The sequence below is a fragment of the Somniosus microcephalus genome, chromosome 6, assembly GCF_052327205.1.
Source record: "Somniosus microcephalus isolate GS21.2 chromosome 6, FLI_Smic_1.0, whole genome shotgun sequence".
NCBI lineage: Eukaryota > Metazoa > Chordata > Chondrichthyes > Squaliformes > Somniosidae > Somniosus > Somniosus microcephalus.
Window position 1 is genome coordinate 245,708,084 of NC_140992.1, and position 128,836 is coordinate 245,836,919.

The 128,836-nt window shown below is 45.5% G+C and overlaps 1 protein-coding gene and 1 pseudogene across 1 annotated transcript; both read right to left on the reverse strand.

Moving 5' to 3' along the window:
• Positions 1-32,329: 32,329 nt before the first annotated feature.
• Positions 32,330-96,739, reverse strand: tmem231 (transmembrane protein 231). Its single transcript, XM_085991711.1, has 7 exons — positions 96,497-96,739; positions 73,856-74,022; positions 64,166-64,294; positions 41,023-41,166; positions 38,511-38,592; positions 38,288-38,393; positions 32,330-33,616 (listed from the first exon to the last, which is right to left on the reverse strand). Exons 1-7 carry the CDS (start codon positions 96,633-96,635, stop codon positions 33,454-33,456), a joined length of 930 nt encoding a protein of 309 aa, XP_085847837.1. The 5' UTR covers positions 96,636-96,739; the 3' UTR covers positions 32,330-33,453.
• A 7,237-nt stretch (positions 96,740-103,976) lies between these two features.
• Positions 103,977-105,422, reverse strand: LOC147116622 (protein NYNRIN-like; annotated as a pseudogene).
• Positions 105,423-128,836: the final 23,414 nt, after the last annotated feature.

A 128,836-nucleotide genomic window follows, 5' to 3' on the forward strand; every position in this document is an offset into this window, starting at 1 on the left:
TGAAAAATTTTGGGTTTGCATGGTCTTCAACCTTGATGGTTGCCGTAATTCCTTTCAGTGTTCCAAGTCCCTGTTGGAACACCTCCTTAGCATCGTCTAAGATTTTGGACAGTCGTTTAGGTTTGACGTCGTCCTCCTTACAGGCATCCACAGTCAGTGCTTGTATGGAATGCCAGTCCAAATTTATTCTCTGGATCCATTCCCGTCCCAGTAGTGGCGGACCTCCATCAGGTAACACATACAAGTCCATTTTCTGACTTTCTTTACCATTGTAGACCACATTTACTTTTATCTTTCCTTTGGGGTATACTATTTGCCCCGTGTATGTTTTCAATACAATCACCGTATCCCTCAGGGGAATGTGCGAGAATAACCTTTTGTAATCTTGCTTATTCATGACCGTTAATGCCGACCCTGTGTCCAATTCCATCTTCACTTGAACTCCTGCTATCCGGAGCATGACCCAGATAGTTTGGTGGTCTGCTGTGTTACCCACATTATGTATTTTCAGACAACCCAGTTCCTTACTGCTGGAGTCTGAATCCGTCTTCTGTTCATCCGAACTGTTCTCTGTCACCTTGTGTACTTTTTTGTACTTCTCCTGCGGTGACTTTTTGCTGCTGGTCTTCTTTCCTGACTGGCATACTCTCGCTATGTGACCAAGTTTGCCACATTGCCTGCATTCTTTGTCTTTGAACCAGCACTGGTTCTGGTCATGCGTTGTCCTTCCGCAACGATAGCACTTTACTGCGTCCAATACCATTTCATTGGTGCTGAATTCCAATGGCCTTTGCTGTATCTCTGCAGCGCCCCATGCTGCTGCCTCGTGGGATGCTGCAATGCTGAAAGCTTTGTCCAGCGTAAGATCCTTTTCCTCTAGCAGTCGCTTCTGGGTTCCTTCCCTTAGAAGCCCACACACAAACTTATCTCTCAGTGCGTCTGCTAGTCCTGTTCCGAACTGGCAGTACTTTGATAACTTGCGCAGTTCTGTTAGGAATTCAGCGTTGCTTTCTTCTTTAAGTTGAATTCTTTTGTAGAATTTAAATCGTTCCGCTATCAGCAGCAGTGTGGGGTTTAAATGCTCTTGCAGGATAGTAACAATATCCGCGAAACTCTTCCCTACCGGTTTGTCTGGGGTTACCAGGTTCCTTAATAACCCGTACGTCTTCGCACCCATCGAGTTTAATAGGGTTAGTGCTTTCTTATCATCCGGTACATCATTCGTTGTACAGTAAACTTCGATGCGTTCCACATAAGTGGCCCAATCTTCCACATCGTTATCAAAAGCAATGATGTTACCCGTTTTTGGCATCCTTGCTGAGTTTCTCCTTTCCCTTCGGATATTATTTAATATGATGACTTTTTTTTTTAATTTAAGATGGCGGCTTTTCCCGCGCTTGGCGGCTTTTCCCGCGCTTGTCTTCTTCCCCCGCTGACTCAAGATGGCGATTCCCACGCTGTTGCCATCCACGCCTCCCAGCGGTCCTTCCTGCCTTTATTTTCCTTGCGCTGCTGCTCTTGTTGCCCCGCCGCTCCCGCGGTCCTTGTGGCAATAAAGCGCTTTTCTGGCTGCTGCGCGTCTCTGCCCCGATTGCAGTCCGGCCCCTGACACCGGCTGCGGTCGTGTTCTCCGCCCTTTTCTTCGTTTTCCCTCCCCTTCTCCCACTGACAACTCGGCCGACTTCCCCCCCGTGCCGCTCGATCGGGCTTACCCGCCACTGTCGTAGAAGGGATGATCACTGCCTGTTGCCGATGTTGGACTTCGTGGCCAGAAAACCAACCCGGGTTCCCGATGGCCTCCCGTACGATGCAGTGCTCAGCAGGATGTTGAGGGCGGATGCCCTTTTTCGACGCCCATTCCTGAGGACGAAGCTTCCTTGGATGCAAAACTGCCGCTAGGTACGATCAGACTCGTCGCCACTTTTGAGTCTGTGTTTACAAGTGCAGTTATACTGAATAACAGGACACAGACTACAGAAGTAAGTAAACAGGTCTTTAGTGATTGAGGGTCAGGGCGGAACTGAGGTACACTTTGCTCCGCAGGGTTTATATACCGGTGTGGTCACCACCGGTACTACAATGTACAGGAGCCATTAAAAAGTAGTCCATCACTTTAAGGTATCCTCTTAAGGTAGTACAGGTTACATACACTACATCTTTTCTGCATGCTCTCTAAGGACTTCACATCCTTCCTAAAGTGCGATGCCTAGAATTAGACACAATAGGCCGAACCAGTGGTTTATAAAGGTTCATCATATCTTCCTTGCTTTTGTACTTTATGCCTCTATTTATGAAGCCCAGGATCCCATATGCTTTTTTAATCGCTTTCTCAGCCTGCCCTGCCACCTTCAATGATTTGTGCACATGTACCCCCAGGTCTCTCTGTTCATGCACCCCCTTTAGGATTGTATCCTTTAGTTTATATTGTCTCTCCTCGTTCTTCCTATCAAAATGTATCACTTCGCACTTTTCTGTGTTAAATTTCATCTGCCATGTGTCCACCCATTCCACCAGCCTATCTATGTCCTCTTGAAGTCTATCACTATCCTCCTCACTGTTCACTATACTTCCAGACCACATAACAGACTGAATGACAGACCGCAACTTCAGGATTTCATCATGTGCCTGCGCCAAATCCCAAAGTTGTGGTCAGTTTCAAAGGCGGAATAACGGTGAATGCTGTCAGTTCGATGTTGTCCCGACTACAAATTCCAGGCCAATGTCCAGATATTTAAAATCCTCTTCCTGATCCAATTATCTGATTATCACCAACACTTACAAATATAAGCCTTCAGAGTCAAATGACAGTGGCCATGTTTGGGAGTGTCAGGTGGATTGTGAATTTAATTTGTTGAGGTAATTTTATTATTCAGTCTTATGATTCATGTCACGATGAATGTGAAGAGTGGCAGGAACTGTTCAACAACAGCAATGAGATGAATAACCAGTTAATATGGGGGGTGGTGGTGGTAGTATTGGTTAAAAGAGAAATGTTGGCTTGGACATCAGGAGATCTTTGCTCTTTTGAATAGTATCAAGGAACCCTTTAATCTCCACCTAAATCACTAGAACAAAAAAACAAATCAACAGGTGGCAAAGATTCTCAGTGTATCAAGCTGAATTATATGTGTTTGTTAAAAATCTTATTACAAGTACTTCTTTCTTTAAAATTGTAGGGAGGCAGTAAGGTGTCGTATTTCATTGAATGCTTCCTGTAGTAATGAATGTTACAGTATATCACTTTAATTACAAATGTAATAGTAGACAATAATCATATGCTGCTTTGTCAGTTTGCTGTTACAGATCTGCATCTTGCTAGTTTTGAAAGAGGATTTGAATACTTAGTTGTATAAATATATAGGTATCTTAATGATTTTTAATTATTAAGAGTAGCAAAACATCAATATTAATGAAAAAAATTCTTACACTGCAATTGTTCTCAATAGAACTGTTCAACAAACAGCAATGAGATGAATAACCAGTTAATATGGGGGGTGGTGGTGGTGTTATTGGTTAAAAGAGAAATGTTGGCTAGAACATTAGGAGATCTTTGCTCTTCCTTTGAATAGTTTCAAGGAACCCTTTAATCGCCACCTAAATCACTAGAACAAGGTGTCTTGGTTTAAGTATTTTTCCCCAAAGGATAGTACATCGAACAGTACAGTACTCTTTCACTACTGCACTGGAATGCCAGGCTAGATTATGACAATGAGCTTAAAACCTGGCATGGAGCTTGATACCATCATTTTCTGACCTAGCGGTGAGAGTGACACTAAACGAGATTTGGTCTTTGATACTCAGAGACTAGAGGGAGCCTTGTTCCAAAATATGTATGTTTATTACAGTTATAAAAGAAGCTACAATACAAGAAATAAAGAAGTTAAAATACAAAGTTATACTTATAACATAGTGAATATGACGTGAGCTACAACCTGATTAACATCTACAAGGTTCCGAGGTGATCGATCTCGAATGGCCTTCTGGTAACACTTGGGCGGTTCAGCCTCTCTCTGAGAACATTCTAATATTCAATGCTTTATGTCTGCCTTGTATATATTAATCACTCATTATATAATGGGACCGTGAGCTGCTTTTGTGCCTGTATGTCAATCAATTTCAAAATTCACCAAGCCAAGCAGTCAACTAAGGGTACGGTAGCATAGTGGTAATGTCACTGGGCTTATAATCCAAAGGGCTGGACTAATGGTCCGGTAGACCAGAGTTCAAATCCCACCACAGCAGCTGAGAATTTAAATTCAGTTAATTAAATAAATCTGGAATAAAAAGCTAGTGTCAGTAATGGTGACCATGAAACTATTGGATTGTCGTAAAAACCCATCTGGTTCATTAATGCCCTTTAGGGAAGGAAATATGCCATCCTTACCTGGTCTGGCCTATACGTGACTTCAGACACACAGCAATGGCCTAGCAAAACCACTCAGTTGTAACAAACCGCTACAAGAAACAATAATAAGAATAAAACCGAATGGATCAACCTTGGCACCAGCTACGGACACGGCAATGGCACACCCACCCCAGTAGACCCTGCAAAGTCCTCCTCACCAACATCTGGGGACTTGTGTTGAGAAGGAGAATGCTAGAGGTGCATCACCAACTCAGCCAGGTACTGATAGACGTGCCATGCACACTCTCTACAAGAGCGGATAGGATGGAGGAGTCTAACCCAATTGCGCAGGGACTGTTGGAGCAGGGACTTGCGAGAATGTCTGCCATGGAGAGAGAGGCCGCCTCCATGGAGCTTCAAGCACGGCTCTCAAATGTGTCCTTGCAGGCCATAACCATGACTTTGGATGCCAATATGTCTGCCGCTTTAAACAGGATGCCAAATACCTTATCCATGGCCTTACAACACGTCACTGATCTCCACCAAGCTGGTCTACAGCAGAGTGGTAGGAGTGATGTGGCGCTGGCCCAGGAGAGGGATGATGGCGAAAGGGGACATGGAAGTGGGAACTATTATGTCCGTGAATGATTGAGACACGGACAGCAGGAGTTGAACAAAACAAGTCTTTACTGATTGAAGTCAATCGGGAAATTGAAACTACAGAGGCTCACTAGCGCCTTTTATACAGGGGTGTTCACTGCCGGTACTGCAGTCTGAGACCAGTTATTCTCTTAAAGGTACATACACAACAATTCCTCCCCTTTTAGATAAACAGTACATAACATTCATTTAACAACTAAATGATAACTAATTACAATCACAATTACGGTTGCTAGATACATTGGTTAAGTTTAAGCAATTATAAGTTCAGTCTTTGAGGAGGCTTCCTGATTCTGTCTGGATAACGCCTCTTTGGGGTATCAGGTTCTTCTGGCAAGGTTGAGTCGGGATCAATGTCGTTGTTTGGTTCATCTGCTTCCAATATCACCGATTCTGCGGTAGCTGCAATTGGTACGTCGATTTCATTGCCAGGTGTATCAGATCGTGGTGTGGAGTTGACGTTTTCCAGTGACTCTAGAATCTGGTCAGCATGGCGTCTTACAATGCTCTCTCCAACGTCCACGGTATACATGAGAGGTCCTTGCCGTGTACAAATTGTTCCTGGCTGCCATTTCTCAGTGCGGTAGTCCCGGGCCAAAACTGGTTGACCTATCTTAAAACTCCTGGTCGGCCTTTCATTCATATTCTGAAACTGCCTGTTCTCCACATCTCTTCGGACGTTTGGCTTAACCAAATCCAAGCGGCATCGTAGTCTTCGATTGAAGAACATCATGGCTGGAGTTTGGTTGGTAACCACATGTGTCGCATTCCGGTAGGCAAACAAGAAGTTGTCCACCTTGTGTTGTAGGGGTATATCTTCATTACACATTGCCTTGATAGCCTTCTTGAATGTTTGAACAAACCTCTCGGCCAATCCATTAGTGGCTGGATGATATGGGGCAGATGTGTAATGCTTAACACCATTGTTCTTTAAGAACCTCCGGAACTCTTCAGACACAAACTGTGGTCCATTGTCAGAGCAAATCTGTTCAGGCAGCCCATTCCTGGCGAATATGGTTCGTAAAACTGTGATAGTTTTTTCCGTGGTGGTTGAAGACATTTTTATTACCTCTGGCCACTTTGAATGTGCATCCACCGCAATTAAAAACATCGAGTCCATGAAGGGACCAGCAAAATCAATGTGCACCCTTTGCCATGGAGATGAGGGCCACTCCCATGGATGCAGAGGAGCTTGTGGTGGGGCGTTTTGGACCTTCTGGCATCCTGCACAGCTCTTGGTCATCTCTTCAATTTCTCTATCGATTCCCGGCCACCACACAAACGCTCTGGCTAAGTTCTTCATTTTTACCCCACCCAGATGACCCTCATGAAGCTCATTGAGCACTCTATCCGTCAGCTTAGGTGGAATTACTACTCTGGATCCACACATCAAGGTTCCTCTGCACACTGACAGCTGTTCTCTTCTCGGCGAGAATGCTGGCAGCAGTGGTTCGCCATGTGCTGGCCATCCCTTCACCGTTAAATCATAGACCCGTGATAGTGTCGGGTCATTCCGTGTTTCCTTTTCTATGTTTGCATTCGTCACAGGGAGACATTCGACTATGGTCGAGTGGAATAACTCCATTGGATCCACTGCAAGGTCTTCTTCTTCCACCGTCGGCAACGGTAGGCGTGACAACCCATCAGCATTCCCATGCTGTTTAGTTCCTTTGTACTCGATGTCATATTGGTGTGCCCCTAGGAAAAGGGACCACCTCTGCAGCCGTTGTGCTGTCATTATCGGTACGCCCTTCTGAGGGTTGAAAATGGAGACAAGAGGTTGATGATCGGTTAGTAGAGTAAATTTTTGACCGTGCAGGTAGTGATTGAACTTCTTCACCCCCCACACTAGGCTGAGGGCCTCTCTGTCAATCTGGGCATAGTTACGCTCGGCAGAAGTTAACGAGCGTGACGCAAAAGCTATTGGCCTCTCTAAACCATCAAGGAATTTATGTGACAGTACCGCCCCAATGCCGTAGGGAGACGCATCACATGCCAGTCTGATCGGCAGTGCTGGGTTGTAGTGAGGCAATACTTCTCTTGAAGTGATTAAGTCCTTACTCTTCTGAAAGGCCCGCTTACAGTCATTGCTCCATTTCCATGCTACTCCCGTTCGTAGCAGGGCGTTCAGTGGGAGCAGAATTGTCAACAAATTCGGCAAAAACTTATGGTAGTAATTCACCAATCCGAGGAATGACCTCAGTTGCGACACATTTTCAGGCGCTGGGGCCTTAACAACCGCTTCAATTTTGTCAGGGGACTTATGTAACCCCTCTTCATCAATCACGTGGCCACAATACGATATCTGTTTCTTAAAAAACTCGCACTTGGGGCGGTTGGCTCGTAACCCATGTTCCCGTAGTCTAGTGAGCACCTGTTCTAGGTTGTTAAGGTGTTCACTGTCATCTTCACCTGTCACAAGGATGTCGTCCAAGTAACACTGAGTCCCCGGAATCCCTTGCAGGACTTGTTCCATCGCTCTTTGCCATATCGCCGGAGCCGATGCTACTCCGAATACCAATCGATGATACCGGTAAAGACCTTTGTGAGTGTTTATCGTGAGATACTTCCTAGAGGATTCTTCAACCTCCATCTGCAAATATGCTTGTGCTAGGTCAATTTTTGTAAAATGCTTCCCTCCAGACAGTGAGGCGAAGATGTCTTCTATCCTTGGAAGAGGATATTGTACTGTGTGAAGGACTGGGTTCACCGTCACCTTGAAATCCCCACAGATGCGAACCTTCCTTGGCTCCTCAGACTTATTGCTTAACGTTTTCTTCATGACAGGAACGATGGGTGTCGCCCACTCGCTCCAGTCGACCTTAGACAACACGCCTGCCTTCTCCAGATTCTCCAGCTCTGCCTCGACGGCTGGGCGAATTGCATATGGTACCGGTCTTGCTTTGAAAAACTTGGGAATTGCATTCTCCTCTATTTTTATCGAGGCGGTTACGCCTTTAAGAGTGCCCAGTTCTTGTTGAAATACCTCTTTGGCGTTGGCTAAGATTGTTGACAATCGTCCAGGAGTGACGTCGTCATCTTTTTTACCGTTCACCGTCATTGCATGAATGAAGTGCCAATCTAAGCTTATCTTCCTGATCCATTCACGTCCCAATAAGGGTGGTCCACCATTTTGCAGTATGTAGAGATACAATTTCCGTATTTTCTTGCCGTTGTATTCGACAGGCACCCTTATTTTTCCTCTGGGGTATACTTTTTGCCCCGTATACATCGTCAAGACGATGGATGTCTCTCTCAAGGGTATGTGTGAGAATAGCCGCTCGTAGTCTCGTCGATTCATGACGGTTAGCGCTGATCCTGTATCCAATTCCATTTTAACTTGGGACCCTGCTATCGTGAGGGTGACCCAAATGGTTCGGTGATCCTCTTTTGCGATTACATTGTGAAGTTTGAGACTGCTTAGTCTCCTGTTCCCGGATTCACTATCGCTCATCTGGTCTTCGGAACTACTGTCCGTCATCTTTTGTACTTTCTTGTACGGTTCCTTAGTAGCCTTTTTGTTGTCGCTGGTCTTCTTCCCAGACCTGCAAACTCGTGCAATGTGTCCCATCTTTCCGCATTGCCTGCATATTTTGTCTTTGGACCAGCAGTCCTTCTGGTCATGGTTAGTTCTGCCGCAGCGATAACATTTTGCAAATCCCCGTGTCATTTCGTGGGTGCCGTATTCCTGTGGCTTTTGTTGAATTTCCGCAGCTCCCCTGGCTGCTGCTTCGTACGATACTGCCACGCTGAAAGCCTTATCTAGCGTCAGCTCTTTCTCTGAGAGTAACTTCTTCTGTGTTCCTTCACTCAGGAGTCCACAGACAAATTTGTCCCGTAGGGTATCTGCCAGTCCTGCTCCGAACTGGCAGTGCTTTGATAGCTTGCGTAGTTCCGTAAGGTACTCAGCATTGCTCTCATCTTTATGCTGAGTTCTCCTGTGGAATTTAAATCTTTCTGCTATCAACAGCGGTGCAGGGTTTAAGTGTTCCTGTAGGACAGCAACAATTTCGTTAAAACTCTTCGCCTTCGGTTTGGCTGGAGTAATCAGGTCCTGCAATAGGCCGTACGTTCTAGCGCCCATTAAGTTTAGCAATACCGATGCCTTTTTCTCATCGGCTATTTTGTTTGCCTCGCAATATACCTCGACTCTTTCCACATACGTGGTCCAGTCCTCTATTGTATTATCAAAGGCAGTGATACAGCCAGTCTTCGGCATCTTGAAAATCTAAAATGGCGCCTCCCGCGCTTTGCCTTCTTCCCCGATTTAACAAAATGGCGCCTCCCGCGCTTTGCCTTCTTCCCCGCTGATTAAGATGGCACCTCCCGTGCTTTGCCTTCTTCCCCGCTGTTGCTAGCGCTGCTTTCCGCGGTTCCCGTTGCAACCTGCAGCTCCTCGCGGTTTCTTGCGCGTTTAATATTTCTTTTTTTATTATTTTCCCGTCGTGGAACAACCCTGTGGGACTCTTGCCTCCCTCTTCTCGGGTCTATACGCAGCCCGGCTTCGTAGCACCGGCCACGCCCTGTGTGCTCCACCCTCTCTCTCTCTTCTTCCCGACAACGCTGCTCGGCCCCGTTGCAAGCCACCCGCTCGAGTTCGCGAACGCCGCAGCCCAGGAAGGATCAGTGTACTACCTGCCACCAGCCCGATTAGCTGAAGCACCGTCGACAGGAACCAGGCCCCGCTTTCGACTGCTTCTCTAGCAATCTTCAACTCCGCTAACACAGGGGCGGATGCCCACGGTCGACGCCCGTTTCTACTGCTTCTTTCTTCCTTCTGGCCTCGACCTCTGCTCACTTCGCTGCAGGAATTGATCCCAGGAGGTGGTGCAGACTGTAGGTAAGTTCGTATCTGCTCGTCACCAGTATTATGTCCGTGAATGATTGAGACACGGATAGCAGGAGTTGAACAAAACAAGTCTTTACTGATTGAAGTCAATCGGGAAACTGAAACTACAGAGGCTCACTAGCGCCTTTTATACAGGGGTGGTCACTGCCGGTACTGCAGTCTGAGACCAGTTATTCTCTTAAAGGTACATACACAACAGGAACGCCACTCAAAGCGCTCTCACTTCTCACCCGTTGCCCCGCCTCCCCCACCCCACCCCAGCCAGTACCCGACATGGTGCCTCGTCTCCCGATGGCCAAGTCTGCCCCTGCACAGGTGCAGGTGGAGCAGTCTTTGGCAGGGCCCTCAGGGGCTCTGAAACCCAGAGGCGATGTTCCCTTTAAGATGCACGGCGCTCTGCAGCTCCCGCGCAGCCGGCTCACCGGCTTTTCAATAGGAAAACTGCACATGCGCGGTAATTTGAATGGGCAGTGCATCCCCTTAAAGTGGCTGTGCACCCAAAAAAAAATTAAGAGAACATTGCCCAGAGGGTGTAGGCCAAAAGCATCTCAGCAGTCAGAACAGGGATCTGAGCAGCCTGCCTCTACCTCTGCTGAAGGCACACAGGATGCAGCAGGAAGCATAAAATAAAGCTATTGCAATTCACCAAGGGGATGTGTTGGCCATTCTGGAGAGTTGTATGTTGGACATCTTGGGGAGTTAAGGGTTATTAATCAAACTTCCTTGTATCTTGAAGCAACAAGCTTTCCAATATAAACAGAATGGCTTTGAAGTGCCATAAGAAGAAACCATTGCTTACTTTCTGCTTTTAGTGTCTGAATGTTATATATGAGAAGTGCTTGTGCAAAGAAGAAAGTGACAGTAATGAGATCAGCCATGAGTGATTAAGGTCTAACTTTGGTTGCTAGAGTAATAAACTTCAGCAGAGGGATCTATTAACTATTGTATAGAAAGGTAACAGTTAATAAAGCCTACTCTTCAAAGGATTCAAGAATTGTTAATTGAGAGAAGTAGCTTTGAAGTAAACAACTATGACTGTTTATATAAATAGACTGTTTTCAAAGGATTTAGCAATAGATACATCATGAGGCCTTATCTGTGACATGTTCCTTTGGTGTAGGCAAAATATATTTAAGGTATATAAAGGAGCATGGTTTTCAACAGTTCTTTGGAGGGCTTGAAAAATAGAACTAGAAACCGAAAGCCACTCTCTGTGTATAGTATAGATCGATCACCTGTGCTGTATATGAATAATAAAGTCTGTTCCGTATACTCCACCATCAAGTGTCTTGTGCTTACTTGAAGCATGTCGTTGTGAACCATAGAAGGAAGGAGCTTGACTAATAGTTGAATATTAACAGTATGCACATGGGTGTGTTATACAAAATGTTATGTTAAGTTTCCTATTTTTAATAAGGACACATAAAATGTATTGCATAGCACCATCTCCATGCTTTGCCCATTATTGGATCCAAATTGTCAACTCGCCCTTTCACTTGTTTCATGATGAATGTCAGTACATGACGGGACCCATTGGGCAGATGTGCAATGGGTGGATATGTAGTTGAGGACGGTTTAGTGCAAATGGGTTGGTGGGGGGGGAGGGTGGGTGGTGCTGGTGCTCGTGGAGTATTTCATTGTTTATGTTTTCATGTGTGAGTCAACACTAGCTGAACCTTCACGGTATTGGGGCATTCCTGGCAGCAATGTATGTGGCTGGCCTGGCGATGGGTGCCCCATCTTCATTCTCCTTGTTCTCCTCATCCGAAGATGAGTGATGAGCCCATTCATCCTCCTCCACTAGCGATCCTTTCTGCTGCGTAAGATGCAGCACGCCCACTATTATTCGCGACATCCTTGGTGGCGAGAACCGAAGGGCATCTCCAGACCTATCTATGCACCTAAAGCACATCTTCAACATTCCGATGGCTTGCTCTATGACGGCCCTAGTGGTCATGTGGCTCTTGTTGTAATGCTCCTGCACCTCATTCGTAGGGCTCCTCACAGATGTCATGAGCCAAGTTTGAAAGGGGGTATTCCTTGTCGCCATGAAGTCTGATTCCTAGAAAAGGTCAGGGAGCTTGGACTGCCGCAGCATGAATGCATCCAGCTCCCAGGGAATATGGCACACACCTTCCTGAATCTCTTCTTGTGGTTGCATACCAGCTGCGCATTGATGGACGAATATCCCTTGCAGTTTATAAAAACCCAGAAGTGAGCGCGTTAGAGCAGAGTTGCAGTCACTATCTAAAATTAACTTATTTTAATGACCGCGCGCCCCCCCCCCCCCCCCCAACCTACCCCACCAGTTCTGGGGGTTAAAATTTAAGCCACCCACTATGTGGGGAAAGAAGATACAGTTCCGGTATGGACCTTTCTTTAGGGACCCTACCCAAAATGTCTCATCTATTCTCTCCACAGATTCTGCCTGACCTGCTGAATGCTCCCCACATTTTCTGTTTTTGTTTTAAATTTCAAGCATCTGCAGTATTTTGCTTCTTGTTTAAAAAAAATGATTCTTCTGGTTTGTGGTAACCTGGTGGAATCACGTTAGTGATGTCAGATTCCTCAGAGAAAAACATTTCTGTCAGTCTTTAGTTTAGACCATTTTTCAATTCACCTTGCTCAGCACAGTATGCTATTGGTCAATGGGTTAAATTTTACAAGTGACACTGCCGCTCATTTTGGCACATCCACGTATCTGGGCCAGCCATGATTAGTCATCCGATTTGGTACTTCTAATTGCCAAAGTCAACTAAAAAAATTGAAACGTTATCAATCTAATACCAGAATCAGGTCAAACTTTAAAAATCTGTCACTTGGGTGGCTGAAAATCTAGACTCTGAGCCAATTCGAGAAAATTTTTTAAAGGCCAATATGGATTGTGCAACAGCCGAAGCAGTGGAAACTGGGTAATTTTTTTATATTCAGAATATAAATAAACAATATAGACAAGAATTATAGACAGTATAAAATAAAATAAGCAGGGAAGAGACAATAGCATTGTTTTTAAATATATATATTCCAACTTTGAAGTAATATTACAATTTAAAAAAAGCTACTCCCATCGTAATGTTTGCTGATTCCCGAGCAAACTGAAAACTATTTTTAGATTGGCTGCTCCTCTTAGGTGTGGTGATGATATATTCCACAACTAAAGCCTGTGAGAAAATGTGTCCAGACACCTGGCTCATCAAGTATACACTGTGTTATCGTATATAATTTCACATAACATTCTGACACCTAAATAATGTTCCTATGCCATTTCTTTTCTTAGTTCCTTACTGCTAGCAGAGGTTAAATTGCAACATTTGTCAAACATTAAGTGCCAAGTGCTTGCTTTTTGTTAAACCAAATTTTTCAGTTTTAATATTTTGTTTTTGTCTAGCTGTACAACCTGCTATTTTAACTTAAGTATGCTAATCCCCAAAATTTACAACCTTAGAAAAAAATAATAAAACAAAGCTCTATTATAGTGAAGTCAAATACAGGACTTGCTAACTTCCACTAAAAATTTGTTTCCAACATTCCCCAAATGGGGAGTTCTGTCCTCAGCCTAGGTTTCGGAAAGGGTGGCAAAGCAAAAAGAAAGTGTGGGGCGGGGGAGGAATAGAAAGGACTGTTAGGCAGAAATTAACTGTAGAGAAGCCCAATGTGGAGGCAGGAAATCGAGTCTGTGGGCAAGTGGCAGAGTGACATGGGACTCAATCCCCTGTTCTATTTTTGGTGAAGTGGACATGGTTCTGCATAAGGTATTTGACACTCCAGAGCATCCTCCTCCATGGACAGTAGTGCACCGCGTGTGGTATGATGTGGCAGCCAGGCTAAACGATCTGTGCAGCACCTGCAAGGCCCAGGATCAGGACAAGGTGACACACCCGAAGGAATGTGGCACAGTATGACGACCCAACAGTACCTTTCACTATAATAAAAACAGAAAATGCTGGAAATACTTAACAGGTCAGGCAGCATCTGTGGAGAGTTAACATTTCAGATTGATGACCTTTTGATAGGTCATTGACCTGAAACATTGGCCCGTGTTTTCCAATGCCTACGGGTGTGTACGAGCTGTATGCACACCCGCAGGGACATCGGAAATGCAGGTTTCAGGCATGCGAAGCGCATGCGCTGAAAACCGGCATTTCCGATCCATCAAGAATGCTCTTGACAGATCGAACGCCTGCCCTGGAGAAGGGCCTCTGCAGAGGGAGAGTTCTGTTTTCTGCAGAACCTCCGCCCGCTGAAAACCCTTAGAAATCTTACGCCTGGTAAAAGCAGACATAAGACCTGCTTTTACCAGCATAAGAGTTGAAAAAAAGTTTTTTTTTTTTTTAAATTTCCACTCATTTATAATTTTATAAATAAAATTAAAAACACAAAGTAATGAAATCTATAACGAAAAAGAAAAAAAAGACACTTCAATTTAAGACCACTTTGCCAACTGTAGCACTGAAATATTGCCCCATAGCATGATTTTCCTGACTTTTGGCAGGATTCCACAGTTAGCTATGCAAATCCATTTTGAATTAACAAGGGTAAGCAGTTTGTCTGGTTTTTATCTATTATGGACATTTGCTTTTTTAAAAATAAATTCCAGGGAGGTAACGCATCTGTCACTCGATAGGAGTGACTCATTTGTTGTCATTCATTTTTACCAGGAAATCATGGCACATTCATTTCAAGTGCCTGGTAGACCCAAGTCTTAACCCGAGTTTCCTGGTGTGCTTGCCAGAATCACACATCAGTAAATCTACCCGAGAATTTTTTTAACTTTCAAAAGTTAATGAACTTTTTCCATAGTCTGGATTTCCCTCCTGAACACCCACTACTTCCCACTGCCCTCTCATCCTTTAAGATCCTATAATGGGAAACAAAGAAATGGCAGACCAACTAAATTCATACTTTGGTTCTGTCTTCACAAAGGAGGACACAAATAACCTCCCAGAGATGCCGGGGAACATAGGGTCTGATGAAAGGGTGGAACTGAAAGAAATCAGTATTTGTAGGGAAATGGTGTTAGGAAAATTGATGGGACTGAAGGCCGATAAATCCCCAAGGCCTGATAATCTACATCCCAGGGTACTTAAGGAAGTGGCCCTAGAAATAGTAGATGCATTGCTGGTCATCTTTCAGAACTTGATAGACTCTGGAACAGTACCCATGGATTGGAGGGTAGCTAATGTTACCCCACTATTCAAAAAAGGTGGTAGAGAAAAAGCGGGGAATTAGCCTGACATCGGTAGTGGGGAAAATGCTAGAGTTTATTATAAAAGATGTAATAGCAGAGCACTTGGAAAGCAGTGACAGGATCGGACAAAGTCAACATGGATTTACAAAAGGTAAATCATGCTTGACTAATCTACTGGAATTTTTTGAGGATGTAACTGGTAAAATAGATAAGGGAGAACCAGTGGATGTGGTGTATTTGGACTTTCAGAAGGCTTTCGATAAGGTCCCACATAAGAGATTAGCGTGCAAAATTAAGGCACATGGGATTGGGGCATGGTATGGACTTGGATAGAGAACTGGTTGGCGGACAGAAAGCAAAGAGTTGGAATAAACGGGTCGTTTTCCGAGTGGCAGGCAGTGACTAGTGGGGTACCGCAAGGATCGGTCCTAGGACCCCAGCTGTTCACAATATATATTAATGATCTGGACAAGGGAATTGGATGTAATATCTCCAAATTGGCAGACGACACAAAGCTGGGTGGGAGGGTATGCTGTGAGGAGGATGTCGTGAAACTCCAGTACGATTTGGACAGGTTGGGTGATTGGGCAGAAACATGGCAAATGCACGATAATGTGGATAAATGTGAGGTTATCCACTTTGGTGGCAAAAACAGGAAGGCAGATTATTATTTGAATGGCAATAGATTGGGAGAAGGGGAAGTGCAAAGAGACCTGGGTGTTCTTGTGCACCAGTTGCTGAAGGTAAGCATGCAGGTGCAGCAGGCGGTTAAGAAGGCAAATGGTATGTTGGCCTTCGTAGCAAGAGGGTTCGAGTACAGGGCCTTGGTGAGACCGCACCTTGAGTATTGTGTGCAGTTTTGGTCGCCTTACCTGAGGAAGGACATTCTTGCCATGGAAGGAGTGCAGCGAAGAATCACCAGGCTGATACCTGGGATGGCAGGAATGACGTATGAGGAGAGATTGTGTCAGTTGGGCTTATACTCACTGGAGTTTAGAAGATTGAGAGGGGATCTCATTGAAACCTATAAAATTCTGTCAGGCCTGGACAGACTAGATGCAGGAAGGATGTTTCTGATGGCCGGGGAGTCCAGAACCAGGGGTCATAGTCTAAGGATAAGGGGTAAGCCATTTAGGACTGAAATGAGGAGGAATTTCTTCACCCAGAGTGGTGAACCTGTGGAATTCTCTGCCACAGAGGGCGGTGGAGGCCAGTTCATTAAATATATTCAAGAAAGAGTTGGATATATTTCTTAAGGCTAAAGGGATCAAGGGATATGGGGAGAAGGCAGGGACAGGGTACTGAACTTGGATGATCAGCCATGATCTCATTGAATGGCCTACTCCTGCTCCTATCTTCTATGTTTGTTTAAAATTCACATCTTTGACCAAGCCTTTCCTAATCTCTATTTTCCCTTATGCCTCTGTGAAAGGCCTTGGGATATTTTCCAGTGTTCAAGGTGCTGTATAAATGTGGCCACTGCTCTTTTTGAAAGGTCTTGAACCTTATCAAGAGATCTCCACAATAACCAATAGCAGCAATGGATGCTCTCCACAAGCCAATTTTTAAATTAGGTGAAGTTTCCACTCACAGGATTCATTTGACTGTATAATACACAATACTACTACAATAATTTGCATCTATATAGTTCCTTTGATGGAGAAAAATGTCCCAAGGTGCTTCACAGAGGCATAAGAAAAATGGAGGCTGAGCCAAAGGAGAAGTAGGAGTGGCCAAAAGCTTGGTCAAAGCAATGGGCTTGAAAGAGGGTCTTAAAGGAGGAGAGGGAAGCGAAGAGGTGGAGGGGTTTAGGAAGGGTATTCCAGAACGCGGGACCCAGTCAGCCGATGGTACAGCCGCCCATGATGGAGCAAAGGGAGGGAGGATTTCACAAAGGACAGGGGTCAAAGGAACAGCCAGTTTGATGGGGTTGTAGAGATGGAAGAAGTTACAGAGATAGGAGCAAGGCCATGGAGAGACTTAAACATAGGGATGAGAATTTTCAATTTGAGGCTCTAGGGACTGGGAGCCAATGTAGGTAAAAAGACTACGATTGAGAATTGATCTAGAATAGCATGCGGGAAGCAGAGTTTTGGATGAGCTAAAGTTTATGGAGGTTGGAGAATGGGAGGTCAGTCAGGAGAGTACGAGAATAATGGAATCGGAGGGTGACAAAGATATCTACAAGGGTTCCAGCAGCAGATAGGCTGAGGCAGGAGTGGAGGCAGACAATGTTATGAAGGTGAAAATAGGCAGAGTTTGTGATGGACAGGATGTGGGGTCGGAAGCTCAGATCATGTCACTTCACTTCATATCAAATGGATAGAATGTTTCATTCTTTTCCAGTTTTCTTTTGAGGTGCGACCTTCCTGATCTGCATAGGTCAAAACCGTAACAGTTGTTCTGAATAGAGTATTTCATGCGCCACATGAAATTCACAAGCGACTCATGATATTAATTTAGCATAAAGCCAAATCACTGCCTTTTCTGAATGCAAGCAAGGTAAGAATGGTTTTCTATTAGTTAAACAAAGGTTCTGAGAGACCATCTATGAAAATAAGTCACCGAATGGGTTATACTTTTAGGTTATGTCCAAGTGAAGTATTTTATAAAATACAAGCATCATAGAAGTATTCATAATAAGATTGAAAGTGGATCATTTCAAAGGAATAAGAACACAATGAGCATTTGTAAAAAAATTTTTAATTAAAAACACTAAAAAAATATAAACAACATACAAAAAGCACCGTAAAAAAGTGTACAAATTATTACTTAGCCAATAGTGTATCAAATACCTCAAATTAGAATATTGAACAACTTCTAAAATAGATATAACAATCTGGGTTTTTTTGGGGGCTTATGAAAGACATGTTCGCGTAACATTTTAAATCAACGCACTTACAAATCAGAAACAAGTGTGTATCACAGGACAGGAAAAATGATTGAGTCGGGTGATTGATAAGTAGACAAACCAATCAAGTGTACTCACTCATGGAACAAAAACAGGCGCAAATCCTATTTGAAGAATCCAATTTATCTGTATCTGTAAATACTGACCTCTCATCAGCCAACAGCACTGGAGCTAAGGAGGAGTGCTACCTAATATGTTCCCTTCATTTGAATTAGAAAAACAGGAACAAATTTAGGTTATTTGCCCAATAAGTGTGCTATTCGGTTTATTTCACATGCATGCCATTGATTCACAAGTGGAATAGCCAGAGATTGTTCTTGTAAATCGAGCAGTAACACTTGGGACAATATTTTATTTTATCTATGGGGCTTCAAAAAATGTTTTAATACAGAAGAGATTTAAATGAGCCTTGCTAAATTATTATCGTCAGCGATCTTTGTTCCTATGGACGTTGTAGTGTTAGAATAAGTTCTAAGATATGTTGAGTATTGTTCTCCTGACATCACTGAAGTGTTACATTAGCTAATGGCTGCTACTGAGTGTGTTATTTTATATGCACTAGGACTTTTAATTTCATCTTGGTGGAGTTTTAATTTCCACCAAGATGAAATACCAATGCATGAAAATAACATCAATATCCATAATCAAATAGAGGAAGTTCCTAGCATTCAGGTCAAGTTTACACATTTGCAGCAAAATGTGCACTATGAAACTGAAATACAATACTTGGGTTAAGTAAACATAATGGCCCGGAGTTTGCGGCGGTAATGATGGCAAAACTGTCAGCGTTCGCTGTCATTATCCCTCTGAAATTGACAGTGACTTCAGGATTTAGTACATGCACAGATAAACGTGGAAATCCAGAAGTTGGGGTCAGTCATTCTCTGCTCCGCCACAGGTTGCGCCGTGGAACTCCCCAGAGCCAGCAATCAATTCAAATCACACTGAAGGACAAAAACATCCCCTATTATGCTGGAATTTTTTTTTATTCATTCATGGGATATGGGCATCACCGGCAAGACCGGCATTTATTGCCCATCCCTAACTGCCCTCGAGAAGGTGGTGGTGTGCCACCTTAAATACAACGGAGTAACTTGCTAGGCCATCTCAGAGGGCAGTTAAGAATCAACCACATTGCTGTGGGTCTGGAGTCACATTTAGGCCAGACCGGGTAAGGACGGCAGATTTCCTTCCCTAAAGGACATTAGTGAACCTGATGGGTTTTTACGACAATCCAGTAGTTTCACTGTCACCATTACTGATACTAACCGCCGCCGCCGCCCCATGGCAGAAATTAGGCTGCGCCCCACAAGACTGCCGTGGGCGGCGTCAGAGCCAGCCTCACATATTGCGAGCCGGGCTGACCTCCACTCGCGGGGCAGTAGTTAAAGGGGAGGTGCGGCCGCGACCCGTGCCGCAATTTTCTTTTTTTGGCCGACCACCGGATCGGCCCTCCGTGGTGTACCATGGAGTGGTCCTGGCCGCCATCGCGCAGCCCGGCACCACGTCTCGGCGCCGGGCTGCTGCCATGGCACCACGCTGCCCTGGTGGCCTAGTTGGGGCCATCGGAGGCCAGTGGCTTTCCCCTTTAACTGAAAGGGAGGGGCGTTAAAACATGGCAGCGCGCTGCTGATCGTGGCCCGGTTACTGCCCCACCAGGAAGTGGAGCACCGGACATTGCGCTCCACTTCCTAGGCGGGACAGTAAGGCGAATTTCGCGGCCGAGGCGGGACTTCCTCGTCGGGCAATGAATGTCCCGCCTCGTCAGCATTACCACCCCGAAACGGGGCGCTACCGAATTTCGCACCCATGATGTTTACATTCTGAATGGCCCATTTCTATAATTCATTCCGTTCCAAAACTATCCAACTAGGAAAGACACCAATTTAAAAAGTAGTATAAAATATTTACACTTAATCATGTAAGAAGATGTTTTAGCTTTAAAGTAGCAATACGATTACACTATTTTGGTCTTTCTGGGCAACTACAATTTAAAGAGAAAAACAACACTTGCCTCAATGTATGATAATTCAACATGATTGGAAAATACAACATGTACAAAGTCAGTTAATCAATTCATTACTATATTACTGGCATTAGGATAAGTTTTACCATCCTTCTTTAATTAGTGGTTGGTCTCAATATTAACTAAGTTATATATTTGGCTCTTTTAGTTTTGAATTTGCACTGGATTAGGTTAAGTTGTAATGAAAAAGCAAGACGTGAAAATAAGACACTGAGAAAGCAATTATAACCACAAAATAAGAAAAATGTTTAAAATCCAATCAGGAAAGAAAGTTAGTACTGAAACTCTCCACAAACTACACAGGAAGATGTCTAATAGAGCAGCAGTTAGTTGGTATCAGTCTAACAATTCTGTTAATCAATCAAATCCCACACAGCTGCAACTAAGGAGTTGGCTAGTTTTGTCTAACAAGCACATTAGCCACATTCCAAAATAACAAAGCAAATGAGGCGACTCCTCAATTTTACAATTCTCATCCTGGTCTTCAAATCTCTCCATGGCTTTGCCCCTCCCCATCTCTGTAACCATCTCCATCCCTACAACCGAGATCTCTGCACTCCTCCAATTCTGGCCTCTTGCGCATCCTAGATTTTAATCGCTCCACCATTGGTGGCTGTGCCTTCAGCTGCCTAGGCCCAAAGCTCTGGAATTCCCTCACTAAACCTCTCCACTCTCTCACCTCCTTTAAGATGCTCCTTAAAACCTACCTCTTTGACCAAGCTTTTGGTCATCTGTCCTAATTACTCCTTATGTAGCTCGGTGTCAACTTTTGTTTGATAACACTCCTGTACGTTTTATGACGTTACCTTTTACGTTGGGGTGTTTTACTACGTTAAAGGCACAAGTTGTTGTTGTTGAGTTTTAATAATGTGTGAACCTTCTGTTTATGATTCTACTCAATTTGCTATGTGAAATATTGATGGTTTATGGTAGTCATAAGAATGAGCTATAAATCCTGTGACAAAACAGCTTTGCTTTCTCTTGAGTTAACCCAGCTAAATTACCGACCTATTACCCTACTCCCAATCAGCAGCAAATAACTTGCTCACCGCTCAGTTTGAATTCCGCCAGGCCCACTCGGCTCCAGACCACATTCCAGATTTGGTCCAAACATAGATACACCTAAATTCCAGAGATGAGGTGCAAGTGACTGCTCTTGACATCAAGGCAGCATTTGACTGAGTGTGGCACCAAGGAACCCTAGTAAAACTTAAATGGAGATCAGGAGGGGAAACTCCTCTGTGGCTGAAGTCAAACCTGGCACAAAGGACAGTGGTTGTGGTTGCTGAAGGCCAATCATCTCAGCCTTAGGAATTCCTCAAGGCAGCATCCTAAGCCCAACTATCTTCAGCTGCTTCATCAATGACCTTCCCTCCATTACATCAGAAGTGGGACTGTTCCTTGCTGATTGCATAGTTTTCCGCTCCATTCTCATTACTCAGATAATGAAGCAGTTCATGCCTATATGCAGCAAGACCTGGACAACATTGAGGCTTGGGCTGATAAGTGGCAAGTAACTTTCGCTATAGTATATAATTCCACTTAATTGGACTTGTTCATGAAACAACAAAATATGTAATTCTATGTACAGTATGTATGTAAAGTAAATTCAAATGTTCGAATGTGGCCTCCTTGAATTTTACAAAACTGATCCCACTTTCAAAAGGAACTGTCTCAGTGGCAAGTTAAATTAATGCACTAGATTTGGTACACAACCATTGAACAACTTTTGAATTATTGAGAATGATGTACAACACCACAGCATAGGAGCATTAACAAAGCAACAGTGAGGTGGCACAATGGACCTTGTTTCAAATCCAGTCCGTATCAATGTACGCTCTTCTGCTGATTGTAAGAAATTAATTTGGGCACTCCTGATCCTAGTAGATGTGAATGCAAAGCACAAAACTCAATTGGTCATTAACTTGGCAATCTCACAGACAGGCCACTGGGATAGCTGGTGTGTGAAAAATCAAAATCTGGTGCAGCTAGAGGCACTCTTCTGAAGTTGAATCTAATGCGCATTGTTGGGCCAGAGTAGTGGGAACATTACTTCAAAGCTCACCTATATTAAACTTGATACTGAACTGCTCAATACTGGCTCAGTAATGCACTGGACAAACTGAATAAGTGATCACAGGATAATTACAGATGAAAAAGACCATTCAGCCCATCTTAACTGATCCAGTCAGAAAGATCCTAAAGTTCCTCGCATTTCAGCATCCAGTTGTTTCTTCAAGGATTCTAGGGTTTTCACATCTACTATTCTGCCAGGAGGTCTATTCCATGAAGAATTTCCTACATCTGTCCTAAATTTACCTTGTGCTAGTTTGAACTCATGCCTCCTTGTCCTAATCTCACAATTTAATTTAAAGTAATATTCCTGACTTATCTTTTCCATTTCCTTAACTGTCTTGTATTCCTCTATAATATCTCAGTCGTCTTCTTTACAGGCTAAAAAGCTTAAGTTTCTCTAGTCTTTGACTTCTGACACTATGGATGAACCTTGTGGCTCTTCTCTGCACTCTCTCTTGTGCTTGAATGTCTCCCTGGTGTCTCATGGATGAAAACTGGACGCAGTACTTAGGGTGCAGTCTGACCAAAATTCACAACTTTCTTCCACTTATATTCAATCATACCTCTGGGGACTCATTCAGTTTTTTAATTGTTTTTGAGCTGACAGTGGTGGTTAATGTGTTCTATGTCCGTGGTGCACAACAAGATGTTTGCCTATCGTGCAAACAGATCAACGGAGGATGCAATCACAACTGCTCTACACTCGGCACTGAATCACCTAGATGGTAAGGAGACCTACATCAGAATGCTGTTCATAGACTACAGCTCAGCATTCAACACTATCGTCCCCAACAAGGTGGCCACCAAACTCCAAACTCTTGGCCTGAACACGTCCCTCTGCAACTGGACCCTGGACTTCCTAACAAACAGACCCCAGTCTGTCAAATTAGGTAACCACACCTCCACCCCCCCCCCCCGAACACGGGGGCCCCACAAGGATGTGTGCTGAGCCCCCTCCTCTACTCCCTCTTCACCCACGACTGTGTGGCTGTTAATGGTTCCAACACCATCATCAAGTTTGCGGATGACACCACGGTAGTAGGCCAGATCACCAACAACGATGAGTCAGCCTACAGGGAGGAGGTCCAGCATCTCGTGAAGTGGTGCACCGATAACAACCTGGCCCTTAACATCAAGAAAACCAAAGAAATCATTGTGGACTTCAGGAAGTCCAAAGGCGGAAGTCACACCCCCATCCACATCAATGGGGCTGTGGTGGAAAGGGTGGACAGCTTTAAGTTCCTCGGAGTCCACATCACGGAAGACCTCTCCTGGTCCCTCAATACCTCCTCTCTGGTGAAGAAGGCCCAGCAGCACCTATATTTCCTAAGGAGGTTGAAGGGATGTAACCTGTCACCCCTGATCCTCTGCACTGTAGAGAGCATCCTGACAAACTGTATCACAGTATGGTATGGCAGCTGTAGCTACTATGACCGGAAAGCCCTGCAGCGGGTAGTCGAAACTGCCCAACGCATTACCGGCACCCGGCTACCGACCATAGAGCACATATACCAGAAACGCTGTCTACGGAGGTCACGGTCCATCATCAAAGACCCTACCCACCCCAGCCACAGTCTGTTCGCCCTCCTACCATCTGGGAGACGCTACAGCTGCATTCGCACCCGTACGACCAGATTTAGGAACAGCTTCTTTCTCAGGGCTGTCATCCTACTGAACTCCACAAATAAACTCTAAAGCCTGCACATCTGCCAATGCACTTTATTATGGTTATGTTTATGTTAATATACTACAAGCCAAATGTATGTTGAATGTTTAAATGTCTTAATCCAAATGTACACTCTCGGGAGCCACAAGCCTACATTTCGTTGTACTGCACTTGTGCACTAACAATGACAATAAAAGTTGATTTGATTTGATTTGATTTGAAGATCACATAAGGGTATTAGCGGTTTTTGACGTAATTACAGCAGGTTTACTAGAAAAAGTATCTACAATTAATTAGCAAAAAATTCTAAGTCCAGGATTTATTACATGCAGAATAAAGAATAGCTGACACTGTTACAAGGAACTAGCATACTTAAGAGGCTCATGTGACTTCCTATACTATGAAAGCAAAACAGTGGTTTATTTCATCATTAAAACCCAAGAAAGTGCTTTTACCATGAACATATACCAATAATGTTATATATTCAAAATTTATCCCCATAGAAAATCCATACATTAACAGGTTTTTAACTGAATCTTGCTCTCATTAGGATTCCTTCTAAGTGGTGTAACCAAGTTTAACATGTATCAACAAAAATCTTAATCCAAGGATAAATGTTCCCCAAGTACTTTTTTTTTATTGGTAAGCATTCTAAACTGTCAATTTCACCAGGAGCTAAGAGTATATTTTTAGATGTTGAATCACATTGGCATAATAATGTGCTTTGCTCAGTATTTTTCCTTGCTTTTTGAACAAGCAAGAGTCGTGCTGCTAAGATTTCCTAATTTCTTATTTTGGCTGCAGTTATAGAGCTGCTGACCCAAGCACCACATTAATAAATGGGTAATAATTGCATTTGTTTATTTTTTTTCCCCGAGCTCCTCCTGTGCTGAGAGCAATGAATCCTTGCTGAAGCAAAGTCTAACAGGTGTAAAGTCTATCAGGTGTAAAGTCTAACAGGTGGTCAATGTGGGGGAATATCTGGGCAACTGTGATCACAGCATCATCAGATTTCAGTCGATTAGGCACACAACTGCTACAGGTAATTTACTTTTGAGAGAGATTTCAGAAGGACAACATTGTCAAGAATGAGGGGATTTGGGAAGGTTGATTTGGGGATGCTGCTATCTCAATCACATGACATCACTGCAGGAGTTCCTCAGGGCAGTGTCCTAGGCCCAACCATCTTCAGCTGTTTCATCAATGACCTTCCCTCCATCATAAGGTCTGAAGTGGGGATGTTCGCTGATGATTGCACACTGTTCAGCACCATTTGAGACTCGTCAGATACTGACGCAGTCCGTGTCCATATGCAGCAAGACCTGGACAACATTCAGACTTGGGCTGACAAGTGGCAAGTAACATTCGCACCACACAAGTGCCAGGCAATGACCATCTCCAACAAGCGAGACTCTAACCATCTCCCCTTGACATTCAAGCTAAAAAAAGGGAAGAGGTCCTACAAGTAGAATTTAGGGAGTTAGGAGCCAAGCTAAAAAGTAGGACCTCGAAGGTAGTAATCTCTGGATTACTACCAGTGCCACGTGCTAGTAAGAGTACAGAGAACAGGATAGTTAGGCTAAATACGTGGCTTGAGCAGTGGTGTAAGAGGGAGGGTTTTAAATTTTTGAGGCATTGGAACCAGTTTTGTGGTAGGTGTGACCTATACAAAAGGGACGGTCTACACCTGTGCAGAGATGGAACTGATGTTCTCGGGGTAATTTTTGATAAAGCAGTTCGGGAGCATTTAAACTAGTATGGCAGGGGGCTAGAAACCTATGTAGTGAAATAGAGGAAAGTGAAAGGCAGACAGAAATAAATGGTAAAAGGGTGAGGAACAAAAAACAAAGGGCCAAACTAATTCATAAAAAATGTGAGCATAAAAAAAGCCTGAGGGTTTTATACCTTAATGCGAGAAGCATCAGGAACAAGGTAGATGAATTAGCTGTGGAAATAGAGGTTAATAATTATGATCTAATTGGGATTACGGAAACATGGTTGCAGGGTGAGCAGGGCTGGGAGCTTAACATACAGGGGTATTCAGTATTTAGGAAGGATCGACAAAAAAGAAAGGGAGGAGGGGTAGCATTGCTAGTAAAAGAGGGGATAAATGCAATTGAAAAGAAGGATATTAACTCAGTTAATACAGAATCTATATGGGTGGAGCTAAGAAATAGCGAGGGGCGAAAAACATTAATAGGAGTGGTATATAGGCCTCCAAATAGTAAAATAGAGGTTAGGGAGGGCATCACGAGGGAAATTAGAGAAGCGTGCAATAAGAGCACAGCTGTCATCATAGGTGACTTTAACTTACATATAGATTGGACTAGCCTAATCAGTAAAAATAATGAGGAGGAGGAATTCCTTGAGTGTTTAAGGGATGGTTATCTGGATCAATATGTCGAGGAACCAACTCGGGAACAGGCTATATTGGACTGGGTACTGTGCAATGAGAAGGGACTAATCAGTAATCTTGTTGTACGGGGACCCTTGGGTCAGAGCGATCATAACATGATCGATTTCTCACTCGAAATGGAGAGCGAAGAAATTGACTCAGAGACTAAGGTCCTGAATTTAAACAAGGGGAATTATGATGCCATGAGACGGGAACTGAGTAGGTCTGATTGGACAACGTTCCTGGGAGGACTGGAGGTAGATAAACAATGGCAAACATTTAAAGATAGAATGACAAAATTGCAAAAATTGTTTATACCAATCTGGCATAAAAGGAAATCTAAAAAGGTGACTCAACCGTGGATAACAGGGGAAATTAGAGACAGCATAAAATCCAAAGATAGGGCGTATAAAATAGCCAAAAAAAGCGCCAGAGCGGAAGATTGGGAACAGTTTAAGATAGAGCAAAGGAGGGCAAAGGGCATGATCAAGAGGGGCAAAATAGCTTACGAAAACAAGCTGGCGGAAAATATAAAAACTAACTCCAAAAGCTTTTATAAATATATCAAAAGGAAAAGACTGGTGAAAACCAAAGTTGGTCCATTGCAGTCAGATACGGGGGAATATATAATGGGAAATAAGGAAATGGCAGATCAACTAAATGCATACTTTGGGTCAGTCTTTACGAAGGAAGACACAAAAAACCTCCCTGGGATATCGGGAAAAATAGGGACATTGGCAAAGGAGGAACTGACGCAAATCAATATCTCTAAGGATATGGTGTTAAGGAAGCTAAAGGGATTGAAGGTGGACAAATCCCCAGGGCCTGATAACATGCATCCTAGGGTACTGAAGGAGGTGGCCCTAGAGATAGCGGATGCACTAAGGATGATTTTTCAGAATTCATTAGACTCGGGAACAGTGCCGATGGATTGGAGGGTAGCTAACGTTACCCCACTATTCAAAAAGGGGGGTAGGGAAAAAGCAGGTAATTACAGACCTGTAAGCCTTACATCAGTTGTGGGCAAAATGCTGGAGTCCATCATTAAGGATGAAATAGCGGAGCACTTAGCAAATGGGGACAGGATAGGACAGAGTCAACATGGATTTACAAAGGGTAAATCGTGCTTGACTAATCTATTGGAATTTTTTGAGGGAGTAACTGGTAGAATAGATGGGGGAGAGCCAGTAGATGTGGTGTACCTGGACTTCCAAAAGGCCTTCGATAAGGTCCCACATAAAAGATTAGCATGGAAAATTGAGGCTCATGGGATAAAGGGGAAAGTTTTGGCGTGGATAGGGAACTGGCTGTCAGATAGAAAACAGAGAGTTGGAATAAACGGCTCATTTTCTGAATGGCAGGCAGTAACAAGTGGGGTACCACAGGGATCTGTCCTGGGCCCCCAGCTGTTCACAATTTACATTAATGACCTGGATCAGGGAGTCGGATGCAGCATTTCCAAATTTGCAGACGACACTAAACTAGGAGGGGGGGTGGGCTCAGAGGAAGAGACCAGGAAGCTCCAGAGCGATTTGGACAGACTGGGCGATTGGGCGGATAAATGGCAGATGCACTATAATGTGGACAAGTGCGAAGTTATCCACCTTGGGTGCAGGAACGGGAGGGCAAATTATTATTTAAATGGCAATAGATTGGGAGAGGGGGAAGTACAGAGAGACCTGGGTGTTCTTGTACACCAGTCACTGAAGGCGAGCATGCAGGTGCAACAGGCGGTCAAGAAGGCAAACGGTATGCTGGCCTTCATAGCAAAAGGGTTAGAATACAGGAACAGGGATACCTTGCTGCAGCTGTACAGGGCACTGGTGAGACCACACCTCGAGTACTGTGTACAGTTTTGGTCGCCTCATCTGAGGAAGGATGTTCTTGCCATGGAGGGGGTGCAGCGGCGATTCACCAGGCTGATACCAGGAATGGCGGGAATGACCTATGAGGAGAGACTATGTAGTTTAGGGATGTACACACTGGAGTTTAGAAGATTGAGAGGGGACCTCATAGAAGTGTATAAAATTCTGACAGGTCTAGACAGACTGGATGCAGAAGGAATGTTTCCCTTGGCGGGTGAGAACAGAACTAGAGGACATAATTTAAGGATAAGGGCTAAACCATTTAGGACAGAGATGAGGGGGAATTTCTTCACTCAGAGAGTGGTGAACCTGTGGAACTCATTGCCACAGAGGGCAGTGTACGCCAGCTCATTAAATATATTTAAGAGGGAATTAGATATATTTCTACGGGCAAAAGGGTTTAAGGGTTACGGAGAGAAGGCGGGGACGGGATACTGAATTAAAGGATCAGCCATGATCTCATCGAATGGCGGAGCAGGCACGAAGGGCCGAATGGCCTACTCCTGCTCCTATCTTCTATGTATCTATGTATCTATGTATTACCATCACTGAATCCCCCACTATCAACATCCTGGGGGTTACCATTGATCAGAAACTGAACTGGACCAGCCATATAAATACTGTGGCTACAAGAGCAGGCCAGAGGCTGGGAATTCTGCGGCGAGTGTTTCACCTCCTGACTCCCCAAAGCCTTTCCACCATCTACAAGGCACAAGTCAGGAGTGTGATGGAATACTCTCCACTTGCCTGGATGAGTGCAGCTCCAACAACACTCAAGAAGCTCGACACCATTCAGGATAAAGCAGCCCGCTTGATTGGCACTCCCTCCACCACCGGCGCACTGTGGCTGCAGTGTGTACCATCTACAAGATGCACTGCAGCAACTCGCCAAAGCTCCTTCAACAGCACCTTCCAAACCCGCGACCTCTACCACTTAGAAGGACAAGGGCAGCAGACGCATGGGAACATCACCACCTACAAGTTCCCCTCCAAGCCACACACCATCCTGACTTGGACCTGTATCGCCGATCCTTCACTGTCGCTGGGCCAAAATCCTGGAACTCCCTTCCTAACAGCATTGTGGGTGTACCTACACCATATGGACTGCAGCGGTTCAAGAAGACGGCTCACCATCTTCTCAAGGGCAATTAGGGATGGGCACTAAATGCAGGCCTAGCCAGCGACGCCCACATCCCATCAATGAATTTAAAAAATAAAATTAAAAAATATAGGAATAGCTGTAGTAGAGAAGAAAAATTGAGTTATTTTATATCTACACTCACGGACAGGGAAGCTAATTATGTGCCTTGGATTTAAAGGCGGGTACGCGGTAAAGTGAAATGCAAATGGCATGATCGAGTTGCTCATAGACAAATTAAACTTAAAAATAAGGCTTTTTAACAATTTTAAAGTAAACAAGAAAATGGGGACAGAAATAAGGTTCAGTTGAGTATAAAAGTTTCTCTTAGAACAATTAAAAGAGCAGTGGAAATGAGGATTGTGGTTAGGTGCAGTGTGACAGCAAGATCTGTCTTAGTTATGACAGGAGTCAGAGGGCTAGAAATTGCGTAGCGCCCCATTTGGGGCGATAACTTTTGCAGGAGTGCAAAAGTATCGCCGGGCGAAAAACATTTGAATCTGCCGGGAACCTCCGCTTCAGCGCTCCGAGGGAAGTGGAGCACTAAATCAAGCGCTACCACTTCCCCATGAGCGCTAAAGGGAGTGAGAGGGGCGGTAGCAGCAGAGCGCTGCACAATGTTCCGTGCAGCGCTGCCGGTTTTACAGGCTCCTTCCCTCCCATAAAAAGGGATGGGCCAATGCTGCATTGAAGGAATCCTCAGGCTCTGTCTGTTGGGCGACGGCATCTGCTATATGTGCATTGCAGCCCCAAGCACTCTAAGAGGGTGCAGGGTTAAGCAATTGTGGGGTACAAAAAAAATCAAAAAACTCCAGAATGGGAACATAAATAAATTTTGCCCTACCCTGACCACCACTGCCTTTAATTAGCGCTCCCCAAGTGGCCAGCCGAGGTGACAATGCCTCCTGCAGCTGCCGTTGTTGACGCCCAGCGATGCTGCGGGTGGCAGAAGCGAATATTGCATCCGGGGCGCTAATGGGATGAGGCACACCGGATAATGTCACGATCTCTGGGGTGCAAGAGATCGAGGCAGTAAGTTTTAGCGCCAGCGCAAACCCGCCAGGGAAATTCGCAGGCGTCGGTGATTTTGCCGCGTCCGGTCGGTAAGCCCTTAGCACCCAGTTACCGCCCCCCCGGAGGCGCTAACAGGAGGCGCAAACCAGGCCAATTTCTCCCCCAGAGTGATCATAGGGCCTTTGAGAGCTTCTGCAGAGCATGTTATGGTAGAGAACCAAGATAAGGCTGAGGTGTTAAATGGATACTTGCATTTGTTCTCACTGCTGAAGATAATGCTAAGTTGCCAGTGGTAATAGAGAGAGAAGCTATCAAAATTGAATCCTTGAAAACTAATGATCAATAGTCCTGGCTCGGATTAAGGTTGATGAGCATGTAGGCTATAGCATATCTGGGTGGGAAATACTGTATCGAATAGATGCTCTTATGTCCTATTTCATCTGGTTTGATGGCTGAGCAGACAACCATAACAGTGCATCACCCATGTAGCTTGTCTTCATTTGTAAATCTAGTCAATGAGCATAGCGGGCTACTTAATCACAGGGGACATCACAGATGAGCAGGATCTGATCAGCCAAGCAGCATCTTGTTCTTGGTTGATGTCCATATATGCATGCACACACATTTTTTCCATCAGATATCACTGAATAAGAATCCTGGTCCCGAGATCATTTGTATTGTATCCACTGCTACTCTAGTTGAGATCAGCTAATTGAGCACAAATCTAGGATCAAACCTCAGACTGCTCAGTGGGAAGAGGAGTTAACTGTATATTTGTATGGAAAGAGAGCGATAAAGAAACATTAAGCAATCTGTATTAATATTAAAAGACTTGCGTATAGCGTGCATTTCCCTTAAGTATAACACTTACTTCCTGTAATATTTTAATCATCCCTAAACTTCCTACTTTTACCTCATTTCTTATATTTACCTCTGAACAGCTCACTCTTTCCATGTGGTTCACTCTAGTTCTGATATCCCTTTGTTGCCAATTTCTATCTCCCAGCTGTGAATGGCATCCGTCTCAATACCTGTGGTTTGTGAAGATCAGTCTTCTTGCCTGACCAGAATTCCTGCTCCTGGTGTCCACTTCCACCACTGGTTAGCTCCCCACCCCAGTTCCACTACGTGAAAGGTCATATCGCCAAATTCCAGGGTTTCCTGATATTGAGCCAGAGAATTGTTTCTTACTTGTTTAAAGCACCAATTGCACTTTTACTACATTTGTCAACATATCAATTGGCACAATAAGCACCTTATCAAGTAAGAGACAGTTCACACCCAAGTTCTAGGAAACGGTATGCTAAAACTTCTGGAGAGCATAGATGTGTGAAGTTTTACATCACCCCCTAAACCAAGAAACACCTCACCCAACATTGCCAGATACCAGGCGCCACTTAACACCCAGCCCTGCCGTCCAATGTTCCCAAACCCAAATCCTGTTTTCCCAATTGTACCATCCCCTAGGAAGCTCCTCCCCAGCACTCCCGTGTTCTGGGACCATCCCCATTGCTAGATCCCAGGACCCATTTTCCGATACTTCAAAACATCAGCATCACGTCCACTGCAGCCACATCACAGCATCCCTCTTCCACTGCTCTCATTTTCTGAAACACAACTGACTGTGCTCCCCAAACCCAATACCCCTCCCACTATTCCCAATGCTTGAACCCCCCAGCCCCCTTCAAACAGGTGTTTCCAGATCCCATGATGCCTGTTCCAATGTTCACAGACCCAGATTTCCATTCCCAGTGCTCCCAGACCTTGGACCTCCACCCAATGTTCCCTGTAATTTATTTTCAAAATACAGCATGCGCGTTTTTTATATTGAAAAGCCAGCAAGCTGGCTGCGGGGTTCCCTGGAGCTTACAGGAAACATTGCATCCACCTAGTGCTGCATACCCACAGGCCCCTCTTCCAGTACTGTCACAGCCCAGACCAACCTCCCAACACTACCAAACCACATGACTCTCCCACTACCGGGTACTGCTCTATGCTTCCTATCTGTAATCTGGAACATCTTCCTACGTATCTGGGCTTTAAAAGCCAAGAGAGAAAATTGATTGCGTAGCGAAACAAACATTATCAGAATCTAGATGAAGAATTACACACCTGAAATGTCAATAACCGGTCTTTTGTCTTTACTGACTGCTGTGTACTTACAGCATTTTCTGTTTTAATTTCAGATTTCCAGCATTTGCAGTTTAATTTTAAGTTTTATTGTATAATAAAAACAAAATTTGATTTGTAAATCAGTGGTCTTGTACATTACAGGTTATAAAATAGCACATCCTCTGACTCTGCTAATAAGGAGTATATATATATATTTATTATTATATATATATATATATATATATATTATAGTATGTGCGCAAACTCTAATTCAGGTAGCTATACAATAAAAGTTGTAACAACTTTCCAAGGAGACCATTTAAATGCAAGTTTTTTTTGATGACGCCCAATTCAATAAGCATTACCAATCTATTATTGGGTCATTATGTTTATGATTCTACTTCAGTGCTGAATTCTAACTATCATGGGCTTGTATTGAAAGTTTGATGTTCTTTGATAGAATAATTAAAAGTTTTATCATTTTTCCCAATGGAAATCCATCAACTTTATGTCTGACGAAAGGTAATCGACCTGAAACGTTAACTCTGTTTCTCTCTCCACAGATGCTGCCTGACCTGCTGAGCATTTCCAGCATTTTCTGTTATTTCAGATTTCCTGCATCTGCAGTATTTTGCTTTTGTATAACTTTATGCAGATACTGTCTAGTGAATACCTCATAAATATGGTGCTTTATTACTGAAACAAAGTGGAACTATATCAGTGTAAATCAATTTATGAATTGATGTTGTTCACCATCATTGTTCTGTGTAAGGCATGAATAACTTCCAACCATAGATGCATTTAAGGGAAGATAGGTATATACATAACAGAGAAAGGTATAGAAGTATATGTTGATAGGGTGTGATGAAGTAAGACTCGTGTGGAGCATCAGCACCAGCATAGACCTGTTGGGCCTGTTTCTGTGCTGTAAAATTCTATGAAGATTGTTTTAGACCTTAATATAGTTTTTGCTGGGGGAAAGGTTGTGATTAGAACCCTTCCTATAGCTGTATTTAACCCTTAGTTCACACAGGTATGCAAGCAATACAGATTAAAGTTTGCACTTCAGGCAACCTGCAATATGTAGCAGTAAATCACATTTAAGGATCAAATACTGATACAATGACTTGCCTTCTTAAATATTTGATTGCTCCTGTGCATTTGTAGTGGGATCAGCAACTTCTTACGAACTGTCCTCTTGTAATCAGTTACGATTGGTGCTGCTTATATGGCGGTACCATTACAGCAGGTAACACATGATTTTGAAAGACAAATAGCTTGATTCTCTCAAAGACCCACAAGAAGATGACAAGAATGCTGACATACTGGATCCAAGCGATCTTAATCATCTCCCAGAAACCAGGTCGATAAGTAAAAACACAATTAAGGAACAGAAACAACCAAAAGGAAATAAATGCACAATACATTAGTAAGAGGTTAACCATGTATAAGCATTCCAACAGACTTGTTATTCACTCGTACTGAGCAGAATCAATGATCTAAGATTTAGAATTCACATTCACGCTACACGACTAAATTTCAAATATAGTTAGATGCTCAGTAGTCTTGATAGTAACAGAGATTACATTAGTAACAAGAAATATCGACTCTTATGGATTATGATGATCTAAAATGGACCATAAATTTGATTAATGACCCATTAACTCCAATGAGTGCATAGCTTGGCTGGCAATAAAGCAAAAAACAATTCTAAACCCATGAATGATCACAGCCATGTTTAACATGAATGTCTCAAAAAAGGGCAGGATTGGATTTTAAATATTCCTGGATATAAGGTGTTCAGGAAAGATAGAGAGGGAAAGAAAGGAGGTGGGGTGGCAGTATTGGTTAAGGAGAATGTTACAGTGCTGGAGAGAGAGGATGTCCTGGAGGGGTCAAGGACAGAATCTATTTGGTTAGAGTTAAGAAATAATAGAGGTGCCACCAACTAGTGGGAAAGATAGAGGAGCAAATTTGCAGGGAAATTACAGAGAGGTGCAAGTACAATAGAGTAGTGATAATGGGGGACTTCAATTATCCTAATGTAGACTGGGATAGTAATAGTGTAAAGGGCAGAGAGGGGGAAGAATTTCTGAAGTGTGTTCTGGAGAACTTTCTTGATCAGTACGTTTCTGGCCCAACGAGGAAGGAGGCATTGCTGGATCTGGTTCTGGGGAATGAGGTGGGTCAAGTGGAGCAAGTGTCAGTAGGGGAACAGTGATCATAGTATCATAAGGTTTAGATTAGCCACAGAAAAGGACAGGGAGCAATCTAGAGTAAAAATACTTAACTGGAGGAAGGCAAATTTCAGTGGGTGGAGAACGTATCTGGCCCAGGTAAATTGGAATCCAAGATTGGCAGGCAAAACTGTAATCGAACAATGGGCTGCCTTTAAAGAGGAGATGGTTCGGGTATAGTCGAGGTACATTCCCACAAGGGGGAAAGGTAGGGCAACTAAAGCCAGAGCTCCCTGAATGATGAAAGAGATAGAGAGCAAGATGAAGCAGAAAAAGAGCACATATGACAGATGTCAAGTTGAGAATACAAGTGAGAACCAGGCTGAATATAGAAGGTTCAGAGGGGAAGTGAAAAAGAAAATAAGAGGAGCAAAGAGAGGAGAATAGATTGGCAGCTAACATATAAAAGGGAATTCAAAAGTCTTCTATAGGCATATAAATAGTAAACGGGTAGTAAGAGGAGAGGTGGGGCCAAAAAGGAGACCTACGCATGAAGGCAGAGGGCATGGTTGAGGTACTAAATGAGTACTTTGCATTTGTCTTCACCAAGGAAGAAGATGCTGCCAAAGTCACAGTGTAAGAGGGGGTAGTGGAGATACTGGATGAGATAAAAAATTGATAAAGGAGGTACTAGAAAGGTTGGCTGTACTTAAAGTTGCTAAGTTACCAGGGCCAGATGGGATGCATCCTAGGATTCTGAGGGAAGTTAAGGAGGAAATCACAGAGGTACTGGCCATAATCTTCCTTAGATACGGGGGTGGTGCCAGAGGACTGAAGAATTGCAAATGTTACACCCTTGTTCAAAAAAGGGTGTAAGGATAAACCCAGCAACTGCAGGCCAGTCAATTTAACCTCGGTGGTGGGGAAGCTTTTAGAAACGATAATCAGGGACAAAGTTAACAGTCACTTGGACAAGTGAGGATTAATTAAGGAAAGCCAGCATGGATTTGTTAAAGGCAAATCGTATTTAACTAACTTAATCCGGTTTTTTGATGAGGTAACGGAGAGGGTTGATGAGGGCAATGCAGTTGACATGGTGTACATGGACTTTCAAAAGGCGTTTGATAAAGTGCCACATAATAGGCTTGCCAGCAAAGTTGAAGCCCATGAACTAAAAAGGAAAGTGGTAGCATGGATACGAAACTGGCTAAGTGACAGGAAACAGAGAGTAGTGGTGAACGGTTGTTTTTTGGACTGGAGGAAGGTATACAGTGGTGTACGCCATGGATCGGTGCTAGGACCACTGCTTTTCTTGACATATAGTAATGACTTGGACTTGGGTGTACAGGGCACAATTTCAAAATTTGCTGATGACACAAAACTTGGGAAGTATAGTGAACAGCGAGGAGGATAGTGATAGACTTCAAGAAGACACAGACAGGCTGGTGAAATGGGTGGATATGTGGCAGATGAAATTTAACGCAGAAAAGTGCGACGTGATACATGTTGGTAGGAAGAATGAAGAGAGGAAATATAAACTAAAGGGTACAATCCTAAAGGGGTTGCACGAACAGAGACCAGGGCTATATGTGCACAAATCGTTGAAGGTGGCAGGGCAGGTTGAGAAAGCGGTTAAAAAAGCATACGGGATCCTGGGCTTCATAAATAGAGGTATAGAGTACAAAAGTACATATGATGAACCTTTACAAAACACTGGTCTGACCTCAACTGGAGTATTGTGTTCAATTCTGGGCACCGCACTTTAGGAAGGATGTGAAGGCCTTAGAGAGGGTGCAGAAAATATTTACGAGAATGGTTCCAGGGATGAGGGACTTCAGTTACGTGGATAAACCGGAGAAGCTGGGGTTGTTCTCCTTAAAGCAGAAGGTTGAGAGGAGATTTGATAGAGGTGTTCAAAATCATGAGGGGTCTAGACAGAGTCGATAAAGAGAGACTGTTCCCGTTGGCGGAAGGGTCGAGAACCAGAGGACACAGATTTAAGGTGATTGGCAAAAGAACCAAAGGCAACATGAGGGAAAACTTTTTTACTCAGCGAGTGGTTAGGATCTGGAATGCACTGCCTGAAAGGGTGGTGAAGGCAGACTCAATCATGGTTTTCAAAAGGAAATTGGATAAGTACCTGAAGGAAAAGAATTTGCAGGGCTACGGGAAAAGGGGCAGAGGAACGGGACTCGCTGAATTGCTCTTGCAGAGAGCTGGCACAGGCTCAACAGGCCGAATGGCCTCCTTCTGTGCTGCAACCATTCTATGACAAACATCCTAATTGATGATAATTAAGAGATTTACTTCATAATCCTGGGACAAGATTTCCTCTGGTTGCTATGTATTAGCCAAATCGGAAACATGGCTACGTTCACTATTTTGGTGAGATCGTAAAACATCCCAAAAAGAATGGTTTATGACTTTGCTAGAAATTGCAATCAAAGGAAATTTTCCTGCTATGTTTATAATGTCACTAACATATAAAGCTTGCCCCATTCTTCTTTATGTATGAACATCTGGCATGCGAGGGTGGGTGAGCATTATGTGTAATGAAATTGTAAACTTGTTGATAAGCCTGGTGACTCTGTCTTGATGAATGGTCTACACCCAAACATCAACAAGTCTTTCCTCCTTACAGCTGTTGGCAGATGGCTCTTTCCAATTAGTAGAAAAAAAATTGAGCTACAGGAAGCCATCTACATTTATATAAAAAGCAAATGAATGGTGCCCATAGGTACAAAGTTAATTCAACAAAAGGCCAAGGAGGTAGCCTTGGTTCCACTAACAATTTTGGGAATGAGCTTGTGCTATCAGAGTTAACCTGCAGATTGGATATCAGCAGGATGAAGAATCTTGATAGCAACACTCGTAGGAACAGGTATTGGTTATTCAGCCCTTCGAGCCTGCTCCGCCATTCAATAAGATATTAGCTGATCTGTACCTCAACTCCATTTATCTGCCTTAACTACATATCGCTTGATACCACTACATATCGCTTGATACCCTTAACAAAAATCTATCACTATCAGTATTGAAAACTACAACTGTTCCAGCATCCACAGCCTTTTACGGAGAGAATTCTAGATTCCTACTACCCTTTGTGCAAAAAAGTGCTTCCTGCTTTCCCTCCTAAATGGCCTAGCCCTAATTTCAAGATCATGTCCCCTCATTCTCGATTTCCCCCACCAGAGGAAATATTTTCTCTGTATCTACCCTATCGAATGCTTTTCACGTTTCAAACCACTCCATCAGATCACCCCTCAATATTCTATACAAAAGGGAATACAAGTTTATGCAACCTGCCCTCATAATTCAACCCTCTAAGCCACGGTATCATTCTGGTGAATCTACGCTGTACCCCCTCCAAGGTGACTGTGTCCTTCCTGAAGTGCGGTGCCCAAAACTGAATGCAGTACTTCAGATGGTGTCTGACCAAGGCTCTATACAACAAGCTGCCCCACCTCTGGAAACTGCAGATGGTTGTTACAACAAATATTACGACAATGTTTTGACAGATTTTTTTGCCTCCCCCAGGAGATTACATGGTTGCGGGAGGGTGAAGGAAGGGGGTAGGAAGTGTCTAGTTATGCTGGTCCAGCCATTCTGAATGTGGGGCAGGCTTGATGAACCAGCTGGTCTTTTCCTGCCGGTCATTTTTGTAAATTCTTTGCATGCTAATAAACCAGATAATCTGGCATCCAGTGCAATTTCATAAAGGAAAAATATTGCCACTATAATGTAATCGTTTGAACTTCAACACTGAATTTTAAATGACAGTTTCATTCAAAATAATATATCAGTTCTCAGGGTTTGTAAACACTTCCAAATCTGTAGACATTATTTTGAATTTAAAAAAGGATATGTGATAATTTCCATAGGATATCTGATGACAGCATTAATAACAAATGGAGCATCAGCAGCTCTTCCTGCTCTCCACACAGGATACTGATTGGTAAAAATTGTTGTTACTAAAACACAAAGACATAGTTAGTGTCCAAATTAGATTCAGAGGGGAAAAAGCAATTCTAAGATGAGCATTTATATTGGTATATCAATGCACAATGTTAGTGTAATGAAAATCTCACCATTTCTATCTTGATATGATGCAATGATATCTGCCAGGTCAAAGGCACTTGCAAATGGACTGCCATCATTAACTATTGAAACCTGTGGAATAAAAGTGATATCTATATAAAACGGAGTTATTTGTCCATCTATCATAAACACATGACTTGTCTATAGTAATAATATCTGATTGGTCACCAGCTCAGTCTTTCCTGGGTTTCCCTACTCCAGAGCATTACAGGCTCCAGAGTTGACATTTATTCATTTAATCCTCTTGAATTTTTTTTTGAAGGTTTCTGTTGAATGTTTATTTAATTTTCCAACAGTCTGCCACTGATGCTTATTTATTGATTTAATGTTTTCCAGACTAAGTGTTGATATTTATCTAACTAATATATATTTAAAAAGCTAGAGGTTCTGGCATTTAATATATTTAATTATTCCTACTTCTGCTCTGCACTACACTGTGCTCCGTTTGTGCTCTCCACTTGCCTTGTGTGTGCACGCATCTGTAATCTCCTTTCGGTCACTGGGCCCTGTGCACTTGGCTCGCTCACTAACCCCCCTTGAGCTGTCTACACACGCACAAGATCACAAGGTAAATATGAATGAGTGAGGTACTTTGGTCCATCGTAGATTATTAATCAACAAGGAACATACAATATCTCAATCATAGCATCCGGCTCTTTCTTAAATGATTCTAGGGTTTTTGACTCCACTATTCACATGGAACTCATTCCAATATTAACCACTCTTTGTTTGAAGAAGAACTTCTTCATATCAGTCTTTGCTAGTTTGACCTTGCATCCTTATCCTACTGCCCTGGTGTAGTTTGAAGTAATTTTTTCTGATTTAATTTTTCTGTAACTGTTTACCATCCATATACAGGAAACTTTCGTTTAACCAGAGGTTAAAAGTCCGGAAAGCTCTATCTACCGGCAAAATTCAGGAGCCGTTTTCTATACGTTTTTTTACTTCTCGTTGCTTTTTTTTTCCCAGTCAGGCTCTGCAAGGTTTGCAGCTAAGCAACAGCTTCAGCTAGAGACGCTTGCAGCTGCAGCTGACTGTTTTGAAGCTGTTGCTAAGCAACAGGGTTTGTTGATTCACACGGAGCTGAAAAGCTCTGTATGTTTGAACATTAGGGCTGGATTATACGGCAGTTTTGATCTAACGGCACCAGCTCGGTCCCGTCAGTGCCGGATACCAGAAAGTTTCCTGTACCTCTATAATGTCCCCCTCAGTCGCTCTTTGCAAAGCTGAAAAGCCCATGTTTCTCAAGTTTTTCTTCATAACAGTATCCTTGGGCACTAGGGTTCAGATTTGTGGTGATTTTCTGCACTAGATCACAAAGATAAATACAGATAAGGAAGCCATTTGGCCCATCTAAACTCATCCTGTCGAAGAATCCTACAATAACCCCATATCACACCATCCAACTACCTCTAGAATAACTGCAAACTTTTGCCGCTGCCTATTGTTACAGTTGAATGGAGCTGAATTTAAGTGCGCCTGCCCGGCGTAAAAAGGGCATCAGCGGCCTGAAAATGTTGGGTGGATCATTTAGTGCCCCATTTACGCTGGTGCTCCAACCGCCGCTATCCCGGGTAGGGTCCTGAGATGAGCACCTGGGAGGTTACTTGTAATATGCAAATCTGGGTCCTATGAGATATATAGGGCCCTGATTATAATTTTGAGATACTCATGGGTGGAGCGTGTGCCATGCACGTCCTGCCCATTCTACCAGCGTTAAGTGGCTTAAACAGTGATCAGCGAATGACTATTCGGTCCATCATGCCTGTGCCGGCTCTTTAAAAGAGCTATCCATTAGTCCCACTCCCCCACTCTTTCCCCATAGCCCTTACACGGACCAAATATTTTATATAATTCTATTTATATGGGGCCAGGAGTGGACCCACAAAAAAACTCCAACCCGTTGCTTGCCCTTTCAAGGCCCGCGCCCCCACCCCGGGATCGCATCTCGAACTCCCAGTTCTGATTGTCAGCTGGCTCTGCATAGAATTATACCGATTTCCTGCTCTCGCCAACTGGCAAGCTGCCTTGGAGCGTCAGTTTGGCGCTTGCAGCTCGCCGACAACATGTAAATCAAGGCTGGGCCTCAAAATGGCTTGGGCCTCACAGCTGTAACAACGGACGGACAAACTTCACCCATCAACATCCCATTGTACACCTCAAGTTAAAATCACCCCCGCTGAATGTTCAATGCGCCATGTCCAAGTATGGCCTTCTTCATGTGGAATTCAGTGATGAAGTAAATACGACTTAGTAAAATATTTTTTAAACTGCGGAGGTGGCACACTGTTTATGCAGACACACGAATGAAACAAGTGAATAGTTTCAGATGTCGCCACTTTCGATTGGAACAGACAATTTTGAAGTTTAGTCACAAATTTGGAAAATAATTTTTAAATTATCATGGTGATAGTTTAGTGTTCACAAACAGCTTCAAAACATAAAACCCTTATTCCTAGCAAAGCATAAAACTTTTTTTTTTTTTAAAGGGGATACACTTACATTGTAGCGTGTGTCAAGTCCTCTGTGTCTAAGTGGCTCTCGTTGATGTAGCTTTAAGTCACCATTCACAGTAAGCTGAGACCCAGGTATGGAGGATGAGAAGTAGACATATGCCATACTCTGCATTATGAATGTAGACATTCTCTGCAAACAACATCATGAAATATTAAGCTAATAGCATATCTCTCGTGATGCTGCTTAGTGAGTTAGTGTTTTTGGGGGGATGGGGGGGGGGGGGGAGAGGGAGGGGGAGGGCAGGGTAAGTGCTGCACATTTCCACTGTAAGGTTTTGGAAATAAGTTTCTACAAGATGTATTCAGGACAGAGAAGCAAAGTTGTTTTTATTGGTTTCATCGTGTTTTCCTTATCCACTGTAGACAGATGGATAGATAAAGAAATTAGGTCCCCTCCTGTATTATAGTTACCTAAATAAATACATCTGGGAATGTAACATGGAGGAAAGGACAACTCAGGGATGAAGGGGCAGCTTGGGGAAAAGGGGATACGGAGGTGGCTCAGGACCATGTGGGTGTAGAATTCTTTTGGCTAGTTAGGGTGTAGGGAGTAGGAGCAAAGTGGTTATGCATTCACAGATAAAAACAGAAAATGCTGGAAATACTCAGCAGGTCCGGCAGCATCTGTGGAGAGAGAAACAGCGTTAACGTTTCAGGTTGATGACCCTTCGTCAGAACTGGAAAAAGTTAGAGATGTAACAGATTTTTAAGCAAGTGTAAGGGCAGGGAAAGGGAGGAGGGGAGGAAGGAACAAAAGGGAAGGTCTGTGATAGGATGGAAGGCAGGAGAGATTAAGAGACAAAAGAGATGATGGTGCAAGGCAAGAAGAAATGGTAATGGGACAAGTTAAGAAACAAAAGATGACTCTAGATGAAGTGTAAATGGCAATGGCAGAATAATCGACAGCCGCCATGTGAGAGAGAGGAAAAAAAATAGAGGCAGAGGTTTCTCTTGCTTAAAAAGCTGTTACATCTCCAACTTTTTCCAGTCATTGACCTGAAACGTTAACTCTTTCTCTCTCCACAAATGCTGCCTGACCTGCTAAGTATTTCCAGTATTTTGTGTTTTTATTTCAGATTTCCAGCATCCGCAGTATTTTTCTTTTGTATTGGCTATGCATTCAGTTGTTAAGAGTGAATACTGGGGCATATGGGGCTCTAGGCATCTAAGCCTGGGCCTGCATCGTGGAGGTTAAAAGCCAAACCAGAGCAGATTTCCTGAGGCAATGGTGAGTTCAAAGAAACTGTTTTTGGAACAGTAAATAAACACATGACTACTTTAATAATAAATATAAACGGGCAGAATTTGTTCAGTCGACTGGCACACTCCCACTGAAACTCGCTTTGTCTGGGACTTCTCCAACTTCAGTGGGACCCAGCACAAGGTTGGAAACTGGTATCCCCAGTGACATGAGGCATACCAGCCTCCAGAAGTTCACACATTAAGGGGAGGGATCCAGGCCAGGACACCCCTCACCACAAAGAAAAAAAGGTTTGGTAACTACTTTTTTTTTTTTTTTTAACGGAACGACTCCTGCGAACGACCGGAAGCTGCGCAGAAGCGTACTGCGCACGGCAGCAATTGGAAGCATGATGCTTCTGCTTTTTTTTTTTTTTTTTAAAACGATCACGCTAACCAGCTCGCTCCCATCCCGGCTTTTTCACCAGCTCGCTCCCGTCCCGGCTTTTTCACCAGCTCGCTCCCGTCCCGGCTTTTTCACCAGCTCGCTCCCGTCCCGGCTTTTTCACCAGCTCGCTCCCGTCCCGGCTTTTTCACCAGCTCGCTCCCGTCCCGGCTTTTTCACCAGCTCGCTCCCGTCCCGGCTTTTTCACCAGCTCGCTCCCGTCCCGGCTTTTTCACCAGCTCGCTCCCGTCCCGGCTTTTTCTCCAGCTCGCTCCCGTCCCGGCTTTTTCACCAGCTCGCTCCCGTCCCGGCTTTTTCACCAGCTCGCTCCCGTCCCGGCTTTTTCACCAGCTCGCTCCCGTCCCGGCTTTTTCACCAACTCGCTCCCGTCCCGGCTTTTTCACCAACTCGCTCCCGTCCCGGCTTTTTCACCAGCTCGCTCCCTTCCCGGCTTTTTCACCAGCTCGCTCCCTTCCCGGCTTTTTCACCAGCTCGTTCCCTTCCCGGCTTTTTCACCAGCTCGCTCCCTTCCCGGCTTTTTCACCAGCTCACTCCCGTCCCGGCTTTTTCACCAACTCGCTCCCGTCCCGGCTTTTTCACCAACTCACTCCCTTCCCAGCTTTTCCAACTCGCTCCCTTCCCGGCTTTTTCACTAACTCACTCCCTTCCCAGCTTTTCCACCAGCTCGCGCCCTTCCCAGCTTTTCCACCAGCTCACTCCCTTCCCAACTTTTTCACCAGCTCGCTCCCTTCCCGGCTTTTAAAAAAAAAATTTAACGAACCCGCTCCCGCGATGAACCGACAGCACACTTGCACAGACCGCGCCTGGTTCGTTGGCAGCAGTCGCGTCCTTTTTTAATGTTTTAGCATCACCCCCTTATAAAGAAGGCCAGTAAATAGGAGGGGAGATGGATCGGTGTGATGGGGCACCCTCCCCCAAATGGTGGCAGGCACTTCAGTTTTCAGCAGCGCAGGGCTGGCAGATGCTCGAGATGTGCAGGCACCCGTAGGCCCCATGCAAATTAGGTGCCTTCCACTGACCCTGCATACTCTGGCATGGCCAGTGCTGGAGGGCACCAGCAGGCATGATCCTGGTCTAACCACTGGGATCGGCAGCCCTGTTGGAAATGTTGGAGAGCTAAGAGCTAATAATCAAACTGAACTATGTAACTATAACTGGTCATGAAGCAACAGGCTGTCTAAAGATAACAGGAGAATAGTGAGGTGCCGGAGAGTTTTTTTTCTTTTCCAGACATCTGATCATCATCACAAGGAATAGCTGTGCAAGGAGATACTGACTGGAGCGACATCAACCAAGAGTGATTAATGTCTAACTTTAATGATTAGTGCCATGATTAACTAAACATAAGCAGAGATCAATTAACCATAGTATAGAATGGATGTCTGTTACAATTTAGGTAAATAAGCTGTCTTTGGGAGGGTCCGAGAACAAATAAATCATGACGTCTTATCTGTGAAATATACCTTTGAAGTAGGTAACAAGGATGTACAAGAAGGATGCTTTTCCAGGGTTAGTTGGGGAACTGATGCAAAATAAACCCATAGCTACACTTTGTACGGTATGGACTGATCATCTATGTTGCATGAATAAAGTCTGTTCCATAGACTCAAACTGTGTCGTGAACATAAGTATAAAATGACTGTTAAAAAATAAAGTGAGGTGAACAAATAATAAAAACAAATTAAATTGCCTGTACAGCAATATGCACAGCATTTGAAGCAAAACAGGGGAACTGAAGGCAATAATTCGTAGGGAGGAGCCAGACGTAGTAGGGAAAACTGAACATGGCTACATAAAGAACAGGACTGGCAGTTAAACATTTCAGGATATAATGCATTTAGAAAGGGTAGGGAAGGAAGATGAGGGCTGGGGTAGTTGTACTTAGGGTTGCAAAATTCTGGGAATTTTTAAAAGAGGAAACTTTCCATGGGAATTTTCGGGAATTTATGGGAATTTTGAGCTTTTTTGCACACTGATGGTTTTTGTCTCTGACCCTTATATTATCTTTGTCGTCAAAATAGACATACTGTTCCATACAAATAAAAACAGGCTTTCAAAACTTTATTTAGGTTATAATTTTGAACTTTATTGAACCCCCACAAAAAAGACCCATCTAAAATAAAATAAAAAGAGCGTCAGCTTATTTAGCCTGTAATTTGTCCTTATTTTGTCCCTTTGAGTCTTCTACTCATGAGTCTTCTGAGTCTTCTACTCATCATTGCTCCTCCTGATTCTCTGGCTCTGACGTGTCCATTTCCTCCTCTGTGTCAGTGTCTAGCTGTGTGGTGGACACTTCTGTATCTGGCTCAATAAGTTGTAGGTTCGCCCGGATAGCCACCAGTTTCTCCACTCTCTTGTTAGTCAGTCTGTTGCACACCTTTGTATGCGTATTCCCAAAAAGTGACCAGTTTCGTTCAGAGGCCGCTGATGAAGGTGGGATTTGGAGTATCACCGATGCTATGGGTGACAGGGCCTCAGATGCACAAAGTCCCTTCCACCAGGTATGTGCACTGATATGCTTGCATGATTCCCATATCCCATCCCCATTCCAAAGACCTTGCTTGGTAGAGAACTTTGCCAGACCTTTGCCCACATCCAGATTGAGATGGTGTGAGAGGGTAGAAATCACACTGTAAGCGCTGTTGATCTGTTCTCCAGAAAGTATTGGTCTCCCAACATGCTTTGGGTCCAGCATGTATGCTGCAGCATGAATCGGCTTGACGCAAAATTCTTGACGCGTCTGTATGAATTGAACAATTGCCTTCTCCTCTGCTTTGAGCAGCAGGGATGTGGGTAGGGCAATGCTGATTTGTTCTTTTAAATCAGTAAAAAGCCTGAGAACATCTGACAAGACAGCGTCATCTCCTTCAATCTGAGCAATTGCAGATGCTACTGGTGAGAGTAGTTTAAGGCTGCTAACCACTCTCTCCCAAAACACATCATCCAGCAGTATTTTCTTGATGGTGGTTTCCATATCCCCAGACTGGGATATTGCCATTTCTTGCAGCGACTCCTTACCCTCCAGAAGGCTGTTGTACATTATGACAACACCACCCCATCTAGTGTTGTTGGGCAGCTTCAGTGTGGTGTTCTTGGTCATTTGCTTGGAGTTGTAGGTTGCTGCAACTACCTGTTTTCCCCTGACATACTTAACAACTTGCTTGGCTCTCTTGTACAGTGCTTCCATGGTTCTCAAACCCATGATGTCCTTGAGGAGCAGGTAAAGCCCCAATAGACGTAATATGAGGGTAGGCCTCCTCCACTTGAGCCCAAGCAGCCTTCATATTCGCAGCATTGTCAGTAACTACTGCAAAGACCTTTTGTGATCCAAGATCGTTGATGACCGCTTTCAGCTCATCAGCAATGTATGTGCCTGTGTGTCTGTTGTCCTTTGTGTCTGTGCTCTTGAAGAACACTGGGAGAGGAGTGGAGACGATGTAGTTTATGATGCCCTCCCCTCGTACATTTGACCACCCATCTGAGATAACTGCAACACAGTCTGCCATCGCTATCGTTTCTTTGAGCTTTCCTTGGACTCTGTTATACTCAGCCTCCAGCAAATAAGTAGACAAAGCATGTCTGGTGGGAGGACAGTATGCAGGGCGAATAACATTGAAAAATCTCTTCCAGTACACATTGACTGTGAGCATGAGGGGTGAGCCTGTTGCATATACAGCTCGAGCAAGGCACTCATCTGCATTCTTCTGGCTATGGTTATCCATTGTATCAAAGAACCTTCCAAGTGGGCCAGGAGTTGCTGATGATAAGGAGCCTGATGCTGAATGAGAACCATCATCTTCTTGAATGGAAGCAGAGGAACTCTGGGCTGACTGCTGTGAGCTTTGAGTGAAGTTGTTGCATTTGGATAAATGCTGCTGCATCTTTGTGGCATTCTTTACATATGGCTTTCTACAGTGTTTCCATCTTTAATGCCTGGGGTAAAATGCTTCCACACATCCGACGGTAAATGTAGCATTGTTCTATGCAGAGAAATAAAGGGCATTCATCTCTTGTGTCGAACTGCGGTCGATCAGCACGATTGCAACAGGGTGAGTACATTTTTGCTGATGCTCCATGTGATGGAAGCATGACCTGTACACACACGACACTACATCACCAATAGTATATTATTTTGTATATTTTAAATTGAAGGACAACAGAGTTCAACAAGTAACTGGTTTATTTGGTATAAAGTCTGATTTACTTACTGCATCATCACAACATCAGCAGAAAACAAAATGACTTCCCTCAGGACCCCTAACCTGGATCTTAAAATAACTATAGCTGTCTTACAGATGCCTGCAGGCCAATCACAATTCGATATGCAAATATTACAAATAGAGGGAGCTAATCGCTCATCCACTCATCCAACCAATCAGGACACATTTGTTCACAGTCACACACAAAACTTGTAATTATTAAAACAAGCCAAGTAAGAAGATAAACATATATTGATTAAGAAATTCCTTAAAATTACTAACAGAGATGGAATCTTAATTATTAAGAGAGGACCTGTGGAAAAAAAAAATACCAAAAAAACAATATTATGCTAGCATGTGCTTTTTTGGGCAAAATTCCCAAAATTCCCAAGCTAAACTTCCCGTGGAAAATTTCCGGAAATTTACCGGAAACTTTCCACCCCTTTGCAACCCTAGTTGTACTAATTAGAGACAACATAATGGCAATAGGAAAAAGGGACATACCGAACATTAAGATAGAAACAGAATCCATATAGATTGAGACGAAGGATAAGGGATCGATCATGTTAATAGGAGTATTCTACAGACCACCTAATAGTGGAAGAAGAAATATATAGGCAAATCTATGAAATGTGTAAAAAAAAAAATGAATGAATGGGAGACTTCAACTACTCCCAAATAAACTGGCAAAAGGTAGGGAAAAAGGAATGGAGTTGGAACAGTGTGATCAGGACTCCTTTCTTACCCAGTATGTAAGAAGCCCAAGAGATGAATCACTGTTGGATCTAGTAATGGGAAATGAACCAGAGCAGATAAAAGTAACCGTAAGGGAACATCTAGGCAATAGCGACCATAACATAATAAGGTTTCAAATAATGATTGAGAAAGGCATATGTAAGACAAAGACCAAAGTAATAGATTATTTTTTGAATTTTTTGATGAAGTAACGGAGGATTGATGAAGGGAATGCAATGGATGTTGTCTACATGGATTTTCAGAAGGCGTTTGACAAAGTACCACATAGAAGGCTGGTTAGCAAAATTGAGGCTCATGGAATAGGTGGGTCAGTGGCAGCTTGGATAAGGAATTGGCTTAAGGACAGAAAACAGCGAGTTGTGGTAAATGGCTGTTTTTCAGACTGTGGTGTTCCCCAAGGGTCAGTGCTGGGGCCACTGCTTAAGTGACCTGGATATTGGAATACAGCGTAGAATTTCTAAATTTGCCAATGACACCAAACTTGGGGGTGGGGGGGGAGTGGTGGCAAGCAGTGAGGATAATACCAATCTACTCCAACAGGACATAGACAGGCTAGCAGAATGGGCAGACAAGTGGCTGATGGAATTTAATACAGAGAAGTGTGAGCTGATGCATTTTGGCAGAAGGAACAGAGAGCGGCAATATACACTTAATGGCACAGTTTTAAAGTGCGTGCAGGGACAGAGGGACCTGGGAGTTAATGTGCATAGGTCCCAGAAAGTGGCAGGATATATTGAGAGTGGTTAGCAAAGCATATGGGATCTTGGGCTTCATAAATAGAGGTACTGAGTACAAAAGTATAGAAGTTATGCTGAACCTTTATAAAGCGCTGGCTAGGCCACAACTGGAGTATTGCGTCCAGTTCTGGTCACCACACTTTAGGAAGGATATGAAGGCACTTGAGGGGGTGAAGAGGAGATTTACCAGAATGGTTCCGGGGATGGGGGATCTTAGCTGCAAGGACAGGTTGGAGAAGCTGGATTTGTTTTCATTAGGGCAAAGGAGGTTGAGGGGTAATTTGATAGAGGTGTACAAGATTATGACAGGTTTGGATAGGCTAGACGAGGAAAGGCTGTTCCCACTAGTTGATGGTTCAAGGACTAGGGGACACAGATTTAAGGTTTTGGCCAAGAGATACAGGGGGAATGTGAGGAAAAACTTTTTTATGCAGCGAGTGGTGATGACCTGGAACTCGCTGCCAACGGAAGTGGTCATGGTGTGGACGAAGGAGCAGCGCTCCGAAAGCTTGTGATTTCAAATAAAACTGTTGGACTATAACCTGGTGTTGTGTGACTTCTTACAACGGAAGTGGTGGAAGCGGAGACACTCAACCTTTTCAAGGGGAGACTGGATAGGTACTTGAGGGAAATAAACTTGCAGGGCTATGGGGATAGAGTGGGGGAATGGAACTGACTGGACTGCTCTACAGAGAGCCGGCACAGACTTGATGGACCGAATGGCCTCCTTCTGTGCTGTTATGACTCTATGACTGATTAGAAAAAAAGCTAATTTTATGGAGATGAAAATGGAACTAGGGAAGATAAACTGGAAAGAAAATGGCAGACAAAGGATAGAATAGCAGTGGGAAATATATAAAACGGTGATCAAGCGTGTTCAGGAGAAATATATGCCTCTAAAAAACCAAGAACAAACTAGCCAATAATGAAACACCATGGATGAATAAAGAGATATGGGTAACATTGAAGCTAAATAAAAAGGCATACACAAAGTACATGATAATAAAGAGGATGACAAAAGGGTTAGGAAAGTTAAAAAAAATTAGAAAAGCAAAGCAGAACTATGAAATTAAATAATCAAGAAATATAAAAAGAAATAGTAAAGTTTTTTATAGACACATAAATAACAAAAGAAAGATCACGATAGGGATTGGACCACTAAGGGATGCACAAGCTAAACTCATAGGCAATGACAGCAAAATGGCAGAAATATTAAGTAATTACTTTGCCTCAGTATTTACCAGGGAGGCTAACAAGGTGGGCATGACATTAGAAGAGATCAAAAAAGATATAAAGACATTCAAGATAGAAAGGGGAGGGGATAATTGATAAACTAATCAAATAAAATAAATTGTTTTCCTTAGAGCAGAGAAGGCTGAGGGGGGACCTGATTGAGGTGTACAAAATTATGAGGGGCATAGATAGGGTAGATAGAAAGGAACTTTTCCCCTTAGTAGAGGGGTCAATAACGAGGGGGCATAGTTTCAAGGTAAGGGGCAGGAGGTTTAGAGGGGATTTGAGGAAAAACTTTTTCACCCAGAGGGTGATTGGATTCTGGAACTCTCTGCCTGAAAGGGTGGTAGAGGCAGGAACCCTCACAACATTCAAGAAGCATTTAGATGAGCACTTGAAACGCCATAGCATACAAGGCTAGGGACCAAGTGCTGGAAAATGGAATTAGAATAGACAGGGCTTGATGGCTGGCGCGGACACGATGGGCCGAAGGGCCTCTTTCTGTGCTGTATAACTCTATGACTCTATAATCAAACTTAAGGAGGATAAAACCCCTGGTCCTGATGGATTGGTTTTGTGCATATTATAACAAGTTAGGGAAGATATAGAAGAGGCAATATTACATATATAAAACAATTCATTAGAACAGGGAATAGTGCCAGAAGACGGGCGGACAGCTAATGTTATTGCTATATTTAAAAGGGGAGATAGAACACGTCCATGCTATATTTAAAAAGGGAGATAGAACACGTCCAGAGAACTATAGAACAATAAGCTGAATTAACTACAGGCATGAATTCAAATGGGAGGGTATGCCATGGTAGCCATTACTGAGACATGGCTGCAAGACAGTCAGGATTGGGAACTAATACCAGGTTATTAGGTCTACAGGACAGGATAGGGAAACTGGCAGAGGGGGAGGAGTAGCCTTAACGATTAAGGATGAAATCACTTCAATGATAAGAGATGATTTAAAGAGAGCTAAGCAGCCAATGGAGACCTTATGGGTTGAATTAAGAAATAGGAAAGGATCGAAGACTGTAGTGGGAGTTATGTATAAGCCCCCTGGTACCAGCTCTGAAGTGCTAGATTGTATAAATGCAGAGATTAGAGAAGCGTGTAACAAAGGCAGAGTGGTTTTAATGGGGGATTTTGACTTTCATATAGATTGGGAAAAGCAGACTAGCACCTGTCAGAAAGGTAGTGAATTTCTTGAGTGTGTCCAGTATAGTTTTCTACAACAATGTGTCCTAGAGGCAACAAGGGGGCTAGCCATATTAGATTTAGTAATGAGTAATGACCAGATTTAGTTAACAGCCTAACTGTACGTTAACATTTATCCAATAACATGATCGAGTTCAACGTAGTGTTTGAAAGGGAGAAACGCGTTAACAGCTACTAAAATTCTAGACTTTGGTGAGGCCGAATTCAACGGGATGAGGCAGAGACTGCCCACAGTAAACTGGGCAAATCTGTTAATGGGTAAAACAACAGAAGATCAATGGGAGGTGTTCAAAAAAGAATTTAATGTGATTCACACCAGTTTATACCAGAGGGGCAAGAGCTCTACTTACCAAAAACAACTAAAGAGGTCAGGGACAGCATAAAACTAAAGGAAAGGGCATACAAAAATGCAAAAAATAGCACAGATCCTGGCGAATGGGAAAGATACAAAGAACAGAAAAGGGTCACAAAACAGATAGTAAGAGCTACAAAAAGGGAGTATGAAAAGAAAATTGCAAGGGATATCAAAATAAATACAAATAATTTTTAGTTACATTAGGGAAAAGAGGATGATCAGGAGCAATGTTGGTCCCTTAAAAACTGAAAGTGGTGATACTGTCAATGAGAATGGGGAAATGACGGACATGTTGAATAATTAGTTTGCATCAGTATTTACAGTAGAAGATAGCATGCCGGAAATCCCAAAGAAACGAATACTGAATTAGGGACAAGGACTCAATAAAATTAAGTGCAAGTAAAGTAACAGTAATGAAGAAAATAATGGCACTAAAGAGTGGCAAATCCCCAGGGCCAGATGGTTTCCATCCCAGGATTTTAAAGGAAGTAGGTGAGCACACTGCAATGCCCTAACTATAATCTTCCAAAGTTGTCTTGATTCAGGAACCGTCCCTTTAGATTGGAAAATTGCGCATGTCACTCTTTTTTTAAGAATGGCGTGAGAGGGAAACTAGGCAATAATAAACCAGTTAGCCTAACATCTGTTGTCAGGAAATTGCTAGAGTCTATAATTAAGGATAAGGTGACTGAACACCTCAAATTTTCAGTTGATCTGAGAGAGCCTGCATGGATTTGTGAAAGGTAGGTCATGCCTGACAAACCTGATAGAATTTTTCTGAAGAGGTGACTAAAGTAGGACAGGGGATGTTATTTATATGGACTTCCAGAAGGCATTTGGTAAAGCCCCACATAAGAGACTTATCTAAGGTAGAAGCCCATGGAATTGAGGGCAAATTATTGACCTGGTTAGGAAACTGGCTGAGCGGCAGGAAACAGAGTTGGGATAAAGGATAGGTATTCTAATTAGCAGAATGTGACTAGTGGTGTCCCGCAATTATTCACAATATTTATTAACGACTTAGATGATGGCATAGCAAGTCATATATCCAAATTTGCTGATGGCACAAAGATAGGCGGCATTGTAGGCAATGTAGATGAAAGCATAAAATTACAAAGGGATATTGATAGATTAAGTGAATGGGCAAAACTGTGGCAAATGGATTTCAACGCAAGCAAATGTGAGGTCATCCACTTTGGACCTAAAAAGGATAGAACAGGGTACTTTCTAAATGGTGAAAAGCTAAAAACAGTGGATGTCCAAAGAGACTTGTGGGTTCAGGTAAATAGATCATTAAAATGTCATGAACAGTTACAGAAAATAATTTTTTTAAAAGGCTAATGGAATGCTGGCCTTTATATTGAGAGGACTAGAGTACATGGGGGTAGAAGTTATGCTGCAGCTACATAAAACCCTGGTTATACCACACCTGGAGTATTGTGAGCAGTTCTGGGCACCACACCTTAGGAAGGATATATTGGCCTTGGAGGGAGTGCAGCGTATGTTTACCAGAATGATACCCGGACTTCAAGGGTTAAGTTACGAGGAGAGATTACACAAATTAGGGTTGTGTTCCCTAGAATTTTGAAGGTTAAGGGGTGATCTGATCTAAGTTTTCAGGATATTAAGGGGAACAGACATGGTAGAAAGAAACTATTTCCGCTGGTTGGGGATTCTAGGACTAGGGAGCATAGTCTAAAAATTAGAGCCAGACCTTTCAGGAGTGAAATTAGGAAACACTTCTACACACAAAGGGTAATAGAAGATTGGAACTCTCTTCCGCAAATGGCAATTGATGCTAGATCAATTGTTAATTTTAAATCTGAGATTGATAGCTTTTTGTTAACCAAAGATATTAAGGGATATATCGAGTTAGATTGCAGATCAGCCATAATCTCATTGAATGGCAGAACAGGCTCAAGGGGCTGAATGGCCTACTCCCATTCATTTGTTCCTGGTTCCTAACGTCAGTGGTGGAAATAACAGAATCTTTACTCAAACATGTAAGAGAAAAACATCTAGAAGCTGAAAATATAATAAAGAGTAGTCAACACAGATGTCAAAAGGGAAGGTCATGTTTGACCAACCTTATTGAATACTTTGAGGAAGTGACAGAAAGAGTAGGCACGGGTAATGCAGATGATGTAATATATTTGGATTTTAAAAGCCCTTCGATAAGGTACCACATAGACTCATGACCAAGGTCAGATCATGTGGACTCACGGGTCAGGAAGCAGAATGGATAGCAAGCTGGATACAAAACAGACAGTAGGGGTTAATCCCACCTTTTGCCAGCTAATCAGACTGGCAAAAGGTGGGAAGTGGTCTTCCACAGGGATCGGTGCCAGGACCACTGTTGTTCACAATTTACATTAACGATTTGGAATTGGATGTACAATTTCAAAATTTGCGGACGACACCAAATTTCTGTTTGGGGGGGGGGGGTGGGGGGAGAGTGGTAATCAATACAAAGAAAGAATGCGACAAAATACAAGCAGACATTAATAACATTCCAGAATGTGTGTTTATTTGGCAAAGGAATTTCAATATAGGTAAGTGTGAGGTGGTGCATTTTGGTAGGAAGAATAAGGAGCCCACACACTGCTTGGATATTAAGGGGGGAAAATTTGGTTGGTTACGTCACCCATTAGCGCCTAAAGAGGTCGAGAAGTGGGGTGCTAACCAACTAGCGCCCGGGCGCAGCGAACCTTGCGCCTCTTCCCAAATTGAGCGGACATTTAGCGCCGGCGCTAAACCGTTGCACCCGCTCACCGGCACACGCAGATCATGACGTCATTTCAGTGTGCAACGCCCTTGGGGCGCCCCGGACCGGAAATTCAGTGGCGCCCCCCTCCGTTCCGCCTGGCGCTAACAAGGACAGGTTACCTGGAGCGTTTCCCAGTCGCTGTCAGGCTGGGGGGGTGCTATTTAAAGGGAACTCTTCCTGGATTATTAGTGGTAGCCATTTTTGGACCACAACTTCTTTGAGAGAGAGAGAAAGAGTCATTTCTGCAGTGAGCCAGCGCTGGCTGAGGAACTTTAGCCTTCTGAACATAACATTGCAGTTGGTAAGCTTCTCAACCGGCATGACTTTCAGTGCGCACTTACTATGGGGGCTGCATTGGATGGGAACGTCGTCCTTCTCAATCATATTGACAGGGCACAGAGACGCAGGGATAGAGTGGCAGGCATGGCCAGACGGAGGAGGGCCTACAGACGTCGGCACATGAGACCTTACGCTGCCAGGGTTTTCCGGCAACAGTTTTCTTATATCAACATGTCGGAGGAGCAGTGTTTCCGAAGGCTGCGCTTCAGTAAGGAGGTGGTCACTGAGCTCTGCCACCTGCTTCAGCCAGATCTGCAGCCTCAACTAAGGTGCAGGACATCTCTGTCGGTGGCTGTGAGGATCACTGTGGCTCTAAACTTCTATGTCAGCGGCTCCTTTCAGGCCGCTACTGGGGACATTGCCAACATCTCACAGTTCGCGGTGCATTGCTGCATCCGTCAAGTGACTAATGCCCTCTTTAAAAGGAGACGGCAGTACATCTCCTTCCCAATTACCCCGGACAAGCAGCGAGAGCGAGCAGAGGGCTTCGCAAGGATAGCGGGCTTCCCCATGGTGCAGGGCGCCATTGACTGCACGCATGTGGCTTTGCGGGCGCCTCTAGAGAATGCGGAGGATTTCTGCAACCGAAAGTGGTTCCATTCTTTGAATATGCAGCTGGTCTGTGACCACCGACAGCTGATACTCGCTGTCAATGCCCACTTTCCAGACAGCAGCCACGACGCCTTCATCCTGCGCCAGACTTCTGTGGCAGACCTTTGAGGCCCCGGCTCACCCAGGAGGCTGGCTTCTCGGGGACAAGGGCTATCCTCTGTGCCCCTGGCTGATGACCCCGCTCCGTTCGCCCAGCACCCCTGCTTAAGAACATTACAATGAGAGCCATCAAGCAACCAGGAACATCACTGAGCACACAATCGGCGTGCTGAAGCAACGGTTCCGCTGTCTGCACCATTCCGGAGGAGCCCTTCAGTACTCACCTGAGCGAGTCTCCCACTTCGTGGTTGTGTGTTGCATGCTGCATAACCTGGCAATCCTCAGGACCCAGCCAATGCCCCCAGACATTGAAGCACCAGCAGAGGAGGAGCACCAAGACGGGAGGGAGGCACAAACTGCAAGGGCCGTCCGTCAGAGGCTTATAGCAAGTTGCTTCTAGGCCCCTCTCAGGGAATGCTTGCTGCCATTCCAAGAACATGAATGGAACCGTTCTGCTACCCCTAAGCCGGTCAAGGCAAAAATTTGTGCAAAGAACAGACATGGACATTGTGAATAAATAAACTTCTTTATTTAACAAAATGTGTATCCTTCCCGCATAACAAAGCAATGGAAACAAACAGCAAAACAAATAGACTGCCACATAACTGTATCTCACACCCTGGAGACTGTCCAAAACATAACTGTCTGTCACACCCTGGAGACAATGTGCAAGCCATTACCAACATTCAGACCAGCATCCTCGGCCTTGAATGAAAGAAATAACAGAATTTAGCAGCACCTTCTACTTTTTGCCCCTCGATGGTGATCTGCTTCCCTTGCGGAATTGCCCCCTTCCCGCCCTGCAGCTCCTCCGTAATGGGACCCCAGTGGCTGCAGCAAGGCTGGGGGAGGCCTGCTGACTGTCCAAAACTAAGACCGCAGATGCCCTTGAGGGACGGCCTGGACCAGCTCTGGGCCTGGAGGGCCCGGCTGCTGACTGCTCCAACTCTGCATGGGCGGAAGCAGTCTGTCCTACAGGTGGTGGCTGCTGCAGTGGAGAAGTGCCAGTGGTGGCATCAGGAATGCTGTCATCTTGAGAGTGGACAGCAGCTCCCTGGTCAGCCAACACACTGGCACTCTGACGGGGCAGCACCGCAGCATGCGCAGCAATCGGCTGGTGCACAGATTGCTGGCCTGCTGTGGCGCAGCGAGGGCCCCGGGGAATCCTGCCCGATCCAGCGAGGGTAGCAGCAGTCAGTGCTCGCGTGGCCTCAATCTGCGTCTGCATGAGACCAGCCACTGACTGCGTGGCAGCACTCAGCACTTGCGTGGCAGGTGCCAGTGCTTCGCCAAAGTCCTGGACAATCCTTGCCAGTGCTGCGCCGAAGTCCTGGACAATCCTTGCCTGCGCTGCACCGAAGTCCTGCACACTCCTTGCCTGTGCTGTGCCGAAGTCCTGGACACTCCTTGCCAGTGTCTCAATGGAGTCGGGCATCCTTGCCACTGCAGCCATGAGCTCAGTGTGCCTCAGCCCAGCCTGGGCGCTCATTTCTGCGAGGGCACGCACCTCTTCTGCACTCTGTGCAGCAGCACTCGAGGCCCGACTCGCCCTCCGGGGAGACGGCCCCCGAGCTTCCCTACCCCCCTCGCATTGCTGCAGGCCACTGGGTCCTGGAGCTGCATCCTCCTCAGACCATTCCCCCCTGCTCCCCTCCAGGGAAGGCGTCTCCCCAGTCTGGACATGGGCTGGCTCGCCTGAGGGTGGTACGAATGGTCCGGCTTCCTCCTCCTCGTCGCCTCCGGAGTCACTCGCACTGGCAGCTTGAGGGCCCACCTCCCAAGCTGGTGATGCAGCATCTGAAAGCAGGGAGGTTCAAGAGTGGCTTTAGCGAAAGGACAGGGTGGCAGCAAGGGATGCATGAGTGCTGCAATGCTTTGAGTTGGCTCGAGAGTGAAAAAGCATGCTGGTGTGGGGAACAAGTGGAAGGAGAGAGGTCAAAAAGGTGATGACCTTACCATTGCTGTCCACAATGGGGTCGGCATCTCCAGAGGAGACGGGGCCAATCATCCAGCTTGCCACAATCCGGTGGACTCGCTCCTCCAGGTCTGTAAGGGTCTGCAGGTGAGGCCGGCCTCCTCCGGTCCGATGCTGTTGCCTTCTATTATTCGCCAGCTTGGCCTGCAAGAGAAAGGGCGGGGTGTGATGAAACCTGCAGCCCTGATCTGGCATGATATGCCTCCCATGGTCGATTAGCCCTTACATTATGTACAGAGCTGAATGTGCGTGTGTGTTTCCATAAAGGGCCATGGGTGCTGGATGACAGCTGGCCATTGGGGCTTTGCACACCCTCTAGCCATAAAGTGAGGTGCAGATGGAGGGATGAAGATGATTCTGAAAAAGGCACTCACCCTGACAACCCGAGTGAGGTCGTTGAACTTCTTCCTGCATTGCACAGGAGTCCTGGGAACCATGCTGCGAGAGGTGACTCTGTGGGAAACCGCCCTCCAAGCTCTGCGATAGTCGCTGTGTTGAGGCCTCCTGCCATTCTCCGGGTAGAGCACAGATCGCCTGTGCTCCACCGCGCCAACCAGAGCATCCAATGCCCCCTCGCTGGCCCTCTCCATATTCATGCAGTTGTTGATACCACAGGTAGGTTACCGCCGTGTTTGAGGCCTACGAGGCGCAGGGTGCGGCTGGAGATGATAATCAATCCGCCCCTTTAAGAGCTGGCCGGCGCCAGCGTGTCTGGGTGAAATCGATAATTGACAGCACCTGCGCTGCGGCCGCCTGCGGAGAAATTGCGTCGCGCCGCCGGGTTAGTGCCTTAAGACTATCGTGCAGCGCCTGATTTAGCGCCGCAATCACCTTCAGGGGCGCAGCTACCCAATATCGCTCAAGGCGGCGATAAATTGCGCCTGGCGCTAAACTTTGCGCACCGCCAATACTAACGCCCCAAACGGGGCGATACTGAATTTCTCCCCCTAAGAGTCTAAATGGGGTAGAAGAGCAAAGGGATCTAGGAGTACAGATACACAAATCACTAAAAGTAGCAACACAGGTTAAAAAAGCCATTAAAAAAAGCATACTAGGCACTGGGGTTAATTTCTAGAGGGATGGACTTGAAAAGCATGAAGTCATGATAAATCACCTTTGGGAGTACTGTGCACAGTTCTGGCCTCCATATTATTCTCGGAATTGTAGTCACTAACACATGCTAGGAATTGTACCCTACAACTTTGTTGTATATTGATTGTTCACTGCCGCCAGAAAGGAGAAGAGTCATATCTGGATTATTTTGCACGTTGCTTAATATACGCTTGGATAAAAAGATCAGGATTAAACAGGAAAAGGCCCATTAGGCCCAAACAGGCGTATCCATTTTAATAGATCAATCCCACCTATTTTTTATGGCATTGCTCACAGACTCAGAGGTTGTACTGTTGCCGAGTGGGGGAAGCTGCTTGGGTGTGCAAGTGACACTCCAGTGAAGACTTTGAAAACAAAATTATGAGGGCCCTTAAATATTTTTTCAATAATTCCTGGGAAATAGAGTGTTTTCCTTATTCATTAGGTAGATAAATAATTATTTGGCTTGCCTCCCATAGCAGTCACATGTGACATGAAGGAACCAGTTTTTACTTTGATTGGCCAATTGTTTAGGGAAAAGTTGTTATGGCAAGTCAATAAATACATAAAACTTAAGACATGGTTAACAAATTTGCATTGTTCTTTACGAATAGCTTCATAATGGCACTTCGTTCTGTTTGAATAAACACATTTAAATTCAGATCTTCCAGAATTTCCACAGTTTACAATATTTGTTTTCCTGCTTGTTTTTGAGTTCTGAAAAAAACACATCGAACATGCAGTATTTGTTTAATACAGTAACCTGTCGTTTATTTCAGGAAAGCGAAGCTTTGATTTATTACACATGGTGGACGAAAGTATTTAAAACTTGGTGTGATTTCTCTCTCCCGCTGCAGATAATAAATAAATACCGCAAGTGTCATTTTCAGCCTTACTGCTTGGGCAGTAATCTGGCGGAGCAGTTCACGCATCTGTTGTAGAATCCATCCGACTTTAAATCCGACTGAAATCAATGGGTTGAAAATTGGCCAAGTTCTACAATGGGCAGGCAATCTGCTCCACCAGTCTACCACCCGAGCGGTGTAGCTGAAAATTACCCCCCACCCCATTATATAAATACATTTTTGCATGCAATGTGGACCAGTTGCTCTTTATTGATCATCTGTTTACGGTGTGCCTTTTTAGTGAAGGCTAAGAAATGTATAAAACTTTAGTTTAACATTTTTTTCATTTGCATTATTCCTTCTTTATATAAGAAAAATAAGAAATAGGAGCAGGAGTAGGCCATTCAGCCCTTCGAGCCTACTCCGCCATTCAATAAGATCATGGCTGATCTTCTACCTCAACTCCACTTTCCCGCCCTATCCCCATATCCCTTGTTTCCCTTAGTATCCAAAAATCTATCGATCTCTTATGAACAACAGTACCTTGTATTTAAGCAGAGCTTTTACCTGAAAAGCTTTCCAATTTACAATCGTTTTTGGCCTACCTTGCCAGGTAGAAATAGGGCAGGCCGTTAAAATTAATCCATTTTGTATCCACGCAGCCACTGCTCCTTTAATCCCATGGACTTCAAACTTGCTAACAAGTCTATTATATGGTATTTTATCAAATGCCTTTTCAAAGTCCATATGCACAACATCAAAAGCACTATGCTCATGCACTCTCTCCAATACTTCATCAAAGAACTCGATCAAGTTAGTCAAACACGATTTACTTTAACAAATCCGTGCTGGCTTTCATATATTAACCCATATTTTTCCAAGTGCCAATTAATTTTGTCCTGGATTAATGTCTATAAAAGTTTCCCCACCACAGACATTAGGCTGACTGGCCTGTAGTTGGCGGGTTTATCCCTCTCCCCTTTTTTGAACAGGGGTGTAACGTTTGGAATACTCCAGTCGTCTGGCATCACTCCCATATCCAAGGAGGATTGGAAGATTGTAAGCAGAGCCTCCGCAATTTCCACCGTTACTTCCCTCAGTAATCCAGGAAGCTTCCCATCTGGACCGGGTGACTTTTCTACTTTGAGCACTGCCAACCTTTTAAGTGCCTCCTCTTTATATTTTTTTATCCTATCCAATTTCTCTACTACCTCCTCCTTTACTCCCATGGCAGCATCAGCTTCTTCAACCTCTCTGGCCCTGAAAAAACAATCTTAGAAAAGTGTGGTGTGTCATTCCCTCCATTCCAGGATAAAAATTCCATAGATTTTTTAAATAATAAAAACAAATTTTATATTATTAAAGTTTGTTTATGATATTTCAGTTTCTACCTTAATCCATGTGTATGTCCCAATCTTTATTTCGCTCTCTGTAAAATGATTAAAAAGTGAATGATAATCAGTGCTTTTTACTACCTGGTTTGCTGCCTGTGAGAATTCTTCAGTTGGATTGGCTGCTCAGCCTACTTGATGACTTCACTGTTCCTGGGCAGCAGAGATCTCCCATAAATGGTGCCAGAATGAAATTGACGACGTAATAGGGGAAATCGACGCCACAGAGCCAGCTAAATCTTTGTGGGCAGCTTTCTTCGAGGTCAGTGACGAGCACCGTCCCTTCGCCGCTGACTGCAAAATCTGGGTCTATATCTTTGTCATCCAAGGAGCTCTAGCTTTGAATGTCCTTTCTTTTCACCTCATGGGAATGTGTCTAGTCTGTACCCGAACTATCTCCTCTTTGAAGGCCTTCCATTGCTCATTTATTGTTTTACCTGCCAATCTTTGATTCCAATCCAACTGAACCATATCCCTTTTCAACTCCTTGAATTATCCCTCCTCCAGTTGAATATTTTCACATTTGATTTTTCTTGATCATTTTCCATAACTACTCTAAACCTAATGCTATCGGGCCGGATTTTCCGATCGGAGGCTTCCTGTGTGCGGATGCCTCCGATCAGGAAAAATCTACAAACTTACCTGCTGGCTCCGTATGGATTTCCATAAAGAAGGTACACAAATTTGTAGCTTACGCTTAATGATCCAAATTAAAAGATAAAGAAAGCAAGATATGAAGGTTCCATAACTGGACAAGAGTCTGAGGGGAAGAAGGAGGGACAGTGGGATTTTCTGGATTATCAAATCTTCTGCAAAAGAGTACAATACTGGATAACCTGGCTTTATTTTAAGATTTTCCATCCTTTACTGTTCAGACTACATAAACTATCCTGGAGTCAGATTAAAGCCTTAAAGCAATACACAATATGAAACTCTTTCTTCTTCTTGTTGCCAAGAGACTGGCTGCTATAAATTTAAATAGCTGCATTGTATTTATTTTAATAGACTGTAACTATAAGAATATTGTTCTCTTTTTGTACAGACTTCACGACGATGTAATGTCGAGACACCAATTCTCCAATGTACCACAACACTGGAACTGGCAGTTATGTGGGGCTCAGATCAAGAGTTCTTCGTTCAGCTGATGCCAACAATTAAATTATTTATTGGCTCTATAAATGTCTTGTTAACTGGTGCAAAGTTAATACTCATAATATCTATAGTACATATTAGAAAGTGATAGGTTAATGAAGCAGAAAATAAGTGTATCCACGTGATCCGCAGAGTTTTTCTGCTTTTTTGACTGGCTTTATGCAAAAGTATTGGGATAAGCTAAATCATTTTGCAGATTTAAATATGCATTTAAAACAGGAAATGTTATTATATTGGTATGCATTACAATTAAAATAATTACTTAGTGACTGCAACAAATGACCATGTTACTGAAGTCATTACAGACAAATAGAAGGTAGTATACATTGGAAGTAAAAATAAGAGGCATTCACCTTCCAAGAATAAGATAGAGGGGGAGAAATTTATTATAGCCCCATTTGGGCGCTAACTTTTAAAAGTTGAAAAATTAGCACCAGGCGCCAATGTTTCTCAACTTAAAAAAAAATGTGGTTTTGCATTCCAGGAAGGAAGTGGAGCTAAAACAAGCGCACCACTTCTTTCCTGGAGTGCAACAGGCAGCAGGCGGGGCGGTGGGTGAGCAGTGCTGCACAATGGGCCGTGCAGCGTTGGAAGGCTCCTTCCCTCCCTTAAAGGGAAGGGCAATCGCTGCAGGCTCTGCAAGGGGAATTCTTACCTGGTCCCCGATGGCAGCCGCGATCCAGCCCAATCAGCCCGATGCACTGCAGCAGAGTGCTGGGCTGATCGAGCACTGGGGGGAAAAAACAGGGAAAAAACCAGAAAATGAGCATTTGATTACTTTTTCCCTACCTCAGCCACCTCGCCTTTAACTATCGCCCCCGAAGCACCCGGCCTCCCAATGAACGCCTCTTGCAGCTGCCGGTGTTGTCACCCAGCGAAGCTGCAGGGGGCGGAACCGAAGTTCGGGTCCGGGGCGCAACCAGGGCAATGCACTCAGTGATGACGTCACACTCTCTGGGCGAAGATCGGGGCACAACGCCACACCACTGCCGCAAACCTCCTGCTGAATTTAGCGGGAAGCAATATTCACACCACGCCCGGTAAGTGGTTAGTGCCCCATTATCGCCATCACCCCCCGGAGGCGATAACGGGAGGCGCAAAGGTACCCAATTTCTCCCCCAGAGTTTACCAAGGAGTAAGCTGAAGAGGCCTTGGGATCTTAATGAATTTATTACTCACCATGTCCAAACAATGTGAAGTGGCAATAAACAAAGAAAAAAGAATGCTAAGTTTATATTGAGAGATCGGGTGAGTTCAAAACTCCAGGGCCTAGAAATTCATTAAGGCGCTGCCAGCTTTGCGGCCAGTTACCGCCTAAAGGGGGCTTCTGCGCCAAAAATGAGTTTGCGCTGATATTGGCAGCGGTAGCCGTTAGCGCTGCGCCGGCACCGATGACATCATCGGTGTGCGCAGTGCCCCGGTTCCGCCCCGAAACCGGCCCGATCCCCATATTTAGTTGCGGCCGCCTCTTCCGCAGCGGCCGCAAACAGCGACAGAAAACGGGGCCGTACTGTAGCCTTAGTGGGGCGCTTTAAGGTGGAGGTGCGGCCGGCCGCTTTTTCGGCGGCCGCCTGCCCGCACCTCCTTCCCCGGCCTCCTCCAACCCCCCCCCGCGGCATTGCCGGCTGCTTTCCGCGAACCCGGCACTTCTCCGAGGTGCCGGGCTCATTTGCCGGCACTCTCCAGCGGCGATCTCCCCGTTGCAGGCAGCTCCCCCTTAAGAGGAGGAGGCCTGCAGTACCGCAGCCTGCCGCTCCGCAGCGGCGCCAAGAGCGCTGAAATTCAGTTTCAGCGCCCCAAGCGGAGGCAGGCACACCCTGGAATAGCGCCCGGTTCCGGATTGGGGCGCAGAAGCCGAATATCTGACGGTCGCAAATGGCTCCGCGCCCAGCGCTAACTTTTGGGCGCTAGCCAGCTGGGCGCCCCTAACTGAATTTCTAGGCCCAGGAGTCATGCTGAAGCTGTACAGTCCTCTGATCAGCCCTCACATTGAGTACTGCATATAAATTTGGTCATAGTGGCATATGGACATCATGCAGGCCCCTAAAGGCAGTGCAGAGGAGAGCTACAAGGATGATCCCCAGTGTCAAGAGGGATTAGCTATGATGAATGTCTTGATAAGCTAGGGCTCTTCAGCATCAGAAAGAGACATCTCAGAAAAGATCATTGAAAGATGTACTTAACGGTATAGACAAAGTAAGCCAGAAACAATTCTCTCAGTTGCGCCAAGGCAGCAGGACGTAAATGCAAAGATTCAAGGCTATCAAGGATAAATTTAAGACAATTGTCAGGAAGTATTTCTTTACACACAGTATGATCAAGAAGGATGGATTTTCTGGAAGTTGTAAAAGTGAAGACAGTAGAGTTGATATACTGAAAGAATTAGATCAAATGGGTGAAGGGCCTTTTTCATCTGAACTTAACTTGTGATCTAAACTATCCAGAACTATATAGAAACAAAATCATTTTTTCTGGATTCAAAGCAAACCCAGTCACCAGCTGTAAATGCATTATTGCCTCACCAAAAGCATTTCACACCAAGAAATTTAATCAACACCATTCCTAAAGAAATGTGGGGTATGTATTTTCAGGTTAGATACAAATACAATGGTTTGTTATCACAGAATAGTTTTTTTTTAATTAGAAGCATCCTCTTTAAGTGCACTCCAATGTGGAAGGAGGAAAAGCAGGCCATACTGAATACTTACAAAAAGCTGGTATGAAAAAGTCAGAATAAATTGTACACTGTAGACTTGCTCTGATGACTGGAGTGGAAGCTCCAGGCGGAAATTCAGACAATCCATCTTCCCATCCTGATTTTGGTCTTCTTCTATAGCCTGTCACAGAAAACAATTTTCTTTTCTTTTATCACAACATTTTTTTTTATAGAAAAGAAAAATATCAACTTCCAAGGCAAATAAAACAGGTCACCTTGTATTAGAAAACTGAACAGTATCTGTTGAGAAAACGGTAAGAAAGGAGTCCAAGACAACAACAATCACTTCTGTGATGACCAGTCTCTGGAAGCAGACAATGGGGCGCAGGCAACAAATTTTAAAATTATACAACACTCTATCCTAATCCTTCACCGCCAGATCTGGCTGGACCACATAAAGCACTATCGGGTCCTGCACTCATCTGCCAAAACTGCTCATTATTACAGAATCATTCTGGAATGCAAAGATAACCGCCGGCTTCTTTTCTCTACTGTAAACAGTCCTCTTAAACCACTTTCCGCTGTCTCCTCCACCCTCACCTCCAACAAGTGCGAGGTGCTCATAGACTTCTTTGTCTCGAAGATTGAGACCATCCGATCAGCTGGCTCTGTCACTTCCCTTCCTTCCCCTAGCCCACCGGGCCAAACTTCCTCCAGGGTTCCCCCCTGCCCTAGCCCTGAACTCGCATCTTTCTCCAGTTTCTCTACAATCTCCCCCCATAACCTCTCCATGTTCCTCTTGTCCACAAGACCCACTTCCTGCTCCCTCGACCCGATTCCCACTAAACTGCTGACCACCCAACTTCCTTTTCTGGCTCCCATGCATTTCTGATCTACATGCTGCCTCTTGGCGACATCATCCGAAAACACAGTGTCAGTTTCCACACGTACGCTGAAACCCAGCTCTACCTCACCACCACTTCTCTCGACCCCTCCACTGTCTCTAAATACTCCAACTAAATATTGGGAAGACGGAAGCCATTGTCTTCAGTCCCCACTACAAACTCCATTCCCTAGCCACCAACTCCATCTCTCTTCCTGGCATCTGTCTTGGGCTGAACCAGACTGTTCGCCACCTTGGCGTTATATTTGACCCTGAAATGAGCTTGACTGTATATTCGCGGCATTACTAGGATCGCCTATTTCCATTACGTCACAGGACTCCGCCCCTGCCTCAGCTCATCTGCTGCTGAAATCCTCATCCATGCCTTTGTTGCCTCTAGACTTGACTATTCCAACGCACTCCTGGCTGGCCTCCCACATTCTACCCTCTGTAAATTATAGGTCATCAAAATTCTGTTGCCCGTGTCCTAACTCGCACTAAGTCCCGTTCGCCCATCACCCCTATGCTCGCTGACCTACATTGGCTCCTGGTTAAGCAACGCCTCGATTTTAAAATTCTCATCCTTGTTTTCAAACTTCTCCATGGCCTTGCCCTTCCCCATCTCTGTAATCTCCTCTGGCCCCACAACCGCACCACCCTGGGATATCTGCGCTCCTCAAATTCTGGCCTCTTGAGCATCCATGACTTTAATCACTTCACCACTGGTGGCCATGCCTTCAGCTGCCAAAGCCCCAAGTTCTGGAATTCCCTCCCGAAACCTCTCCGCCTCACTTTCCTCCTTTAAAATGCTCCTTAAAACCTACCTCTTTGACCAAGCTTTTAGTCATCTGCCCTAATATTTCCTTGTGTAGATAGACCAGTGTCAAAATTTGTTTTAGAATACTCCTGCGAAGCACCTTGGGACGTTTTACTATGTTAAAGACGCTATATAAGTACAAGTTATTGTTGTTGTTATTATTCAAGGCCCATTCAGTAGAACAATGCCTAAAATATATATATAATTATTAAATTGCATAAATTCTAGTATTTAATCTACAAGCACACAGCTGAATAATGTGCATAAACCAAATGTCCAAACTATTTTCGACTAACACAATCACTGATGCATAAGAACATAAGAAATAGGAGGAGTAGGCCATTCGGCCCCTCAAGCCTGTTCTGCCATTCAATGAGATCATGGCTGATCTGATCTTGGCCTCAACTCCACTTTCCCGCTCTCTCCCCATACCCCTTGACTCCCCTGTAGTTCAAATGTCTGTCAATCTCCGCCTTGAATATATTCAATGACTCCGCCTCCACAGCTCACTGGGGTAGAGAATTCCAAAGATTCACGACCTTCCGAGAGAAGAAATTCCTCCTCATCTCTGTATTAAATGGACGACCCCTTATTCTGAAACTATGCCTCCTAGTTCTAGATTCCCCCACGAGGGGAAACATCCTCCCTGCATCTACCCTGTCGAGCCCCCTCAGAATCTTATATGTTTCAATAAGATCACCTCTCATTCTTCTAAACTCCAATGAGTATAGGCCCAACCTGCTCAACCTTTCCTCATAAGACAACCCCTTCATCTCAGGAATTAACCTAGTGAACCTTCTCTGAACTGCCTCCAATGCAAGTATATCCCTCCTTAAATAAGGAGACCAAAACTGTACGCAGTACTCCAGGTGTGGCCTCACCAACGCCCTGTACAGTTGTAGCAGGACTTCCCTACTTTTATACTCCATCCCCCTTGCCATAAAGGCCAACATTCCATTTGCCTTCCTAATTACTTGCTGTACCTGCATGCTAACTTTTTGTGTTTCATATACGAGGACACCCAGATCCCTCTGTACCGCAGCATTCTGTAGTCGCTCTCCATTTAAATAATTCTTTGCTTTTCTATTCTTCCTACCAAAGTGGATAACCTCACATTTTCCCACATTATACTCTATCTGCCAAATTTTTGCCCACTCACTGAACCTATCTATATCCCTTTGCAGACTCCTAGGCCGCGAATTTAATGGAGGAGGCAGGTTGGAGTCGGGTTGCGTGGTGGGCAACGTCCGGTCCCGCTGCCGGTGTCAGCCGCTCTGGATTTGAAATTTTAATTTAATTGGTCTATTAGGTGCCGTCGTGCGCGCTGGCCGATCCAATGACTGGGATCGGTCTGTTAGTCGCCTCTGATGACGTCATTGCTACAGTTGTTTTTAAGGGGCCCGTGCAGCCTCAGCCTTTCATTTATCATTTCTGCTGGTCTTTGAATGTGCCAAGGAAACAATGAGTGGGGCAAAACCGAAGGCTGCTCCATGTTTTAATGAGGACTCCCTCCAAGCTCTTGTGGAGGGAGTAAGAGGGCGCAGGGAGATTCTGTTCCCTCCTGATGGCTGGAGGAAGCATCCTCAGCAAACAAAGGCAGCCTGGCTGCACATTGCTGAGGAGGTAAGCACAAGGTCCATTTGTTCACGCACCTGGATCAAGTGCCGGAAACGGTTTAATGATCTTCTGCAATCAGCAAAAGTGAGTATCACATCACACTTACTTTCAATCTGCTTCCCTTCTCTTCTCATCACCAGCACTCTGCATTGTAAGCCTACTCCTCCACATCCCACCTTACCCTTACTTCCCTTGCACCCTTACCTATCCATCTCTCTCTCTCTATACTGAATCACTTCACCATCCTACTATGCACCCCTCACACTGTTATGCAATGACAACAACTAACAACGCACAGGGAGGGAGCTTCCTCTTGGCACCTCACTCCATCTTGGTCTCCCTCTAAGCTTCTATGTTACGGATTCTTCACAGTCACTCCATCACTCTCGCTGAAACTCCATTTGTTTCCTCACTTGCAGGAAAAGATAGCCCACAATAAGAGGGAGAGAGCGAAGGCAGGAGGAGGGCCTCCATCCTTGGCGACATTGACAAGTGCTGAGGAGGCTGCGCACGAGATCGTTGGAGGTGGCGAGGAGCTGGAAGTGGGGGAAGGAGAGATGGGCGCACTAGGCAAAGCTGGTGACAGAATATATTTTCAACCCTCGCATTTAGATTTCATGATTGACTGCAATGGCATATGATGTTCATAGAGATTGACTTTGGATCATCTGCACAATAGGATGTGTCTGCTACGTAAAAATAAGATGTCTAACTCTTGCCTTTACTCTCCCACAGGACCATCGAGCGCCCCCCTCCCCACTGTCCAGGAGGAAGAGCCGGATGACTCCTCAGGAGGAACCTGCAGCCTCTGAGGGAGCAGCATCATCACTACTCAGCGCAACTAGCACCAGCGCCGGGGCTTTCGCGACATAGAGTAGTGTTGTCACCTGGTGTATCACAGCTCACAAGTGAGCATCAGCAGATGCCGGAGACAGCAACAGCAGTGGAGAGTCCTCGTCGGAGGTCGCAGGAGCCTCCTAGCTCTGCTCAGCTGCATGTAGACGCTGTGCCTCTGGGGCCATCCAGAAAGAGAGCGGTGCTGGAACTCCATGAACAAGTGCAGGAGTCTCTGACAGAGTTTGCATCCAGGGTAACTGCGAGTGTGGAGAGAATGGAGGCATCCATCTCCAACATGAGCACTGGCTTTGCGGAGGCAGTGGCGCATTAACGTGCCGCCATGGAGAGGGTGGCAACCTCCTTGAAGGACATAAGTCGCCAGACACACGAGAACATGGTGACTCTTCTAAATATCTGGTCTGCTATGGAGGCTAGATGGGCATCTATTAAGCAGAGACAGCAGAGGTACATGGACATCCCCGTTATGAGGACTATCAGTACCGAGACGGGTCCTCATGGTCCCACTGATGTGCAGCAAGAGGCTCTCCAGCCACTTGCTAGCACTGAAGTGCGGGTGACCCACAAGAAGGAGGTTGGTGGCAGACAACAAGGAAGTGTGGGCTCCTCTCTAAGCACTCACACGACCATGCCACTGCGGAGCCCTCGGTCAGAGCCCCAGAGTCCTCACCCAACTGAGATGGCCGTCTCAGCCCCTGCACAGCCGCAGGAAGAGCAGACTGTTGCAGAGCCCTCCCAGGCTCACAAACCCAGAGGACGCCCACCAAGAGTGTCTAAGCAGGTGCAGCATCAAAGTGAACAAGGTGCCTCTACATCTGCTGAAGCCACAGGGGAAGCACCACGTAGAAGCACGCGCAAGAGGAAGCCAACACACAAATAGTCACAGGGGTAGTCACTTGGGTGTTTTGTTTGGTTGTATATTTGCCATCGTCATCCTTTTGTGATTTTATTAAACAAAAGTGATGACAAACAGCTGAAGTTCTGGCCTCTGCTTTCTGGGAAATGCAAGTTGCACATTGAGGGCTCAGGGCTACTTGCATTTGTAATGATGATGCGGAGTGTGATAGGAAAGCACCGTTTATTGGAGAGATGATGTATGGCGTTTCAAGAAGGTCGTCCATACATTCATAGCCATATGCTAGCCACCTGTGGTTGAAGCGTAAGCTTACGCAAATCTGGCATGGATGAGTGCATCCCTTGCGTGCTGGCCAGCAATGTGTTCGAGTGCTGCTGCATTGGCCACATCCGGCCCCGCAAGGCGTGCCTCCTCCTCCTCGTCCTCCCCCTCTTCTTCCAAGGATGCTTTGCGCTAAGCCACGCTGCTGTGGGATGGCAGGAATGACGTATGAAGAGAGATTGGGTCGATTAGGCTTATATTCGCTAGAGTTTAGAAGAATGAGAGGGGATCTCATTGAAACTTATAAAATTCTAACAGGAATGGACAGACTAGATGCAGGAAGGATGTTCCCGATGGTGGGGGGGGGGGGGGGGGGGGGGGGAGTCCAGAACCAGGGGTCACAGTCTAAGGATAAGGGGTAAGCCATTTAGGACAGAGAGGAGGAGGAATTTCTTCACCCAGAGAGTGGTGAACCTGTGGAATTCTCTACCGCAGAAGGCAGTTGAGGCCAATTCATTAAATATATTCAAGAAGGAGTTAGATATATTTCTTAAGGCTAAGGGGATCAAGGAATATGGGGAGAAAGCAGGGACAGGGCACTGAATTTGGATGATCGGCCATGATCTCATTAAATGGCGGAGCAGGCTCGAGGGGCCGAATGGCCTACTCCTGCTCCTATCTTCTATGTTTCTACGTTTCTATGTCATGAGCCACTTTTTCAGGGGATAGCCCTTGTCGCCAAGTAGCCATCCAGAAAGTTGGGTTGGCGGATTGATGAGCTGAGGCACAGTAGATTGCCGCAGGATAAAGGAGTCATGGCAACTGCCAGGGTACTTGGCGCAAACATGCATGATGATGTTCCTGTGGTTACACACCAGCTGGACGTTAAGAGAGTGGAAGCCCTTGCAGTTGACAAATACAGCTGGGTTGTGATGGGGTGCCCTAATGGCCACACATGTGCAGTCTACGACACCTTGCACCCTTGGGAAGCCTGCCATATTAGCAAAGCCAACAGCACGCAAAGTTACACTTGCTTCATCCGTGGAGAAGTGGATGTAATTGTGCGCCTTTGCAAAGAGGGCATTGGTAACTTGCGTGATGCAGGTGTGTGCAGCTGACTGGGAGATGCCGCTGTTGTCTGCAGATGATCCCTGGAAGGAGCCCGAAGCAAAGAAGTTGAGTGCGGTGGTGACTTTGACAGCCACTGGTAAGGAGTGTCCAGACGCTCCTCTGGGCTCCAGGTGTTGGTGCAGCATTGCGCAGATCTCAGCAACTACATCTCACGGAAGTCTCCGCCTCCTTTGGTACTGCTGCTCACTCATGTTAAGGAAGCTCATCCTCTGCCTGTAAAGCCGGTGTTGGGGGTTTCTCCTGCGGCGAGGTGCAGGCCTACGCGGACGCTCTCTGCCCTGTGCATCATCAGGTGGCGGAGGAGAAGGTTGGCGCTCCTACTGTTGCTGCTGCAGCAGTGCCTGGTTGCGCTGCTGCCGCGGCTGCTGTTCCTCCAAATCTGACGACCAGGATGAGAGAATATAAATGGTTCCCATACCGCCGGTATATATCTCAGTCGAGGAATGGAGGGTGTGTGCGCTCAGACAAAGTGGCCAGAGGGTATTCCAAGGAGGTCACACTGCAGATCGCAGATGGATATCAGCCTCAACACTCAAGATTAGTAGAGCTGCAAAATGTCTCCAAAACTGCAAAGCACTAAGTTGTGGCATGTGAAAGAATGAGGGATTGCAGGACTGCTTTGAAGCTGCTCGAGGAGCTGGCAACAATTCAGGTCCTAGCTCAACCTGGCTCGATTCACCTGGCGTGTTTGTATGAAGGCAGGCAGTGTGGTGAAAAACCTCCAATAAAATAGGATTATCCAGGCAGTTAATGACATGTTAACTGCCTCTCCTGCCCTTTGGGGTCGGGTCAGTTCGGGCGCGACTGACCCGACACTTCCCAAAGTCGCGTGGAGGCCCCCAATTTTTACGATTTTTGCAACAGACCCGCCTCCAAACCTGCCCTCTGAGGTCAATTAAATTCGCAGCCATAGTGTCCTCCTCACAATTTGCTTTCCCACCTATATTTATATAGGTGCATCATTAACATATTTATAATTGGTATGCACACATTAAATGACAAATGGTACAAATGATTTTTACGCTGCAACACTATTGACAAAGTAGGCTAATCCCTGAGTAATAGCAATTAAACAAAGACAACATAATCCAGTAAAAGTCAGTGTGATTGTAAAGCCCACCAACATTCACCAAATGTCAACCTGACTTTCGGACTAAGGAGCTAAAAGTGTTGGCCTTGCCAGTGATGCCCACATCCTGAGAACGAATAAAAAACAAAATACAATATATTTAATATGGTACTCCCTAACCTATTCAGTTGAAATAACTGGGCCATATAAATGCAATCTAGTTCCTTCATTATTTTATAAACTTCAATCAAATCTACATTTTTCTAAAGTATACAGACCCAGCTTTTTGAGACTATCTGGATAACTAAGCTGTTTTAAATTGGGTATTAATCTTGTTGCCCTCATATGCACCCTTTCCAAAGCCTGAATATCTCTCACTACCACTGTGCTAAATTGGCCAAACCAAAGACCAATCTCACAGCCCGAAACTGAACATTGTTCTGGTCCTGTGGGCCATCATCAGCAGCACAATTGTGTACCACCACAATCTGTAGCTTTGTGGCTTGGCTCATCCCTCACTCCTCAATCACCATCAACCTGCTTTATTGGGGAGTGTAGAAGGGTGAGCCAGAACAACACCAGGCATAGAACAGAATGAGCAACAAACTTCATGAAGCTACCACACAGGGCGAGTTGCATGCTACGGTATATACCAAAAGAAGCAGGGTATAGACAGCTATGCAGTCCCACAATCAATCATCGGTAAAATGACGGAAGGAGTCATTAATAGTGTCATCAAGCGACATCTACTCACCAATAGCCTGTTCACCAATACTCAGTTTGGGTTCCACCAGAACTACTTGGCTCCAGCCCTCATCACAGCCTTGATCCAGATGTGGATGCAAGAACTCAATGCCAGTGGAGAGAAGGGAATAGCCAAAGGCAGCATCAGACCGAGTACAGCACCAAAGAGTCTTATCAAAACTGAGGTCAATAAGGGTCAATGGAAAAACCCTGCAGTGGATCCAGTCATACCCGACATAAAGGAAAATGGTTGTTTTTGTCAAAGGGCAATCATCAGAACCCATGGAAACTGGTTCAGGAGTTCCTCAGGAAACCATCCATCAGAAGGTCAGGAGTGGGGCTGTTCATTAATTCTGTAATCAGCTCAATTCATAACTTCTCCGATAATGAAGCAGCCCATGCCAGCATACAGCAGGGCCTAACTAACATCCACGCTTGGGCTGACAAGTGTCGAGTAATATCTGTGCTATATAAGTGTGAAGTAATGGCCTGTCTTGAACAACAGAAAGCCCAGCTATCTCCCTGTGACCTTCAGTGGCACCACTATCGTGGAGTCCTCCAGCATCAACCTCTTGGGGGTCACCAGACGTTGATAGCTTCATTGGACCAGCTGTATCAACAACATGGTTACAATAGTAGTTCAGAGGCAGAGTACTCTACAATGAGTTGCTCACCTCCAAACCCCTCAAACATTCTCCACCATTTATAAGATTCAAGTCAAGAGTACTTACCACTCACCTGGATGAGTGGAGCCGTAATAATGCTCAAGAAGCTCAACAGCATCCAGGACCGAGCAGTTCACTCAGTCAACCCCTGTGCAACTGGACCCAGTGTCTACCCCCTCCATCATCAGCTCACCATATCTACAGAATGTACACTCTGCAGGATGCACTGCAGCGACTCTAACAGCACCTCCCTCCCTGCAACCTCTAACACTGAGAAGGACTACAGCAGCAAGTCACAAGAACACCATCATTCCAAGTCACTCACCTATATCGCTGTTCCTTTATCAGTGCTGGGTCAATGTCCTGGAATTCTCAATCACGAGACCAATTTTTAAGGCATTCCCCCACCCCCCCAAAAAAGTACATATGATTTATGGCTACTTCATAATGATCTATTGCTACTTCATAATGATCTAATCAACATCATAGATGGCTTATGTCTCTGGGAGTTAACCCTTTGTAAAATGAATCCAATTTCATAAGATGATAACATAAATTTAATCAATATCTCTTCCTGGCTAAATATGTCAAAAATACTAATATGCTACACAGGAAAGTGGTATAGGAGATGTGCTGTACTCCTTAAAGGTGGGTTGGCTACAAAAAGTGCTCCACCAACTTGTCTAAACAAACACTGCTTACGGTCATTACAAAACTCCCTGACAAATTTAATTTGCTGGTACTCATGAATTAACCCAGTCGGTGTGAAGGATATTTTTAAACTTAACATTAAGATGCCAGTTATGTTTGGAGTAATGCTATGGTATCAGGTTGAATGACTTACTGTCACTAATGGGACTCGAAGATTGTCCCCTTGCAGATTATTAAAGTTCTCAAACGTGCTCCATGCCAGAAAGTCACCACTTGTGCTGGTTCCAACAATCATCAAGACTTGGTACTGGAATCTAACATTTGGCTGCTCTTCGTACGTGTTTATTTTTAACCAAAAACCTAAAGGAAGAAAATCTGGTTAACTCAAGGACATGTACTCATTTGTACATAAAATTCAAGTCTTGCATCTAGCACACGTCCCTCAAACTACAAAGTGTCAATGTTAAAAGGATACTTCACATTGTATATTACAATTGCTGTGATTGCCTCAAATACTGTATTCATAAAGCAACAAATTGTTAATAACTAAACAAAGCTGATTGCCTAAACTATAACTAAATAACCTAAACTATAACTAAATAACCTATCAATGAATAAGCAGCAACCAGGTACAAAAGGTGCCAGTAAAGTATCAGCAAACAGTTTCCTATGAACAATTCTATCAAGAAGAAGGGAATCAAATGGAATTGTTCATAGTACTTTTTGAAAATACATTTGTCACTTTTTTTCCCCCAGTAATCCAAGGAAATAGAACACTAAAAATAAGATTTGTATAATAACAAAAACACAGAAAAACTTAAATAATTCACAAAACAATCTTTGAACTTACTGATAAATTTGTCCTATCTTGGAAATTCATCCAATTAGTTCTGCCCAGGGGACTACCCTCTTTCAGTGCATTTTGCTCTTTTCTTGGACCCTGCATTGTTTGGCCGAGCCTTCCCTCCTAATATTTTTCAGCCCTCTATGCATATGTTTCAAGCAAAATTTTGCACTGATTATAAAGAATCGATAGAATGTATTTAGCTGGTTGGAGTGGATGCATTTTTCCCCCCCCAAAGTGTGTGTGTCTGAAAATGAACTCAAAAAGGGATCATGTAAAAGTGGCAAATTCTGGAAGGACTACATCATTACTCAGGTTTGGAGGAATGTTCTGAATGAAAGACGTAAATTTTTTTAAAAAGGAGCTTTTAGTTAAACTGAGCACCATTGCAGATATATTCAGAAAAGAAGAAAATATGCAAATTAATGTATTATTGAGTATTAAAACTCAGACCTTAAACTGATTAGACAATCTGCCTGATATTCTACTATTTAAGGAGCTGCTTGATTAGAAAATATTTCAAACCTAATATAATTTACGTTATTTTTACTCAAAATATTGTATGCTATATCTAGAACCATGAAGGAAACAGAAGAAACTTGATGCGCCTCAATGACTTCAAGACTCAAAGTTAACTGAATAAAACAAGGCTTTTATTAGCAAAGAAAAGATGCCTGTGGCTTCACCTAGCATGCTGCTGTTCTGCTGCAAGACAAGCCTGGGCTTGTCTTAAGTAGGGCCAGGTATGGGCGGAGCCGACACACAAAGGGGGCGGTCCACTATACACAATACAAGGTAAAGCACCGGAGCAGGCAATACAATATATGTAGTTAACTACAGAGTCTGATGAATGACATATTTCATCACATTCACCCCTTCTACAGATTTAGTCTGTCCAGGGGTGTGATAGTCCTCTGTGACCGACGTAACGGTTGCGGTGCCGCGGGTGCCGGCTGGGTGTCCCGGGTGGTCTCCTGGGTCTCTGCCGGGGGCGCCACCGGGGTTGTTGAAGGAGTAGGTGGTGGGGGTACCGTTGGCTGGTGTTCTTCCGGGGGTGATGAAAGAATAGTGGGTGGAGTGGGTGGGTAATAGTTGTTGTGGTTGTCGTTGTTGCTGTTACCGGCTGGGGCGAGGTCTTTTACGGACACAGTGTCCTCCCGTCCGTCGGCGTGCCGGACATACGCATATTGTGGGTTGGCGTGGAGCAGGTGCACTGGCTCCACGAGAGGGTCCGTCTTGTGGCCCCTCACATGCTTCCGCAAAAGTACCGGACCTGGGGTGGAGAGCCATGACGGTATGGATACGCCGGAGGTGGATTTCCGGGGAAACACAAACATTAGCTCATGAGGCGTGGCATTAGTGGCGGTACACAATAGTGACCGTATTGAGTGGAGCACATCTGGGAGGACTTCCTGCCAGCGGGAGATAGGGAGGCCCTTGGTCCTTATAGTTAGAGTGACTGCCCTCCATACTGTCCCGTTCTCTCACTCCACCTGACCGTTACCCCGGGGGTTGTAGCTGGTGGTACGGCTCGTGGCAATCCCCTTGGACAGCATGTACTGGCGTAGCTCTTCACTCATGACGGACGCCCCCTATCCGTGTGGATATAGCTTGGCATCCCGAACAGGCAGAACAGGCTGTTGAGGCATTTAATGACCGTGGCGCTGGTCATGTCTGGGCAGGGGAAGGCGAATGGGAAACGGGAGTATTCGTCCACAATGTTCAGGAAGTAAACATTGCGGTCGACGGACGGGAGGGGGCCCTTGAAATCTAAGCTAAGCCGCTCGAAGGGCCGTGTAGCTTTGATTAGGTGGGCTCTATCAGGGCGGTAGAACCGAGGCTTGCACTCAGCGCAAGTGCGGCAGTTCCTGGTCAGGGACCGAACTTCCTCAATCGAGTAGGGTAAGTTGCGGGACTTTATGAAGTGGAACAGCCGTGTGACCCCTGGGTGGCAGAGGTCGTTGTGGAGGGTCTGTAGCCGATCCCCGGTGGCGTTGGCACACATCCCTCGTGAGAGGGCGTCGGGGGATTCGTTAAGGGCCCCCGGCCGGTATATGATGTCGTACTCGAAGGTGGAGAGCTCGATCTGCCACCTAAGAATCTTATCATTTTTAATCTTCCCCCTCTGTTTATTATTGAACATAAACGCTACCGACCGCTGGTCGGTAAGTAGGGTGAAGCGTTTGCCGGCTAGGTAGTGTCGCCAGTGGCGCAGTGCCTCCACGATGGCTTGGGCCTCCTTTTCCATGGAGGAGTGTCTGATCTCGGGCCCCTGGAGGGTCCTCGAGAAGAAAGCTACGGGCCGCCCCGCCTGGTTGAGGGTGGCCGCCAGGGCAAAGTCAGACGCATCACTTTCCACTTGAAAGGGAGTGTTCTCGTCCACTGCCTGTAGCGTGGCCCGCTCAATATCCTGCTTAATGCTTTTGAAGGCAGCATGGGCCTCAGCAGAGAGCGGGAAAGAGGATGCTTTCAAGAGGGGGCGGGCTTTATCGGAGTAGTTGGGGACCCATTGGGCATAATACGAGAATAACCCCATGCACCTTTTCAGGGCTTTGGGAGTGTTGGGCAGGGGCAGCTCCCGTAGGGGGCGCAATCGGTCGGGGTCTGGTCCGATTTACCCATTCTCCATCACGCTGCCTAGTATGCAGAGGCGCGTGGTGTTGTAAACGCACTTGTCCTCGTTGTAGGTGAGGTTGAGTTTTTGTGCGGTTTTCAGAAACCTCGCGAGGTTTGAGTCGTGGTCCTGTTGGTTGTGGCCGCAGATGGTGACGTTGTCGAGATAGGGGAAGGTTGCCTGCAAGTGGTGGTCATCGACCATGCGGTCCATCTCCCTCTGAAAGACCGAGACCCCATTCGTCACCCCAAAGGGGACTCTGAGGAACTGGTAGAGGCGTCCGTTTGCCTCGAAGGCGGTGTACGAACGGTCCTCTGGTCTGATAGGGAGCTGGTGATACGCTGACTTGAGGTCGATGGTGGAGAACACCCGGTATTGGGCGATTTGGTTCACCATCTCGGATATGCGGGGTAGCGGGTAGGCGTCTAGTTGGGTATAGATGTTGACTGTTTGACTATAGTCAATCACCATCCGCTTCTTCTCGCTACCCCTCACCACCACCACTTGGGCGCGCCACGGGCTGTTGCTGCGTTCAATAATGCGCTTCCTCAGGAGCCTGTCTACCTCGGTCGCGATAAACCGCCTGTCCTCCCAGCTGTACCTCCTGCTTTTGGTCACTATTGGCCGGCAGTTAGGGGTAAGGTTCGCGAATAGCGAAGGCGGCTTTACCTTCAGGGTAGCCAGACCGCACACTGTGAGGGGCGGCTGGGTCCCACCGAAATTGAGCGTGATGCTTTGGTGGTGGCACTGAAAATCCAGGCCCAAGATCACGCTCACACATAAATCCTTCATAATTAACAGTTTAAAATTATTATATAGTGCCTTTAACGGACAATCGTACCGCGCAGTAACCCGCAATAGTCGATATCTGGGTTTTGTCGGCCATAGAGATCCTGCCCTGAGTAGGGACTATAGTTAGAGAGAGCCATTGTACCAGATCAGGGTGAATGAAGCTCTCCGTGCTCCCGCTGTCAATTAAACATTTAACCTTGCACCCGTTTACCTCGATGTCCACCATCGATTTGGATAGTGGGTGCGGTCTGGACTGGTCCACTGTGATCGACGCCACTGTAGGGCCCTGATCGGGACAAGATGGTGGGCCACACGAGGCCGGTTAAGATGGCGTCCACGATGTCTGCTCGCGAGATGGCGGACCCCATGAGGTCGGACAAGATGGCGTCCAAGATGGCCGCTCCCACGGCGCGCACGCGGCGGTGGCGGTTTTGCCTGCGGGGTTCCCTCTGCACACCTTTCCAAAGTGCCCCTTCTTACCACACTTACAGCAGGTGGTGCCTTTCGCCGGGCACAGGTTCCTGGTGTGCTTCGGCTGCCCGCAGAAGTAGCATTTGGGGCCCCGATGCGTCGCAGCGGTCGTAGGGCTTCTGGGGGGAGAGCAGGGCCCCGACAGTGTTGGGCTACCGGGCGGGGAAGCAGAGGCGGCGTGGGCCGCGCGGCCTGACGAGTAGGAGTCAGAGTTCTTCTGAGCCACATCCAGCGATCACGCTGTGTCCACAGCCTGTGTCAGATCTAGGCCCGTTTTCTCTAGCAGTCTCTGCCGGATGTAATTAGAGCTAAGGCCTGCGATAAAGGCATCCCGAATAAGCTCGTCTGTGTATACCGTGGCTTTCACGTCTTTGCATTTGCAGTCTTTGCCAAGCACTTTTAGGGTGACTAGAAAGTCCTCTAGCGACTCTCCGGGTCGCTGTGTGCAGGTAGCAAGCAGGTGCCTGGCGTACACCTCGTTGGTAGGCCGCTGATAGTGGGCCTTTAGAATGTTGCAGGCATCCGGCGGCGTCTTGGATGAGTGGAAAAACCCGGTGGCTTACCCGATTCTGCAGGATCCTGAGTTTCACATCTCCGGTGGCTTTAGAGGCTGTGACGGCTTCGGAGTTGGCCATAAAGAATTCCAAGCACTGGAACCAGTGTCCAAACCGTGCCGATGCATCCGAAGCATGCGGGTCCAAATCCAAGCGCTCCGGTTTCAAAAGTTGATCCATCGTTAAAGTTTGCTAATAAAATTGATGCGCCTCAATGACTTCAAGACTCAAAGTTAACTGAATAAAACAAGGCTTTTATTAGCAAAGAAAAGATGCCTGTGGCTTCACCTAGCATGCTGCTGTTCTGCTGCAAGACAAGCCTGGGCTTGTCTTAAGTAGGGCCAGGTATGGGCGGAGCCGACACACAAAGGGGGCGGTCCACTATACACAATACAAGGTAAAGCACCGGAGCAGGCAATACAATATATGTAGTTAACTACAGAGTCTGATGAATGACATATTTCATCACAAAACTGTAATGCAAATTATGAATATATAAAGCTATTTGAAACTGAATGAAAACTATTGGTTAAAACCGTGAGCTGTAAATGGTTTGCATGCTTTATTTTATGAAATACAGATAAGATAAATGTAGGTTTTTATATTATATCTGTGACCTTTGGTTTCCTGAGACTACATGCATTCTGATAGTCTAGCTGGCAGGATTAGCCTGACCTTTGTGTAGTTAACTCCTTTAACTACACCCAGCTGCCTGGGCGACGTGCTAACAATTTTTTTTAAAAGATTACACCACAGTGCAAATGATTTCCATGGAAGGCCAAGCACCTGGTTTCATAATAGGAAAACAGAAACGCCTTCTCCCCCAGGGCTCACGTGCAGTCTCTGAACATGTGTGACCTCAGTGCCTTACAACTGGCTTTTCCGTTCATGTTATTAAAATTGTTCAGTTTGTTTCTCAGAGCCTCATCAAATCCTTAGACTCGGTTCTTGGCTGGCACTTACAATAATAGCACTGTTTTCTACAGGTATGTCCCTACTATACTTGTATACAGGGTAAAGTTAAACATCCTGTACCGAACCCCAATTCTTACTACAATCCTTCACACTCAGCAAATAGCCTAATGTTACTGGAGTAGAGTTTCCGCTTTGGCCACAAATTGTATACAAAAAGTGCGATCAACAGAATCTCACTATTTCCACCTGGGGACGTGGCCAGTTTTGTGGGCAGGGCCTGATTCGGGCAAACTGAATCTTGAATCAGTGTAAAAGATCTTGGAAAACATGAGCTTAAGTGGTTGTGGACGTAACTCACATTTAAAATTCCCCAATCTTGTGTGCTGGTTCGGCCGATTCTGCTCGAATTGCGCTGATATAACTAACGGAAACTCGACACCACTATGTTTAAAGTAAATAACTTCAGTAAATGCAAACTTTTTGACCAGGTGACATTTACATTATATTAATGAATATGGAAATAAATGACAATTACAACCACAATTTCTCACTGGAAATATATCAACAGCTTTGTAACTACTTACATAATGGGCAATTATGACAAGGCACTTCCTGCATTTTTGAGTGCTTTTTTCTTTTCGTTTATGGGATGTGGGCGTCGCTGGCAAGGCCAGCATTTATTGCCCATCCCTAGTTGCCCTTGAGAAGGTGGCGGTGAGCCGCCTTTATTGAACCGCTGCAGTCCGTGTAGTGAAGGTACTCCCACAGTGCTGTTAGGTAGGGAGTTCCAGGATTTTGACCCAGCGACGATGAAGGATCGGCGATATACTTCTATGTCAGGATGGTGTGTGACTTGGAGGGGAGCTTGGAGGTGGTGGTGTTTCCATGCGCCTGCTGCCCTTGTCCTTCTAAGTGGAAGAGGTTGCGGGTTTGGGAGGTGCTGCCAAAGAAGCCTTGGCGAGTTGCTGCAGTGCATCTTGTAGATGGTACACACGGTACGCCGGTGGTGGAGGGAGTGAATATTTAAGGTGGTGGATGGGGTGCCAATCAAGCAGGCTGCTTTGTCCTGGATGGTGTCGAGCTTCTTGAGTGTTGTTGGAGCTGCACTCATCCAGGCAAGTGGAGAATATTCCATCACACTCCTTACTTGTGCCTTGTAGATGGTGGAAAGGCTTTGGGGAGTTAGGAGGTGACTCGCCGCAGAATACCTAGCCTCTGACCTGCTCTTGTTGCCACAGTATTTATGTGGCTGGTCCGGTTAAGTTTCTGGTCAATGGTGACCCCCCCCAGGATGTTGATGGTGGGGAATTCGGTGATGGTAATGCCGTTGAATGTCAAGGGGCGGTGGGTAGACTCTCGCTTGATGGAGATAGTCATTGCCTGGCACTTCTGTGGCACGAATGTTACCTGCCACTTATCAGCCCAAGCCTGAATGTCGACCAGGTCTCGGTGCATGCGGGCATGGACTGCTTCATTATTTGAGGAGTTGTGAATGGCACTGAACACTGTGCAGTCATCAGCGAACATCCCCATTTCTGACCTTATGTTGGAGGGAAGGTCATTGATGAAGCAGCTGAAGATAGTTGGGCCTAGGACACTGCCCTGAGGAACTCCTGCAGCGATGTCCTAGGGCTGTGATGATTGACCTTCAACCACCACAACCATCTTCCTTTGGGCTAGGTATGACTCCAGCCAGTGGAGAGCCCCCATAACCGCCCCCCGCCCCCCAACCCCACCCCGGATTCCCATTGACTTCAGTTTTACTAGGGCTCTTTGATACCACACTCCCGGTCAAATGCTGCCTTGATGTCAAGGGCAGTCACTCTCACCTCACCTCTGGAATTCAGCTCCTTTGTCCATGTTTGGACCAATGCTTTAATGAGGTCGGGAGCTGAGTGGTCTTGGCGGAACCCAAACTGAGCATCAGTGAGCAGGTTATTGGTGAGTAAGTGCCGCTTGATAGCGCTGTCGATGACACCTTCCATCACTTTGCTGATGTGCTAAAGTGTGGAAGTTTCCCTGACTATGAATGTTTAAGAATTTACAGCATTTCTTTTGTCAGAAAGTCTGTCTTTAAAAAGAAACTGTCTGTTATGTTTGTGCATAGAGATAAAAGTTGTTCAACCCATTGTCATCTTGTCTTGGATGTTGGAAGTTTTAAGAAAGTGTGAATATGTTGAGGATGTTCATTTCAATTTAAGATTGTGCACCTAGAAGTGGGGAAAACTTTGTGATCTACATTTTAAGTTAAAGATACCGCTGTGGATTTATTTTGACTGGGATGACTTGTACAGCAAACTGTAAATCAGAGGCAGTTTGTTTTACAAAAGATAAGTTTCAGCCTTGAAGTTACAGTTCACATGGTGTCATCTAGAAAATAAAACTGCTATTGCCTTTAAATTAAAATGTGTGGTCTCATTTTAAATCAATTCGAGCATTTACAAAGCACGGTTTCCTTAATTTGGTTACGGAAAGTCCGAGACTCCCAAGCAACAACTTTAGTATTGCTGAATGGAATTTAAAGATATTGGACATTACTAACTTTAAGTTTCTTAATTTTAAGTGAGTATTTCCCCATGGTGACAGAAGAAGAATTATGATTTGACAAATTAACCCCTTGGGCTCTTAAGCAGAGCCACAATGGATTCTCTGCTTTCTTTTGTTAGATGGAAGTTACCTTGTAAACTAATTGCGAGCACTTCTGTCTCTAATGTTAAAGCACCATGTAAACCACCAAGCCTGTTTGGAATTGATAAGATAAATTGACAAAAATAAAATTGATACAAGTTGCTGTTTCAAGCACTCAAGAAGGGAAAATCTAACTGAAGTCTATGGGGATAGTCAAATTTTCATTAAAAGAAATTGGTTGAGAACAGTCTAAGTGGTTTCTGGAAGAAAGATTGTGGAGAAATAAAATTGAACATTGACAAAACCTGTCAGTCCAACAATACTACTGTTTGGATTTGGGATAATTTTGAACTGATAAAATGGACTCAGGCACAATATAGTGGGTTATAAAGATTTTTTTTTAATGTGTTAATAACTTGGACCAAGTGGGAACGTTTGATTTATGTTTTCTATCTTTAATATTGGATTGGACAATAAAGTTCCTCCAGGGCTCATGAATGAGATATGAATAGTCATTAATGGGATGCCCCACTTACAATGCAGATAGAAACAGGAAATGTTTCATTACACCACTAAATGGGAATCATTTTCTTAGGTGAATTGGCATAAATCACCTGGGTGCAATCTGGTATTAATGTACATTCCTGTGAAAGTCAAGAAAGTGTAGTTAAGAATAGTAAATTGATAGCTTTCTCTTGGAGGGGTTTGTGTCCTTGCCTATGGATTTTTAAAGAAAACTTCATTGATAGTCTGCCCACTACCCGAGACATCGGGACCATGCAGTGGGAGATGAGCAAAGATCTCCAGACAATCTTTTGATAAGATCACCTGAAAGCCCATAGAATTTGGATTGGGACAATTGAAGGCTAGAGAGAGATCATATTTAGGAAGAATTAGCCACAAGATCGATACGAGTAAGGGAGATCTGAAGAATCTTTAAGTCCATGATTTGTTGATTAGATGTTAAACTGTAGCTTTCTTTACAATGTCTGTTTTCTTGGTCTGCATCATTGTCGCTTGAAATGTATGTACTTAGTCGACGTGCTAATGATCGGAAGACTGAAATATAACTGTGGTTGTAATAATTGTGTTTTGTAGCGTGGGAAGCGCCAGTATAAATCCAGTATGAGGTGGTTTTGGTGGTGCCCCTGTGTGAAGCATGGGGACTGTCAGGTACACTGACTAACGCGAGTAAAGTGACACAGTGGGATTGGGAACCAAAAGTGGGAGACGGAGTAGGAAAGAAGAGGCAAGCTCCTACTCGATCTCTAATCTGAACACCCGCGAGGGATTCTTCCTTAGGGTGTGCAATGTTACCCGGACTGTGGTGACAACGTACTTGATTGAGGAAGGATTGTGTGTGTAAAGGGAAAAGGAACCTACTGTGTCATTACTACCGCAACTAACATGCTTTACGGGTCTAACAGGACCTGTCCCATTAATAGCCCCAGTTTCTGCTTCATACCACATCTACCCACAACCAGCAACCAACACATTTTACATAAGAACATAAGAAATAGGAGCAGGAGTAGGCCAATCGGCCCCTCGAGCCTGCTCCGCCATTCAATAAGATCATGGCTGATCTGATCCTAACCACCAATCCACTATCACAGAACCATCTCCTGAATCTAACAGAATTAGACACACGAAATAGGAGCAGGATCAGGCTACACGGCCCCTGGGCCCGCTCCGCTACCCACAGGGCCATGACCGATCCGAACCTAGACTCATGTCCAAATTCCTGCCCGCTCCCCGTAACCCTTAATTCCCTTTACTTCTAGGAAACTGTCTATTTCTGTTTTAAATTTATGTAATGATGTAGCTTCTACAGCTTTTTGGGGCAGCATATTCCATGGACCTACCACCCTCTGAGTGAAGTAGTTCCTCCTCATCTCAGTTTTGAAAGAGCAGCCCCTTATTCTAAGACTATGCCCCCTAGTTCTAGTTTCACCCATCATCGGGAACATCTTCCCCGCATCCACCCGATCCAACCCCTTCACAATCTTATATGTTTCAATAAGATCGCCTCTCATTCTTCTGAGCTCCAATGAGTAGAGTCCCAATCTACTCAACCTCTCCTCATATGTCCATCCCCTCATCCCCGGGATTAACCGAGTGAACCTTCTTTGTACTGACTCGAGAGCAAGTATGTCCTTTCTTAAGTATGGACACCAAAACTGTACGCAGTATTCCAGGTGCGGTCTCACCAATACCTTGTACAACTGAAGCAATACCTCCCTATTTTTATATTCTATCCCCCTAGCAATGAAAGCCAACATTCCATTGGCCTTCTTAAATCACTTGCTGCACCTGCATACTAACCTTTTGAGTTTCGTGCACCAGGACCCCCAGATCCCTTTGTACTTCAGTACTTTCCAGTTTCTTGCCATTAAGATAATAACTTGCTCTACGATTTTTCCTGCCAAAGTGCATAACCTCACACTTTCCAGTATTGTATTCCATCTTCCAAATCTCTGCCCACTTACTTAGCCTGTCGATGTCCCCTTGCAGGTTTTTTATGTCCTCCTCACTCACTAATTTCCCTCCCATCTTAGTATCATCTGCAAACTTTGATATGTTACACTCGGTCCCCTCCTCCAAATCGTTAATATAGATTGTAAAGAGTTGGGGACCCAGCACTGGCCCCTGCGGAACACCACTAGTTACTGATTCTCAGACTGGCAATGAACCATTTATCCCAACTCTCTGCCTTCTGTTAGATAGCCAATCCTCTATCCATGCCAGAATATTACCCCCAATCCCGTGATTTTTTATCTTAAGCAATAATCTTTTGTGTGGCACCTTGTCAAATGCCTTTTGGAAGTCTAAATACACTACGTCCACTGGTTCCCCTTTATCCACCCTATACGTTACTTCCTCAAAGAACTCCAGCAAATTTGTCAAACATGACTTCCCCTTCATAAAACCATGCTGACTTTGTCCTATTAAATTATGATTATCCAAATGTCCTGTTACTGTCTCCTTAATAATGGACTCCAACATTTTACCTACCACAGATGTTAGGCTAACCGGTCTATAGTTTCCAGCCTTCTGTCTACTGCCCTTTTTAAATAAGGGTGTTACATTAACAGTTTTCCAGTCTGCCGGGACCTTTGCCGAGTCCAGGGAGTTTTGGAAAATTATTACCACTGCATCCACAATCCCTACCGCCACTTCCCTCAAGACCCTAGGATGTAAGCCATCAGGTCCAGGTGATTTATCCGCCTTGAGTCCCATTATTTTACCGAGTACCACTTCCTTAGTGATTTTGATCGTGTTTAGCTCCTCCCCCCCTTTAGCCCCCTGTTTGTCCAGTGTTGGGATATTCTTAGTGTCTTCTACTGTAAAGACTGATGTAAAATATTCATTCAGTGTTTTTGCCATCTCCATATTTCCCACCATTAATTTCCCAGTCTCATCCTCTAAGGGACCAACATTTACTTTAGCCACCCTTTTTCTTTTTATATAACTATAAAAACTCTTACTATCTGTTTTTATATTTTTTGCTCATTTACTTTCATAATCTATCTTCCCTTTCTTAATTAATCTTTTTGTTATTTTTTGCTGTCTTTTAAAGTTTTCCCAATCCTCTATCCTCCCACTAGATTTGGCTACCTTATATGCCCTTGTTTTTAGTCGAATACTATCCTTAATTTCTTTACTTAGCCACGGATGGCTGTCTTTTCTTTTACACCCTTTTCTTCTCAGTGGAATATATTTTTTTTGGAAGTTGTAAAATAACTCCTTAAATGTACACCACTGATCATGTATCGTCTTACCCTTTAATCTATTTTCCCAATCCACTCTACTCAATTCCACTCTCATACCTTCATAGTCTCCTTTATTCAAGCTTAGCACAGTTGTTTGAGATCCAACCTTCTCACCCTCTAATTGAATATGGAATTCAACCATGTTATGGTCACTCATTCCAAGGGGATCCTTTACTAGGGCATTTTTAATTAATCCTGTCTCGTTACACAGGACCAGATCTAAGGTTGCTTGCCCCCTGGTCGGTTCAGTTACATACTGCTCAAGAAACCCATCCCTAATACACTCAATGAACTCATCCTCAAGGCAGCCCTGCCCAATTTGATTTGTCCAATTAATATGATAGTTAAAATCCCCCATAATTATAGATGTTCCCTTATTACAAGCCTCAACTATTTCCTGATTGATACTCCGTCCAACAGAGTTGCCACTGTTCGGAGGCCTATAGACTACGCCCACCAGTGTTTTTTTCCCCTTATTATTCCTTACCTCCACCCAAACTGTTTCATTATCCTGATCTTTTGACCCAATATCATTTCTCTGTATTACAGTGATTCCTTCCTTTATTAACATAGCCACCCCACCTCCCCTTCCTTCCTGCCTGTCCTTCCTGATCATTAAATAACCTGGTATGTTTAATTCCCAGGCATTGTCACCCTGCAGCCATGTTTCTGTAATGGCCACAAGATCATACCCATATGTAGTTATTTGTGCCATTAACTCGTCTATTTTGTTACGAATGCTACGTGCATTCAGATAGAGAACTTTCAAAGATGTTTTGTGACACTTAGTTCCTGCTTTTGCCCTTTTTATTACTTTACCTTTTACTCCATACCTTCTGCCCCTTCCTGACACGCTCTGGTTTTTAATTTCCCCACTGCTACCTAAGTCTATGACCTTCTCTGTTGTCATTTTTATTATTTGCTCTCGAGGAACCTCCCCCGCACTAGTTAGTTTAAAGCCCTCTCTACAGCCCTAGTTATATGATCCGCCAGGACTCTAGTCCCAGCACTGGCCAAGTGAAGCCCGTCCCAACGGAACAGCTCCCTCCTGCCCCAGTATCAAAACCAATGCTCAAGTGAAACTGACAGTAAATGAGATACTTAAGTATGAGCTGCACAATTATGTGGCACAATTCAGGCATGACATTCCCCTGTTGTCCAAGGGCTTCAGTAAGCTCATGTTCCGACTGAACTCCTCCCTAAAGCATTTTTTTTGTTGGAGCAAGACAACTCGAGATTAGGTATTAAGATTAACAGCAATGGGGACGATTCATACTGGTGGGATATCGGGCTTAATATACCAGCACATCCTTAGGTTTGTATTATTTCACACGCTCTCATAGAACTCCAGCTTGTAATGGTAGTGTATTTAATGTATGTAAGCCGCTTTGTAAAAAATGTTAAAAAGGCTTAAGCATTGCACTGGACAGCTGGAAGTGGCTCAACTCTGGAAGGAAATTAAGTGAAGGAAGGACTTTTTACTGTGATGCATAAGCCAAATGTGTATCTATAATCATGACTAACGGTACTAACGAATTCATGACAGATGAAAATCTGAAGCAACGTAGAGGAGACCCCAGGCGGGGTAAGATCAGGAAAGATAGAAGAAACAGAGGATACCCCAGGCATGGCAGAATTAGAACACCAGAACAGTGAACTGAATTTGAGCGAGGGGTTTTCTTTCCTACTCACTCCGTCCTCCCCCTCAAGTGTGTGGACTGTGAGACTACTGGGAAAGTCTCTACTTGACATTCACTTACTAACTAACCTGAAATTGACACACCGATTGAACCGTCGAACCAATAATCTAGAGTTGGCACAATTGGTAGAGGGTCGAAAATGAGAGGCCAAATAGAGTTTTCTCCCTCTCTAGGTGGGGAGTCTGTTAGAAATGAGGGGGTACCTAAAATGTATATGGTTACGCAAATGAAATTGTGCCGTGGATAACACTGTGTTTAGATGATTGTATTACAGCTTGAGATGAAGTGTCTTCAGACTAGTGTTAGAATAGCTGGATATACCTGGGCAGTTTTCCACATTGTCAGATAGATGCCAGTGTTGTAGCTGTACTGGAACAACTTGGCTAGAGGTGCGGCTAGTTCTGGAGCTCAAGTCTTCCGCATGACAGCCAGGATGTTGTTGGGGCCCACAGCCTTTGCTGTATCCAGTGCGCTCAGCCGTTTCTTGACATCACATGGCGTAAATCGAATTAGCTGAAGACTGGCTTCTGTGATGGGGGGGACCTTGAAATAATTTATGTTGAACTCAGACAAATGTACCTTCTTACTTCTAAGCAAACCTAAGAATCTAGCAAACTCAATCCAGTTCCTAGTGGATCTGGGTCTACAGTACAAAACTGTCCCTCATTTGGCACCAGCTGGTCATGTGATTCAGCAAAGTTACAGAATGCCTTTTGTGGGAAATAAGAACATAAGAAATAGGAGCAGCAGTAGGCCATTTGACCCTTCGAGTCTGCTCCGTCATTCAATAAGATCATGGCTGATCTTCTACGTCATCTCCACTTTCCTGCACTATCCCCATATCCCTTCATTCCCTTAAATATCCAAAAATCTATTGATCTCTGTCTTGAATATACTCGTAAAGAATAGGGTTGCGAAGGGGTGGAAAGTTTCCGGTAAATTTCCAGAAATTTTCCACGGGAAGTTTAGCTTGGGAATTTTGCCCAAAAAAGCACATGTTAGCATAATGTTTTTTTTTGTATTTCTTTCTTTTTTTTTCCCCCACAGGTCCTCTCTTAAAATTACTAACAGAGATGGAATCTTAATTATTAAGGAATTTTTTAATCAATATGTTTATCTCCTTACTTGGCTTGTTTTAATAATTACAAGTTTTGTGTGTGACTGTGAACAAATGTGTCCTGATTGGTTCGATGAGTGGATGAGCGATTAGCTCCCTCTATTGGTGATGTAGCGTCGTGTGTGCACAGGTCATGCTTCCATCACATGGAACATCAGAAAAAATTTACTCACCCTGTTGCAATCATGCTGATCGACCGCAGTTCGACACAGAGATGAATGCCCTTTATTTCTCTGCATACAACAATGCCACGTTTACCATCGGATGAGTGGAAGCATTTTACCCCAGGCATTAAAGATGGAAAGACTGTGTACATCTGCAAACACTGTACAAAGCCATATGTAAAGAATGCCACAAAGATGCAGCAGCATTTATCCAAATGTAACAACTTCACTCAAAGCTCACAGCAGTCAGCCCAGAGTTCCTCTGCTTCCATTCAAGAAGATGATGGTTCACATTCAGCATCAGGCTCCTTATCATCAGCAACTCCTGGCCCACTTGGAAGGTTCTTTAATGCAATGGATAACCATAGCCAGAAGAATGCAGATGAATGCCTTGCTCGAGCTGTATATGCAACAGGCTCACAGCCAATGTGTACTGGAAGAGATTTTTCAATGTTATTCGCCCTGCATACTGTCCTCCCACCAGACATGCTTTGTCTACTTATTTGCTAGAGGCTGAGTATAACAGAGTCCAAGGAAAGCTCAAAGAAATGATAGAGATGGCAGACTGTGTTGCAGTTATCTCAGATGGGTGGTCAAATGTACGAGGGGAGGGCATCATAAACTACATTGTCTCCACTCCTCTCCCACTGTTCTTCAAGAGCACAGACACGAAGGACAACAGACACACAGGCACATACATTGCTGATGAGCTGAAAGCGGTCATCAACGATCTTGGATCACAAAAGGTCTTTGCAGTAGTTACTGACAGTGCTGCGAATATGAAGGCTGCTTGGGCTCAAGTGGAGGAGGCCTACCCTCATATTACGTCTATTGGGTGCGCAGCTCATGGGCTCAACCTGCTCCTCAAGGACATCATGGGTTTGAGAACCATGGAAACACTGTACAAGAGAGCCAAGCAAGTTGTTAAGTAGGTCAGGGGAAAACAGGTAGTTGCAGCAACCTACAACTCCAAGCAAACGACAAAGAACAAGAACACCACACTGAAGCTGCCCAGCAACACTAGATGGGGTGGCATTGTCATAATGTACAACAGCCTTCTGGAGGGTAAGGAGTCGCTGCAAGAAATGGCAATATCCCAGTCTGGGGATATGGAAACCACCATCAAGAAAATACTGCTGGATGATGTGTTTTGGGAGAGAGTGGTTAGCAGCCTTAAACTACTCTCACCAGTAGCATCTGCAATTGCTCAGATTGAAGGAGATGACGCTGTCTTGTCAGATGTTCTCAGGCTTTTTGCTGATTTAAAAGAACAAATCAGCATTGCCCTACCCACATCCCTGCTGCTCAAAGCAGAGGAGAAGGCAATTGTTCAATTCATACAGACGCGTCAAGAATTTTGTGTCAAGCCGATTTATGCTGCAGCATACATGCTGGACCCAAAGCATGTTGGGAGACCAATACTTTCTGGAGAACAGATCAACAGCGCTTACTGTGTGATTTCTACCCTCTCACGCCACCTCAATCTGGACATGGGCAAAGTTCTCTACCAAGCAAGGTCTTTGGAATGGGGATGGGATATGGGAATCATGCAAGCATATCAGTGCACATACCTGGTGGAAGGGACTTTGTGCATCTGAGGCCCTGTCACCCATAGCATCGGTGATACTCCAAATCCCACCTTCATCAGCGGCCTCTGAACGAAACTGGTCACTTTTTGGGAATACGCATACAAAGGTGCGCAACAGGCTGACTAACAAGAGAGTGGAGAAACTGATGGCTATCCGGGCGAACCTACCCGCATTGAGCCAGATACAGAAGTGTCCACCACACAGCTAGACAGTGACACAGAGGAGGAAATGGACACGTCAGAGCCAGAGTCAGAGAATCAGGAGGAGCAATGATAAGTAGAAGACTCACGAGTAGAAGACTCAAAGGGACAAAATAAGGACAAATTACAGGCTAAATAAGCTGACGTTCTTTTTATTTTATTTTAGATGGGTCTTTTTTGTGGGGGCTCAATAAAGTTCAAAATTATAACCTAAATAAAGTTTTGAAAGCCTGTTTTTATTTGTATGGAACAGTATGTCTATTTTGACAACAAAGATAATATAAGGGTCAGAGACAAAAACCATCAGTGTGCAAAAAAACCCAAAATTCCCATGGAAAGTTTCCTCTTAAAAATCCCTGGAATTTTGTAACCCTAGTAGAGAATTCCAAAGATTCACCACACTCTGAGTGAAGAAATTTCTCCTCATCTCAGTCCTAAATGGCCGACCCCTTATTCTGAGACTGTGACCCCCTGGTTCTAGACTCCCCAGCCAAGGGAAACATCCTCCCTGCATCTACCCTGTCAAGCCCTGTAAGAATTTTGTATGGTTTCAATGAGATCACCTCTCATTCTTCTAAACTCTAGAGAATATAGGCCTAGTCTACTCAATCTCTACTCATTAGGACAATTCCAACCATCCCAGGAACCAGTCTGGTGAACCTTTGTTGCACTCCCTCTATGGCAAGTATATCCTTCCTTAGGTAAGGAGACCAAAACTGTACACAATACTCCAGGTGTAATCTCACCAGGGCCCTATATAATTGCAAAAGTAAGATGTATTAACTCTTATACTCAAATTCTCTTGTAATAAAGGCCAACATAACATTTGTTTTCCTAATTGCTTGCTGTACCTGCAGGTTAACTTTCAGTGATTCATGTACAAGGACACCCAGGTCCCTCTGAACACCAACATTTCCCAATCTCTCACCATTTAAAAAATACCCTGCTTTTCTATTTTTCCTACCAAAGTAGATAACTTCACATTTCTCCATATTATATTCCATTTGCCATGTTCTTGTTCACTCACTTAGCCTGTCTATATCCCCTTGAAGCCTCCTTGCATCCTCCTCACAACTGACATTCCCACCCAGCTTTGTATCATCAGCAAACTTGGATATATTACATTTGGTCCCCTCATCCAAATCATTGATATAGATTGTGAATAGCTGAGGCCCAAGCACTGATCCTTGCGGTACCCCACTGCCAACCCAAAAATGACCTGTTTATTCCTACTCTGTTTTCTGTCCGTTAACCAATCCTCAATCCATACTAGTGTATTACCCCCAATCCCATGAGCCCTAATTTTGTTTAATAACCTCTTGTGTGGCATCTTATCGAATGCCTTCGGAAAATCCAAAAATACACCACATCCACTGGTTCCCCCTTATCTATTCTGCTAGTTACAACCTCAAAAAATAGGACATTGTCATACTGGTGCAGCAGGGGATGCTCTTCTGATGTCGGGGCTGAGGCATGTTGTTGGGGCAGAGCAAAGGGAGTTTTATTCTGTATCTGACTGTTCTAGGCGAGTGGGCTTGCTCCCACCATAGAGCACCTCCTTGGCAAAACACAACACAAAAAACCTGAAGCAAGATTGGAAATGAGACCCAGGCTGCCAGGTAATGAAGGAGGAATGTGAAGAGGAATGGACTTGCAACACCATCATTCCAACACACTCCTGGCCAGCCTCCCACATTCTACCCTACATAAACTTGAGGTCGTCCAAAACTCGGCTGCCCGTGTCCTAATTCGCACAAAGTCTCGTTCACCTGCAGCGAAATGCATGAGGGCCCATTCATAATCACACTTTACATTACATACCTCACAACAGCTCCATAAACTTCATTTCTGCTTAATGGAAAATTATTAACAGAACTGCGACCTCTCTATGCATAGTCTAGTCATACCCCCAGATCTAACCATTCTGAACACTAATCTTGGAGATCACTATGACCATGACTGACCTTGTAATCCTAGAGGACCATTTCTTATACATGTTGGGTCGACTCACTGATAGCATACTAATGGCTTTCATCAGTAACTGCAAAAAGGTGCAGCTTTCTCACTACATGCAGCTGCAGCACCCATAAGATGCATCCCAATCCAAACAAATATTGTTGAGCCTCTACCCAGACCTGGAGAAATACCAAGCAGTCCACGACCTGGTGCTGAACTAATGGTTCGCAACCTTAGTGTTATATTTGACCCTGAAATGAGTTTTCAACCATATATCCGCACCAGAACTAAGACCACCAATTTCCACCTCCGTAACATCGCCCGTCTCTGCCTCTGCTTCAGCTCACCTGCTGCTGAAACTCTCATCCATGATTTTGTTACCTCTAGGCTTGACTATTCCAACGCATTCTTGGCCGGCCTCCCACATTCTACCCTACGCGTCAATCGAAAATAAGGCCATCTCTGACCACTTCCTTGTATCGCTCTCCACCCACAACCCCCTTCCCCTCCCAACCTTACTTCCTGCTGTGTCTGCCCCTGGAAAAAACACTCTCTCAATTCTCTTACAACTGCACTTACGAAATCCCAACTGTCCAGCCTTTGGTCCTCCACTCACCACATTTCTGCAGCTACCGATCTGCTCAACCACACCCTCACCACCACCTTTGATGCCCTAATCCCTATTAAAATCATTACTCTCTCACCCTGGCCATTCGCTGTGGTAAAACCCACATCTTTGCTCCCTCAAGTCCAAGGGACGCAGACTTGAATAGATATGGCGGACAACTGGTTTAGCCATTCACCGCCAGATCTGGCTGGACCACAAAGGCATTATCGGGTCCTACTCTTGTCTGCCAAAACTGCTCACTATTCCAGGATCATTCTGGAATGCAAAGATAACCCCTGGCTACTATTTTCTACTGCTAACCATCTTCTTAAGCCCTCATGGACTTCTCTGTTTCTAAGATTGAGACCATCTGATCAGCTGCCTCTGCCACTTCCCTTCCTTCCCCTAGCCCACCAGGCCAAACTTCCTCTAAAGTTCCCCCTGTCCTAGTCCTGAACTCGCATCTTTCTCCAGTTTCTCTCCGATCTCCCCTCTTGACATCTCCATGCTCATCTTGTCCACGAGACCCACTTCCTGCTCCCTCGACCCTATTCCCAATAAACTGCTGACCACCGAACTTCATTTTCTGGTTCCCATGCTAGCTGACATTGTTAACGGTTCGCTCACCTCAGGTACTGTCCCCCTCTCCTTCAAATCTGCAGTCGTCACCCCTCTCCTCAAAAAAACCCTTGACCCCGCCATCCTTGCAAACTACCACCCCATCGCCAACCTCCCTTTCCTCTCCAAAGTCTTTGAACGTGTCGTTACCTCCCAAAACCCTGCCTATCTTTCTCGGAACTCCATGTTTGAATCCCTCCAATCTGGTTTCCGCACTTGCCACAGTACCGAAACGGCTCTCATCAACATCACAAATGACATCCTTTGTGACTGTGACAAGGGTAAACTATCCCTCCTCGTCCTTCTTGACCTGTCTGCAGCCTTTGGCATGGTTGACCACTCCATCCTCCTCCAACGCCTCTCCACCATCGTCCAGCTGGGTGGGACTGCACTCACCTGGTTCCATTCTTATCTAATCATAGCCAGAAAGTCACCTGCAATGGCTTCTCTTCCCACTTCTGCAACGTTACCTCTGGGGTCCACCAAGGATCTAACTAAAACCGCCTATTTCCACCTCCGTAACATTTCTCATCTCTGCCCTTGCCTCAGCTCATCTGCTGCTGAAATCCTCATCCATGCCTTTGTTACCTCTAGACTTGACTATACCAACGAACTCCTGGTTGGCCTCCCACATTCTACCTCTACGCAAACTGGAGGTCATCCAAAACTCGGCTGCCCGTGTCCTAACTCGCACCAAATCCCGTTCACCCATCACCCCTGTGCTTGCTGACCTACACTGGCTCCCGGTTAAGCAACACCTCAATTTCAAAACTCTCATCCTTGTTTTCAAATCTCTCCATGGCCGTGCCCCTCTCTATCTCTGTAATCTCCTTCAGCCCCACAACCTCCCGAGATAACTGCACTCCTCAAATTCTGTCCTCTTGAGCATCCCTAATTATAATCGCTCAACCATCGTGGCCGTGCCTTCTGTTGCTGAGGCCCTAAACTCTGGAACTCCCTGCCTAAACTTCTCCGCCTCACTGCCTCTCTTTCCTCCTTCAAGACGCTCTTAAAACCTACCTCTTTGACCAATCTTTTGGTCATCTGCCCCAATTTCTCCCTACGTGGCTCGGTGTCAATTGATTTTGTTTTATAACAGAAGTAATTAAAATTTATAATTAATATCATTAAGTGTTAGACATAGGACCTAGGTAGAGGAAAAATACATATTCAGTAAGTAAAGTATGTAATGTGTGAATCGTAAAATGGCCGACAGCTAAAAAACCGTTGGGAATGTCTCTCAGTCACTAATCACAATCTGCTTGCTTTGCAGAAGTATCTTGAGCTTGTTAACTTGAGCTTGTTACGAAAACAGGAACTGTTATCTTAAGAAAACATGTTACTGAACAAATCACCTGGCCAGAGACAAAGGGCGGTTGTTGCAGAAGTCAAAGCCGCAGTCACAGAAGGTCCCGGAACCAACTGATAACAGAAATGTAATTACTTGGGAAAGTAAATGTCATGCTTTATATTTGCCATTCAGACGTTGATAGCTTTGCACCCGCCCCTAGGGCAGGGTATGATTTTTGTGTATAATTGTGAACGTCGTGAGGGTATCAGTGGAGTCGAATCTGAGAAGGGTCTCAGAAGGCTCTCCCCAGGCCTGTGAAAATTAAAGGATCATTTTGAACCATCACTCGAAGTCTGTCATCTGTACCCAACTAAGCGTCGACCTTGTGTATCACTTGGTCTGCTTTTGGCTTACATCAATAACGTTGCTGTGAAGCGCCTTGGGACATTTTACTACGTTAAAGGCGCTATATAAATACAAGTTGTTGTTGTTGTTGTTGTTGTTGAAGGCTCATTTGGCACAAGCCTCCCAACCAAACTACCTTAGATAGGCAAGGACAACAAACCCAACCAATAAAAGACAGGAGTCATTTGTTTACCAGAACCGAGACCAAGCACGAATCAGCTGCTTCATTTCCACATCATTTCTTAAGCCTACATTGCACCCAGTGCAAGTACAACCCCACAATCAAAATTTACAATAGCTTCATGTAAACTCTTAAATACAGTAAGGACCAAAATTATTAAGTACAGCAAAATATAGCAAACTTCACTGCTGGTTGATTTTAATCTAGAACTGTGTTTGTCGCAGTGCTTTCCATACTTAAGATCACAAGTTAACTACAGATGAGGAAGGCCATTCTGCCTATCTCAATTCATCAATCTGGAGAGATCCGAACGTAATTCGAGTATTCCTAAGAAAGTATTTACGTTTATAAAATAGATTTAGAGATCCAAAGTTGCTGCTAATTAGGCCGTATCTCTTGACGAAAATAAATCTCTCACCATGACTCCTGTAAGCAACCAAAAGCGGCGGGATGTAAGTGAGCGCCAGAACAATCAGTAAAAACAGCGTTGCTTTGGTGAAAATGCTTGTTCTGTAACGAATGAGCGACGGGTGCGAATAAATTTCATAAACGGCCATTTTTTCACCAAGTTTTTCAGTAAACCGCCAATTGTCTTTAAGATTGGTATCTCCAGCTTCCCATCGCTTCCCAGGGCAACCGACGCCAGGCGGCGAGGGGCGGGGCTACCGTGACTGACAGGAATATTGACCAATGACAAGGCGCTGCTGCTCTGCCGTCCCCTCGACCAATCAGCGCAAGGTGAAGGCGGGGATCCTCCTCCAGAGCTCACTTTTCTTAGTGTGGAGATGCCGGTGTTGGACTGGGGTGGACAAATGTAAGAAGTCACACAACACCAGGTTATAGTCCAACAGTTTTATTTGAAATCACAAGCTTTCGGAGCGCTGCTCCTTCCAGGTGAAGTGGAGAGATGCATAAAGACACAGCTTATATAGTCAGAGAATAATGCCAGATGATTACAGTTAGAAAGATTACCTGTAATTTCAGGGTCAAATAGGACACCGAGGTTGTGAACAGTCTTGTTCAACCTGAGATGGTGGCCAGGGAGGGGGATGGAATCAGTAGCAAGGGTACAAAGTTTGCGGGAGGGCAGCAAAGACAATGGTTATCTGCAAGAGCATTTCAGCTAGTTCCACTCCCCCGCCCTTTCCCCGTAGCCCTGCAAAAAAATTTCCTTCAGATACTTACCCAATTCCCTTTTGAAAGTCACGACTGAATCTGCCTCCTGGCAGTCATAAAATAACAGCCTCCCTTTCCATGCAGACTGAAACTTATCATGCCAGCTGATTTCACAAGTGAACAGTGAGCCAAGAAAATAAATCTCACGTATCCATGAAAGCACTGTCCAGAAGAGCAGGCTAAACACAACAAGGAAAGCCATCATCTAGGATTTGGACAAATAGCTGCTGATCTTATAACATTGGGCTCAGCTCTATAGGTATTAAGTTAGTTAGTAATACAATACATTGAAGAGTGTGCACATTCTATTCACCTTGCATCTGAGCTGTTGATCCCAGTTGCAAAGCCGGGGCCCATGGGGGGAGTCGCTCTGGCTGTCTGCGTCTCTTCCGCAGCATTGTCCACGCCCTGGTGGCCCTGGAGAAGGAGCATTCAGTCTACGCCTGAGGTACGCTTGAGGTCTTCTGCGACCGGTGAGCATCACAGGGTATAGATTACATCCTAGATTCTCACAATAGCAGTATTAGTGTTTAATTCACTGCCACTTCTCTTCTAGGTATATGCCCACCTTGAAGAAGTTCTGCTCTTCTCTCCGACGGGATTTCCATTTGTCTCTTTTACCTTGTTCATCTTCATTGTTTTCTGTTTAAAAACCTGTTCCATCTCCAACTTTTTCCAGCTCTGACAAAGGGCCATCGACCTGAAACGTGTAACTCAGTTTCTCTCTCCACAGATGCTGCCTGACCTGCTGAGTATTTCCAGCATTTTCTTTTATTTCAGATTTCCAGCATCTGCAGTATTTTGCTTTTGTATTATAATTTAATTATTGTTTATGTTATTGTTTGTTTATTGTATTTGTGGTGCCCTACGGCACCTGCCTTAATATTTTTTGTTTACGTTCAGTGACACTGGGGCAACTCGGTGTTACCCCTAGAGATGTACTAAAAATAAGGCGCAGTTGCAAAGCTTGGGAAGCTATTGAAGGAAACCACACACCTCCCTCTGGGGGATGGGTGCTTAATCAGAGGGAAAGACATTCCTGGGCCTTTGCTATGCACCTCCTAGCAATGGGTTACCAGTCATTCATTGAGACTGCGATGAAAGCTACTCTCTGCATGGCTGTTATTTACTTCAATGTTTTGGGACTGAACAAAATTCAGGTCTAAGAATCAAAGGTAAAAGTAATAAAGTATTTAAAAATAAAGACACTGGCATCTATGGTGGTGGGGACCTCAGGATAAGGCCAAGTAGGATTGTTCACTTCTGACTGAAGGTGCTTGAAAACACTTCAACCTTGCTGTTTAGCTCCATCATGGTTGAGGGTGTGTTAGCAAAGGGTTAATCAAATGGGGCTGATATTGGTTTCTCTTTATATTAATTTAACTGTGTCCAGTAACTTTTCAATTAAAACTGATCTCACTAACAGTTTGATTATCCCTTTGATATGGACAGACCCTGTAACAAGATCTTCAGTGGTTGTTGATGTGAATAGGTATGTAGACAGAACGTCACCGAATAAATTATTCATCTTTCAACTTCACAGTGACATAACAGAAGTGTGATAATTTCATGGTGGTTACGTGTCTGTAAAGTTGAGGGGTGGCTGTATATCGATACATAAATGGCTGGATACAAAGGCCACCCTGGAAGGCGACATCTGTCAAATTAAATGTGGCCTAGGGTCATGGGAATGTAACACATGCACAAGAGTGTTAGAATGCCTTTGATGGTTCTGTAACTGACTTCATCCTAAGAATTTGATTGACAGATCAATCAGGATATGTAAGTTATTGATAGGGGACATGAAAGACAAGAAAGGAACAATAGGTAATACAAAACATAACAGGATTGGGATTAAAAAATACAATATAAAACAGCTGTTGTGGAAAGAGAGACCTCAGAATTCGATGAGGTCTGATCAACTGACCATTTTGCTGTTAACATGTGGATTTTCCAGGTTAAAAACTCATAAGTGTATGTTAATTATTGTGAATAATAATTAGCATATGTTTACTAAATCTGTGAATAGCTACCTGTAATGCTGTGAGCCATATTATTTTGAGGAGTAATTTATATGTAAGATCATCCCTCCTCTAACAAATGGGGATGTTCATAGAGCCTCCTCCTCATGTTAGTTACCTGGTTAACAACAGAAAATGCTGGAAAAACTCAGCAGGTCAGGCAACATTTCTCTCCACGGATGTTGCCTGACCTGCTGAGTTTTTCCAGCATTTTCTGTTGTTATTTCAGATTTCCAACATCTGCAGTATTTTGCTATCGTATTAGTTACCTGGTTGTCCACCATAATTCTAAACTGGTTATAGTAGGGCTAGAAGGCTTTGCTCTGATCCATTTGTTATGGGACCAGTTAGCTCCGTCTATAACCTGCTGTTTTTGATGTTTAGCATACAGCCACTCCCATTGGTCCCCATTGAATTTCTTCACTCAGACGGTTGTGAATCTTCAGAATACTCTACCCCAGAGGGCTGTGGATATATTCAAGACTAAGATTGATAGATTTTTGGACACTGAGGGAATCAAGGGATATGGGGATAGGACGGGAAAGTGGAGTTGAGGTAGATGATCAGCCGTGATCTTATTGAATGGTGGAGCAGGCTCGAGGGGCTGTATGGCCTATTCCTGCTCATAGAATCAAAGGGGGCGATTTTGTCAATGGGGGTGCGTTGGAGGCGGGACTGCTGCTTGTCGGGTCAATGTCCCGCCTCCATCGATTTGTAGCCAATCACGCTATTTTCCCTTGATTGACCTTGTTAAGCCCGCCCAGCAGGCTTAGCAGGCCAATTAAGAGAAAGTCAGTTACAGAGAACGTCAGCATATGACGTTTCATCTGTCAAAAATTTTTGACAGATGAATTGTCATTGTTTGACAGCTCTGTGAAGCTGTCAAACACTGACATTCTTTGTAGTTTGATGAGTTCTTGAATTCAATCTGTCATCTCTGCCACGGAGGTGCAAGACTCTCCACATACCCAACTCTTGAAGTCTGCAGGAAGAAACAAAGGTAAGTAAACTTTTTCTAACACTTTCCACTTACCTCACACACTCACCTCTCCACACTTGCACCCATCACTTACCTTCACAGTGCACTTTTGCACCCCTCCGACCCCCGCAGGCACACTACTCGCCTCGGTAACCCTGGCGGGGTTTGCAGCCTTCGGGAAGTCTGCACTCGTGTGGGTAAAATGGGGATAATCCTCTTATCTGCCTGTTAACTACCTGTTAACAAGCAGTTAAGTGGCACTAATCCCCTTCCCGCCTCCAAGGAGACGGGACCCGGCGCGGGTTGGCTACCCGCCTCCTGGAAAGATGGCACAGAGGCGGGCTGGGGGCGGGTTGGTCACCCGCCCCCAAACTCTGCCATTTTCCCGTCAGTCCTGCCTCCATACCCGCCTCCCCAGGGCTGGCAAGATCGCGCCCATAGAATCATAGAATGGTTACAGCGTGGAAGGCGGCCATTCAGCCGTCGAGCCCGTACCGGCTCTCTGCAAGAACACTTCGACTAGTCTCACTCCCCCGCCCTTTCCTCATAGCCCTGCAAATTTCTTTCCTTCAGATACTTATCCAACACCCTTTTGAAAGCAGTGATTGAATCTGCCTCCACCACCCTTTCAGGCAGTGAATTCCAAATCTTAACCACTCGCTACATAAAAATGTTTTTTCTTACGTCGCATTTAGTTCGTTTGTCAATCACCTTAAATCTGTGTCCTCTGGTTCTCGACCCTTCTGCCAATGGGAACAGTTCCTCTCTATCTACTCTATCCAGACCCCTCAGGATTTGAACACCTCCCTCAAATCTCCTCTCAATCTTCTCTGGTCCAAGGAGAACAACCCCAGCTTCTCTAGTCTATCAACATAACTGAAGTCCCTCATTCCTGGAATCATTCTCGTAAATCTTTCCTGCACCCTCTCCAAGGCCTTCACAACCTTCTTAAAGTGTGGTGCCAAGAATTGCAATAAGTACTCCAGTTGGGGCCGAACCAGTGTTTTATACAGGTTCATCACAATTTCCATACTTTTGTACTCTATGGGCTCGATTTTGTCAATGGGGAGCTTTTGGAGGCAGGACTCCCACTTTTTGGATTGTAGTCCCGCCTCCATCGACTTGTGGCCAACCCATGCTATTTTCTCTTGATTGACCTTGTTAAGCCCACCCAGCGGGCTCAGCAGGCCAATTAAGGGACACCTGGTTACTGGTGACGTCAGCGATTGATAGTTCATCTGTCAAGAGCTTTTGACAGATGAAAAATCAACGTTTGACAGCTCTGTGAAGCTGTCAAACACTGACAATCTGTCTTCTAACCTGAGTCCTTCTACTCAGACTCAGTTAGAGAGCTCTCCAGACCAGAAAGCAGAGGCTGCAGCTTTTGACAGTTCAGCGGCCATTCTGCTTTCTGTGCCGGTGAGCTCAGGGACTCCCGAGAACTGAAGGGAGGAAGCCTGCAGGAGAAAGTAAAGGTAAGTAAAACTTATTAAAACGCATTACACTTACCTCACACACTTACCTCTGCACACATGCACCCATCACTCACCTGCACAACGGACATCTCGACCCCTCCAACCCCTGCAGACCGACGGCCCGCCTCGCTAACTTGGCGTGGTTCGGAGCTGTCGGACAGCCCACACTTCAGGCCTAAAAATAGGGATTAGGCAAAAAACTGCCTGTTAACTACCTGTTAACGGGCGGTTAATTGGCACTAATCCCCTTCCCGCCTCAGGGAGGCGGCTCCCAGCACAGGTCGGGTCCCCGCCTCCTGGGACATTGGCACGGAGGCAGGTTGGGGGAGGGATGGGTTCCTGCCCCCCGATTCTGCAATTTTCCCACCACTCCCGTCTCCAATCCCGCCTCCACGGGGCTTGGAAAACCGAGCCCTATACCTCTATTCATGAAGCCCAGGATCCCGTAAGCCTTTTTAACTGCTTTCTGAACCTGCCCTGCCACCTTCAACGATTTGTGCACACCCCAGGTCTCTCTGTTCGTGCACCCGCTTCAGGATTGTACCATTTAGTTTATATTTCCTCTCCTCATTCTTTCTATCAAAATGTATCACTTCACACTTTTCTGCGTTAAATTTCACCTGCCACATGTCCACCCATTTTACCAGCCTGTCTATGTCTTCCTGAAGTCACTCTCCTTCTCACTGTTCATTATGCTTCCAAGTTTTGTGTCATCTGCAAATTTTGAAATTGTGCCCTATACTCCCACGTCCAAGTCATTAATATAGATCAAGAAAAGCAGTGGTCCTAGAACCAACACCACTGTATACCTTCCTCCAGTCCAAAAAACAACCGTTCACCACTACTCTCTGTTTCCTATCACTTAGCCAATTCCGTATCCATGCTGCCACTGTCCCTTTTATTCCATAGGCTCCCTGTCCTTTTCCATAACTAATCTAAACCTTATGATACTATGATCACTGTTCCCTAAATGTTCACCTACTGACACTTGCTCCACTTGACCTATCTCATTCCCCAGAACCAGATCCAGCAATGCCCCCTTCCATCGTTGGGCCAGAAACGTACTGATCAAGAAAGTTCTCCAGAACACACTTTAGAAATTTGTCCCCCTCTCTGCCCTTTACACTATTACTATCCCAGTCTATATTAGAATAATTGAAGTCCCCCATTATTACTACTCTATAGTTCTTGCACCTCTCTGTAATTTCTCTGCAAATTTGCTCCTCCGTATCTTTCCTACTATTTGCTGGTCTATAGAATACACCGAGTAGTGTAATGGCACCTCTATTATTTCTTAACTCTAACCAAATAAATTCTGTCCTTGACCCCTCCAGGACATCCTTCCTCTCCAGCACTGTAGCATTCTCCTTGACCATTACTGCCACATCACCTCCTATCTTTCCTGAACACTTTATAACCAGGAATATTTAATATTTTGAGCCATGTTATTGCCACAAAATCATATTCCCATGTGGCTATTTGTGCCTGCAGCTCACTTACCTTGGTTTACTATGCATATGGTGGTTCAGTTTCCAAAGGAGTTTTCTCAGATAGCAGATCATGATGGTCCCCGCCACTACAATTATGGCTTGTGCCAGTATCATAAGCATTGAGAGGGTTCTGAACCAGGGGTGTTGTCCTACATTATACATTGTTTCCTAGCTTCTGTATAGCTCTGCTGTTTATGACATTGTTCTGTGTCATCTGTATCCGTATCATGGTCCTGTGGGAAACAAGATCAGTGTAGTATTTGCTCTTTGGCAGTTTTTAACTGGTTAATATGATACCATTTCTTGTACTTAACACCCTTTTTCCCCAGTAACTGAATCAAATAAACCACGGGGTTCAATCGGTCTATAATCGTATGCGGTCCCCACCAACTGGGCTCAAAGGCATACTTCTTTTTCCCATCATTTGGAATCATTATGGTGTCCCCCACCTGATACTCAAAGGGACGTACTTTCTTGTCAAAGTACCTTTTTAATTTGTCTTTTTGACTTCCCCAATTTCGTGGTCACAAATTGATTTATCTGACCGTTGTGATCTACCACTTGTTCCAACCACTTGGAACTACATGGTTCCATTGTCAAGGGGCTCATCCCCGTTATTGTTAGCTGGCCTGGCGTTCTCATGAGTCTCCCCGTCATGGCCTGATATGGGGAGACTCCTGTTGTTTTATGAGGTGTGGACCTCATTGCCATTAAGCACATTGGCAGCATGTTAGTGGGGTGGTCCGCACACAATTTTTTAAACATTAACTTGAGGGTCCTGTTCCCCCTTTTGACTCCTCCGGATGACTGGGGGTGGTGAGCAATATGTAGTTTGTGTTTTATCCCCACATTTCCTGCAGGTGGGTAAAAATCTTACTGGTAAAGTGCGAACCTTGATCACTGTCCACTTGTACCGGTACTCCCCACCTACAAAACATACGATTTAATAGTGTTTTGGCTGCCGTGATTGCGGTGTTGGAGCGGCAGGGGAATGCTTCGATCCATTTAGTGAATTGATCCATCACCACTAGGGAATGCTGAAAATTGCCTTGCGCCTGTGGAAGTGGCCCAATGAAGTCTATCTGGAGGTAAGTCCATGGCCCTTGAGGTGGGGGCGCGCTTTGAAGCAAGGCTCGGTTAGTGCACGTGGGAGGATTGTGCTGCAGGCACGGTAGGCATTGTGCCACATATAGGTTGATTGTTTCCCTCATGGAAGGCCACCAAGCTGTGGATGCTACCTTATAGAAGGTTACCAGGGCCGAATAGTGCCCTGCCGTGGGGTGGGAGTGAAAGAGGGAGAGCAGTTCCTGACCCACCTCTAGTGGAACACACCACCGGGCAGTCGTATGGCTTTCTTTTGAACATCAGCAACTGCTCCGCTGAGTCAGGGGCAGTGGCTAGTGTGGTATTGGGGGCCCAGGCTGTCGGTTGGGGAAGGGGTCTGTCAGGGGCAGTGGCTAGTGTGGTATTGGGGGCCCAGGCTGTCGGTTGGGGAAGGGGTCTGTCGGGCAGTGGCTAGTGTGGTATTGGGGGCCCAGGCTGTCGGTTGGAGAAGGGGTCTGTCAGGGGCAGTGCCTAGTGTGGTATTGGGGGCCCAGGCTGTCGGTTGAGGAAGGGGTCTGTCAGGGGCAGTGTCTAGTGTGGTATTGGGGGCCCAGGCTGTCGGTTGAGGAAGGGGTCTGTCAGGGGCAGTGTCTAGTGTGGTATTGGGGGCCCAGGCTGGCGGTTGAGGAAGGGGTCTGCCTTCCTCGTGTCAGGCACTTACAACGGCGTATGGTCAGTATTGCTGCTGCAGGGGTTTTAAATCTAGGTGGCCTGTTGGGGAGCCCTTGCTAACAGCATTGCAGGGCTCAACAACTATATCCTCTATCTTGCCAACAATCGCAGCGTCCTTGGCTGCTCTGTCTGCTCTGGAATATCCCTCACTATGTGGACCCCCTTTTCTGTGGGCTGCTACCTTTCCTATGAAGCAGGGCTGGGATCGCTGTTTAAGGTATGACCAAAGCAGGCGTAACCAGGGCCCATGGACCAGGGCCTTACCATTTATTGTACGGTAGTCATTTTTGTGGTATGGGGCAAGGAGAGCATGGTGTTTATAGCATAGGCACTATCGGACCAGATATTCACGGGTCTGTCTGAGGTTTCTTTCACGGTGGTTAGAAGTGCGGCGATTTCTGCATATTGTGAGGACTGTCAGTTGCATCGTTGCTGGATGGTTCTCTCTGGGAATACCACAGCATTCCCGGTGTGGGGGGATCCCTCGATGTGATATGAGGACCCATCGATGTAGACATCTGGGGCTCCCTGTATGGGCTCTTTCTGCACAGGATGGGTCTCAAAGTTAATCAGGGGTAGCGGACATTCATGCGGATCACCCTCATAAACCAGAAATTGTGGCAGCAATGTGGTGAGTTTGGAAATGATACCAATGTCTCTTTCCATAAATTCCAATTGCTGAAGCGCTGCGAGGAAACTAGCGAATCTCCAGGTTTCATCAGTAGGTTCAGAGGCGTGTGAGCGCTGTGAATGATGGTCGCTTGTAGCCCAGAAATAAAGGTAAAATGATGTACCGCCCAGAAGACGGCCAGCAGGTGGCACTTGCACGCGGTATACATCTTTTCTGCCCCCTGCAGGATTCGGGACGCATATGCAATGGGCTGTAGTCGATCAGCTCGCGTTTGGCACAGAACTGCGGCGAAGCTTTGTTCTGTGGCCCCGACCTCAAAATGGAAGGGCTGTGTGGGATCCGGAGGAATCGGACATGTGGCCTGTATCACTGCAGTTTTTAATTTGACCACGGACTGGGTGTGAGCATCAGACCATGCTGGGCATATGTCATCACCCCGCAGTTTTATCAAATCATACAGGAGCTTTGCGCATTCCGCAAAGCCTGGGATAAAGTTCCTTTGGTACCCCACCAAACACAAGAATGATCATAGGGTTGTTTTGGAAGTGGATAATGGTAGTCGCTGTATTATCTCCACCTTGTGGGAGTTGGGGGACGATCCCTCTGGAGAAATGGACACTCCCAGAAAGATGACCCGTTCTTTTACCAACTGAGCCTTACAGGGATTCACCTTTAGTCCCGTCTGAGCCAACAATGTCAACAGTTGATGCAAAAGGGACAGATGCTCCTCCATGTTATCGGTTGCCAGCAGTAGATCGTCTACATACTGTAGCAAGCAGGTAGGGCGGGAAATGTCTTTTAAAACTGCAGCCATTCATTTGTGGAAGATCGTGGGGGCATTGTGGAACCCCTGAGGCAGGCATGTCCAGGTGTAGCTCTGGTCCTCAAATGTGAACACGAATTTGTGCTGGTCCTCTCTTTTAACAGGGATACTCCAGAATCCATTGGCGATGTCGAGGGTCGAGAAGTACTTGGTGTATTGATTTCTTTGTGGGTTCAATGATGAGACATTTATGAAAGAGAATGTCTTTTAATCTAAAGTATGTTCAACTCAGTTAAACAGCATTACAGGAGACACCATGCTAGAAATCCATCTAAAACGAAACTAAAACCAAACTGCTTGTCTCTGTCACATGCCCTCTGCTGGTCAGGCATAAGTAATCAATCAGGCAACTATGCTGGTAAGGCATCATAATCAAACAGGTAAATACCATCACTATTTGCTGATATCATTACATCTCCCTTTCTTAAAACAAAAGTATTTTACTTTTAACCAACAACATGTTTTCTTTGTATTAATCTGCATTTTAACTGTAACACTTAATGAACTTACATTATCATTATCATTATCAAGGTTTTTTAACCTTGTTTTGTGTGTTCGCATGAAATATGTAAATACACTAGAACTTGAAGAAAGAATAAGATAACATTACTTCCTTCTATAACAATAGTCCTTAAATTTGCTCAATGAGTCTCTCAGGAGGCTTCACGTGTCTTGAGGATTTTCTGATTGATTGTCCTTGAATCTGAGTTGTTGCCTCAGATGATGGTTTCTCAGCTGTGTGATCAGGTTGTTCAACAGTATCAGTCTTTTGACCTGCTGTGTGATCAGGTTGTTCAACAGTATCAGTCTTTTGACTTGCTGTGGCTGGTCCCATGAGAAGATCTCGACGATTTCTTCGCAGAACAGCACCCTCATCTGTCTGAATGGTGTATGATCTTGGTTGAACTTCACTCAGGACAGTTCCCTTCTGAATCCATATGTTTGTTTTGTCTTTGAACCTTACTTGGTCACCAGTGTGGAGTTCAGGTAGGTTTTGTGTTCCTCTGTCGTAGTAGTACTTTTGCTTTTCTTTCTGTTCTTTGAACTTCCTCACTTTCTCCCCCTCTTTTGTTTTCAGGAGGTTCTCCGGGATGGGTAGGTTTGACCTTAGCCGACGTCCCATAAGGAGTTGGGCTGGTGACATACCACACTCGAGCGGCGTTGTGCGGTATACAAGCATGCTCTGGTAGAAGTCAGTTCCACTGTCTTTTGCCTTGTACATCAGTCTTTTCACTGTCTGGACCGATTTTTCCACTAGTCCATTGGACTGTGGATAGTGAGGACTTGACGTTGTGTGGACAAAGTCCCACTCTTTGGCAAAGTGTCGGAAACTTGCATTGTAAGACTGGGGTCCGTTGTCTGTGAAGACCTCGCTTGCCACGCCATGTCTGGAGAATATGGCTTTCATACATGTTATCACAGTATCTGCAGTGGTGGTGTACAGTCTACAAACCTCTGGATACAGGGAGTAATAGTCTGTGACTAAAAGATAGTCCTTCCCTTGACATACGAATAGGTCAGCGCCTACCTTCTGGTAAGGTCTGTCTGGCGCTGGGTGTGGCTTTAGTGGTTCTACCGGATTGCTTGCTCGATATTTCAGGCATATTGTGCAGTTTGACACCTCATTTGTCAGATCTTGGTTGATTCGTGGCCAGTACATCACCTCTCGTGCTCTTTTCTTACACTTTTCGATTCCCAGATGTCCTCCACGGATCCTTTTTAGCATCTCTTTTCTCAGACTCTTTGGGATAACTATTTTACTTCCTTTGTAGATGATGTCTTCGACCACTGATAGTTCCGCCCTGCAGTTCCAGTACTCTGCCATGTCAGGTGAGCAGTCTTGCTTCATGTTGGGCCATCCATCCAAGATGCTTTTCCTCAGTCGTCTCATTGTTTCATCTTTGTTTGTCTCAGTCTTTATGAGCTCCATTTTTGCATCTGCTATGGGCAGTGCACTTGTGATCATGTCCACGTAGGCGTTCACTTTTTCATCCATTTTGGTGTTTGCGGGCTCACTTGGGTCAACAGCTCTGGACAACGTGTCTGCTGTATACATCAGCTTACCCGGTGTGTACGCAACATTCAGTGTATAGCGTTGCAGCCTGATCATCATTCTTTGTATTCTAAGCGGACAGCTATTTAGTGGCATTTGGAACAATGCAATCAAGGGCTTATGGTCAGTCTCTACACTGATTGCTTGTCCTGCCACAAACTGGTGAAATCTTTCACAGGCGTATGTGATGCTGAGCAGCTCCTTTTCTATTTGAGCATATCGCGTCTCCGCGTCTGTCATTGAGCGCGATGCATATGCAATAGGTTGCCAGTAGTCATATTTTTGCAGAAGAATGGCACCGAGCCCACTCTGTGATGCATCTGATGATATCTTGATGGGTCTCGCTGGGTCATAAAACCTCAGAACTGGTTCCTCTGTGAGCAGTTTCTTTAGACCGCTCCATGACTTCTCATGCTCATGATTCCATTCCCATTCTATGTTCTTTTCAGTTAGTCTTCTCAGTGGCGCCATCTTTTCTGAGAGGTTGGATATGAATTTACCCATATAGTTGATCATTCCATTAAACCTCTGCACGTCCTTTTTGCATTGTGGCTTTGGCACATTCTCAATGGCGGACACCTTTCTGGGATCTGGTCTGATGCCCTCACTGCTAAGGATATCTCCCACGAATGTCAGTTCTGTCACCCCGAGCTGGCATTTCTCTCTATTCAGCTTCAGGTTTGTTTTCCTTGTTGCTTCCAGCACTTTTTTCAGTCTCTCGTCATGCTCAGTTCTCGTGGTTCCCCATACTATGATGTCATCCATTGATGTATCAACTCCCTCCAGGTGCTCATAGATCATGTGGATAGTTTTGTGATACACTTCAGGAGCTGAGGCAATGCCAAATGGTAACCTTAGGAATCTGTATCTGCCAAATGGACTGTTGAACGTGCACAGTCTTGAACTTGCCTCGTCCAATTTCATCTGCCAAAATCCTGATGATGCATCTAACTTGCTGAAATACTTTGCATTTGCAAACTGTGACATGATTTCCTCACGTGTAGGAAGCTTGAAGTGCTCTCTCTTTATTGCTCTGTTTAGATCTCTTGGATCCAGGCAAATTCTGAGCTTTCCATTCTTTTTGTCCACAACGACAAGGGAACTCACCCACTCAGTTGGCTCATCTATCTTCTGAATCACGTTCAGGCTTTCCATCCTGTCCAACTCTGCCTTCAGTTGCTTTTGAAGAGCAAACGGAACTTTTCTGCATGGATGTATGACCGTTGGCATACTTTTATCTACTCTGATCGTGTGTTCTCCTAGAAGGCAGCCTAGACCCTGAAATAGGTCGTTGTACTCTTTCATGAGTTCATCATAGACTGTCTCTCCTTCGCTTTCCACAACGAGGACTCTCTTTACTAGGTTCAGTCTCTCACAGGCTTTTAAACCTAGTATGGCTTGCACATCCTTTGGCACCACGATTAATGCTAGCGTGTGCTCTCTGTCCTTGTGTGTCACTTTGACAATGCATCTTCCTTTCACTGGTATATCAGTACCTGAGTATCCTGTCACTGTCACTTTTATTCCATGTATCTTTGGTCTGGGTCTAATTTTCTTAAAATCAGTCTCTGATATCACATTAACTTATGCTCCAGTATCCAATTTAAATGGAATGTGTATGTCATTCACTTTTAGTGTCAACATCCAGTCTCTTTTTTCTTTTTTGTTTTCAGACACAACATCCACATAGAACTCCTCTATCTCGCTTTCATCTACTGCATGGACCTTGCTTTGTTGCGTTTGGTTCTTGCAGCAACTGGCATAATAGTTGTTTTTGTTGCAACTATTGCATGTTTTACCATATGCTGGACACTTTTTTGGTGTATGCTGTGTACCGCATCGACTACATGACTTTCGATTGCCCCTTTCATTTTCGTTCGCTGGCCACGCCTCTTTTTTCACATTGGCGCTCTTTTTGTTAAACGGTTTGTGTCCGTTCTTTCTCACTGCATCCACGTTGCAGCTACTGTCACTGAACAGCTCCTTTGCCTGCGACTTCACAGTCTCTGTAGCCCTACACAGTGCTATGGCTTTTCCCAGGTCTAGATCTTGCTCTCTTAGCAGTCTTTCCCTTAGACCATTATCTGGAATACCACACACCAGTCTGTCTTTTATCAGCGAGTCTGTCAGTCCCCCAAATTCACATGTTTTGCTTCGGTTTCTCAGTTCAGTCACATACTGATCAATAGTCTCTCCCGTTTTCTGTACACGTGAAAAATCTGTGCCTCTCAAACGTCACGTTACGTTTAGGGATGCAGTAGGCCTCAAACTGTTCCATTATTTTATCTAGCTTCATTTTGTCTCCATCAGCAGCGAATGTGAAGTTATTATACACCTCCAGCGCTTCATCACCCATGACATGTAAGAACACTGACGATTTCTTTTTATCACTTTTCTCGTCAGCTCCGATTGCCGCTAAATACAACCCCACACGTTGTTTGAACCTCCTCCAATTTTCAGCCACATTACCTGTCAACTGAAGCTTCGCCGGTGGGTGTAATCCTACCATTTTTTCACTTCGTTAGCTATTCTCCAATGGTAAGTAACGATGTTCTCTTTTGGCTTGCTAATATGTGGAGAGCTGATTTAACTTCAGATTTTTCCTCTTCATCTCTTTCAATCACTTCTGACACCATGTATTGATTTCTTTGTGGGTTCAATGACGAGACATTTATGAAAGAGAATGTCTTTTAATCTAAAGTATGTTCAACTCAGTTAAACAGCATTACAGGAGACACCATGCTAGAAATCCATCTAAAACGAAACTAAAACCAAACTGCTTGTCTCTGTCACATGCCCTCTGCTGGTCAGGCATAAGTAATCAGGCAACTATGCTGGTAAGGCATCATAATCAAACAGGCAAATACCATCACTATTTGCTGATATCATTACACTTGGAACCAGCAGGAATTTGAGATAATATGGTGGGAGCTTCTCATACTACCGGTGAGCAGGCTGGCGTTACAGAATTTAACTTTCTGTAATCAATCATCAGTCGCCAGCTGCTGTCAGGCTTTGTAACCGGCTATGTGGGTGAATTGGTTGTGAAAGTGCCTGTCCTAACAACACCCTGCTCGACTAGGGATTTTATGGTGTCTCGGATGTAAGGGTGACTCTCCCTTGGGATGGGGTACTGTTTAGTGAATGAGTGGGGGGGGTCCCTCAATAGACTCTTCGCCTGCCATTTTTCCACAATCGTGCTTGCACGTGGCAAACACCGCTAGGTGTTCCTGAATTAGTTTTGCCACAGCCTCATTTTCGCTCCCCGGAGAGTCATACTCGGATGGCTTTTTAATAGCAAAAACAGAGTGAGCATTTGAAAGTTCTATCACTCTTGCATTATTTCTCAATCCCATCCAAACACAGTCCCGATTGTAATCTATTACCGCACCATACTGATCCAACACATCAGTCCCTAAAATTCCCCTTCCGTCGGGGGTGGTCATCAGCATCGGCGCTGGGACCTTACAGGTGAGGCCTCCCAACTGAAGTTCAGAGGCCTTCCCTGTATACGTGGTGGTTGTATCACCATTAAACCCTTTAAGTGCCATATAACCCTTGCCTACCGCTGCATGGCGTTTAGGGTATGGGGTGTGGATGATGGTAACTGCTGAGCCGATGTCTATAAGCATAATCTGCTGCCGGCCCCCTTTTAAGACAACAAGGACTACTGGTCTCCCGCTACCATCATGCCGGAACCCCACTTCCGACCAATCTTTGGGGGCCAAACCCCGTCATAGGGTGAATCCTTGGAGGGGTCCCTCCAATGGGTTTGCATTGATGATAGGATTTTGCATTCCCAATGGATGTGCATGCATCCCCCCCGTGACAATTTGGGCTTTCATGAGGGTTATCAACTGGTCCAATCATTGATCCGTCCCAGAGGACTTGGATTCGTCATTTTTTAGAAGGGTAACTAACTGAGCCAATTCAATAGCAAAATACTGCGGATGCTGGAAATCTGAAATAACAACAGAAAATGCTGGAAATACTCAGCAGGCCAGGCAGCATCCGTGGAGAGAGAAACAGAGTTAAAGGTTCAGGTCTGGGACCCTTCATCAGAACTGGAAAAAGCTGGAGATGTAACAGATATTAAGCAGGTGCAGAGACGGGGGGGGGGTGGTGTTTAGGAGGGGAGGAAGGAATTGAAAGAACATACTGTGCTTATGCAAGAGGCAGGAAAGATAAAATGTTGCAAATGGGAATGGCAAAATAATACAGCATGAAAAATGGGGGCAGGGGTTATTGTCTGAAATTGTTGAACTCGATGTTGAGCCCGGAAGGCTGTAAAGTGCCTAATCGAAAGATGAGGTGCTGTTCCTCGAGCTTACGTTGAGCTTCATTGGAACAATGTAATAGGCCGAGGACAGAGAGATCAGAGTGGGAGTGAGGCGGAGAATTAAAGTGACAGGCAACCGGAAGCTCAGGGTCACCGTTACGGACTGAACAGAGGTGTTCTGCAAAGTGGTCACCCAACCTGAGTTTGGGCAGCGAATACAGTAGATTAAATTGCAAGAAGTACAAGTAAATCGCTGTTTCACCTGGAAGGGGTGTTTGGAGCCCTGGACAGTGGGAAGGGAAGAGGTAAAAGGGCATGTGATGCATCTCCTGCACTTGCACGGGAAGGTGCCAAGCGAAGGAGAAGGGCTGTTAGGGGTGATTGAGGAGTGGACCAGGGTGTCGTGGAGGGAGCGATCCCTTCGGAATGCTGAAAGGAGAGGTGAGGGGAAGATGTGTTTGGTGGTGGGATCACGTTGGAGGTGGCGGAAATGGCGGAGGATGATCCGTTGAATGTGGAGGCTAGTGGGGTGAAAGGTGAGGACAAGGGGAACCCTATCGTGGTTCTGGGAGGGAGGGGAAGGGGTGAGAGCAGAAGTGCGGGAAATGGAACGGACACGGTCAAGGGCCGTGTCAACCACAGTAGAGGGAATCCTCGGTTGAGGAGAAAGGAAGACATGTCGGAAGCACTGGTATGGAAGGTGGCATCGTCAGAACAGACGTGGCGGAGACGGAGAAACTGGGAGAATGGAATAGAGCCCTTACAGGAAGCGGGGTGGGAGGAAGTGTAGTCCAGGTAGCTGTTGGAGTCAGTGGACTTGTAGTGGATGTTTGTCGAAAGCCGATCGCCAGAAATGGAGATGGAGAAGTCAAGGAAGGGAAGGGAAGAGTCGGAGATGGACCATGTGAAGGTAAGGGAAGGGTAGAAATTGGAAGTAAAGTGAATGAACTTATCTAGTTCAGGGCGAGAGCAGGAAACGGCACTGATACAGCCATTGATGTACCGGAAAAAGAGGTGAGGGAGGGTACCTGAGTAGGACTGGAACAAAGAATGTTCCACATACCCCATGAACAGGCAGGCATAGCTAGGACCCATGAGGGTTCCCATAGCAACACCTTTAATTTGGAGGAAGTGAGTGGAGTCAGAGGAGAAGTTGTTCAATGTGAGAACAAGTTCAGCCAGGCGGAGGAGTGTGGATGGGGATTGGTTGGGCCTCTGTTCAAGGAAGAAACATCTCCAGCTTTTTCCAGTTCTGATGAAGGGTCCCAGACCTGAAACGTTAACTCCGTTTCTCTCTCCACGGATGCTGCCTGGCCTGCTGAGTATTTCCAGCATTAACTGAGCCAATTGTTGTTCCATCCCAGAGGGTTTGGGTTCATCCCTCGGGAGGTATCTATGTGTTGCATCGTGGTCGAGTGCCTGTTTGGGTCTCCTGCAGTGTTTTGCTTGGTGACCTTCCTTCTTACATTTAAAGCACTGTCCCCTAAAGGGGTAGTACCTAGATCCCTCCACCGCTAACACTGGTTTCTTTGCGGTGGGTGGTGACTTCACCTTTAACTGGTCTATTACCATCTCCCAGGCTCTTTGAACGTTAGTCTCTATATCTGTCCACTGATCGGTGGACCTCACGACTATGCCCAGGGTGGTTTTAACTAAAGAGTGGAGTTGGGTCAGGAACATCATTTTGAATTGTTCCCGATTCTTTCCTGCTGCAGCATTTGTGGGTGCCTGGTCTTAGGTATGTTCATAGATATCGTACAGGCGATTACTGAAGGCTCCAGGGGTCTCATCTGGGTGCTGTTTGGTCTGACTAAGCATAGCCACTAAGTTTAAGTTTTGGATCCCTAAATGGTTTAGGATCTCGGTCACGACTGCATCGGTCGCTGTGCCACACTGGAGGATCACGTCTGGCAGATTATTCTTTAAAGAAGTGGAACAGGCCAAGAGGAGGACTTGTGTTAAGTCTCCCTCTTCTAACTCGGGGTGACCCCTCCTGAAATCTGCCCACCTCCTATTAACTACCAGTGGGTTGTCCCCATCATTAATGGGCCCCAACTCGTGGCTACACGCCGTGGCATCAGCACCAGATATGGGCCGTGAGTCAGTATGGTTACTAGTGATGTGACCATGCACATTACGCCATAAAGAGGTGGTCACTACTGCTACAGTTGGCCCTTGTGTCTCCAATGTATCCCATCCTTCACCGCCCTCCTGGGGATTATACTGACTGCATTTTAACGGTTTAAATCAAACATGGCCACAGTAAATAATAATTCTAATAGGTCTAAGCGCGTTAAAAAACAAGCCTGAAGGCTTTGTGTCTTAATGCGAGGAGCATTTGTAATAAGGTGGATGAATTGGCTGCACAAATAGAAGTAAACAAATACGATTTGGTTGGGATTACGGAAACGCGGCTCAAGGAAGGCCAGGACTGGGAACTCAACATCCAGGGGTATTCGATATTCAGGAAAGATAGGCAAAAAGGAAAGGGAGGTGGGGTAGCATTACTGGTTAAAGAAGGGATTAACACAATTGTAATGAAGGATATTAGCTCTGATGAGGTGGAATCTGTATGGGTAGAATTGAGAAATACTAAGGGGAAAAAAACGTTAGTGGGAGTGGTTTATAGACCTCCAAACAGTAAGGCGGAGGTTGGGGATGGCATTAAAAGAGAAATTAAAGAAGCGTGCAATAAGGGCACAGCAGTCATCATGGGTGACTTTAATCTACATATAGATTGGGCCAACCAAATGAGTAACAATACTGTGGAGGAGGAATTCCTGGAGTGTTTACGGGATGGTTTCCTGGACCAATATGTTGAAGAACCAACCAGAGATCAGGCCATCTTAGACTGGGTATTATGTAACGAGAAAGGATTAATTAGCAATCTTGTTGTAAGAGGCCCCTTGGGTCGGAGCGATCATAATATGATCGAATTCTTCATTAAGATGGAGAATGAAGTAGTTGACTCGGAGACTAGGGTCCTCAATTTAAATAAAGGAAACTATGATGGTCTGAGGAGCGAGTTGGGTAGGATTGATTGGGGAATGGCACTCAAAGGGTTGATGGTGGATAGGCAATGGCAAACATTCAAAGACCGAATGGATGAACTATAGAATTTGTTCATCCCAGTTTGGCATAAAAATAAAACAAAAAAGGTGACCCAACCGTGGCTAACAAGGGAAATTAGGGATAGCATAAGGTCCAAGGAGAGGGCAAATAAATTGGCCAGAAAAAGCAATAATCCTGAGGATTGGGAGCAGTTTAGGATTCAACAAAGGAGGACAAAGGGATTAATTAAGAAAGGGAAAATAGAATATGAGAGTAAGCTTGCAGAGAACATAAAAACTGACTGTAAAAGCTTTTATAGATATGTGAAGAGAAAAAGATTGGTGAAGTCAAGCGTAGGTCCCTTGCAGTCAGAATCGGGGGAATTTATAATGGGGAACAAAGAAATGGCAGACCAACTAAATACATATTTTGGTTCTGTCTTCACAAAGGAGGACACAAATAACCTCCCAGAGATGCCGGGGAACATAGGGTCTGATGAAAGGGTGGAACTGAAAGAAATCAGTATTTGTAGGGAAATGGTGTTAGGAAAATTGATGGGACTGAAGGCCGATAAATCCCCAGGGCCTGATAATCTACATCCCAGGGTACTTAAGGAAGTGGCCCTAGAAATAGTAGATGCATTGCTGGTCATCTTCCAGAACTCGATAGACTCTGGAACAGTACCCATGGATTGGCGGGTAGCTAATGTTACCCCACAATTCAAAAAAGGTGGTAGAGAAAAGGCGGGGAATTATAGACCGGTAAGCTTGACATCAGTAGTGGGGAAAATGCTAGAGTCCATTATAAAAGATGTAATAGCAGAGCACTTGGAAAGCAGTGACTGGATCGGACAAAGTCAACATGGATTTACAAAAGGTAAATCATGCTTGACTAATCTACTGGAATTTTTTGAGGATGTAACTGGTAAAATAGATAAGGGAGAACCAGTGGATGTGGTGTATTTGGACTTTCAGAAGGCTTTCGATAAGGTCCCGCATAAGAGATTAGCGTGCAAAATTAAGGCACATGGGATTGGGGGCAAGGTATTGACTTGGAAAGAGAACTGGTTGGCGGACAGAAAGCAAAGAGTTGGAATAAACGGGTCGTTTTCCGAGTGGCAGGCAGTGACTAGTGGGGTACCGCAAGGATCGGTCCTAGGACCCCAGCTGTTCACAATATATATTAATGATCTGGACGAGGGAATTGGATGTAATATCTCCAAATTTGCAGACGACACAAAGCTGGGTGGGAGGGTATGCTGTGAGGAGCATGTCGTGAAACTCCAGCACGATTTGGACAGGTTGGGTGATTGGGCAGAAACATGGCAAATGCACTATAATGTGGATAAATGCGAGGTTATCCACTTTGGTGGCAAAAACAGGAAGGCAGATTATTATTTGAATGGTAATAGATTGGGAGAAGGGGAAGTGCAAAAAGACCTGGGTGTTCTTGTACACCAGTTGCTGAAGGTAAGCATGCAGGTGCAGCAGGCGGTTAAGAAGGCAAATGGTATGTTGGCCTTCGTAGCAAGAGTGTTCAAGTACAAGAACAAGGATGTCTTGCTGCAGTTGTACAGGGCCTTGGGGAGACCACACCTTGAGTATTGTGTGCAGTTTTGGTCGCCTTACCTGAGGAAGGACGTTCTTGCCATGGAAGGAGTGCAGCGAAGATTCACCAGGCTGATACCTGGGATGGCAGGAATGACGTATGAGGAGAGATTGTGTCGATTGGGCTTATACTCACTGGAGTTTAGAAGATTGAGAGGTGATCTCATCGAAACCTATAAAATTCTTTCAGGCCTGGACAAACTAGATGCAGGAAGGATGTTTCTGATGGCCGGGGTGTCCAGAACCAGGGGTCATAGTCTAAGGATAAGGGGTAAGCCATTTAGGACTGAAATGAGGAGGAATTTCTTCACATAGTGGTGAACCTGTGGAATTCTCTGCCACAGAGGGCGGTGGAGGCCAGTTCATTAAGTATATTCAAGAAAGAGTTGGATATATTTCTTAAGGCTAAAGGGATCAAGGGATATGGGGAGAAGGCAGGGACCGGGTACTGAATTTGGATGATCAGCCATGATCTCATTGAATGGCGGAGCAGGCTCGAAGGGCCAAATGGCCTACTCCTGCTCCTATCTTCTATGTTTCTATGTTTCTTCCTCTTCCCAATCTGCCTCGTCCCCTTCTGTTGTCTCTGTTATGGCTCCCCGTGTTACTGCGGATACTAGAGCCTGCTGCTGCCCTAATTTACTCTTTAGCCACGCTATTGCTAGGTGGCACCGGGAGTGGTCTGCCTCACTATGTGGCTTCTTAATTACTTCCCTTAATACCCCCCTAACGTCTTCTACTTCCTGACAGAGTCCCAGGTTTTTCAATTTATTTTTCTTGAGCTCTAACCTCGTTTCATTTGCTGCTGCAACTGCTGCTCCTGCATTTAAATTTGAGAGGCTTTGTTGCTGTAGCAAACAAAGCTGCCTGCTCGGCTCCTCTTTCTAGTTGCCTGATACTGTGGCTTAATCGATCGATTTCTTGTCTCAAATGCTGTATTTCTCCCTCCTTTAACTGCCTAACACGCTGGATGCCTTCTTCTTTCTGTTCTTTCATACTTTGAATCTCTTTTTATTTTAGTTCAATCTCTTTGACTTTTAGTTTTTTTAAATCTTGTATCTCTCCCTTTAAATCTCGAATCTCTTTTGCATCCTGCCTCATTAATTCCGCATCTCTCCGAGCACAGTAATGTGTCCCGAATGCCAAGAGACCGTTTGCCTGTTTGGGCCTTAGCTTTATCTCATCTACCCTCTCCTGGATAAATGACACGAGCCCTCCAAAGGAAGTATGTTGGCCCTTATAGATGTATCGTGCCTATAACTCTTGTAAGTCCCTTATGGACACCTTTTCGGATATTTTTTCCTGGTAGGCTACAGCTACGTCTTTTGCTGGCTTTTTGTATGCCCCTGATCCCTTCATCCTATGTCTTTTGAATTTACTTTTAAACTTCGCACCACAGGTTAGAATCACAACTCCCGAAATTTCCAATTGTTTAAAAGAATGATCTAAAGCTGTCTCACCAGATCCCGGACGAGGCCCCAATTTTGTAAGCTTTTTATTTTGACTGGCATTAAATTGACAGCAAGACCAATTGTTTAAAAAAATTTTGGAGTAAGTTTATTAAACACACAAACTCATGCAAGTTTATTAAACACACACACTCATGCACATCAAAACAATAGCCTACTGGTATCCTATGACTCTACTCGATTACAACTCGCAAGGTAATGGGTTAGATTTACACAGACTACAGGTTGAGCGTCCCGAATCCGGCAGCCTCGTGCCCGAGGCCGAGCTGGTTTTCGTGTTTTTCCGGACTTCAGAACGTGACTCTGATGTCCGAAGTCCGGAAATATTGCAACCTGGGCTCGGGCGTTTCCAGACTTCGGACATCAGAAACACGTTCCGACTTCGGAAATGCCTGGGCCCAGCTGGCGGCGCAGGGTGTCCGGATTCCGGAACATTTTACGGATTCTGGACGACTCTGCCACCAATCGTCCCAGAGTCCGGATTCCGGAACATTCTGGATTCCGGAACTCCGGATTTTGGGCGCTCAACCTGTAGTACTTCCCTGAGTTAGGCAATGCACGCGGCCTTTTTCCTTGTTTCTTGGTCTGGTCTGTAGAGGGAGGGCTTCTTGTTCTTCCGCGTGGTCGTCGACAGAGAGTGAGCCTTTGCTTCCTTGTTTTTATATCTTTTTAAAGCCCATTGTCTTCTAGTTTAAATTCTTAAGATGCCACGATTGGGTCTTAGATTCCGGCAGTTCTTGATTGGCTTTCCTTTGAACATGTGTCTGTCTGCAGTGGCTGGTGCCATTTCATGCTTAAGTTAATTGTTTGTTGACACCTTTTAGTGGCTCTTGAGTTTTGATGGTGAGTTTCGATGTTGTCTCTGTGGGGGGGGGTGTTATCCTGTTATGCAGGTTTCACAGCGTTGCCTTACCCAGGTGAGATCTATACACATCAAATTTATCTTTATCTTATATTAATAGTCTCGAGTCCATCACAAATACAAAACATATATTTTTATTCTTACACCCCTACCATTATTGCTTTCCCACTCTTCTTCCTCCCGCCCTGTACAGCTGAGCTACTCATGGCGCCGCAGACTTGGCTCTGGCTATACTCCCCAGAGGAACCATCGCCCTCACCAGTACTCAGAACCGAATACTGGTTGGAGAGCAAGATGCACTCAGGGGACTCTTGCACTACATGCCTGGTCCTCCTCTTCTGTCTGGTGGTCACCCATTCCCTTTCTGCCTGCACACTCTTTATCTGCGGGGTGACCACTTCCTGAAACGTGCTATCCATGTAGCTCTCAGCCTCACGGATGCACCGCAGTGATGCCAGCTGCAGCTCAAGCTCCAAAACCTGGAGCTCGAGCTCCTCCAGCTGATGACACTTCCTGCACATGTGGTTGTCCAGGACACGGAAAGCGACCTAGAGTGCCCACATGGCACAGGATGTGCATTCCATGGGACTGAGCTGCCCTGCCATGCCTTTACTTAATAGACTATTAACTAGAAACACTTACCAGCTACTCACCAATCAGCTCCTTCCCGGATTGTGACGTCACTTTAGCGGTTTTGCAGTTGTTGCTGTTGTTTTCGCTGGAGGTTCTCCGCCTCCTCGCTGCTGCCACTGCTCCAGACTGCACTCTCTCAGGGCCGCCCACTTGATTTATACTCCGCCACCTGCTGTCCTATGACGTCACTCCTTGTTTATTGGGGTTTTTTTAAGTTGCTGCTCAGCTCTCTTTATGCTGCTGCCGCCTCTGCTCCCACTCAGGTCCGCGTTGCGTTCTGGGCCTTCTCCTCTCAGCTCTCTTTATGTGGCTGCCGCCTCTGCTACCCCCGCTCCCGCTCAGGTCCACGCTGTGTTCCTGCTCCTACTACTGAGCTCTTTCGACTGCTGGAACTCTGCTGAAACTTGACTTCCATCACTGGATTCCCCACGAACAGGACTTTGTTGACTACATGGTCTGACTCAGCGACTGTGGCGCTGCTCTGCTTTTCAGTTGCTTCGAGTCTTATGCTGCTGAATTCTTTTGTCAGATTGGTTTCCGATCTCCTGGACTTCTCTGGACATCTAGACTATGTTTCTGCACTGGACTACACTGGATTACACTGTAAGACTTACCTGCTGTGTCTCTATCTCCGCTGCTAAAAGATTTTTATCTTTTAAACTGCGGCTGTGTCTCTGCTGAACTCGTTCTACCGGTTTTCAGCTTTACTGGTCACTGACTTGTGGTTTTACTTTTTCCCGCCACTTTAATCTACAGTGACCTCCAACTAGCATCAATTTCACCATCATCTCTCTGCACCGCTACTGACTCTCATTGCCACGGCAACAACCTCTTTCCTTCAACTCTCTACCTTTCAAATAGCTTCTGGACTTCACTTACCTGCTTTGGACAGCGGTTCGTCAATGCTCCGTGCCGGCCCCATCCTGCTTACGTCAGCTTTGTTTCTCCATGGGACCTCTGACTTTGACCCTGGTCTCCCTACTATTGTCTCCAACCTATCCCCTGCTACCAGGAAATATGTATTCCATTAATTACTACATTTAAAGAGGCCTATGTAACCTGAGCTTTTCCCCTGTGTCCATTTGTGCGCACTTTGGCTACTGCTCCAGAACCGAGCCATTCACTACTTTTCCACTTTTTCTCCCTCTTTTCCTTTTCTCTCTATCCCTCCCTGACCGCTCTCTCCTGTCATCATGCCTCCTTTCATCTCTCCTCTCTCGGATATTCTGCCCTCCCAAATCCTTACCCCAATCCTTCATTACCCTTCGACCTTCCTACTTTCCTGTCGCCGTCCCAGGCTTGACTTCCCTCTTAGATAAGCCTACAGCTTCCCTCTGTGCCTCTCGGCATCCTACGAAGGGCTTATCGAAACACTCGTCGCTGCCTCCTTACGAGCAGCAACCTCAACTGTCCCATCCTACTCTCTTGCCAACCTTCCCGCCCACACGCCCATTGGGGGCAAATCTTGCCAATCTCCTCCCCGTCCAACTCATTCCCCCCCCCAGTGCTGACCCTGTGGACGCTGACAGTGGGTCAGCCATCACCGACCTTCTCCGCATCTCCCTCCAGAATGTCCGTTCACTTGCGAACAAGGCCCTTGCCATCCATGAGCTTATCGTGGATGATTGCATTGACCTCATGGCCTTGACGGAAACTTGGTTGAGGGGCGATGGCACCTTCCCCCTAAGTGAAGCCTCCCCACCTGGCTATACCTACCACCATTGCCCCGCTGCGACCGCCAGGGTGGCGGTGTGGCTCTCATCACCAAATTACACCTTGGTCTGTCCCCTACTCCTCTTGGCACATAAGAACATAAGAAATAGGAGCAGGAGTAGGCCAATCGGCCCCTCGAGCCTGCTCCGCCATTCAATAAGATCATGGCTGATCTGATCCTAACCGCCAATCCACTATCACAGAACCATCTCCTGAATCTAACAGAATTAGACACACAAAATAGGAGCAGGATCAGGCTACACGGCCCCTGGGCCCGCTCCGCTACCCACAGGGCCATGACCGATCCGAACCTAGACTCATGTCCAAATTCCTGCCCGCTCCCCGTAACCCTTAATTCCCTTTACTTCTAGGAAACTGTCTATTTCTGTTTTAAATTTATGTAATGATGAAGCTTCTACAGCTTTTTGGGGCAGCATGTTCCATGGACCTACCACCCTCTGAGTGAAGTAGTTCCTCCTCATCTCAGTTTTGAAAGAGCAGCCCCTTATTCTAAGACTATGCCCCCTAGTTCTAGTTTCACCCATCATCGGGAACATCCTCCCCGCATCCACCCGATCCAACCCCTTCACAATCTTATATGTTTCAATAAGATCGCCTCTCATTCTTCTGAACTCCAATGAGTAGAGTCCCAATCTACTCAACCTCTCCTCATATGTCCATCCCCTCATCCCCGGGATTAACCGAGTGAACCTTCTTTGTACTGACTCGAGAGCAAGTATGTCCTTTCTTAAGTATGGACACCAAAACTGTACGCAGTATTCCAGGTGCGGTCTCACCAATACCTTGTACAACTGAAGCAATACCTCCCTATTTTTATATTCTATCCCCCTAGCAATGAAAGCCAACATTCCATTGGCCTTCTTAATCACTTGCTGCACCTGCATACTAACCTTTTGAGTTTCGTGCACCAGGACCCCCAGATCCCTTTGTACTTCAGTACTTTCCAGTTTCTTGCCATTAAGATAATAACTTGCTCTACGATTTTTCCTGCCAAAGTGCATAACCTCACACTTTCCAGTATTGTATTCCATCTGCCAAATCTCTGCCCACTTACTTAGCCTGTCTATGTCCCCTTGCAGGTTTTTTATGTCCTCCTCACTCACTACATTCCCTCCCATCTTAGTATCGTCTGCAAACTTTGATATGTTACACTCGGTCCCCTCCTCCAAATCGTTAATATAGATTGTAAAGAGTTGGGGACCCAGCACTGACCCCTGCGGAACACCACTAGTTACTGATTGCCAGTCTGAGAATGAACCATTTATCCCAACTCTCTGCCTTCTGTTAGATAGCCAATCCTCTATCCATGCCAGAATATTACCCCCAATTAGGGTTGCAAAGGGGTGGAAAGTTTCCGGGAAATTTCCGGAAATTTTCCACGGGAAGTTTAGCTTGGGAATTTTGCCCAAAAAAGCACATACTAGCATAATATTGGTTTTTTTTGTATTTCTTTCTTTTTTTTTCCACAGGTCCTCTCTTAAAATTACTAACAGAGATGGAATCTTAATTATTAAGGAATTTCTTAATCAATATATGTTTATCTTCTTACTTGGCTTGTTTTAATAATTACAAGTTTTGTGTGTGACTGTGAACAAATGTGTCCTGATTGGTTGGATGAGCGATTAGCTCCCTCTATTTGTAATATTTGCATATCGAATTGTGATTGGCCTGCAGGCATCTGTAAGACTGCTATAGTTTTTTTAAGATCCAGGTTAGGAGTCCTGAGGGAAGTCATTTTGTTTTCTGCTGATGTTGTGATGATGCAGTAAGTAAATCAGACTTTATACCAAATAAACCAGTTACTTGTTGAACTCTGTTGTCCTTCAATTTAAAATATACAAAATAATACACTATTGGTGATGTAGCGTCGTGTGTGTACAGGTCATGCTTCCATCACATGGAGCATCAGCAAAAATGTACTCACCCTGTTGCAATCGTGCTGATCGACCGCAGTTCGACACAGAGATGAATGCCCTTTATTTCTCTGCATAGAACAATGCCACATTTACCGTCGGATGTGTGGAAGCATTTTACCCCAGGCATTAAAGATGGAAAGACTGTGTACATGTGCAAACACTGTAGAAAGCCATATGTAAAGAATGCCACGAAGATGCAGCAGCATTTATCCAAATGCAACAACTTCACTCAAAGCTCACAGCAGTCAGCCCAGAGTTCCTCTGCTTCCATTCAAGATGATGATGGTTCTCATTCAGCATCAGGCTCCTTATCATCAGCAACTCCTGGCCCACTTGGAAGGTTCTTTGATACAATGGATAACCATAGCCAGAAGAATGCAGATGAGTGCCTTGCTCGAGCTGTATATGCAACAGGCTCACCCCTCATGCTCACAGCCAGTGTGTACTGGAAGAGATTTTTGTGGTAAACCGCTGTTTGTATTCCACTGTGTACATGCCTGGACATGCCTCGGCTGACTCCTCCCACAAGTCCTAGTATAAAGGTGACTGCTCCCCAGCCCTTTGTATTTCTGGACCGGTTGACCACTCGAGGCAGACCTTCATTCTTTTGTTAATAAAAGCCTTTAGTTACTCTCTTAACTCTCAGTCTTTTATGAGTAATTGATAGCGCATCAATTTTATTAACAAAATTTTTATAATGGAGAAGATCCTCACACCAGCATGCCTGGACTTAGATCATCGGGAGGCGGACTCATCCACCAAGTTTACTCACTGGCTTAAGTGTTTCGAAAAATTCCTGACCACCTCCGCAGCAATCAAATCGGACGAGGACAAACTGGATGCCCTGACCTCCAAAGTGAACCACCGAGTGTACTCGGTCATCCAAGACGCAACCTCGTACGCGGATGCTATCAAGCTCCTCAAGGACCAGTACACGCGCCCAGTGAACGAAGTGTACGCCAGGCACCTTCTGGGGAGTCGTAAACAACAACCTGGGGAATCGACCGTGGAATACCTTCAGGCACTGTCTGTGCTTGGCCGGGCCTGTGGTTGTAAGGATGTAAAGGCCGCCGTGTACACAGAGGAACTTATCCGGGACGCTTTTGTAGCGGGCCACAGATCCAATTACACCTGACAGCGACTGTTGGAGCAGAGTGACCTCGACCTCAACAAGGCCTCTGAACTCGCACTATCATTGGATGCAGCCTACCGGGGCATGGATGCCTACTCCTCTGCACCGTGGACGCCGCGGGGAATGACAGCCTGGGACACGGTAGGACCGCCTCATAGCACCGTGCCACCCCAGCCACACCCCAGCAACGGCCCAACTACCGCAGCAGTGTCCCAAGGCCAGACAGCAGTGCCCCAAGGCCAGAAATGCTACTTCTGTGGCCAGGCAAAACACCCCAGAGCGCGCTGCCCGGCGAAAAACGCGATCTGCTCGGGCTGCGGGAAGAAGGGACACTACGCTAACGTCTGCAGGGCCAAAGCCACCCCGAACCCCAGCAGCGCCGCGTGTGGGCCATGCGGGCCGCCATCTTGGGCCTCCCCGGCCATGTGCGAACCACCGGTACAGCAGCCATTTTGGACGCCTCCAGCCACATGGGGATCATGGACGCCGCCATCTTGGACGACAGCCGGAACGCAGCAGGCCCCCAACACCGCCTCATCTGATACCCGCAGCGACACACCGACCCCTACGCTGGCATCCGTTACACTGGACCAAGCGAGACCGCACCAGCTGGCCAGTTCCACAATGGACATTAAGGTAAATGGCCACGATACAATCTGCCTTTTTGACTCTGGGAGCACGGAGAGCTTCATCCACCCCGACACGGTGCGGCGCTGCTCTCTCCCAGTCCTGCCTGCGCACCAGCGGATTTCTATGGCCTCCGAGTCCCAGTCGGCGGACATCGGCGGCTACTGCGTAGTGACACTCGTAGTAGACGGGACCGTGTACGATCATTTTAAACTTCTGGTCCTGCCCGACCTCTGCGCTGCCGTCCTGCTGGGGTTAGATTTTCAGTGCCACCTTAAAAGTGTTACGATGGCGTACGGTGGACCCCTACCCCCACTCACAGTCCACAGCCAGCAGCTCCCAAATTGCCCGCCGCGCACCAGGTGCAACCTCTCCACACTCAGAGTCACCCCCCCACTGTTTGCTAACCTCACCCCCGACTGTAAGCCCATCGCCACAAAGAGCAGGCGATACAGTGCCGGGGACAGGGTTTTCATTAAAACCGAAGTGGAGCGGCTCCTGAAGGAAGGGATTATTGAGGGCAGCACCAGCCCCTGGCGAGCCCAGGTTGTGGTCGTTAAGACCGGCGAGAAGCAGCGCCTGGTCATCGACTACAGCCAGACAATAAATCGCTACACCCTGCTGGACGCCTACCCACTCCCCCGCATAGCTGATATGGTCAACCAGATCGCGCAGTACCGCGTCTTCTCGACCATTGACCTGAAAATCAGCGTACCACCAGCTCCCTATCCGCCCTGAGGACCGCCAGTATACTGCCTTTTGAGGCAAACGGCCGCCTCTACCACTTCCTTAGGGTTCCCTTTGGCGTCACCAACGGGGTCTCCGTCTTCCAAAGGGAGATGGACCGGATGGTAGATCAAAATGCGTTGCAGGCCACTTTCCCATATCTGGACAATGTGACCATCTGCGGCCGTGACTTGCAGGACCATGACGCAAACCTCGAAAAATTCCTCCGCACCGCCCAACTCCTGAACCTGACATATAACAAGGAGAAGTGCATATTCCGCACAAACCGCCTCGCCATCCTTGGCTGTGTTGTGGAACACGGAGTCATCGGCCCCGACCCCGACCGGATGCGTCCCCTTATGGAACTCCCACTGCCCCACTGCCTCAAGGCCCTGAAGAGGTGCCTAGGGTTTTTCTCCTATTATGCCCAGTGGGTCCCCTACTATGCGGACAAGGCCCATCCGCTGATCAAGTCCACCTCTTTTCCCTTGACGGCAGAGGCCCGCTTAGCCTTCCACCGTATCAAGGAAGACATTGCCAAAGCCACCATGCATGCAGTGGACGAATCCATCCCCTTCCAGGTGGAAAGCGACGCGTCCGACTTTGCCCTGGCCGCTACCCTCAATCAGGCGGGGAGACCCGTGGCCTTCTTTTCACGAACCCTCCAAGGCCCGGAGACCAGACACTCCGCTGTTGAGAAGGAGGCCCAGGCGATTGTGGAGGCTGTGCGTCATTGGAGGCACTACCTGGCCGGAAAATGATTTACCCTGCTCACTGACCAATGTTCAGTTGCTTTCATGTTTAACAACAAGCAGAGGGGCAAAATCAAAAATGACAAGATCTTGAGGTGGAGAATCGAACTTTCCACCTACAATTACGAGATCTTGTACCGGCCCGGGAAGCTCAATGAACCCCCGGATGCGCTATCGCGTGGCACCTGCGCCAGCGCGCAGATCGATAGACTGCGGGCCCTCCACAATGACCTCTGCCACCCGGGGGTCACCAGGTTCTTCCACTTCATCAAGGCCCGCAACCTGCCTTACTCTATTGAGGAGGTCAGGACCATGACCAGGAACTGCCAAGTCTGCGCTGAGTGCAAACCGCACTTTTATAGACCAGACAGGGCCCACCTGATAAAAGCCACTCGCCCCTTCGAGCGCCTGAGCGTTGATTTTAAAGGGCCTCTCCCCTCCTCCGACCGCAATGTGTACTTCCTCAATATTATTGATGAGTACTCCCGTTTCCCGTTCGCCATCCCCTGCCTGGACATGACCAGTGCCACGGTCATTAAATGTCTGAACGACCTCTTCACCCTGTTCGGTTTCCCCAGCTATATCCATAGCCACCGGGGCTCATCGTTTATGAGCGACGAACTCCGTCAGTACCTGCTAACTAGGGGTATTGCCACAAGCAGGACCACCAGTTACAACCCCCGGGGGAACGGACAGGTGGAAAGAGAAAATGCAACAGTTTGGAAGGCCGCCCTGCTAGCCTTAAAGTCTAGGGGCCTTCCAACCTCCCGCTGGCAGGATGTGCTCCCCGATGCGCTCCACTCTATTCGGTCACTGCTCTGCACTGCCACTAACGCCACCCCTCATGAGAAAATGTTTGTCTTCCCAAGGAAGTCCACATCGGGGACATCGCTACCGCCATGGCTGACGTCCCCAGGGCCGGTCCTACTGAGAAGGCATGTGAGGACCCATAAAACGGACCCCCTGGTCGAGAGGGTCGACCTCCTCCACGCCAACCCCCAGTATGCTTACATTGCATACCCGGACGGGCGGGAGGACACAGTCTCCATAAGAGACCTTGCACCCTCGGGGGCCGCAGTAACCCACTACTCACTACCACCCCCCCCCCCCCGCGATCCGATATCCAGCCCCAGCAGACGGCAGGCCTGGGCCCCGCGACCCGCTCGACATCTACGAGGACGACACGCCTGTGCCACAGCCCAAGCAGGACTCGACGGCGGAAGCTCCACTACTCCTGCCGTCGCCACGCCGATCACAGCGGCAGACAAGACCTCCGGAGAGACTCCAATACACTAACTTTTAATACAGTTCACCCCGCCGGACTCAATTTTAAACAAGGGGTGAATGTGGTAAACCACTGTTTGTATTCCACTGTGTACATGCCTGGACATGCCTCGGCTGACTCCTCCCACAAGTCCTAGTATAAAGGTGACTGCTCCCCAGCCCTTTGTATTTCTGGACCGGTCGACCACTCGAGGCAGACCTTCATTCTTTTGTTAATAAAAGCCTTTAGTTACTCTCTTAACTCTCAGTCTTTTATGAGTAA

Excerpts from the sequence above, each read along its gene's own strand:
- tmem231 (XM_085991711.1), bottom strand. The coding sequence starts at position 96,635 with ATGGCCGTTTATGAAATTTATTCGCACCCGTCGCTCATTCGTTACAGA. Across the intron at positions 41,167-64,165 it reads CTTTTTCATACCAGCTTTTT|AGAATGTCTACATTCATAAT; the intron begins GTAAGTATTCAG and ends TGTTGTTTGCAG. Across the intron at positions 38,593-41,022 it reads GACTTGACACACGCTACAAT|GTTTCAATAGTTAATGATGG; the intron begins GTAAGTGTATCC and ends TTTATTCCACAG.